At 32.9% G+C, this 118063-nt stretch overlaps 7 protein-coding genes, 1 non-coding gene and 1 pseudogene across 13 annotated transcripts; 5 read left to right on the forward strand and 4 right to left on the reverse strand.

The window, feature by feature from the left end:
- Nucleotides 1-10210: 10210 nt before the first annotated feature.
- On the reverse strand, nt 10211-13507 carry LOC114176422 (NAC domain-containing protein 73-like). Of its 2 annotated transcripts, none has more exons than XM_028061465.2 (4): nt 13215-13507; nt 12930-13126; nt 12590-12779; nt 10211-11049 (listed from the first exon to the last, which is right to left on the reverse strand). In XM_028061465.2, the coding sequence occupies exons 2-4, from the start codon at nt 13077-13079 to the stop codon at nt 10445-10447; spliced, it is 945 nt and encodes a 314-aa protein (XP_027917266.1). In that variant the 5' UTR covers nt 13080-13126; nt 13215-13507; the 3' UTR covers nt 10211-10444. The 2 variants fall into 2 exon arrangements, with proteins under 2 accessions (XP_027917266.1, XP_027917265.1); XM_028061464.2 differs by having other exon boundaries at nt 12930-13153; nt 13251-13505.
- Nucleotides 13508-20388: 6881 nt separating this feature from the next.
- Nucleotides 20389-21933, reverse strand: LOC114179658 (PTI1-like tyrosine-protein kinase At3g15890). Its single transcript, XM_028066071.2, has one exon. The coding sequence runs from the start codon at nt 21646-21648 to the stop codon at nt 20656-20658; it is 993 nt and encodes a 330-aa protein (XP_027921872.1). The 5' UTR covers nt 21649-21933; the 3' UTR covers nt 20389-20655.
- Nucleotides 21934-32817: 10884 nt separating this feature from the next.
- On the reverse strand, nt 32818-37080 carry LOC114178137 (uncharacterized). The gene is made up of 2 exons (XM_028063867.2): nt 33901-37080; nt 32818-33508 (listed from the first exon to the last, which is right to left on the reverse strand). The coding sequence occupies exons 1-2, from the start codon at nt 36506-36508 to the stop codon at nt 33117-33119; spliced, it is 3000 nt and encodes a 999-aa protein (XP_027919668.1). The 5' UTR covers nt 36509-37080; the 3' UTR covers nt 32818-33116.
- Nucleotides 37081-57722: 20642 nt separating this feature from the next.
- On the forward strand, nt 57723-58662 carry LOC114179470 (protein DMP4 pseudogene; annotated as a pseudogene).
- A 10083-nt stretch (nt 58663-68745) lies between these two features.
- Nucleotides 68746-72271, forward strand: LOC114191379 (uncharacterized). The gene is made up of 8 exons (XM_085671492.1): nt 68746-69586; nt 69657-69762; nt 69898-70039; nt 70370-70776; nt 71104-71239; nt 71342-71401; nt 71954-72007; nt 72215-72271. Exons 1-8 carry the CDS (start codon nt 68746-68748, stop codon nt 72269-72271), a joined length of 1803 nt encoding a protein of 600 aa, XP_085527618.1.
- A 1997-nt stretch (nt 72272-74268) lies between these two features.
- LOC146887455 (uncharacterized) lies at nt 74269-77028 on the reverse strand. The gene has a single exon (XM_085671493.1). It carries the CDS (start codon nt 77026-77028, stop codon nt 74269-74271), a length of 2760 nt encoding a protein of 919 aa, XP_085527619.1.
- Nucleotides 76379-76485, forward strand: LOC114180036 (small nucleolar RNA R71). The gene has a single exon (XR_003603612.1). It is a non-coding gene; the product is annotated as a small nucleolar RNA R71 (small nucleolar RNA).
- A 13510-nt stretch (nt 77029-90538) lies between the features above and the next one.
- APE2 (Glucose-6-phosphate/phosphate translocator-like protein) lies at nt 90539-95308 on the forward strand. 2 transcript variants are annotated; one of them, XM_028066258.2, is made up of 12 exons: nt 90539-90887; nt 90973-91044; nt 91136-91201; nt 92203-92281; nt 92536-92656; nt 92754-92849; nt 93362-93474; nt 93613-93690; nt 93810-93926; nt 94306-94405; nt 94532-94632; nt 95017-95308. In XM_028066258.2, exons 1-12 carry the CDS (start codon nt 90631-90633, stop codon nt 95032-95034), a joined length of 1218 nt encoding a protein of 405 aa, XP_027922059.1. In that variant the 5' UTR covers nt 90539-90630; the 3' UTR covers nt 95035-95308. The 2 variants fall into 2 exon arrangements, with proteins under 2 accessions (XP_027922059.1, XP_085527440.1); XM_085671314.1 differs by having other exon boundaries at nt 90765-90892.
- Nucleotides 95309-101088: 5780 nt separating this feature from the next.
- Nucleotides 101089-111776, forward strand: LOC114178513 (homeobox-DDT domain protein RLT1-like). Of its 4 annotated transcripts, XM_085670776.1 has the most exons (19): nt 101089-102039; nt 102218-102655; nt 102998-103080; nt 103524-103698; nt 103861-103934; nt 104044-104124; nt 104236-104400; nt 104487-104709; nt 104846-104946; nt 105414-105500; nt 105589-105741; nt 105841-105996; nt 106289-106498; nt 106588-107247; nt 107332-107886; nt 109249-109869; nt 109987-110091; nt 110198-110461; nt 110748-111776. In XM_085670776.1, exons 1-19 carry the CDS (start codon nt 101865-101867, stop codon nt 111546-111548), a joined length of 5127 nt encoding a protein of 1708 aa, XP_085526902.1. In that variant the 5' UTR covers nt 101089-101864; the 3' UTR covers nt 111549-111776. The 4 variants fall into 4 exon arrangements, with proteins under 4 accessions (XP_085526902.1, XP_027920265.1, XP_027920267.1 ...); XM_028064464.2 differs by having other exon boundaries at nt 103524-103934; XM_028064466.2 differs by having other exon boundaries at nt 103004-103080; nt 103524-103934.
- Nucleotides 111777-118063: the final 6287 nt, after the last annotated feature.

Genomic DNA, 118063 nt, shown 5'->3' on the forward strand with positions numbered 1-118063 from the left:
TTAAAAAGAAAGTAAAAAAGAAAAACTAAATTAATTTTCTGTTCTGTTTTATATCGGTTTTATACTTTTATTATATTATTTTGTTAATGTGTCCATATATATATATATATATATAAAACTTTTTAATGACTATCATGTGATAAAAAAAAATTCTATTTCAATATAATTAATGTTTGTTCTCTATAATATTATATATAATATTTAATATTAAATAGTTTGTTAAAACATTTATAATTTTTTTCCTTTTTCTATTGTCAAAACACGCTTGTACAGTATTGTATTAAATTTAAAACATGATTTTTGAAATGAGTTTCTCTTATATTTATTTTACTTCATTTTAGCGCTCTTCAATAATGTAACATTATCACGACACTTCTTTCCCCACCTCATTCATATATTAACATAGTGTAACTAAAACATGAATTAGGTTAGTCAAATTAGATATCTTTTTTTTACATACAATTTGTAGTATGTAGTTGAAATAATAGGTAATATAATAGTTTTTTAAATAATTAATTTTAGTTTATATCAGTTTTAAAGTGTCAAATTACAAATTGAACTACAGCTTTTCAATTTCAAAAGAATACAAATCAACAAAAATAAAAGTTTTGATTTTAAATTAGTAAGGAAAACCACTAAATGACTTCCATTTTATTTTTAGGGGGTGTTTGGATTGGGGAGAAAATTTGAGAGGGTGGATGAATGAATTTAAAAGGATGAAAAAGAGATTGTGGTGTTGTTTGCATTAAAAAAAAGATAGTATGATTTAAGTGGATTTGAGATGAAAATTTAGGAGAATTTGTGTATGATGTGATGAGTATGATAGATTAAAAAATGTTTTAATGAATAAAATTATATAATTATTATTTTACTCTTGAAAATAAAGATGATATAAATTTAAATATAAATAGTGAAATTGAATTTTTTATTTATATTATTATTATCTTTTACCGTTATTTTTTAAAAATTACAGATAAGATTTAAGCTAAAGAAAATAAATAATATTATGTGTTGAACCTTTCACACAACCCTTTTAGCATGTTCTTAAGCACGGGGTTGGATGGGAAACCAATTCTGATGAAACAGAATGGGTTGAATGAGTGAGAAATCAATCAATTTTTAAGAGGTATAATAGTCATTTCATATCGTATATACAGTATATACTCTCCCATCTTCATTTGATGCGAGGATGAAATTATCTTACCTACTTGCAAATCTGCTCTAGTACTTCACATGTCATTTCGTCTCGTTGCACAGTAAATCAAATAAAAGCAAACACACGCTTAAGCTTTGAATTGTTAAAACAATTTTGTTATCATAAACATTGAGTAACTAGGGATGATGCCAATTTGTTACCGGTAAATACATATCATAATTAAGATTATCCATATGATAAAATTTGATGTTGATAAATAGTACTCGCAGTATTTATTATCTATAGACAAAGAATAGTGTAAATTTTAATATACTTCTCGTATTCACATGTATTCGTTACAAAAATAAATAATTTATATTTTATTAAATTAAATTAAATTTATATTTTATTAGACTAAATTTAATTAAAATTAAAATTAAAATTTAATTTAATTTAATTTAATTTATTTTTTTTATAATTTTGTTTAAAAACTTAAAATTTTCTTTTTTAAATATTCACGTGTACGTGAATATCATCAAATTTTAAGAAATTTTACAAATGCTTTTTAAATGGGTATTCGACAAATAAATGGTAAATAATGGATGATTTTTTTTATTTTTATTTTTTGGATTGGATAACGAATATACATTATTTATATTTGACTCAATCTATTATCATCCCTAATTATAAGAGGAGATAATTCAATGTTTAAATTTTTAGTGAAAAGAAGTTTATAGTTTGTATTTATAGAAAATGAATACGATGGGATAAGATACTATTAACATCTTAGTAAACATTAAAAGAAAAATTTCACGTGGAAATATTTGCAGGTAAAATTTAAAATAATATAAAATAATATTTTTAACTATTTGCATGTTAATATAAAATTTACAAGAATTATAATAATTAATCCTAAAAATATATTTGTTAGTTGTTAGTTTTTTTTTTACCGTTTTCCTTTTGTAATTAAAGTTATTGACGAGAAAAAAATTATCTATTAAAGAATTGTTTAAATTTTAATTTTATGGACGTATATTTTTTATTTGAATTTATGAAATCGAATTTCTTATTAAATATATTAATTTATTTAAATTGATATTTTAGGGTGCAATATATTTGAATTTATTTTTTAAAAATATTGATTTATCTATTACGATGAAATTTGAGTTAGATTATACTTTAGGATAAAATGTTTATTTGAATTTATATTTTTAAATATTTTTATTTAAAATAAAATTATTCATAGTTGTGAATATAAAATAATTGGTAGATATTTTTTAAGGAAAATAATGAGATGAATAACAAGACAATTTTCTTCAAAGGGTATGGACAGTAGAGAACTTACCAAAGAATAATTATTGTGGTATTTAACACAATAATGAGATGATAATAAATATTGTTGAGTAGTAATAATGTTAATCATGGGAATGATAATAATAAAATAAATATAACAATAAGATAAAATTTATAATGTTAAAAAAATGATAAAAGCAACAATAAAAGTGGTGATAACCACTGCACAAAATAGAGGTAAAATAAATATAAAATAACTAGAATACAAAATAATACAAAAACACATTAAATTTGAGGATTAAACAAGATAAAAGTTAGAGAGAGTTCGTATTCACTAAAACACGTAAAAATCAATGTTATCACTCTCCCACACTTAAAACTTTATTTATCCTAAAGTAACACGTTAACACAATTAATTTAGATAACATTCATGAATGTTATCCTTTCAAAACCAAATTGAAGATAATATGTGTAACCTTGCAATTCCTTAGCTATGGTGAAAGCTCATGGTGAATCAGATGTTGTAACTTTAACTTAGTGCTAGAAGAAGGTTGCATTGAACAAGCAAGGGGTAAAACATTTGCAGATATTTCTATGTGGAACAAGACATGTGATTACACAATACTTCTTTTAATAAGGTCCTTATTCATAATATTTTGTAAGATCAAGTTTGTCAGCTCACCTTACTACAGGTCAGTTCTAAGATTTAGCTTGTTTTCATATGGAGAGCCAGTCTGACCCGACTTGTTTTCGGTTGGCTAGTGGACTGAGCTAAAACGGACTGAGTTGGCTTATTTTGTCACTCCTAATGCAGCATGATACAATGCAATAGAATTAGAAACTTAAACAGGAAAAAAAGATATATTCAAAACAAAATATTTTTATTTGAAGAAGAATGTGAATTTAAATATATTTGTTAACAAAACTTTTAAGAAAGAACAAAGAGCTTCTATAATTGTATAATTAGGTCATTAGTATTATTGTATAATTGTTTTGTTTTCATCTTCACACGCATAGGTTTTCTTTTATCATTTTTAAAATATGAATATATTTTTTTATTCTTCATAAATATACCTTTAGTTAACTCTAAAAAATAATTTATCTGGTCTAATAAAAAATTGAGACATAAACACTAAAAGAAAAAAAAATATTCTAATCAAACCACAATTAAAAATTGGTTATGAAAAAATATATAGTACAATACTTTTTTCTTCTATATTCATAAAAAATGAATATACAAAAGGCTCATGATATAACAAATAATGTTAATTATTAAATTAATATTTCACTATTAAATGAGACAAAAGACATGTACTTTTTTTTCAAGAATGAAAGAGAAGAAATGAGAAATGAGAGTATAAATAATGATTTTTTTTCTCTTTAGAAATAAAAGGAAATAGATAAGAGTGAATGACGAGAACAATAATTGAAACTCAAAAAATTATGAAATAGAAAATAAAATATATCTTAAATTTTTTTATCCTAAATTATATTTAATTTTTGATTTTATTATTAATTAACAAATACTATATTTTGTAAAAAAAATAAAAAATATTTAATTTAATTCTCATGATTTCTCATATACTAAACATAATTTAAAATAAAAATAAAAATACATAATTTAAAAAACTCCAAAACTTTTAGTCACACATAAATTAAAAGAATTCAAAATTTGTGTGGGTGGGGTCTCTTGTTATGGGGGAGCATGAGTCCCTCTTAACCAATACATGATTTTTCCCTTTTAAAATGTGAATTTAGACATACAATACTTAAACAAATGCACCCTTTAGCCATAATATACTGTGATTGTACATAATTACAATATTTCCACATGATTATACAATAAAATTACTTATTTAAATATAATAAAAATTATATTAAAGTCACAACAAATATTCATTTATCTAAACATTATAAAATTTAGATAAAAATTATTTTAATATATAAAATTATTTAATTATTTCTTTAGTTTATTAAACTTTTCAAAATTGCATCTATTTATTATATATATCTATAACAATTAATTATATATATTTCAAACCTATCTAATTAAATATTATAATAATTATATTATTAAATTAAAAAAAAAACAAAAAAAGACCTATGTTTACGCACGGTATAAACAATAGTATTAATATAAAGTTTACAAGAATTATAATAATTAAAACTAAAATATATTTGTTAGTCTGATGGTGACAAGTTTCGTTATCAAAGTTATAATACATTATTTAATTGAAATCACAAAAAAAATAAAGATTAAATTAATAATAATAGAATTTTAACATAAATCTTTCATCTTTTGAACTTCGATATATGTTGGATTGTGATAAAAAGATTAATGACAATTACATTAAATTATTATATTGTAGTCAATACAATTTATTTATATAATTATAGTGATAAAATTACATGTATGATAAGAAGTTAGAAAATAAAAATGAAAATAATTATATAAAAATATAAAAATAATATTTTACATGATAAAAATAAATAACAAATAAAAATAATAAACAAATAAACAAATGTATGCCTTAGAAACAATTTTAAAGACCATTGAATGAAATCGCACAAAAAAAACACAAATGTATAATTAATGGTATGATAAAATTAAAAATACCTTAGAGATCTAATAAAACATTTTAAATAACAACCTAGTCGAGGGTTGAAAGATAACAAAAATTCTTTGGTGAAACAAAAAAGTTCTTCAAATGAAACAAAAATTAATAATAATAGAATAAAGAAATAGATTTTTTTTATGTTACCTAGTAAATAAAATGTTTATACTATTGAACACTTAAATTGGTAACGTTAAAAATTCTTATGTGAAAATAAGATATAAAATAAATAAAAATATTTTTAAAAAGTAGAAATATTCGAATTGAACATAATTGCATAAATGCTATGATAAGACGAAAAATATCATCGAGATGTGAATGAATTTCATGACAAGTCAAACAATTAGAATAAATAAATAATAGAATATATATATATATATATATATATATATATATATATATATATATATATATATATATATATGTGTGTGTATAAAATGTTAGGGTGGATATGTATATCTCCATACCCAGCTAAAAAAGTCAGGTATTCTCCATATTCATACACAATGAAATTTCAAGAGACGAGTTCAGACAATAACTACATGAGCAGATTTAATTGTGATTTCAATTTGTTAGTAGTTAGTTATTTTTATTTTTATTTTTATTCTTTTGTAATTAAATTTATTGATGAGAAAAAAATTATCAATTAAATAATTGTTTAAATTTTATTTTCTATGGACATATATTTTTTATTTGAAATTGAAACCTCAAACGAAAAAAAAGATATATTCAAAACAAAAGATAATATTTTATTTAAAGAAGAACGTAAACTTTGAATATCTTTTTCAATAACTTTTATAGATTAGGTTTGAAATAAAATATAGATCAAATACATTCATAAGTTATCATAAACAAAAACATGACATTTAGAAGAAAAAAAAAGTTGAATCACATCAATGTGAACTAATAACAATCAAAAGTAAAACAATAGAAGTTATACAAAGTTGAACTCCATAGCACTAATTATAACAATATAATTTGAATTAAAATTACAAAAAAGTACACGGATTATCAAAGTGAAATTATTAATGACAAAAAAAAAAAAAAAACTTAAAACTATTACACAGGTATAGGTGGAGATAAATTTTTTGTTCCAATGTCACACTTGCGCAAGGTGTCCGTGTAAGGAGTGAAGCGTAGATAATTGAAGTCACATTCATGATTCCAAAATTTATGAATTTTGTTATCACTCAAACCATATACGTAAACCTTCTTCTGAGTAGCAAACACCAACCGTTCTCCATTTAATACAATAAAACTTTTTATTGCTATTTGAGAACAATCATTCTCCAACAATCCCATTGCCTTCACTCTTATCTTCAAAATCTTTCTCCACAAACTTAATTTATACTTTGTCAAAACCCATACCGTAAATACTCCCTTTCTTAATCTCACTAAACAAATGGATTGTTCAAAATCAGTGACTTTTCCCCATTTAAAAATTCTCATCTCACAACTTTTGTCATGAGAACCCCTTCTTGCTTCTTTGGGCACCCTTAACATTCTTGATTTACCATTTTCAAAATTATATGACATGATGTATGGTCTAAAATAAGGGTTATTTCTTGTTAAGTAAGTAGAACAATCTGATATGAAGTGAACAACTCCTTTGTGATGCACAGGCATGTCAAATCTTAAATTTCTACTACCACTGGAAAATTGTTCTTTTTCTTTCCACACTCCTTCCTTATACACATTGCAATCAAAATATGATGACCACTCAACTAAATTATCAATAAAGTGATATATCATAAAATTACCATCAAAGTCACACATGCAACCGATCTTATCATCATAAAAATGGTTATCTTGAAGGTGCTCATGAGTTGGAATAGGTGAGCAAGATTGTGTTACTGGGTTGATGATAAAAAGACTTACTTCATTCTGAGTGGCCACGGAACAAAGAACCAAGCCATTGGTTGAACATAAAATCTTGACGCTCTTGGAAAAAAATGCTAGAACATTTCTAGGCACTCCTGATGATGATTCTTCTCCAGACAAAGGGTGAAATTCAACTGGAAGATTGCACCATCGAGTTGCATCAATGGATATTTCTGGTTGAATGAAAAAACAAGTGTCATTCCTTACGCGTGCATGTTGAGCTTGTTTGAGTGCAAAATAAGTTTCTTTGGGAAACTTTGAAAATAACATGCATGTAGACATGAATCTGTATATAACTTTTGCAGGTAATCTAGAACATATCTCAAAGAAAGTGTCACAAGACAAACTCATTAGGAAGAGAATGATCTGATCTCACGAGAAAAAAAGAGTCACAAATGTATGAAAGAATGACGGATGGAGAGAGAAGAAGAAAGATGCAAATGTCTCTTAAAAATCTATTTTTATAACAAATTTTTCAATGTTATTTTTATATTGAATATCTATTTAATCTTTTATCTTCTATCTAACTAAATTTGAATATTAACTATATATATTGTATCTCTAATCAGTTATATCTAATATATTGAAATTTGAATATTCACTTAATATGTATATAAATTTATAATATCTTTAATAATCTTCTATTTAGAATCTTAACATATTTTCTCCTAGTTATTCATTTGTATAGAAAAAAAAAAAAAACTGTGTATATTTTGTCGTTTCTATTTTGTTCCGAGATGTTAATATTACCTACGATTGTGAATATATTATTGTTTTTATTTATTTTTAGTAACAATGTAATGTTTTATTGTGCAAGAGATTTGTCCTAAACTATTATTAACCTTTGACGATTGCGTTCGCGTTCACGTTCAGAGAAAGATTCTTAAAAAGTATAAGTATATTTTTTCCATAAAAGAAAATAAGATAAAAGCCTTCTTTCAAAAGAAAAAGTTGTAGTCATTTCAAAATAAACGGGATGCCTCTCTTCTTAATAGATCGTAAGATTGTAAGATTATAAAATTATAAAGATTATAAGATTATAATATTATGAAATTATGAAATTATTTATAAGATTACAAGATTATAAAAATTATAAGATTAAGATTATAGAATTATAAGATTATAAAGATTATAAAATTATAAAAATTATAAGATTATAAGATTATCCATTTATAAAATTATCGATTTGTAAAATTTTATGCGTTCAGATCTCAATTTGAAATTTTGTTGTTAAAATTAATTGCAAATCTCTTATTTAACAAGAAAAAGTGATTATTTACGGTATTCAATTGTAAAATTTAAATGTAAGTAGTGGTTATCATACATTTTTATTTGGATTTTATTAGAATGGCAATTGGTGTAACAAAGACGAATTTGACTATCTTATGCTCATTTTAAGAGAAAATTTTCATCATCATCCTATATCTAAATCTAACCGGTATCAAGTGTTTATCTCATCTCAGTCCCTATCATATAACGGGTATATAATCGTATCCGATTTCTTACTGTTTCATTATCAATTAATTAATTTTTATAAAATAGTATAAATTATGATAAATGAAACATAATATTATTAAATATTCAATATTAAAATGAGTGTTGTTTCTTCAATATTAATTATTGCTAAATAAATTTTATTATAACTATATACATTTCAAATTAGAAACCAAATAAATTTCATAATATCCAAAATATTTATTAAATTTGCAAACATTAATGAAACTTAGTTGATAAAATTTAAAAATAAAATTATAGTGATAAAAGTACACATGTGATAATGAGTTAGAAAATAAAAATTATTATATAAAAAATATCAAAATAATATTTTACATCATAAAAATAAATAACAAATAAAAATATTAAAGAAATTATCAAATGTATGTCTTAAAAGAAAATAAATCTATAATTAAGGGTATGATAAGATTAAAATAACCTTATATATTTAAGAAAACTTTTTAAATATCAACTTATAGTCAATCATTGATATACAACGAAAATAGTTTTAGCCATATAAAATAGTTCTTCAAATAAAAAAACAAATAATAATAATAGAATAAAGTAGATAATTTTTTTATATTATCTCATAAAGGAAAGATTTATACTATGGAACACTTAATACTGTTAAACATTATTACGTAAAAAAAAAAGATACAATAAATAAAAATATAAAAAAAGTAAAAATATTCTATGTGAAACAAAAAATATTTAATTGACATACATCATTTGAATATAATTGCATAAAAGTTGAGATAAGACGAAAAATATATTGGAGATAAGAATGAATTTCATTAAAAACCAAATAAAAAAAAGAAATAAAAAATAGAATGTGTGTATATATATATATATATATATATATATATATATATATATATATATATATATATAAGGTTACTTAATAGATAATGAATATTTTAATAATTTAAACAGACGAGGAATATGATGAATATGAGAACAGGAATGGGGCGAATATGTATATCCATATTTTAATAATTTAATCAAGGACGGAGATATGGCATGGACAAGTATTATAGTGCATATCAGAACAGGGACAAAACAAATATGTACATTCATCTGCATCCTCATACCTAATTGAAAAAGTCGAATATTTTCCATACCCATACACAGTCAATGTGACGATTTTCTGTGAAAACGGAGACATGTTCGGACAATACTCATGAGACGATTTATTTTCCATATGTAGGTCTCGTGGAAAGTTTCCAAATTTATCAAAGATTTAAAATATAATTAAGTCTCTTAAAAAAGTTACATTTTAGAAGATATTTCTAGATCTAAAAATACATTCGAAATTACATAATCTCTAATGTATTTAAAAGAAGCATTATGAAATATACATTTCGTAAGGTATTTCTGAATTTAAAAATATATCTAGATCGCAGAGTCTGAAATGTACTTACAAAAGAAAACTAGAATAGGGTGTTTTGAAAAAAAAAAAAATCATGTGTTCCAAAGTAGAAGATGTACCATATTTTGTTTAACTTAAACTTATGAATTATATGTAATGCGTAATTTATTTTCGATATCAGAAAGCATATTTCAATATTAGGAAATCCACAAGTGAAAATTTGAATTTTACGTTGGATAATCATGAATACAAAATTTCACTTTTAAATTGTTTAATCCGAAAAATTATCCGAATACATAGTCCGACAAAAAACTTTGAAATTGTAATTCCTAAAGGATAAAAGTGGTTAATAAATGAGACTCCATCAACCTAAGTAGTTATTGGAAGGACAATGATAAATAGAAATAGAAAAGGAGAAAAAGGTTTCCAAGTAAAAGCATTATAAAACAGTAATAGTTTGACATTTTACAAGTTTATTACCTGTACACATTAATCTTACAGTAAAACAACAGTTAACGGAAGATACCGTTTTGGCCTCTCAACTTCAACAAGGGTCAATTGGTTTATCCTTCTCCAAATATATATATATATATAGAATAAATACATTATATATAATAAAAAACCATGAACATATGAATTATATTATTATCTAGCAAGCTATTTTGTGTTGAGCCTGGCTTTGGTGGCATCCATCGCTAAGCGAATGAAAGAAGAGGTATCAGCTTGCATGACCAAATTTGGGATAAGTTGAGGTGAAGTTTCCCTGTTATTGCGACCACCAACATGCTCATAATTTATGAAAGAAGGGTTGTTGTAGTAGTCCATAAGAGTTCCACTTCTACCTACTATGTTATTATTATCATCATCAACAACACTTTGGTTAGTCAATCTTTCTTCATCGTACAGATCCTGTTTTATGATGGAAGTACCACATTGTCGAGGTTGTGTTTGGTAGAACACCTTTGAAACCACTAATTCCCCATCTTTCTCTTCTTCATTGCTCCCAAGATGGTACTGATGCATCACCCAGTTCGTCTTCTCCGGCTTCTTTTGCCTCCCGTAGTTGGTGTACAGCACCAGTATTTTCTTGAAACCCTTCACTGCACCACCAACAAAAACTGGTCTGGTTTTTCCTGTTTTGTGCCACCTTGTCTCGCTTCCCTCTTCGTCGGTGTGAACCTTTCTTCTCTTCCTTGTTCCGGTCGTGTATGCTTTCGATGGCCTATGAAAGAAGTGTCGGATCTGTCCATCTTTGCTTACACCTGCAACTCTTCATGGGATGTATATGTTTCATTTATCTTGTATATTTGTACGTACGAGATTTATGCATAGCGACAACATAAACAGATTAAAACCAGGAATGCAAAACAACATAAAACAACAACACATCAATAGGGAAAGAACGTTATTAAGGAAAACATAATAGAGAGAGTAATAGACTCGTTGTGAGTGTAAGAAAAGGTGGTTGTACCAATCCCAAAATCGTTCTTCCACGTGCATGACCATATAATGCATGGGGATTTGCAATCTTTAGATTGAGTACATATAATATGGCTTTTTGGTGAAGATATGAAAAGCTAAATTGCTTCTCCACGACTTGGGTTTGTTCTTTTTTTTTTTTTTTCTTTTTTCTTTTTCCTTCTTGTCTTTGTTAGCATCATCAAGTTATTTATCAAAATTAAATTGTTTCCCTTTCTTGTCCCTTCTATCCCCTAATTAAAAAAGTACACTATATAGCATTAAAGATTAACAATAAGAAATTAAAGGGTGTTGTTAGTTGCATTTAATCAAGTGTCTTTTTCTATTAGAGGTGACAACTGATTTCAGTTCCAAATCTATTTATTTATCTGGTAAGCCTAATAGAAACTCACCCAATAAATAAAGAATACGTTGGAAAGAAACATCAATGAGCGTATCAATTGCCAGCATTTTTTTTTCTTTCTAAAAGTATTGAATATTAGGAAAAGAATATATACATTCACTTATGACACTTGGGTAATGTAAGATGAGATGCCACCATTGAGTTTGGTAGTCATTGACAACACAAATAAATTATTTTTCCTCCCATTTGTTCTTGATTTCTTCGAAGAAAAAAAGACTAACTGACACATATATTCCTAAAGAGTGAAAATTTGTATCGCTACGTTATAAATTCAAGAAAAACAAAGCCAGAAATAGTTTTTTAGTCGACTGGTAAAACATCTTATTCAAGGGTATCTGTTCATTTTCGCCCATAATTTTCACAAAAATAGCCTCCCATGTATATTACTTTTAGAATATCTTCCATGACAAGCATAGAATTTCAAAAACAATAGCACATTTTTACATAATTATTTCATTTGTAGAAAGTATAAACGAATTGGCATGCTTTCTCCACTAAGCTAACTTTCTTTTCTTTTTCTAGCAAACTGATTTTCATCACTAGAACCTTGTTTCATGAATGATAAGATAACACTAAATATGCATCAAACCTCTAAACCGTGGTTTGAAACCGTAGCGTATATCAAGGTTTTTGGAGTTACTTTAACCGTAATTACTGGTTACGAGGAATCACAAATGAATTCGATCGTAACCGTAACCACAACTTTTGTTACATACCATCCGAAAAATTGTAAACCTTTACCCTATTTTATGGTAGATTATGGTGAAGAGAAGATAGAGATGATGAGACGAAAAAAATTAGGGAAATTGCTATAGATATGATAGAGGAAAAAAATAAATGTAAGCTTATAACTAGAAGCATCAAACACACGGCAAAATTAATAAAAAAAAGGTTGAAAGCAAAATAAAAATATCAAACACCTGGAAGCTTTTCTGGATGCGTATAACAGATCCCGTTCTCCCCTTCGAGCGTTGGTATGAACTCATCAATGAGGGGATGGAGCTTGGGAACATCAGAAAGTACCTTTGCTTCCAAGTGCTCTAATATCTCTTGGTCATTCGGATCAAATTTCACACCAGCCGGTAACCCCGGCAAGTCATTGATTCCGGTCTATTCATTCATATGCAGCCCAAAGACATTAAAATTAACAATAAATTAAAGTTTGTAGCATAAACAAAGCCAGGTTTTGTTCACCAAAAGCTTTTATTATAACATAACATATGGTGGTGAAAGATAAAATGAAAACCTCTTCTTGAGTACCTGATCTTGGAATTCGATGTTATGGCCACATGAGGGGCAAGTTATGGTGCGATTTTCGGTTTGTTTTGTGTTGTTGTTAGTTGCAGGAGTAATAGTGGGCGCAAGCAGTTGAATTCCCCTCTCCTCGTCTGAGTCATTGCACCATGTCATCTCTTTCTTCTATATGCCCATATATCCAAAAACAGATCCTTGATTTCCTTCACACCTCCTTACAAATCAGCTCCCTAATAATATAACCAAGAAAGAAAAAGTAAACACAAAAAGGAAAAGATAAAGCTCATATACCCTTGTCTCTTTCCAGACAAGTTTTTCCCGATTCACCTCTTGTTTTTGGTAGGGAGAAAATCGATTCTATTGGTATCCCACTTTTGCTTCTCCTACATGTATTTTTCTCTATGTATAATTCAGCTAGGTTTGGTTTTCCAAACTGTTTGCACTGTACCAACTTCTTCAGAGAGAGAGAGAGAGAGAGCAAAGGGTATAACCGATAAAAGAAAGGTGGGACTCAAAAGTGGGTTCTACATATAGAAAAGGATGCTTGGACGCCAAGTTTGCTTGCCCCGTATATACGGTTGGATCAAGGACGAAATTATGAGCTTTAACTCTTAGTGAGTTAAAAAGTTGTTATTGTTATACATGAAGGATTAATTACATTGGTTAAGGAAAGAAAATGAAGTATAATATTTGTGTGAACAATGAGAACACTAAATAGGAGAAAGAAAGAAAGAAAGAAAAAAAAAAAAAGGTAGAAAACGGTGGTGGGTAAGAGTGGAGATGGGGCAACCTGATTCTTCTTAGACGTTTCACCTTTTTAGCAAGAGCATGTGTGCGTGTTAGGAGTTCAGCTGCAGTGTCAAATTAGAGTGTCCTTAAAGCTTTGTAAAAATTCACAGACATATACATACGAACCGACAAAGAATGTAACATAAACAATACGGTTTATGATTAATGTATATAATATACATCTTTGCACCAACCAACAAAAATGCTGTATATACAGTGTATATACCCTTTTATCCCCTTTCTCCACGTACACTTTCTTTAGTAACGAACTCTCTCTTTCTCTATTTTCTCATTCACACTCCAACGCATAGGGTATTATAATTAGTATTATTCAAACTTCTCATTTAGTATGAACCTTCGTGTTTTTTCTACGTGATTTTGTTGATCTGACATGGGTGAATGAATATCAGAATCTGCTAAGCATATTATTTATTTATAAAATTAACGCTTGCAGCTTAAGTTGTTGAACATTTTCATGATGCCACACCTTGTTGCGGCGTTTTTGTCAATTAACTTTGAAATTTATGTGACGTGGAATGATGGGACTAATGGTTTTGAGTATCTAAGTACGAAGACATATTAGTATAACATATATAACTATTTATTGAGAATTTGCAAGTTGATATTTTTCTATATAACCCGACACGTCTTTTTCAGCTTCTCAAAGAAGCTACGCAACACGAAACTTGGGCATTAAGCTTCAGCTCTACACGTATTTGTTGTTTTATGAAAACTTTAACGTTTGGATTTAGGGTTTTAGGGCTTTTTGATAATGTTTTTTTTTTCAGATATGAGGGCATGACGACTTTGAGGTGTGAAAAATGTTCAGTTGCCTTTCAGTTACTGTAGATAAGGGTTGTTTGTTTAGAGAAAGAGGTAGTGAGAAAAAGGAGAAGAAAAAAAAAAAAACATACCGAAACGTGATATGCGCCATGGCATGGATACGAACGTAGAAACAAACACCACGTATACACGCGATTTGCCCTAAGCTACACGTTTCCATTTTCTAAAATACATATATGAATGAACTCTCACAATAATTTGCATAAATACATAAACGTTATATTTTGAAGTATATTATGCACTGTTTTTACGTGTTGAAATTTGTATATGATTGACGTTAATTTTCATTATCTATGTTACTTTAAATAAATACGCTTTTATGAAATTTTAGGGAGTTAATTATCTCAATGCATGAAAGATTAAAGAGTAAAGCATGAATTGTATGGTTAAACAAAAGGTTGTGTTTAAAGTTCATGCATTAACAAAAGAATGATCATCAAAAAAAGGGGATTCCTTAATTATATGAATCCTTTTTAAGCGAACCTCTTCTAGTTAAAATTAGAAAAAGGATCATTACAGAACAGTATTGTTTAAGTTATTATACCATTTATTTGGGATGAATTGTAATTGTGGCTATTATTTAATACAGGTTAAAAATATGTTAGATGATCGGGAAAATTATGTAATTCTTAATAATTTAGTGTATTTCGTAATAAAAAAAGAGAGTATATAAATTGTATTACTGATATTCTTATTTTAGATATTGTCAGGACCACCATTTTAAAGTAGCTAGTAGTGAGAAAAGAAAATAATGCCGACGGCAGTTTTAGCCTTTAAAAGATCTAAATTGATTCTTTTCTGAGTTTTTAATGAAATACTAATTTATTATTTTAAGTTTTCTCTAAGTAAATTATATTTTTTATATATGTAACATATAAAAGTTAAACATCTATTAATAAAATTGTTTTAATAAATGTTAAAATTTGGCTGACCAAAAAAAATCATCATTTTAAAACTGAAATCGTTTATAAGTACAGTAACAAAACTAATTAGAATGATAATTTATTTAATATTTGTAGTCTTTTTTTATTAAATTAAAATAAAAAAATCACCTCATTTAGTGTAATTTATCCATAACCATATATGTTGAAGTATGTGGTAATTCAATTGTTGGTTAATAATTTCTTGTTATTGGTTATTGTTTAAATCTTTAAGTGTGAGTGTAAGTATCTAGATTATAGGTGGAATTGAATTCCTTTAATTTAAAAATTGAGATGGTTTCCTAAAATAGAATATTCTTATACTTCATATTTTTCTTAATCTTTTTAGTAACTTAAATACCTATTCTTTTGAGAAAGTTTCATAAAATTATAATAATTTAAGTGTTCAAGTTTTTTATGATAGAAAGTACTATATTAATTTTTTTCTTTATTGAACAAATGAAGTTTTCCTTCATTATTAATAGAAAGTGAAATACTTTTGTTATTTATCATTCTCTCTATAACAATTCTTTTTCTTAATAAAACAATTCTGCACTCTAGATTTTCTAATTAAAACAATCCTGCACTCTAGATTTTCAAAATTGAATAAAATAACTATGCTCAAAAGTTATTCATCATTGTCTTTTACTCCCTTATTTCTTTTAACTCTAATGTTTCAGTTGTCTTTTACTCTAATATACTCATCGCTTAGTTTGAATTTTGAGTCAAATTTAGAATCAACAAATGTTTATACATACATATATATATATATATATATATATATATATATATATATATATATATATATATATAAAGTAATTCATATGATTGCTACAACAATTATCAATTATCATTTTTTTTATCAGCTATTATCAATTATTATAAGTTTTTATGTCCTTGAATTATCTTCTAATTAGCAAATAGCAAGTACTCTTCATCATATTATGTTCAATAAATATGATTATATTGATGATTTAAAAGTGACAATATTTTTCAACATTTTCAAACCATCTTCCAATTACAGCATTCTGGTTTGTCTTTATTCCAATAATATTTCCTTTCATAATTGTTCTTACATATTCCACATAAAATTTGTCACCCTATCTCAAACTCACCAATATTTGTTTATTCATTATTTTGGAATGATACCATGAGTTTATTATTGAGATTTCTACTTTTCAACATGACATAACATTTGTCTTCACTTTTATTTACTTTCTGATTGAAAAAAGAAAACTTAAAAGATAATTTGTAAGCTCAATTCGTCCATGCATGCCATCTCAAAAGCGATGAATAATCCAAAAGAAAAGATGTTGACCATTATGTAGGGTTTTATATGTGGTGTAAGGAAGGGTTTCCAAAGTATTGTGAACATTTTTTTTTGTTATGTATTATCATGAAATTCCCAATGATTTTTGTTCTATAGTTGCTAGTACCCTTACTAATTAAGGGAATGTTAATTTTACTGTAGGAAATTCGCTTTCATTGAGTGTCATTTTCTGAGAGAAAATATCAATTGGACCACGTTCGTAAAATGACAACAAAGACGCAATTATTCAGTGTGAATGCAAGACTTTTAACACTTTTGCTTCAAAAATACTATTAACTACGGTTCAGTCATTTATCCAATTTTAAAATATTTACTTTCACATATTTTATCCTTTTAAACAAGTTTCTTTTAGTTATTTTCAATTAAAACGTTAAATAGATCAATCAACATGTCAGCCACTTTTCTTTATTAAAAAAAATTATTTACTTATTCCGTTAACGGTTAGAAACTTAGGATAAATTTAAATTAAACAAAATATGATTTAAACGAGTCGAACTGCAAAACTCGTAAACATAGAAAGGGGTTTAATCTGCAACAACTACTCTTTATAACTGTATTATTATTGTTATTATTGTGAGGTATTTGTGAGTTTTGTAGTAATTGTTTTGCTACAAAATGTGGTTACCTATAGTAGTTCATTCTTCCCTATTGTATAATTATACAATTAAGTAAAATTTTAGACTATATTGAAAATATTATTTAATATTTTTCTATTTAAATTAAATTTTAAAAATTATTTCAGTTTTAAAAATATATTTTAATTTTATAAATTAGTTATTATTTTAAATTACGAGTAAAATATTTTAAATATTTTATATTTTATATTAGTTATATTTTGTTCTAATTGTATAATTATATAATTAGGTAAAAGTTTAGACTGTATTGAAAATATTATTTAATATTTTTATTTAAATTAAATTTTAAAAAATATTTCTGTTTTAGAAATATATTTTAGTTTTATAAATTAGTTATTATTTTAAATTACGAATAAGATATTTTATATTTTATATTTGTTATATTTTATTCTACATTACAAGATATATCAATAAATACATCAACATATTCCTTCTTATAATATATTATATATATCTCTTATATTTTCTCTGAAAATTCCAACAATTGTGTGGTGCGAATATAAATTTTTTTAGTAAATTTTTAACATGGATTTTTATGCTGACCCGTGGATTAAATGGTTTTTCTTCTAACTTCGTGGATTATTCACCAACTCAACTCAATCTAAAATTTGATTTTGGACTTTGTTTTATTTTTATTGGACGGACCGTTTTTTAAAGAATATATAATTTTAAAATAAATATTTGGAATCCGTAGAAATATTTATTATGTACAAATTAATATAAAATATTAAATATAACCTAACTAAGCAAGGACGGGACGGTTTCTATAATTTCATTTTTATTTCTAAACTAAGAATTAGGTCTCATTCACATAATTAATAGGTATAAAATTTTGTTTTATCTTCATCCTTTTCGGTAGAGTATATCCATTCTTGAATCCATATTCATTTTCTTAACGTTTTAATATTAATCAATTAATTTTAAAAATAATATAAAAAATAATATATTATCAAATATTTCATATTATAATATTTAAAAAGTAAATTATAATAATTTAAATTTTAAATAAGAGAACCAAATAATAATTTAATAAAAGTGAAATAATTATATATTATTACATAATTATACATAAATAAAAATTTTAAAATATATATTAATTTTACAAACGTTAAAGAAACAAAATTGATACAGTGAAAAATATTTTAAAAAATTATAAATAAAAGAAATAATAAAGCTTAAAAATATTTGAAATATCTTTTTACGTTGTCTAAATTTTAATTAAATATTTTCTTTAAATGAAGATTACAATACACCATAGCTACTACACTAACTCATTTGTAGTAAAAAAGTTAATCATGAATCATTTGAGTTAGACCACAGATATGAAAACTATATGCGTATACTCACAGTGTTACTTCAAATATACCTTATATTTAGTTCAGGGCAATTTCTTACTCCGCCCTCAAGCATCTCCATGGAAAAATTTAAAAGGTTTGAATCGTCTATTATTCATATTTTCAAATTGTGAAATTTGAAAACGTATTTTATATTTATAGAATTTGAGATATATTTATAAATTACATATAATTCGGAATGTATATTTTTAGATTCCCAAATGCATTTTAGATTTTCATATTACAATATTTCCAATATACTTTTGAATTGGAAAACTTATATTAATTTTGTAACCAAAATTGTTAGTTACTATAATAACCAATTTAGATACCAATTACAAGATAAAAAGATAAAAAATTATTGATTACTAATATACTCACTTTTATAAATAAAAAAAATATTATTAGTTTCTAATTTAGTTACTAAAATTTAGTTACCAAAAAAAATTGATCATTAAATATTAGTTATTAATGTTTTGTTATCAAAGATATTAATTTTTAAATCAGTCTCTAATTAATTAATAACTAATTATAATATTTTATTCATAATAATAATTATTTTAATAATTAATAATTTTTTATTTTATAAATTGGTGTTTAAATTGTTCATGACTAACCACTTTTAGTTACTCGATTGTTAATGAAATTTTTTATTTTAATATTTTTAACGATTTGAACCTTTTCCTCAAAGTCCAGGGATAAAGTGTGAAGGTGCCGAAAGAATTGCCTTAGTTGAGTTTGAATGGGCTTGTAAATCTTTGATAATTTTACTGGATATTTATAGATATTGGGCCTAATTTTGAGGCAATTTATTTTAGCACCTACATACTTTCTTCCTCTACCAAAATGTGTGCGAGAAAAATCTAAATTACTCATGGATTACAAACATTGACGATTACATGCATATTTTAAAAATTTATTTGGATTGTGTCATCTAGAATTTAAAAACATATTTAAAATTTATAAACAAAAAATATATTTCAAATTATACGATTCATAATCTATTATCAAATCTAAAAATATATTTTTAATTCTCAAATCTAAAAACAATTTTAAATTATATTATTTAAATTTTTGAAATATATTTTTGAATAAAAAATATGTTGTAAATTATGCATCAATATGTATTTTCAAATTGACTTAAAAATAAAATTTTTATATCAAGTAATTTGGAATGAATTTCAGTGCTAAAACAAAAGAATCTATCAAATTCCCTACTGTATTTTTTAGTGTTATCAACTCTGAATATTAACAATACATTAATACATTAATGTTACTATAAAAGTATTTTTAATATATTTTAAAATATTTTAAAACATTAATCTTTATAGATACATTTTAAAACTGCAATAGAGGTTTACAGAGAAAATTCACTAGACTCAGAAGAAAAATAATTTTTTAACAATTAAATTTTGACAACTTTTTTTTTTATAATTTGAAGTGACATTTTTAAAGTGATTTTCTTTTTTTCTTTTTTTATTTTTCTAAATTCAAAAAACACTTAAAAAATATCTTAAGTTATAAAATAAGTTGTTTAGTAGTGAAAATATGTTATCCGACTTAAAATTGGCACCAAAAGTAGACCATAAATTGTCACAAATGACGAAACCACCGTGCAACTTCTATTTCAATTAACGTTTTGATTTTGAAATTTCTGAACCTGTCGTAATAGCTTGGGTACAAAGTCCCTCACTTACAGGCAAAACACTAGCATCTCAAGTCAGTGTAAAGCTATTATAAACAAGTATTTTACAGATGAGAAACGCATACCAACTTTATTTCCCATTTGGGTAACGTGTCTCCTTCGCCATTCTCCAAAATTTAAGGTATCAATGAATTCAGTATCAGACTTCATCGTCAAGTAGCTCCTCCGAGACTCGATCACACGCACACTTCCATCTCTAAGCTGTTCAAAATAGTAGCCACTTGTCCTATGGAAGGTCTGCACTTCCTTGAATTCCCAACACAAGCTGAAGCAACTTTCGCTAATCTAACTACATTCTTCATGTCACAAGGAATTACCAACCTAGGATCCAAAACTTCACCAAAACTCAATTCCTTTATCAAACCCAAACCCCACTCTACTATCACTCTTTCTTTGCATCCTCTACCACTTAATAGCTCAAGCAATACAACTCCTAAACCATAAACATCACTTTCCTTGCTTACACCACCCCCTCTTTCATCGCAATACTCATCATCCACATAACCTACCACCTCTCTCTTTTCCAAAAAGTTGAGACCATAATCACAAATCCTCGGACAAAAGTTGACATCAATTAAAACATTAGAAGACTTGACTCGCCCATGTACGATGTTTGGTGTTGCCACTTCATGCAGATACTGAAGCCCTCTCGCTGCTCCTGCTGCAATTCTAATCCTCTTGTTCCAATCCAAAAGCGATGCCCCATTACCGTTTTGGTGCAAACAGAACTCCAAGCTCATCATGCGCCCAAACTCCATCACTATAACTCTTTCGCCCGGTGCTTCTGAGAATCCGATTATAGGAACTATGTTGGGATGTTGAACTGAAGAGAGCCATTTCAACGCTGATGAGAATCCTAGCCCTGCGTTGCTCAGCACAAGCACGGGATGGATCCTTTTCACAGCCACAAGCTCTCCATTCTCCTGCACCCCAGCATACACGGTTCCTAGAGGACCCTTTCCTACTACTCTCCCAGGGTTGAAGCTATCGGTGACAGCGTCAATGTCCATCAATGAGTACACTCGAGCACAGTGCTTCACGGCAACGGGTTCTTCACACTCATCTGGTTTCTTCTTCTTGCATGCAAGAAAGAGGACAGCACCGAGAATTATGAGGGACATGGATAGAGTGACCATAACCAAATCATAAACAATGTACCCGTGGTTCATTGTTTGAGATCTTGTTTTATTAACTTTGGGGTTGCAGAAAAGATTAGTTTCTTTTGCTTGCGATGTTGGGTTATTGAGTAGCCACAAAGGGAAGAGAGGTAAAGGAAGAAGGTGGAATAAAGGGAGAGATTGGATGGCATGTCAAGGAGAAGTGTGGAAAATGGGAATAATTAATATATGTGATTAGAAGTTGGTGAGAGATGAAAGCGTTGAATAGAAGGTGTCAAAGCGAAAATAGTGGATTTGTTTGAAAAAAGGGGGTGGATTGGTGAGAAAGTTGAGAGGTTTTGGATTTGGTTGTGGAAGTTCATTGTTGGCTGCTGAGCCACCCTGCTTTTAATTACTGAAAGGGTTTTTGTGTCTACTTCGTTGGGATAAGACTTATATTTCAGATTTCGGTTTCAATTTTGTTCTCGTGAAGATTAAGTTAGCGAGTAAGGTGTTTGTAAGTATTTTTTGAGTCAATTTTAATTAATCTCAAGACATAGTTAACCTATATTTTATATAGAAAAACTACGTGATTCCTACAAGACTTTTAGGAAATTAAATTGTAATTTTACCACCCGATTGAAAGTTTTGGGATTTCTATATTATTTAGGTGAAGGGCGAGGTTTTGATGTTCCTTTAAAACGGAGTTTTGAAGTGCTTCCACATATATCCGATAAAAATCTCTTGTTGCAATAATTTAAAATAATGTGGCACTCGTTCAGCTTACCATCCGATTGTATTTAGTGATAGGAAGACGAAGAGACAAAGTGTCACCACCCACACTTGTCACCGAAAGCTCCTCCTACCACCTTGAGCACATCCTCGAGCACCCCAACAATGCACAATCGAAACCGACCAATTCGATGATAATATGATTTTATTCAAAAAAGAGTATGATCGTTTCTTAATTTTAATCTTTCAAAGGTACAATGAAAATAAATCAGAAAAGAACACGGAATAAGATAAAGATAAAAGACGTCATAATCTAACAGATTGATAAGTTAAGTGAAGATTCGCCACAAAGATGTTAATCCTTAATAAAAACCTGAGGACTAAGTTAAGAACAAAGAGAATCTTATCTTTAATGAAATAAAATTTAATATATGACTAAAAGTGTCCATTAAAAAACTTGAGAACTTTACAAGAAGGTTCGAGTCCAAAAACATACACTAATTTATAAAAGAAAGCCCAAAGTCCAAAAACATATAAACATAACTAATTTCTAAAAGAAAACTCAAAGTCCAAAAACATAAACAAATTTTCCTAAGAATTATCCTTCAAATATGCTCCAAGTCATGATCTTCATATCCTTTGAATTTCCAATTGTTTGTAGCATTAGGAGCCTTGAATATATTTGATCTTCCAATCTCTTGCTCATTGTGTTTGTCATAGATCGTTTAAATTGTAAAGGTTCATCTTTAAGTTCTTCTTGTATGGAATCTTGAGATAGTCTTTTATCAAATGAACTCTCTAATGACAAGATTGCCTCTAATAGGTCTAAAATACTTTGAAACAAGAAATGAGGCTCATGTTGTAGGGGACGTAGACACTATTTCTCAGGTCGGCCTCCACTTGTGTCAAGGAGGCAGACCAAAGCCACTGACATCATTGTATTAGGGACAGTCGTCGTAGGCATAAGAAAAGGCGGTGACGAAACATGCAAACAGGTACACACCCATATTTGACTTGACCAATGGACGTTGCGGACGGGGATGGAGAGGTGGTAAGGTGTGAAGGATGAAGCCGCCACCAACGAAGACTAGGTGGCAAATGCTAGGTTGAATGACAAGTCACACAATGTATTTGTAATTGTTTAGTTGTAGTTTTGACTGTCAATTAAAATTGTGTCACATAATTCAAAATTATTACATACGACATGTTTTCGTTTGATCCACATAGAATGGCACAAAAATTCATTTTTTCAAAGGGCACAGAAGCAATGACCATAGGGGTGATGGATAGGTTGGAGGTCAAGAGTGTTGTAAGGTGTAAAACCAAAACCATATTCAGTTTTTTCAGTTTTCTGTTATTTCTAATATAACAGTTACTCTTTCTCTGTATAAAAACGCTATCTGTTTTACGTTGAATAATAAGTTCTATGTCTGTCAAGCTATACACTGTAGTTACTCTTTTTACGTTAATCTCTGGTTTGCTACTTTGCCACCTCTGAGTTCAATATGGTATCAAGAGCATAGGTTCGCCTGTGTAGTTGTTCGTTTGTATAAAGAGAAGCATCGTAGAGGAGTGGTGCGCGGCCGGGAACGTAGCACATTTTTTTTTTCAAAAGTGAAAGGTGTCAAGAAGTGTACACAAGTCTGAGGAGTTTTCAGAATCAAGATGGCCGGAAGTGGAAGCATCATACAAGGAGGCTTACCAATCTTTGATGGTAAGATGTTTGATGATTGGAGAATAAAGATGAAGGTTGTGTTTCAGTTCCAAGATGTGGCAGAAATAATTGAAACAAAGAACTTAGCAGCAAAGCGACAGACGAAGACAAGAAGAACTATAGGCTGCAGCAGAAGTTGGACGGCAAAGCAAGGTTCTTGTTGTACCAATGTGTAGATTCACAAATCTTTAACAAGATTTCACAAGCTGAAACAGCAAAAGAGGCTTGGGAAATATTGATCAAGACATATGGTGATGATAAGCACAAAACAGTGAAGCTGCAAGCGTTAAAAAGGAGGTTTGAATTTCTGATGATGGAGGACAGCGAGACAGTAGCTCAATACTTGAACAAAATTCAAGAACTGGTGAATGCGATGAAATGTTGTGGTGACAAAGTGTCAGAACAACACGTGATACACAAGGTATTAAGGTCACTTCCTCCTAAATTTGACCATTTAGTGATTACTATAGAAGAAACAAAGAATCTTGCGACACTGAAGATAGAAGAACTCCAACACTCTCTCGAAGCACATGAGTTTAGGATGGATGATCGTAAACACTGCCAAGAACAGGCGTTACAGGTCAGAACAACTTACAAGACAAAGTCAAAAAGCTTCAAGAAAGAAGGAAAGCACCGCAAGAAACAAGAAGAGAAATCTGAAGATGAATCCAAGACTGGCAAAGATCAGAAAAGACAAGGAAAGGATGATAAGGAGTGGAAGAAAAAATTAAAGTGCTATAACTGCCACAAGCTCGGGCATTTTGCTCGTGAATGTTGGTATGGTGAAGGTTCCAAGAACAGACCAAAGAACCAAGCTAATTTGGCCCAAGACGCAGCCTCTTCTGATTCTGATGTGGTGTTGCTTATGGCCAAAACCAGTAACGTAGACTCGGGGTGCTCCACTCATATGACAGGTAGACGTGATTGGTTTATCAAACTTGATGATTCTTCGCAGGGGAAGATCAGATTTGTTGATGATAGCAGCCTGAATTCAGAAGGCATTGGTCGAGTGGTACTACAGGATTCAGAGGACAGAGAAGTGGTGATTGATGGTGTTCTGTATGTACCAGGTTTAAAAACAAACCTCCTCAGTCTTGGACAATTGTTGCAGAAAGGGTTCATGATGGAAATGAAGGAGAATGGTCTAAATGTTTATGATCAATCAAAGAAGCTAGTTATTCATGCAGATCTCTCGGAGAACAGAACATTTCGTATTGCAATGAATACGCGAAGACACCAATGTCTAGCTACAGCAGTAAACAAAGATGAGTGGATATGGCACAACAGGTTTGGGCATCTGAATTTCCAACACCTATCAACTCTAAGTGCGAAAGAAATGGTTAATGGGCTTCCACCGATCAAGATTCCAGAAGAAGTGTGTAAAGAATGCATACAGTGCAAACAGACTAGGCCAAAGTTCAAAGAATACGTCCCTACGAGAGCCACTGAGAAACTAGGAGTTGTTTACTCAGATGTCTGTGGTCCTATGCAAGAAGAAACGACTAGTGGGAACAGGTATTTTCTCACATTCATAGATGATCTTACTCGAAAAATGTGGATCTATCTAATCAAAAGGAAGAGTGAAGTGTTGACGGTGTTTAAAAGATTCAAAAATATGGTGGAACGAAAGAGTGGGGAGAGCATCAAGATTCTAAGGTCTGATGGTGGAGGGGAATATACAGCAACAGAATTTAGGGAATTCTGTGAGAAGGAAGGGATTGTCCATGAGTTCACTCCTCCATACACTCCTCAACATAATGGAGCTGCAGAAAGAAGAAACAGGACCTTGCTTAATATGGTTAGATGTATGTTGAAAACCAAGAATATTCCAAGGTTCCTGTGGGGAGAAGCAGCAAGCACAACAACATATGTGCTAAATCGTTCACCAACAAGAAGACTGGAGATGATGACACCTGAGGAAGCCTGGACAGGTGTCAAACCTGACATTTCACACCTCAGGATATTCGGGGTCTCTTTGCTATAAACATGTACCTAATCCGTTAAGAAAAAAGTTGGATGACAGAAGCACACCCCAAGTGCTGATTGGCTACCATGAGACAGGTGGCTACAAATTATATGACCCCAATTCAAAGCACGTGTCCACTAGCAGAGATGTGTATGTGGATGAGTCATCTAGTTGGAACTGGACAGTGGCAAGCACGGAAGACACCAACGCTCCAAAAATCATTTTAGCAGAAGAGGAATCTGCAGATAAAAACACCATCACTGATTTGGCCGTGAGGAAGTCAGGACGAAGATCAAAGCCACCATCCTATCTTTGAGATTATGATATCACCCACGATGCTGTTGTGACCTCTGACGGGAGTTTAGTGCATTCTACACTAATTGCTGAATCAGAGCCAATCACGTTTGAGGAGGCAGCACGGGATGGTCACTGGTGGCGTGCAATGGAGGAGGAGATTGACTCCATTAAAAGAAACAACACCTGGGAGTTGGTAGAGTTGCCTCTGAACAAAAAGCCAATTTCTCTCAAATGGATCTACAAAGTCAAGGTGAATGCTAGTGGTGAAATCGTGAGGCACAAGGCCAGGCTCGTGGCGAAAGGTTTCTTGCAAAAGGCTGGTATAGACTATGGAGAAGTTTATGCACCAGTAACGAGAATTGAAACAGTGAGGTTAGTAGTGGCTTTGGCAACTAACGAAAACTGGAGCATGCACCAACTAGAAGTAAAATCTGCATTTCTGAACGGTCCCCTAGAGGGAGAAGTATATGTGCAGCAGCCCATTGGTTTTGTGCAGGAGACTGATAAGCACAAAGTATACAAGCTTAATAAAGCTTTATACGGGTTAAAACAAGCTCCGAGAGCTTGGAACAAAAGGATTGACAAATTCTTTGATGGAATTGGATTCATGAAATGCATATCAGAACATGGAGTGTACGTGAAGAATACAGATGACAGTAGGATCATCATCTGCTTGTATGTAGATGATCTCTTAATTACCAGCAGCAGTGAGGAGTGTATCGAGTCATGCAAAGCAGAGCTGATGAAGGAGTTTGAGATGAATGATCTCGGAAAGCTGAGTTACTTTCTCGGCATTGAGTTCACACAAACAAAATCTGGGGTAATCATGCACCAAACAAAGTACGCTCGTGATTTGTTGAAGAAATTCAGTATGGAGCAAAGTAATTCAGCCATCACACCTGCTGAAACGGGTATGAAACTGGAACACAACCCTGATGAGGAAGGGGTAAATCCTGCTGTATACAGAAGCATTGTAGGAAGCCTAAGGTATCTATGTAACACTCGCCCATATTTAAGTTTCAGCGTTGGGGTTGTTAGTAGATACATGCAAGACCCTAAAATATCACACTTGCTGGCTGTGAAACGCATCATGAGGTATTTGCACGGGACTGAGGAGTTTGGGGTGCTTCTGTCCAGAGGAGATAAAGAGCTGGTGGGATATTCAGATGCAGACTGGTGTGGGGACAGAACTGACCGGAGAAGCACTGCTGGATACGTGTTTTTCTTGGGAAAGACCCCTATCTCATGGAGTTCTACCAAGGAACCAGTAGTGGCACTCTCATCATGTGAAGCTGAATACATAGCAGCATCTGAAGCTGCTTGCCAAGCAATCTGGCTGTGTTCTCTGTTGAAAGAACTGGGAATACATCAAAGGTGCAAACTGAGATTATTGGTTGACAATCAATCAGCCATAAACTTGGCAAAGCACCCCACTGCCCATGGAAGAGCAAACACATCGAAACAAGGTTTCATTTTATCAGAGAGCAAGTGTCAAATGAAAAACTGGTAGTGGAACATTGTAAATCAGAAGTGCAATTTGCAGACATCCTGACGAAAGCGTTGAAGCACGCAAGGTTCAAGTTTCTAAGAGAGAGTATTGGTGTTGTAGATGCATCTAGTTTGGTTTGAGGGGGAATGTTGTAAGGTGTAAAACCAAAACCATATTCAGTTTTTTCAGTTTTCTGTTATTTCTAATATAACAGTTACTCTCTCTCTGTATAAAAACGCTATTTGTTTTACGTTGAATAATAAGTTCTATGTCTGTCAAGCTATACAATGTAGTTACTCTCTTTACGTTAATCTCTGCTTTGCTATTTTGCCACCTCTGAGTTCAATAAAGAGATACAAATCCAAATGATAGTTTGAAATATTCTTTGGCACCACCTTTATTTATCTATATTAATTTGACAATCGTTTTCATAATGAAATATTATATTAAAATTAGAAAAATAAATAAAAGTAAAAATGTAAGTGTTAAAATACATGTACAAAAATGATTGATAAGGTAGTAAAAGATATAAGTGTTTAGTTAAGGATATGGATCAATAAGTCAAGCTAGAAGATGGTAAAGTTACGTCTTTAACACACTCCCTCCCACTGAAAATATCGAGTGTGGAAAAATCAACTAAAAATGTCTCTATCAAATTCGTTGAAAAAAAAAAATTAAGTGACATTAGTTCAGAAATTAACTTAATACAGACCGATAGAGAAATAATTTTAATAATATACAAAAATAATTCTTATTATCATCAACTGAAAGTACATGCGTTATGCATATGTATTTTATGATAATAAAAAATAATAAAAGTATTATTATTGTTATTATTATAATTATAAAATTAACTATATATAATTCTTATAATTGTACTGTAACTAGTTTTTATTTATATTATAGATGATTTTTAATATAAAATTAGATAAATTTAAAAACATATCAAATTAAAAAAAAGATTAAATTTAAACAAATGATCAGTTAAAAAAAGTATTATTTATAAAATGATTATTTTAATTTTGAAAAAAATTATTTGAAGAGTAAAATTGGAAAATAAATGTGAACACGAAAAAGAGAAATGTCCATTATATGTATAGATTAAAAAACAATAATTTAAATTAGTAAAAACATGATTTTATTAAAGGCAATAAAAAATATTGACTAAATAAAGAAAATACCTTTATAAATATAAATTTCAATTGACACTAATTTTATTTTTTAATAAATGAAATTTAAGCCTAACTTAAGTCTTCTAATTTGAGATTTTACATTCAATAATATATATTATAAATTAATCTTATCTCTAGTTAATTTGAGACTTTCAACACACACCCCTCACACCAAGACATATATTTTGTGCATGGGAATAGACTGATCTGATAACAACCTGATAGCAGATGGAACAATAGACCCAACAAATATTAAATTTCGCAAAAATAGATTTTAACTCATGACTTTGATATAATGTTAAGAAGTAAAATTTAAGTTTAACTCAACCCTAAAAACTGTCTTGTAATGTAAGATTTTGCATTCACATAAATATTACTATTTATATTATGAATTGACCTTATCTATATTTGATTGTACACATTATTGATAAAAAGAATAAAACAAATTTGAATTGAAAAATAATATTAACCTATATGTACAAAATAAATTACTTATATGGATAAAAGATAATTATGATTTATTTTAATATAAAAGAACCTATATCAATTTAAAAACAACACTTCAGTTAAGATTGAACTCGTAATATCTTAGTGATGGCCAAGATAATAACATTTTAACGGTTAATAAAAAAAACACATTTTACATTCCTACTAATGTCCAACACACAATATTACAATAATTCTGTAATCATAAAAATTCAATTAAAATTGAATTAACTAAATTAAGAGTTTGATTATTCAAATAATCCAATCAATCTTATAATGTATTAAAAATTATCTGAGTGCTTGTGGGAAATGGAGTGGATAAGATAATAATCACCTTTTTTTAAGTTTTAAGTAACAACTACGTATCCATTTTACATTACAAATATTTATCGTATATAATTGGAATTTACATAAATAAACAAATGTATTTATATGAATTATTTTTTGAATCTACAATAAATGGTTCATATATGACTGTTTTTAGTTTTTTTTAATTTGTTTTTAAAATACTATTAAAGTCCAAATTAGTGATAAGAAAAAGAATAATTTTAAGATCAATGAGAGGAAAATAACTAGCTAATTCCACAAATAAGATAACGCACCTTAAAAAAAAATCTAACTAAGAGGACAAAAGAGTAACACTCTCTAGATTATATATTCTGATCTATAATATAAAACTTACCAATATAAAATTAACAATTCACTATTACTTTTTTTAAAAAATATGACTACATTTTAATCTATATAAAATAAGTTAATTTTGATTTTATTTATTGTAACGTTTTTCTTTTAATTTTTTAAGTTAAAGATAGAATTAAACATGTTTTTAGGTTTTAAATTTAGACGTAAAACTAAAATTTCCTAAATACATTTTTATCTTAAAGTCTAAAAATAAATAAACATAATTTTTTTAATTTAATTTCGTTAAATTTTGTTAACATATGAATTCACTGACATGTTCAAATTTAAATATTACTCTGAGTCCTTGTTTAATAAGTCTAAAAAGGCCGTTTAACAAGTTTACAAAAGATAATGTTGTTGAATTAAAATAATTATATCTAATTATTTTTTAAAATTTAGAAACAAAAATATATATCAAAGTTATATGCTAGAGTTAAATAAATATTTTACATGACTTGTTGTAATATAATATAAATATGAATACTTTAAGAAAAATTCTCAGGCTTCGTAAAGTAAATGTTATCTATCTATTTTAAAATGAATAATTTTTATTAAAAGAAAAAAAAAATCAGACAATATATAAAGATTAAAAGAGATAATTTCAATTTTTATAAAATTAAAAAAATATATCTATATTACATTATAATGACTAAAACCAAAGCTCGCTAATTTTAGAATATATTTGAGCCTACTTTCTATTCATTAAATGTCAACACATGGTGAATATAATACACACCACTAAGTATGGGTGTCAGAAAAACTTATGGGAGTGTAGAAAGAAAATGTATAAGAAAAATTAATGGGAGCCCACAATGACTTATCTTCATGGGCCTAGTTATTTGTATATTTTAGCAGGCCAACTAGTTAATGTTGTATGTCTTATGCTGTGACCAAATGTTTACCATGTAAATATAATTTGACATTCTATAATTTTAAATTATTAAATTATTTTAATAAAATTTTAAACTTTCAAAAGAATTGTTTAAATTTTATTTTGTAAATTATTTTAAATTTTATATAGAAGTAAATTATTCTCTAAAGTTATTTTTAATAAAATCGAACCCAACTTCAACAACCTTCTTCCAATTTTGAATTCCAAAAGTTTTAGCTCAATTATGGTGAAGTATGATTAGGATTAAAATTCCACCAAGTTGTACGTACATAAATGATCACTATTTGGACAAGAAAGAGCATTTGTCTCACATTAAAACAGAAAACAAATAGATCCTCAAATCGTTATCCACGTTGGATTCAACTTCCGTGAGACCAAGGCTTTAAAAGAGAATAAACTGAATTCACAAGAATTAGTTCGTCATAAGTTGTTGAAAACTTTCATTTATACACGTTCGGAAAGTTTTCTCATAAGAAATTTTGCAAAATGAAAAATGTGGAAAATGATATTTTTTCATAAATTAAAGCTAATTTACATAAAATTTATTAGAGAAACTATATATCTAAGTATCACACTAATTCATCTAGGTAATAAGTCCAAATTCACAATCCAATTCAAAAAATATCATGGAAGCTAGGTTGAAGGGTCGATTTAAAAAAGATCTTCACAAAAATGCAATAAAAGTTTCACAATATCATCCACTCATGAGAATGAGAGTGAAAGGATAACCACTTGTTAGCATTTTATTTCAATAACCAAACTATTGGATAGAAAATTTGAATTCTATGGTATGGATGAGTAAATTTTGGTAAAAGATTGTGGAAAAGAAATAGCAGAGGTACGTTTGCGAATAATACAGACATATAGTAAGCGACTGAACCATCTCATCACAGCATGGTCCTACAACCTAAACATTAATGACCCATGCATTTTCAAAACTACATGCATGATTGGCACGTTTCTGGAGTCATTAAACAAGATCCATGAAAAGCTGGGCGAATTATGATGCATTTGGCAGGAACTATGGAGCATTGTAGCAACAAGTCATCAGAGAAATTAAAGACACGTATAACAAAGCAAAACAAAGCCAAAGAAACTCAACAATCTGATTTGTTGGGTGCTTTGCTACTCTACAGAGAATTTTAAAAAGGTGGAGTGGTTAAAGATCAATCCTACAATAATTTAGTTTACCTTCCTTCAATACCACTAGATATAATAAGAACTTGTGCAATTCCTGTGCTAGATGCAGCAGCAAAAATATCGCATAAAAATATTTAATAACCCGTCACCATTAATTATTAACAAATAAAATAGAAGTTAACCCAAATGGACGAAACCAGAAATTTAAAGAGAGGGACCAGAGACAAGCCTGGCTAACAACATCATTGACTCAGATCTTGTAGCTGTACCCAGCACATTTGTTTGAGCACTGTGAGAAGTAAATTCTGAAGCTGAGAACTGTCAAAACATTTAATCTGAAACATCTACAAAATTATAAGCATTTAAAAGCATGAGCAGGCTATACATTCACCTAACAGGAGGGAACTGAAATAATTATACTGTGTGCTTACAGGATTTCGAAGCTATTAAATGGGGTTTTGTCCTTTACCTTAATTGTGGTTTCTGTTTTCCCCATTTCAGATTCTTCGTAGGTTGAAAAGCACCCTCCTAGAACCAAAAGATTTAAAGTTATAGAAAATATAAAACAGGATTTGGAAGTCATTGTCACATTGATATTGCAATTTGAAAACTCCCCTGGCCCATGCCAGTGTCAGCTAAAAGTCATTCCATTAAATGTACTCAAAAAAGAACTTTTGAAAGATGGAAATATCATTTCTGATTACTGAATACAAGTTTGTAATGCAAACGCAAATTTAATTTTGGTAGGGAAGCTTCTTGATATGGACATACTTTTATAGAAACATCAAATTCCTCAAGCCTCTATTTTCCACCACAAAAAAAAAAATCCTATTCTCTAATTCTCTTTTCTTTAGTCAACTTTGTAAAGCGTGCGCTGAAAACATGGAGGGAAGCTGGCTTATAGTAAAAGAGAAGCTTCGAACTCCCCCCTTCCGGATCATCAAATAGTGTCCAAACTTAGCAAGTATTCATTAAGCAATACTTCCATGATCCGAGGCATCGTCATAGTAATAAGGGGATAGCTTCCCATCTTTTTTGGCAGGCTTGGTTTGGTTCTCTGTGCCCACTTCTTGCAACATCTTCACTACTCTTCTCATTGAAGGCCGGTTAATAGGAAGAGGACTAGTGCACATAAGTCCAATGTTGAAGACCTTGCAAATTTCTTCTTTGAAACAAGAATCAAGCCTTGAGTCAATTAGATGGTCCACGCCTTTCTGGTCCAAGGTAGTGCACACCCACTTAACTACGTCTTTCTCCCCAAATTCAGGGTCCACCGGGCGTCTTCCAGTAACCAACTCCAGTATGACAACCCCGAAGCTGTATATGTCGCTCTTCTCATTCACTCTGAGCGTGTATGCATATTCTGCAGCAGGAAGGAGAAAAGGATCATGTTTGTCTCCGAAGAAATAGTTTCAATGTAATATCCTATACCTATATTCTAATCACAATATCAGTACAAAGATCTATAATGCCAGCAAAAAAAGCAAACAACTTGTCACTAAGCAACAAAAACATTAAAAACAATTGCCCATGCAGGAAACTACGGTCGTGATTTGTAGGGTGTAAGGAGGATAAGACGCACACTTCTAGTTCTAGCAGTAATGGACCAACAATCAAACTACTAGTGACCCGCCACGCCATATACTACGAGTTAAGCCCCAAATGCAGAAGTAATCACTACTACTAAACTAAATGCATCTTAAATTCATCAACAATTAAAAAAATAAAAAAATAAAAAATATTCTGCTAACTAACCTGGTGCAATATAGCCACAAGAGCCAGCTATGACGGACATGGATTTAGTTCCTTTTGCTGTGGTTTCAACCGCCTTAGCTACTCCAAAATCAGCCACCCTCGCACCGAAGTCCCCATCCAATAAAATGTTGTTTGATTTCACATCTCTGTGAACAATTGGGGGAACACAGTCATGATGCAGATAAGAGAGGCCTTCTGCTGCATCCACAGCTATCTTATACCTTGTTGGCCAATCCAACAACCCTCCTTTACTACTATGCAGCAAATCACCAAGACTTCCATTAGGCATGTATTCATAAACCAAGAGCTTGCAATCCCTGGTGGTGCAACAACACCACAGCTTGACTATATTCTTGTGCCTGATCTTGCCCAAAGTCTCAACCTCCGCGTCAAAAGCATTGTCCTGAACCCTACCCTTTTCAACATCCCCGCTTTCTACCTCCTTCCTAACCCCTCCCCATATCTTCTTCACAGCAACAACCTCCCCACTGCTAAGCACAACCTTGTAAACCTTACCCGAGGAACCACTTCCAATCACATTATCCTCATCAAGACAATTCAAAATCTCATCTTCACTAAAACCCAGTTTATGAAACGACATCAACGTCCACTTTGACTTATCAATCGCCCTCTTGGCGTCCTGGAAATTCTTATACCTAAAGTAAAACCAAACCACACCTACAAGGAAAACCAAAGTGGCTATAACAAAAATCGCTCGAAGCAGCCAAACATAACCTACATTCTTTGCCTCACCCCTACCATCACACAACCCCTTCAAATCTCCACACAAGCCAGGATTACCAAGGAAACTAGACCTATACATATCCTTAGCCAAGAGAGGAGGAAGTTCACCGGTCAAACGATTATAAGACAAGTTAAGCTGATTCAGCTTGAGGTTCTGCAACCCGTGAGGGATTTTCCCGGAAAAGCGGTTGCTGGAAAGATCTAGAAAGTTCAACACGAACAAACCCCCAATCTCATCAGGAATCGTACCACTAATCTCATTGTTGGCCAAATTCAAATCGTTGAGCTTCTTCCACGCATGAATCCCTTTCGGCAACTCTCCAGAGAGTCTGTTATTATGAAAATCGAGAATCCCAAGCTGTCCAAGATTCACAATGCTATCAGGAAGCGAGCCAGTAAACTTATTATCGCTGGCGGAAAACTCCACGAGATTCTCCAACCACCCAACCTCATCGGGAATAGTTCCCGAGAAGTTATTCTTCGACAAGATCAACAGCGACAAGTTCCCAGCACCCGCAATGGTCCTCGCAATGGAACCCGAAAACGAGTTGTCGACAAGCTCGAGAAGATAGACGTGCGGAAGCCCCCAGATGCCGGCGGGAACCTCGCCGGACAACCGGTTGAATCCGAGCCTCACACGTGTTAAGCTCTGGCACGTGCCTAAGCTCGCCGGAATCTCGCCAGAGAAAAGATTATAAATCACCAGAAGCTCCTCAAGGACACCATTATCACAGAGCGTCGCCGGAATAGGTCCCCAGAACTGGTTGCTCGAAACGTCCAGCCACCGGAGCGGAGAATTCTTGCCGAGATTCGCCGGTAACCTGCCAGTGAGGCGGTTCCCGAAGAGACGAAGCTCGTAAAGATTCTCGGAATCCGCAATGCTGGCCGGTAACTCTCCCTCGAAACGGTTTTCGTACAAATTAAAACTCTCCAACGGCAAAGAACAAAGCTCGTCGGGAATCCTCCCCGTTAAGTGGTTCATTGAGGCGTCGAGGAGCCTCAAGCGGGTGAGGTTCCCCATTCCCCGAGGCAACTCCCCGGAGAGCGAGTTGTTGTACAACTCGATCTGCGTGAGGCTGGTTAACTGAGTGAGCGAACTGGGGATGGAGCCGTAGAGGTCATTGAGCGCGAGGTCCAGGTCCTGGAGCTTGTTGAGGTTCCCGAGGGAGGTTGGAATGACTCCGACAAGGTTGCATTGGGTGAGCCAGAGAACCTCGAGGTTGGTGAGGTTGCCGAGCTCCGGAGGGATCCGACCCGGGAAGAAGGGGTTGTAAGAGAGGTTGAGCATTTTCAAAGAGGAGACGTTGCCCAAGGAGGGGGGGATGGTACCTTCTAGAAGATTGGAGACGAGGGAGAGCACCTGGAGGTTCTGGAAGGTTCCGAAGGAGTCCGGGATTGGGCCGGAGAAGTTGTTGCCGGTGAGGTCGAGGTAGCGGAGGTTGGGGAGGAGCGGGAGCGTGGCGGGGAGGGGACCGGTGAGGAGGTTCTGGGAGAGGTCGAGGTGGCGGAGAGAGCGGCAGAGGTAGATGTCGAGAGGGAGGGTTTGGTTGATGGAGTTGTTGAAGAAGTTTATGGAGAGGAGGTTGGGGAGACGACAGAGGATGTTGGTGGGGAATGGGCCTCCGATGTTGGTGTCGGAAAGGTCGAGTTCTGTTACAGAGGTGTTGGAGGCATCGCCGGCGCAGGTTACACCATACCAGTTGCAAGGGGTGGCGTCCCTGGGGTTCCAGGAGGAGAGAGTGGAGTCAGGGTCGTCGAGAGAGAGCTTGAGTTGGTACAGGTAAAGCCCCTCTTGGTTCAGACACGATACACACGCCACTACCGATAACAGAACGCAAACGACGATGGTGAGTGGTTGTGTCATTCTTGGTTTCCCTCTCCGACACAGGGTGGTGTGGTGAGTGTGAGAGTGGAGTGGAGTGAAGTGTGAGCTCAATTTATTTGAATGAGAAACGGTGAAAGGAAGAGGCAATGTTTCAGTGCTACTTTGCTGAGTTGGCACAAGAGGAGACACTTGTAATTGCCTTGTCTTTCATTTATCACTCTACTCACACTTGTTACAAGAAGACACACACACCACTCACTCACACTTTCTGTCCGGCGGCTTCTACTATTTTCCACTCAAATTGTTAAGCCAAGATTAACTGACATAAGTACAAACACATGGTGTGCGTTACTTGATTATTGCTGTGTATTTTTAAAATTTCAATAGAGAATGGTGCAGGAAGTAAAATGGAGGAGACTTATAGATGATAACGCAAGTGGTGGTGAAAAGTATGTAACAACTAACAACCATTTGAAGGTAGTTTGGGACAGATAAGAAGAAGATACGCTATTGGTGTTTGTTGTTTGTTTCAACATACATCTTGTGACGATGATGCTAGAAGCCAAAATTTGTTCCCTTTGGAATCATATCATTCTTGTATTGAGCTATCTAGGTATCACCTTTTGGTGTTCAGTTAATGCTCATGAGTTGGAGGCCAATCTTTGTAGATTCTGAGTTCCCCTATCGATGCATGCTCTACATTGCTACTGGTGAAGTTTTTTGAGAGCCAAAAACTGAAAACTATGTTTGTGTCTTTAAGTTGAATTAATAGGTTCACTGTTTTTATTTAGTTTATAGTTTCTCCACGTCCATTAATACAAGAAGCACACAGAATTTCACAAATAGCATGAGAGCAATGAAAAACTTTTAATTCTGGTAAACAACTCACAAATATACTCTCCAATAACTGATTACGGGATGTTCTTTTCCACCAAAATGAAAACACATTAATGTCATTATCTTGAAGTCGCAACTATATATACTATAGACCGATATGAAAAAGTAGCTAGTAAGAGGCGTAATAGTTCGTCAATTTTATTTGTGCATGATCCATATTCAATACTCTACTCCAGTATACGATCATTTCATGGGTCCGTAGTCTACACTTTTACTTGCAGTTTTAACAAAAACTCCTTATTTATTGTCTATTTTAATTATTTTAATAAATTTTCTCTTCACACTTTTTTATTAATTTTAATTATACGCTATTTAAACTTGTTCTTGCACAACCCTGAAATTTCTAAGGTTACTCTGCATTGTCTTTATTAATCCTTGCTATACGATTCTGGTTGTATAGTTATCGGTCTCGGTCTTTACAATAGGTTTTCGGTCAATATTGAAGATGAGGAAATTATCTCTCAAAAGTGTTCCAACAAAGAGTTCAATTGAGGTTCAAACAATGTTAATTCACTGAGAAAAGCTAACCTAATTATTATTACTTCTTCCTCTATTTATTGGAAGAGTGGTGGGTCTTTATTGTAGCAAAATTAATAAATGTTGACTCACAATTTAACCCCACTTTACTTGTCTCAAACATCATTTACCTTTGTGTTTAGGGTAAATAAAATCTAAGGTCGATCCGAGCGGTATTTTACTACTACACAGGTACTAGTATGATTGAGAAGACCTTGTCTAGTGTCTACATGGGCTTTCCGAGTGGTAGCGACTTTCGTGCTACTACCAGTAAAGTTTGAGAGTATTTATTTAGTGTCGATGACATATAGTCAATCCCCAATCGGTTCAAAATTATTTAAACATTATATGAGTTCTAAACTAACTTTAAAAATAACTATTTAAAGTATATTTAAAAAGATAGTTCTTTGAATACAATGGATTTTAAACACAATATGAGTTATTTTCAAAAACTATGGTTATGTTTGTTTTATGTTAGCTCACCCTTTTGTTATGTGATCGTGGTTTCTACTTGTGATGATTGGAATTTATCATAGAAACATATGATAGTACAAGTATTGAGGAATATGCATAATACCAAAGAGGATGGTAAAGATCGAGACATATGTGGACAATCTTATAGCTCGTGTTTTACATTTTATTTTCAATTTCAATAAAGTTGTTGGTTGCAAAATAGTAATTTTCATTGAGGTTCAAATAAAACAGAAATAAAGTGTTATTTTAATTATATTATTCATGATAGTTATAGATCTTAAGAAGACAAAAAATGGGATGTTACATTTGGCTATTCCTCCTCCTCATCATCCCTTCATCCTCTTCCTTGTCTTCCTACTCTTCTCCCTCCTCCTCCTTTGTCACAACCTCTATTGATGAGTTTGTCGTTGTTGGGTCGGTGCTGCCAATGCCATTGTCATTGATGTTGCTAACGTCACCTTTTCCTCTCCTTCCTTCTCCTCATCTTCCCATTTCTCCTTATTCTTCTCCTCTTATTATCTCTCTCTTCTCACTCATCTTCATTTAATATATAACACGCATTTAGTTAAATTTAACGAAAAAACTGATGTATATTTTATCGCTAGATTTATTAATGAAATTAATAGTTGATTTTAAAAAATAATAAAATTAATAGTTGATTTTAAAAAATACTTTAAATTTATTTATGACAGATTTACAAGATAGATTTTCAAAACATTTAGTTACCGATAGATTTTTACTTATAAAAATTCATTACCAACATAGTTATTAATGATTTTACTGCTATATGATAAAAGTTAAAACGAAAACATTAACATTGACAAAAATATATGTTGGTAATTAAAAATTATACATTTCCAACATATTGTACCAATGGAGTTGAAATTAAAACTTCATTATTATACTTATAATTATCACTCCAAAAATTTCTAATTCTAATAGCAAGTATAATTTTGTCTTTTACATTTGTGTATCTATTTTTCATAATATCTCAAGCATGTTAGGATCTTGATCGAACTTAAAACAACCAAAATTTTAACCTTTTATTTCACTCATCAAAATTGTATCGTCCTTCAAATAGAGATAAAAACAAGCAAAATCAAATTAAATTTGCATTATGCTCAAAATTAACTTTGACTAAAAATGACTACTAAACCTAGTTAAACTATCTAACATAGGTCGGTTTTGGAGATTTGGTTTAGACTCCATAAAAGCATGCACTAGCATGAAAAAAAAAATGTTTATAAACAAACCTATTTGGAATAGGGTCTATGAAAAAGGTCAACAACACATACTAGACTAAGTGAGTCTACCACTCTAAATAGGCTTACAGATAAGAATACAACTTTAACATTAATATCTTCACAAAATAGACCAGGTCTTAAATTATACTTTTCATACATTATTGTACATATTTCTATCCTTATTTAGAGTTCAGTCTTAAATACATTGACAATTCATTTCTCCAACCCAACACATTAAAAATTCACCTTCAATGCACCATTTTTACATCCAACTCAAAACACATTAAAATTTCACCTTCAGTACACATTCACATCATCTAAAATCCGATATGTGAGATTGTTTATGAAAAATCAATAAATTCAGTAACTATTCAAAAGGCAAGCAACTCAACATAGAGCATCCATCAATATATGACCTCATTTGAGAACAATAACAAAATTAAATATAGATATTCATATGTTCTTAAATTTGTTAGAAATAGATTTTAAGTCTAATTCAACCTCCCAAAACCAGCGGTCAGATAGTGGGTGGAACAAAATGTCCAAGAAAGTTCAGTAGAATAGGCTCTAACTTCACTCTCATACCAATGTTAGAAGTGGATTTTAAACCTAATTCAACATCACAAAACCAACTTGTAAGGTGTTATTTGCACTTCCCTTGATATTATGAAATTGTCTTATTTATAGTCGATAACAAATAATAATATGTACCTGAAAAGAGATAAAAAATAATATAAAATTAATTTTTTAAGGTAAAACGTAAAAGTGAAAATTACATATAACATAAATTTATTAGTAAATAATTTTATGTAATTTATATATATATATATATATATATATATATATATATATATATATATATATATATATATATTCTAGTATTAAACTAAAGTGTTATCAAGAAAATTTTGTTCGTACAAATATATCATTATACTTGTGCACAATAATACTTTAACATACATCTTCTTTTCTTTGATGTCAAATACAAAAATAAAAGTATAATTATATAAATATCATAGTATCAAATAAAACTAATAAATATCAAATAATTATATAAAGTTAAAATATTAAATATGTCTCTTAAAAACAAGTTATGAAAAATAGGTTAATTTAAATATGTTAAGTTCTCTAATAAATTAAAAGTGTTTTAAATTTAAAGTACAATGAGTATTGGAATACGGTACAGAGATGAATCGGATATGTATATAAATTTCTCATTCTCATGTATTTATTCAAAATAAGTTATCTTTTACAATCAAATAAGTTCGCACCCACATAAACAAATTCATAATTTGGTGAAGTTCGGTTCATTTGCCATCTCCAAAGCACATATATTGCATAAATATAAACTGTTAATATTAGCATATATAGAAAATAGATTAACCTAAATAATTCCTTTTTGATAATTTTTTGTGTATTAATATACCACTAGTTGTACAAGTATGCTTAATAATAGTACATTAATAATATATACTATATATTAATTTTGATTTATATATTAAAAAAAAAAAAACGTGTGATGTTGTTGTTAAGTGTTGTGAAAGTATAAAGAGATGGGGCCATGTGTTGATAGATGGAAGTAAAATGAATGGGAAAATGCTACCAAACATCCTAAATCCACAGTATATGTGTGAAATGTAAAGAAGTTGCGTGCAATGAGCGAAGAAGCAATGTGTATCAGATTGCAGACTGTGATATAGTAATGCTCCTGCCATGGTTGCCAATGTTTTGAATGTAAATGATTCAAGTTGGTAGAATTGCAAATGGTTTCCACCAAATGGTTAAAATTGAAATGCAGAGTTTGCAGGGGTAGGTGAATTCAATATTAATTTTTATCAGAAATCAATTCCCCCGTGACTTCCATTTAATTTCTTCTCTGTCGCTCACTCACGCACAACCACAACCCCACCCTACATTTATAAACATCGACCAACTTCTTTCTCTCAAATAAATAACAGAATCACCATATGTTTTTATTAATACATTTTAAAACCACTCTTTATTTAATTTGAAAGAATATATTTATAACTTTATTTAAATTTAAGAAGTTTTTAAACCCAGTTACATTGTAGATATTATTAATCCCTGAAAAAGACATTGAATATAATGGGATAAAACTATACTGCAATTAGTCATGTCTTTGTTTATTGCTCGTCGGTGGTTTGGTTTTGTTAATGCACCACCGAACACAATAAGTAAAACCCACCTACCTTCAAATATATTTCTTACAAGAATTTATGTAATTAAAACAACATTAAATTCTAATATGGTAGATTCAAAATTATTCTTATATTTAAGGTGCACCATAATTCCTAAGTGGGTTGTTGCTTCATAACTAGAATAATACACTACCCATTCTTAAGGGGTCCCACTGCAGTACTGTAATGTGATCTTGCACATAACGTTTCATTTCAGAGTGAAATATCTTACTTTGTTAAAATAAATAAATAAATAAATTTTAAGACAAGTGAAGTATAAGTTTACATTTTTTTTCATAATAATGTAATTTATTTTTCAATTACTTAAAAAATAGTTTTTTTTATGTGTTGAATTGAGTGTGCCCTATGTGATAAATGTATATGGAGGAGCTTACATTTTTTTGTTGTTGCAGACCGTATCTCATCAATGTGTTGATCAAATGCTTTATTCTTGAAGTCAAATTACTTGAATTCATAATAAACTTTAATTATCATAAATAATAGCATATTTGTAATGGTTTGCATGGTTGTCATTTTTTTAAAACAATATATACTATAAAGAAAATAGATCATTATTCAATAAAAATCTCAACTTAACGTTTAGTTAAATTTATATTCCATCAAGTAATTACTTATAAATAATATTTAAACACTGAGGTAAGGTACTTTACTAGCTCAACTAAAAACATGTTGGTCCAAATAAGGCTGCTGCAGAGGACACCAGAGTATTTTTTATTTTATTTTATTTTATTTTTTGTTTACCAATGACATTTTTGGTTTGGTGAAAGATAACTCTTGCTCTTATATTTGCACTATTTTGTTTATTTATATCTGTCTAAGTATACATTTTAGTGAAGTTGTTCAAATAATTTGGATTGAAAAAATAATTTGAATGATAAATTTATGTGCCTTAATTGAAGTTCTCAATTAACTTACTTCATAACTTAAGTCATTTAAATTCTTTTTAATTAAAATTGTGATTCCTCATTAAAACCTTTTAGTTGGTGACTTCATTTACAAATATCAAAGCAACCCGATTTATTAGGTATTTATTTAAGTCAACACCATCACCCAAATATAGGTTTTGCTCCTATAAATTTTAAAACACACATAGACACTGAATAAAGTTATCCTATCGAGTACACCAAAACATAATGTCAAGAGATTCAACACAAGCTACTATAGATGCAAACACAATTAATGTCATAATATTAAATAAACATGGAATATTATTGTGATTATGGTGATAGTAATATTAATTAAACATTTTTATTCATTGCTTCTCCATTTCATTAGAGTAAAACCTTACTATGTATGCACCTTACACGTCATCCAACAAAGAACACACTCAAATCAAAGAAATTATAGAGTTTGTATAAAATCAATTTCATTGGAAACGATAATTCTCATTTTTTTTACTCTCATTATTTATTTTTTGACGTAATTTAGTGTATGTTATTAACATTTATTTTTTGACGTAATTTAGTGTATGTTATTAATTAATGTATCACAATCTCTTTCTTTAAAAAGATTAGAAACTCATAATAAATTATGTAATGGAAGTTAAAAGTATATTTTTTATTGAAAACTCGCAATATTAAAGTCTATCATTATTAATTACATCTTTTATTTTATCTTATAAAAAAAACGTGTTTTACAAAATAAAAGATAAGGTTAAATATGTTTTTTGTCCCTTAACTTTAAGTGATTTTTGGAATTAGTCTATTTCGAAACTTTGGACCAATTTAGTCATCCATTTTTCGAAATATATGAATTTAGTCATTTTAATCAAATTTTATTATGTTTATTTGATGTTTCGTACGCATTTCAGGATTGTATTTGAGTTGTTTATATTGTTTGACACATTTTTGCTTTAATGTTAAGTCAAATACTATTATGAAACACGTTTGAAATGTCAAATAAATTCAACAAAATTTGATTAAAAAAACTAAATCTATGTATTTCAAAATATAGTAGACTAAATTGATTCAAAATTTTAAAATAGACTAATTTTAAAATTCCGTTAAACTTAAAACACATCAACATATTTATTCATAAAAGATAAGATATAATGCATGGCCAAGGTCGATCACATCAGAAAAGTAAAAGATGCACAAAAGTGACTAAAATGAACTTTCTTTTCATGAACAGATCTTACTTTGGTGAACATGACTGGTTAGGTGAAACACTATTTTGCAGATGAATCATGGCATGTCACTAGCCAGAAAACATCAAACAAACTTCAACTCACCACCAGCGTGCATTTGACCACGAGCTACCACCTACCTACATATATGCCCCAAAATATAGGTTTCAAACAAATTATTAGTACATAATAATAGAGTTTATAGCTGTATTTAAAATTGATTTTTTTTTCTAAAATACTCAAAATTAAAATTTATGAACTTTTGGAACAGATTCTTTTCCTGATTGGACGGATCTTTTATGTTAATTATTATCATTTGATGATACCAATTTTAGATTTAGTATATGTATATATATTTTTAAGAAAACATAACCATTTGGAGAAGTGATGTCTGAAAACATGTTTATTTGTGAGGAGCTTGAGTCTATCTAACATGCACAGCAAAGTTTGTCTGTCTCATAGTCTCTGTATTCTACTTGATGCTACTTGTCTTCCTGAGTGTGAAAACTTGAGCCTCTTTTTTTGTTTGGTCCAAACACAAGATATGATTTTGTGTGCAATGTATGAAGAAAAAGAATAAAAAATTATGACTCAAGTAAACGCCTTCTTACACTTTATACAACATGCTTCTCTTCAAGAAACACAAAAGGTGTTTACTTTCCACACTCTGTCACGTTCTTCTATGAAACTCGGTACAATTTTCAACTTCAAGTTTCTCCAATATCATTTTTTAATCAGTAGTCTTAATTCAATATACTTTATATCCTCGATGTGCTTCTATCTGCTGAATGGGAAGGAAAATAAGATAATGAAATAAATTTTTATATATTTAATTTAATTTATGTACAGATTAAAAATAAAAAATTGCAAATAGTAGATGGTTTTTTAAAATTAAGTAAAAAAATTAATTTTAAGTTTTTATATTTTAGAAATAAAGTTTGGATAACGTCTATGTAAAATAAGAGAATATGAATTTGTTTAATCTAACGGTCAACATTTTTTTAGAGTAGTACTTGCTCTTATTTATTCACGTAACTATGATGTAAATTTGATTGAGTCAAGTTTTTCGCGTGGTCTTTGAATCTTTATGTTTAGGGGAAGGGACCGTGTTGGATAGTAAATTTTAAGTAATAGTGTCCACACTAATGTGTAGTGTTTCGAGTAAATCAACTAATACTACCACTATAATTATCTAAACTTTTATATAGACACTTAAAATATAAAAATAAAATAAAATTAGCGCGTATTAATTACTTAAGGTCTTCTATAACATTTTTCTGAGAAAATATTTTATCATGTAAAAATAAATTAATTTTAGTTTATAAACACTTTTTTTTTCTTCGCAGATAAAATAAAAATGAAGTGTATTTGTTCCCCTATTTATAACACTTAAATGTGAGTGTGTTAAATGTTATTAATAGAATAAACCCATTTAGCGTGTGTTTGGCATGCGTTGAAAAATCAATTTTCATCGAATCGATTTTATCGACACAAAAACTAATATTATTTGTTTTTTTTGAACGGAAAATTTTTAGTTTTAAATTAATTTTAAAATCAAATAAACATAAATTTTATGTTAAAAAATCAATTATACATCAAAAGAAATTTGGAGCACAAAACATAACATCTTAGTCATTTAGCTTTCCATAAAAAGTGTTCATGTATGTTTGGATTAGAATTGTGAAACTAAAATTTGAATTAATAATTTTTGGGTATTACAAAGTATATTTTAACCAATCTGCATTTAACTATATACTAAATTTATCTTATCATCTCATATATATATATATATATATATATATATATATATATATATATATATATTAATATTATTCAGTTTAGGACCAAAATATATTTAAGTTATGAATTTCAATATTGCATCAAAGTTTAGGGACTAAAAACATAATTAATTGTGAAATGTGATACTAAATATTTAGATATTTATAGTGATTTAATAGTGGTTTGACAAATTTAATGATCAATAAATTTCGTCAAGATATAATTTTAAAATGGTTATGATACTATCTTAAAAAAATAAATTTTAAGTTTAATTCAATCCTACAAAATCAATTTACAAAATAAAATTTACTATCACTTATATACTATAAATGTATATTATTTATAATTATTGTGAGATCTTCAACCATGAGTTTGAATTTATTCTCATATTTCAAAATGTTTAATGATGTAAACAATATAAATCCAATTGAAAATAATCTAAAAACTTTTAAAAAAATTGTATTGACACAAAATTTGTCCATAAAATTACACATTATTCTGTCATAAAATAATACAAACAACAATTTAATTATAATTGGTTTACATAAGCTAAATAATAAAAAAATCAATTTGTCCTAAAACTTCATTAGATACATAAACTAATCTTCGTTGAATTTCATTATTATGGTTCGAATTTGATTAAGTTAAATTCAAAATTAAAATTAAATTAATTGATATGGTTTTTATCCTCGTGATGATTGAAATGTAATATATATGATATACGATTACTATGATATAACTTTTATTATTTAAAATCTTTCTTTTATACTAAATTTTAACAAAACTTACTGTTATATTTAAGATTTAATTGGTTTTTTGTGCTTGTAAGTTTGTCAATTGTTTTAGTTTATATTGTCTTTATAAATTTTGGCATTGACCGACATGATAACATTTTTTTACGCGACACATCATGATCTTAATTATTAGACATTTTTTACAGAATTAGACAAAATATACTAAAACTAACATAATTTGAAACTTTTAAAAATGGCTCCAAATTGCTTACCAAAGAAAAAGTTAAAAAATATTAAATTACATACGACAAACTTAATTAAAGCTTATAAAAAAAATAAGAAAGAGATGCTCATGCTGCCAAATGTTCATCTTCCTAAAAGAAAAAAAAACTATATATATATATATATATATATATATATATATATATATATATATATATATATATGTTGCATCCGTTCGTCCAAAATGTGGTAAATGGGACTTTCCCAAATCACAAATTCACACTTTAGATAAACTTTCATCAGCCTTTTGTACGGCACTATTCTCCACTGAGTTCTAGTTTTCCTCAATCTATGTAGTTGTAACTTGTGGTCCACCCTCAATAAACTACATACAAAAAACCCTCTTTAATGATAACTTAAAATCTGCTTTTTATACAATTATAATAGAAAAAAAAAGTTTTCATTTTTATTTTCTTCCATTTGATGAAAAATATTTGAGTGGTCCAACTAGCAGAAATCAACCAAACACTTGACTGATTCCAAGACGAACCTTCCTTACTATTTCATATCAGCAAAACAAGTTATACCAAAATTCAGTGTAAGGCCCTTCTGAAGGGCACACAGCACCCAGCTTCACTAAAAGTATCCGCAGCTATATGGTGCAGACTATAGATTATAGGGTATGACCCCAGGAAAAAAGATATGTGGGGCCAATAACAAAGGTTTTACAAATTCTGGGAAATGTGTGACTGATAAAACTATATAATAAGATAGAGAATGTGATGAATTATATATATATTAAGATAGAGAAAGTAGCAGAAGGAGGGTAAAGGTAATGGTGGATCCAACCCATTTGAGTTTGTTCCAAACCACATACATTATTGTCGTCTTACACTTCAACTCTACCTAGCTTTTCCTCATGAGTGTCACAATACTTTTCTCTTTCTAAACTGTGTGAAAAGGAGTACTTTGCAGGCACTTTGGGGAAAAATATTTTCCCACTGTGGATGTGGCTTTCTTCTCAACTTTTGGTACAAACCCTCTACTTCCTACTGTTGTGAATGATTAGTGAAAGAAGATTTGGGGAAGATCCCGGTGCATGTTTATTACTTTAATCTCAATAGTTTAGCATAAAATGAGATATACTTAGCTGTATAAGAATAATGTAGATATCCCAAGCATGATCTTTAACAAATGTTTTTAATAAAGATAAATCATGATTAGTGGGAAAGCATGCATATTCTAAGAACCAGCACCACTACACACCAACTCTTAATTACCTTAATTTCTTTTTCAGTTCATGATTCTTTCACACACCAAGCACCAACCAACAAGTTTCAATTGCTCAGCCAGCTAACATTTATGTCATTTTTGTTTCTGATTCATGAAAAACCAAAGACTGTATCATTTTTAACAATCATTGTGAAATCAAGAGAGTTATGATCTTGATGCTATTTTGATGTATGATCGTGAAGATCGAGAAAGATGGGCCAAGAGCATGAATTATTTCATCATTGGATGGCCTACCTGCTTCAAAATTATATATGGTCAACAGAATGTTAAATTGGACTGTATTATTGTGTAAATAGTTGAGCATCATCACAAAATTTGGCAAGGGAAAAATAAAGCCTATTTGAATGGCTCAAGTGGTAGCAGTGGCTCATGACATGAATAATTTTACTTTGTGACTCAGAATAATGGTTAGAGAGGGTTAGTGTCCCATAACTCAATGTTGCTTCACCTACTTGGCATTTGTAAAGTAGAGTCTATGCTGGTTGGTTGATCCCAGTTACCATAGACTACAAAATCAACTTTTGATGGAAAAAAAAAATGAAAGACATTGGCCTAAACACATAGGTACAAATGAGAAAACGATGATAAATTTTGATCCATGAAAAAGCCAATGGACATTAGGGAGAGAGAGAGAGAGAGAGAGAGAGATGATTAATTTATCATAAGAGGGTTTGAACAAGATGGAGAAGTGATTGATAGATGGATACCCTACGCATGTGTTCTTTGTTACTTGCGTTTTGCAACCATCTATCTTTCTATCATGTCCATCATCTAGTCACATGAGCTGTGCAGAATAAGAGAAAGTGGAATTGGGTGGTAGGGGCATGTTGAATTGGCCGATGCAAAACCACTTATCCTTGTTCTTAAAAGAAACGCGAGGCCAAATGAAGGAGTGTTGGAATTTGGAAACACAGAGAAATACAAGTGTTAAATGGTATTGATTCCCTTTAAGTCATTTCTATTTGACAATTCCCCATAAATTGTACTAGGATTTTAGGACTCAACAATAGGGTCTTCTACACCATTCATACAATACACAAACCTGGGTGGCGCATATTGCCCTTAGTGTTTAGGACATTTTTAGATGTCAAAGTGTAAGACATTACCATGTGAACTATTTCTTTTTCGTTAAACTTTATCCCTTTCAATCCTAAGAAAATATATGGTAATAATAATTTAATAAATCAGTATATGAAACTGTGTACTGTGAAGAAAATAGAAGGGGTGATATGATTATAAGCATGGAAGCTCTGTTCATGTTATGTGGTACAGATACTGCATACCATATATTGGCGTGCATATGCAATCAAATAGGGTTACTTTTTTTTTTTTTTTTTTCCTTCCAACCCTGAAATTGAGGGAAAAGGTGAGAAACATAGTAATTGGTAGAAGAAACACAAAGAGAGAAACCGATTGAACAAAAAGTTGAGGGTGGCAATAATTAGGGTGGTGAAAAGCCTTATCCTTCATGATTTTGAAGGACTATTGTTCTATCAACATGCTTGTTTGTGCTCCCTAACGTAAAATACTGGCCAAGTTCTTCACACTTCATGCAACCCATCATCACTTCACCTACACCACCTCTACTAAAATAATTCAAGTTTAAAGTTGAAATTTGAAACATTGATTGCAAGGTGAATAGTAAAAGGCTTTTTTGGTTCATGGAATGGTGCATATGGTTTAGTCAAAGTCCTTGACTAGAAGCAAGGGTTCACCATAAGGGTCCTCCTATAGACATAATTCTTGAGTAGTAATTAAGGATAGTAATAATTATAAAATCGTTTAACTTTCTTTCTGACATAGTTATTTTCCGTCAACTTACAGAGTTCATTATTAAATATATCATTACCTTACATTACATATTTTGCTTCTGTTTTTCTTAAAAGAGTTGTGAATTTCGCAAAAGCAAATATAAAAGTCAATGATTTTACTCAGCAAACATTCTTACCTTACCTCGGAAGCAATGTCTGAAGTTGCTAACCGTTACAGGGGAGCATCCTAATGATATATGATGTTGCTATGTGGAGAGAGAAGAAACACGTATCATAAGTATAAGTATATTATGTGTTCTCCAAAAAAAAGAAAAGAACAAGTTTTTAGATGAATATAAAAACCATGACTTTGCGACCAACTTTTTGGTTGATTTTAAATATTTTGCATATTTAATAAAATGGACTGCATCAATGTTTTTGCAAAATAAAACCATGACATTGATTCTCCCTACACACCTAACCCCAATGACCACATTCTGCACTATGGACTTCATGTTATTCGCCAAAGATTCTTCCGCAGAAAAATTTGACAAAATATATAAAAAGTTATTACATGGGATACATAACAATTTATATAATATAATATTTGTTTCGATCATTATAACATATCATAGATGATGTGTACGGAGAGATAATAAAAAATACATTATTTGATAAACTACCTTAGGAATTGTTATGCCTGTAACATTTCTTATGAAATGTGTCGTATTTAAATTAAACAAGATTATTTACTTGTAGAGACTCCGATTCTGATTCTAGCAAAGTAACATCATAGTTTAGGAGAGACTATATACGCAAAATGAAAAAGGGGTGTTTGTTGTCGCTTAGTCTAAAACAAATTATAAATTATTTTCGAATTAGTCACACTAATCAAATTAGATCTATCAAATGTTGGACATTTATAAAATGATGTATATTATTTGAGAATATGTATCTTATTAAGAAAGTGAGACAAATATATATTGAAGAAAAAAAAAAGAATATTTCATTCTTTAAGAAAAAAAAAGTACAGTTCATATAATATCACTTTAGATCCATATAAGTAGAGTCAACTACTGTAAATACGTTTTTCAAATGATGCAGTAAAAAGTAAATAAAATGTACTTGATTTTGTCGTAGATTTGTTGAATCTTTATATCACTATTCTTTTAGGATATATTGAGTGAAAAAGAATTTCGATGAAATATATTTTACTCTATCACCTTTAACGTATTTCTTTTCTTGATCGATAAATGTATTGTTTTCATATATAAGATTTTTTTTATGAAAATAAAACACAATTAAATGTATTCTTGATTCCATTTTTATAACTTAAAATTTTTTACATCCCCACGTGATTAAAGTGATGCGATTGCTGTGATTTTTTTTTTTACAAATACTATATATATATATATTTATGGGATGCTTGGTTATATTATATATGACAAGACACATATTGGTGTTCGTATTTTCCGTTATTCCATTGGGATAGGATTACTTTATAATCAAGTAATTCTTTATGTTTTCTAAAGTTGAAATATCTTCCTTCATAAACCAAAAAAAAGAAAGAAATTGCCGGAAATGTGGTTTCATTTCATAAAAAATTTTGAAAAGGAACGATCATAATTAATTCTCTCTAAAATTGAATTAGCATGATTGATTTATTTTAAAAATAATGAAGAGAACGGTCCCTACTAGTGTCGTTTTCATGTTATCGGTGTCATACTGAAACAACTCTGGACCTCTTGCAAATTGTCACGATCATTATTATGATGAAAATGGCAATAACTACATCTACCATTTTAGTCACTATCACAATCCAATGCCACCACTACTCCCTCTCCGAGCTACCTTACCCACCACTCACGAAACTACTTCCAACATTACCACCACCTCCATCAACTCAATTTTAGTTAGTTGTCACACTCATATCATTATCACCATCTCTTGGGAATAGTCCAAATGTGAGTCAAAATTTCACGTTGGATAAAAAAGACAAAGTTAAACACTATATAAGAATAAAGACTCATAACAACATTGCCTTAAGGTTTTGGTGTCAAATTGGTGTCAAATATTTTATATGTATAAGACTAATGTCATATGACCATATAAATATAACCATAACCATATATGCCTTAAGATTTTGGTGTAAAACTGGTGTCAAATGTCTTATATGTGTAAGGCTAATGTCATATAACCATATAGAACCATAATCTTTGTTGGTAAAATTTATTGATAAGTAAAATTTTTTTCGTAATTATCAACGTCCAAAATTTGTTGATAATTATTCATCGGTAAATATTCATTGGCAATTTCTCTTAGATTTTGACCATTAATAGATATTCATCTTTTTTCTCTATCTTTTTTTTCTTTTCCCTGTTCTTCTTTTACTTCTTTATTCCCCTCGTTGTCATTCTTGATGCATCAACCATCATTGTCGGTGACTCTAACTCCTCATACTCATCTTCTTCTTCATTCATCATCATTATTGTTGTCATCTTTGCCCCCTCCAATGCCACCATCTCCTTTCTCCCCCTACTCCGTCTTCTTTTTTCGATTCTTCTTCTCTAGTTAATTTATAAAAAATATTTCATCATGTTTGACAAAAAAATTATGTTCTTTATGGAAAATTAAAAAAATACAATTATTGACAATTTTTATCAATAAATTTTAAAAAAATTGAATTACCGATGAAATTACCAATTGATTTTCAAAAAAATGAATTATAGATGAATTCATTGACAAATTCTCAAAAAATTGAAGTATCAATTAATTAAAAAACAAATAAATTATCAACGAATTTAAAACAAACTAATTACCAATGAATTTATTAACGAAATTTCTAAAAGTTAAATTATCAAAAAATTTGAAAAAAAAAATCAATTACCAACAAATTTATCAACCGTTTTTTTCATAGCATGATCAAAGTCCAAACCGAGAACTTTGACATCTATTTTATTGTTAAATTCATTACCAACAAATATTTTCGTTGATAATAAAAATTTTAATTTGCAATAGATTTTACTAATAAATCCATTACCTCAACAAATATTTTTGTTGATAATTAAAATTTGAAAATCCATTGATAAATTATTTTATTGATAAATTATTTTATTGATGAATTTTCTTGTCTAACAACAATTTAACATTTTCTTATAGTGAATATTGATTTCATTCTTATCCCAACTTTAATGATAGGTCATTAAAGAGACCGATGGTGTTATGGCCTCCCAAAATTTTTATTTTTTTTTTCAAATATGAATTGAAAATTATTTTTTTGAAAATTTTTAAATTACATGTAGCATATGGAAAATTGATTAAATTATGATAATTCATTTTATTTTAACTCTTTTTGTTCCTACAACTACATCAGAAAGATCATTAAACAATATTGTGGAATAAAATAGAAGATGAATTTTTGTTGACAATATCTTCTACAAGAAAATGTCTCATTAACAATCAATTTTAGTAATCAAAAGTTGTTAGTCACTATAGTGACAAATTTAGATATCAATTTATAAAATAAAAAATTATTGGTTACTAAAATAGTCACGGTTATGAGTAAAAAATTATAATTAATTTCTAAATTAGTTTCTAAAATTTAGCTACTAAAGTTTTAACTACCAAAGGAGATTGATCACAAACATTAGCTACCAATGTTTTTGCTACCAACCAAAAGAATTATTTCTAAATTACTCTCTAATTAATTAGTACCAATTTACCAACCAATTATAATTTTGTATTCATAATAATGATTATTTTAGTAACTAATAATTTTTTGTTTTGTAAATTGGTATTTAAATTGGTCATTATAGTGACTAAATGTTTTGTCACTAAATTGTTAATAAGACATTTTTTGTAGTGATCATTATTTAGATTTTTTTGTAATGAGACATTTTTTGTAGTGATCATTATTTACATTGAAAAAAGAAAGAGCTAAAAATTTCAATTATGATTTAATTATTGATGAGTTCATGAATATGAAGGAAAAAAGATTATCATCTATATGTGTGATTTATTTTATAAGTACAATTATACTAAATTATGGATTTATTTTAATTATGTTATTGATAGTGAGTAATAGTACAAAAAAAAATGTCTCATTTCCAACCCATTTTAATAATAAAATGTTGTCAGTTACTATACTAACCAATTTAAAAAATAATAAATTATTAATTACTAAAATAGTTACTAATAAAATATTATAATTGATCACTATAAGATATATTATTGTAATGTAAATATATAAATTTTAAATGTATTATTTTGATCTCTAAACATGTTGATCAAAATATATTTGTTCTGGCCACTCATGCATGCAAAATATAAATGAATATAAACATGTTGATATTGAAATATATTTTTCAATATTCTAAGATATCGTGCATACATTTAAAGTATATCCATGCGTGTGTGTACACTTGCATAGGAAGAAGTTAGAGTAAACAGAAGCCATGGAAACAGCCAGAACAAAATATATTAACGTATATTTAATATTAATGATATGAGTTGAACAGAGAAGATTTAATATCTTTTTTAATCTAAAATTTTACAATGTATATTACTCAACTTTTTATTTTATTTTGTTGAAAATAAATTTCAATTCACAATTATATTTCAATTTTATCCATGTCTATCATGATTCATGTGGTGCCTGGATAGTTGGTGTTGCTAAGGACAGAAACTGAGGTACACTGTTTTCCTGATATTAAACACTTCAAACAGAGTTGTTTGGAAATACAGCTTGTTCGTTAGCTACTTCCATTATCAATCATGTTTTCACATCTAGAATCACAATTTTGTCGTCTTTTCTAATTTTAGGAAGTATTTTTAAGAAAGAGAGAATCGATAATATATTTAATATCATAAATTAAATATATAAAAAATACTTACTATGATTTTAAATCAAATTACAATAGAAATAGAATATTTAAGTAAAAAATCATTGTGTTCACAATAAAATATAAAATATTGGGGTGTACGAAGTAAAACGGTCGCCCAAGTTGACGTCAAAACAGGCCCATATAAAAGCCCAAAATGTCTTTATCTCCTAGTAGGCCGGAGGTTACGAAAGATGTCCTGCAATTACATGTTCCCATATTTTTCATTTTTCATATACTAAAGAAACATATAACAAAAGAAACCAGAGTTTTCAATTTCAGAAAAATGTTATAATCAAACGAAAATATGTATGAAAATGGAATAAAAAGATTTATATATTAGGTTAACAAATTAAGGTTGGGATACAAAATTACATTAATTTATTAATTTGTTGAGATACAAAATAGGATGTCATAAGGAAGAATTTTTTTAATATTATTTTAAGAAATTTTGTAATTAATTATGTGATTTATTTAAAAACTTATGTAACACCAATTTTGATTTTGTTTTAATAATAATTTTAAAAAAAATGTTTTTAACAAAATAAAAATAATGAAGTATAAAAAATATTTAATAAATCAATTCGTAATTTGTTTCATTTATTTTACAATTTTGGTAATAATATATGGCATGTAATAAAGAGTAATTTTTAATTATTTATTATGTTATATGATTTTTTTTTAAGTATGTGGTATAAATTTTATAACTTACTATATAATTGATAATATTTGTAATTGTATTATAATATTTTACAAGTTATTATTTTCATAATATTTAAGTATGTTGTTCATTAATTATGAGTAGTGAAAATTTTCAAAAGATTATTTTGCATATGGAAATGACTATTAAACAGGAGGAGAGTAAAGAGAGAATTTGCAGAAAAAATATTAGTTAATTTTTTTAGAAAAACATAACTACGCTTATTATTTAATTAATCTCAACATTTTAAATAAAATGAAAGACTACCATGAAGAGCAACTCATATTTCATTTCATCTACTCTTGGGGTAAGCATATCCCTAGCCTTTATTTATAATATATAATTGAAACGTAAATTATAAAGTTCACAATTAAGAAACCTATTTTTTGACAAATAAAGTATATTGATTGATACATACACGGCTTTAGTTGTTTAAATAATCCCCTTATTAATAATTCTCATTTAATTTAATTGCTAGATAAATAAAAGCCAACCATAAGATTCTACAGTGTGGATGTACAAAGGCTTTTCATAAATCCAAACTAAGTTGCAAAAGCTACATATATTAGTTGCTGATAATAAAAATGATTTTGACATAATTATATGTGTAGTTATTACAGTAATTTCTTACATGGATAGAATTTTTTTTTTCAATCGGAATTGTGAGAGGAGTTATGTAATTTGAGTTAGATTAGTTATTTTATCGGTGTAATTATGCTTTGGTTCCGTAACAAAATTTCAATTTGGTCCCTCTATTTATTTTTTATCTCAATTTGGTTTGTGTTTTGAGAAATTTGATCTCAATTTAGTCATTTATGTTAGTGATATCGTAACCGCATTAAATGGGGTGCCATATATCAGTTTTTGAATTTTTTTTATATTTTTGATTTTTTTTTTTAATTTTTTTTTGAAAAATAAAAAAAAATTGTCACGTGTCAAACTATCATTGTGTCACGTGGCAGTGATAAAATGATGTGGTAGTGATATTGCCACGTGTTAGTATTATGCTAAGTGTCATTTCCTCACTCTCAATTTGGTTCCTGTATTCTAATTTTTGTCTCAATTTAGTTCATATTTTTGTAAAAATAGTGCAATTTTGTCCCTTCCAAATTGAAACACAAATTAATTTTTATATAAATGTTATACAAATATTTTTATTAAATTTGATATTTTATTCAAAAATAATATTTTTAACATAACTAAGTTTATTTAAATTTATGTTTCACATTCAACTTTATTTAAAATTATTTTCAAATTCCAAATTTATATGTTTTTGATTGTTACATAAACTACTTAAAATTATTTTTAATATTTTTATAACTTTTATTTTTACACCAATTCAAACATTTGTGTACAAATTATTGAACTTTACACATGTCAAAAATATATAATTATTTAAAATATAAATTCAAATAAAAAAAATATATTAAAGTACGATATAATAAAATATCAATATAATTTATGAATTTTTTTCTATTAACATTATTTTGTTTTAACAACTTTAAAATAATTTTAAATAAAGTTTAATGTAAAATATTAATTAAATAAATTTAATTTTGTTAAAAATATTTACTTGAAATATCAATTTTGATAGAAATATTTGTGTACATTTATATAGAAATTAAATTTGATTTTAATTTGGAAAGAAACAAAATTGCTCAATTTTTGTAAAAATTGGGACTAATTTGAGACAAAAATTAAAATGACACCTGACATATAAGTGAAACGTGTCATTGTCACTGCCACATCACCACTCTATCTGATACGATGATAGCTTGACACGTAACAATTTTTTTATTTTTTGAAAAGAATTATAAAATAAATAAAAAAATAAAAAAATTCAGGACTGACACGTGGTACTCGGTGTTACTGTACCACTAACGAAATGGACCAAATAAAGAAAAAAAAATAGAGAGACCAAATTGAGATTTTTCTTCGAAAATGGATATAAAAGACATAATTAAACCTTATTTTATATTTTACTAATTAATATATAATCCGTTAAAATTAGAATGTACACTAATTAATAAACTTGAAATATTTTCTTAAGCAATCGCGTGAGACAGGGTCCAAAAACATAGTTTGGGCAAAGATTAAGATTTCCACTTCATAATCCATGTTGTTGTATCATGTGCTTAAAGCTAACATATGCAAATATCAGTTTCTAACCCTTGCGTCTCAGCAAAACATTTCTTTCGCCACCGAACTTCAGTCTTCCGAAGTTGGTAATTGAAGTCCCACGCATTTTCTCTCTTATATTCCGGAAACTTGTGCATCCGTAACTATTACGTCTTCTTAAAACAGAAAACACAGGAACCACATCTTCTACCACCTTTCTTCTAACTAACTTGCTTTTCGTGAAACCAAGCAACACAGATTAAGTTAAAAAGCTGATATACATCAAGTTTTCGGTTACTGTTTCTTGCAAGTCATGTCAACACTGTTTCCTCTCTCTGGCTTCACAAAGATTTGCTCATTATATCTCAGAGCCTAACTACATGCATGAATGCAACTTTAACAAACCTATGCAAAAACAAAAGAGTTGATTAAAACACATCACACAGAAGGTAGGTTAGGAAGCTGAAAAAATCTATTGCCAACAATGGATGTTAATGTTAATGTTATTATTAAAGAAGACCTGCTGCATGATGGTGAACAAAAGCTACCACTTCTGCACAACATGAAGGTTCCAGATGCAGATAGAAGCCTCATTCAGAGAGCCATAAGTCAAACATTTCAAAGCACAGCGCATTTGGCAAATCTGTTACCAACTGGCACTGTTCTTTCTTTCCAACTTCTGTCTCCAATAGTCACAAATCAAGGCAACTGTGACTCCGTTTGCAAGATCATGACTGCTACAGTTGTGGCTCTCTGTGCTGTCTCTTGTTTCTTGCAATGCTTTACCGATAGCTTCAGAGATGATAAGGGGAATGTTTGTTATGGAGTTGCCACCTTCAAGGGGTTGTGGGTCATTGATGGATCCACCACTCTTCCACCTCAACTGGGTGCAAAGTTTAGATTGATGTTCATCGATTTCGTGCATGCAGTGATGTCAATTTTGGTGTTTGCAGCAGTTGCGTTATTTGATCAAAATGTGGTGAATTGCTTCTTTCCATCACCTTCAACTCAGGCTCGGGAAATCCTAACAGTGTTGCCTGTGATCATAGGGATTTTTTGCAGCATGCTCTTTGTGGCGTTTCCCACACAGAGACATGGAATTGGCTTCCCACTATCACCAAATTAAAAGTTTTAGATAATCAAATGTGATTTTCTTGTCTGCAACACTATAGAGGAATTTAAGTGAATTTCATTGCTGTGATATCATATAAATAAAGTTGAATATTTATTTCGTTCTATCATATTTATTTTACTTTTCACCAAAGGATTAAAATGTCAGTCTATGAAATTTGATGAGAGGATCCGATGCAATTCTCAATATGCTTATAAATATACTCAAGTCTTTGTTTTTTCCTCCTTAATTGAATGGTTCTTGTGCATTGTTCCTGCTATATATATAATGTTAGAATTATGGTGCTTGATTTAGTCCCACATCGCTTAGAATAGTGAGTTGTGGTTCTCTATTTTACTATATAAGAGACTCTATGTAAAGCTTTAAGATACACCAAAAATACAAATACTTCCTAGTGTAGTCGTGGACGTAGGCATACACATTGTAGCCGAACCACGTTAAATTCTCTGTGTTTATTTTTTTCTCCTTTATTCTTTCCTTTATTGCCTTGTTCCTAACAATTGGTATCAGAGCCGATGGTTAATACCGGCTCAGACGAGTGCAGTACCAGTATGGTCCTAGTATCGAAAGTCTTCCTGGCAAGAGTCCCAGATAAGGGTTCCAGGTAAAGCGTGTCCCGTTAAGAATAACGGCGGTATAGAAAAGGGCAGAAAATGAGTACTCGTGGTTGGGCAGCTTCCGCTGGAGGGGGGTGTACCAATGTGGTTGAAGGGACTCACCCTTGAGGGGGAGATTGTTAGGAATACAAGTGTGAGTCTAAGTCCCACATTGACCAGAAATGAGAAAGTAGAGCACTATATAAGAATAAAGACCCATAAACCCAATGCCTTAAGGTTTTGGGTTGAGAGTGGTGTCAGTGTCTTATGTGGTTAGGCTCAGATCTCATTGGTGTTGTTCTCCCCAGTGAAACCCCCTCTGTAAAACCTGACAAGTGGTATCAGAGCCGATGGTTAATACCGGCTCAGACGAGTGCAGTACCAGTATGGTCCTAGTATCGAAAGTCTTCCTGGCAAGAGTCCCAGATAAGGGTTCCTAGTACAGAAAAGGGCAGAAAAGGAGTACCTGGAAGATGCAGATAGAGGACTACCTGTATCAGAAGAAGTTGTATCTACCCTTAACAGGACAGAAGCCAACTGACATGGAGCAGGCGGAATGGGATTTGTTAGATCGGCAGACACTCGGTGTGATCCGATTGACATTAGCCAAGAATGTTGCGTTCAACATCATGAACGAGAACACAACCGTAGATTTGATGAAGGCATTGTCAAATATGTATGAGAAGCCATCTGCAGCCAATAAAGTGTATTTGATTCGCAGACTAGTCAACCTAAAAATGGGTGAAGGTAACTCGATTACTAATCATATTAGTGAATTCAATACAATTATTGCGCAGTTGACATCAGTGCAGATAACATTTGATGATGAGGTGAAAGCATTAATTTTATTATCATCTCTTCCGGAAAGTTGGAGTGCAACTGTTACTGCAGTTAGTAATTCTGCAAGTAATAGTAAGTTGAAGCTTGATAACATCCGTGACTTGATCTTAAGCGAAGATGTTCGCAGGAAAAGTTCAGGGGAATCTTCCAGTTCTAGTTCCGGTTCAGCATTGAGTACTGAAACTAGAGGAAGAAGTAGCCAGAAAGGTCGTAATCAAGGCCGAGGCAGATCAAAGTCTAGAGAGAAATCAAAACCAAAATTCCGGAATGATATCACTTGTTGGAATTGTCAGAAAAGGGGTCACTTTACAAATCAATGTAGGGCTCCAAGGAAGAACAACAACAACAAGAGGCAAGATAGTGATCAATCAACAAATGCAGCAACTGATGAAATTGAAGATGCACTATTATGTAGTCTAGATAGTTCTATTGATTCATGGATTATGGACTCAGGTGCGTCATTTCATACTACACCTTCTTTAGAACTATTATCTAACTATGTTCCAGGAAAGTTTGGGAAGGTCTACCTTGCAGATGGAAAATCTCTTGATATTATAGGAAGAGGTGATATCAATATCAGAACCTCTAATGGAAGTGTGGACTTTGAATAATGTCAGACATATTCCTGCCTTAAAGAGAAACTTAATATCTATAGGGCAGTTGGATGATGAAGGTCATTACACCACCTTTGGAGATGGACACTGGAAAATAATGAAAGGTAATCTTGTTGTTGCTTGATCTTAAGCGAAGATGTTCGCAGGAAAAGTTCAGGGGAATCTTCCAGTTCTAGTTCCGGTTCAACATTGAGTACTGAAACTAGAGGAAGAAGTAGCCAGAAAGGTCATAATCAAGGCCGAGGCAGATCAAAGTCTAGAGAGAAATCAAAACCAAAATTCTGGAATGATATCACTTGTTGGAATTGTCAGAAAAGGGGTCACTTTACAAATCAATGTAGGGCTCCAAGGAAGAACAACAACAACAAGAGGCAAGATAGTGATCAATCAACAAATGCAGCAACTGATGAAATTGAAGATGCACTATTATGTAGTCTAGATAGTTCTATTGATTCATGGATTATGGACTCAGGTGCGTCATTTCATACTACACCTTCTTTAGAACTATTATCTAACTATGTTCCAGGAAAGTTTGGGAAGGTCTACCTTGCAGATGGAAAATCTCTTGATATTATAGGAAGAGGTGATATCAATATCAGAACCTCTAATGGAAGTGTGGACTTTGAATAATGTCAGACATATTCCTGCCTTAAAGAGAAACTTAATATCTATAGGGCAGTTGGATGATGAAGGTCATTACACCACCTTTGGAGATGGACACTGGAAAATAATGAAAGGTAATCTTGTTGTTGCTTGATCTTAAGCGAAGATGTTCGCAGGAAAAGTTCAGGGGAATCTTCCAGTTCTAGTTCCGGTTCAACATTGAGTACTGAAACTAGAGGAAGAAGTAGCCAGAAAGGTCATAATCAAGGCCGAGGCAGATCAAAGTCTAGAGAGAAATCAAAACCAAAATTCCGGAATGATATCACTTGTTGGAATTGTCAGAAAAGGGGTCACTTTACAAATCAATGTAGGGCTCCAAGGAAGAACAACAACAACAAGAGGCAAGATAGTGATCAATCAACAAATGCAGCAACTGATGAAATTGAAGATGCACTATTATGTAGTCTAGATAGTTCTATTGATTCATGGATTATGGACTCAGGTGCGTCATTTCATACTACACCTTCTTTAGAACTATTATCTAACTATGTTCCAGGAAAGTTTGGGAAGGTCTACCTTGCAGATGGAAAATCTCTTGATATTATAGGAAGAGGTGATATCAATATCAGAACCTCTAATGGAAGTGTGGACTTTGAATAATGTCAGACATATTCCTGCCTTAAAGAGAAACTTAATATCTATAGGGCAGTTGGATGATGAAGGTCATTACACCACCTTTGGAGATGGACACTGGAAAATAATGAAAGGTAATCTTGTTGTTGCTCGTGGAAAGAAGCGAGGATCTCTTTACATGATTGCATATGAGGATATGATATCAGTTGCAGAAGTTGGCAACAGTTCCTCTTTGTGGCATCAGAGACTTGGGCATATGAGTGAGAAATGAATGAAGCTCATGGTCTCAAAAGGTAAAATACCTAACTTGAAGCATGTTGACGTTGGACCTTGCGAACATTGTATCTTTGGAAAGCAGAAAAAGGTTAGCTTCTCCAAAACAAGTAAGTCGTCTAAAGTTGAAAGACTTGCACTAGTGCATACAGATGTTTGGGGGCCAGCTCCAGTGAAATCTCTTGGAGGTTCACAGTATTACGTAACCTTCATTGATGACTCTACAAGAAAGGTATGGGTTTATTTTCTTAAAAATAAATCTGATGTGTTTTCTGTGTTTAAAAGGTGGAAACAGGAGGTTGAGACTCAAACAAGTTTAAAGATTAAATGTTTGAAGTCTGATAATGGTGGAGAATATGACAGTAATCAATTCAAGGAGTTTTGTTCAGAGAATGGGATCAGAATGATCAAGACGGTTCCAGGAACACCAGAACAAAACAGTGTGGCAGAAAGAATGAACAGAACCTTGAATGAAAGGGCAAGATGTATGAGAATCCAGTCAGGATTACCCAAGGTATTTTGGGCAGATGCAATAAGCACAGCAGCCTATCTCATAAACAGAGGACCATCAGTTCCTTTAGGCTATCAGTTACCTGAAGAAGTATGGTCTGGAAATGAGGTAAACCTTTCACATCTGAAAGTTTTTGGTTGTGCTTCATATATTTTGTTGAACTCTAATAGTAGAGATAAATTGGACCCTAAGGCAAAGCGATGCTATTTCATTGGCTATGGATCTGACATGTATGGCTACAGGTTTTGGGATGACCAAAACAAGAAAATTATCAGAAGTAGAAATGTTACTTTTAATGAAAACATGTTCTATAAGGACAGAACTGCAGAATTTGCAAATGCAAATAAAAAGGCAGAGCAGGTATCATTAGAAGAAATTTCAGAAAGTGATGTAGCCAACAGAAGGCAGAATACAAATGTAGAGCCTGAGTCAGAGCCCGAGTCAGAGTTTGGGTCAGAACCTGAACAGATAGTAGAGTCAGTAACTCCTGAATTACCGACTAGAAGGTCTAGCAGAACCATTGTAGCACCACAAAGGTACTCCCCTTCATTGCATTACTTGTTGTTGACTGATGCTGGTGAGCCAGAGCATTTTGCTGAGGCTATGCAGGGAGGTGAATCTATTAAGTGGGAGCTAGCAATGGAAGATGAGATAAAGTCTATTCAAAAGAATAAGACATGGTCTTTAACCAAGCTTCCAGAAGGAAAGAAGGTTTTGCAAAACAGGTGGGTCTATCGGTTAAAAGAAGAACCAGATGGCAGCAAACGATATAAGGCCAGACTCGTAGTGAAAGGGTTCCAACAGAGACAAGGAATTGACTTCACAGAAATTTTCTCTCCTGTTGTCAAGATGACTACCATCAGAGTTATCTTGAGTATAGTAGCTGCAGAAAATCTTCATCTGGAGCAGTTAGATGTGAAAACTGCATTCCTACATGGAGATCTTAAGGAAGAAATCTTTATGGCACAACCAAAAGGTTTTGAAGTACAAGGCAAAGAGAATCTTGTATGCAAGCTTCATAAAATTTTGTATGGGTTGAAACAAGCACCGTGACAATGGTATAAGAAGTTTAATGAGTTTATGAGAAACTCAGGATTTCACAGATGTGAAGAAGATCATTGTTGTTATGTGAAGAAATATATTGATAGTTATATCATTCTTGCCTTGTATGTTGATGACATGTTGATTGCTGGTGCTAATATGACAGAAATTGACAGGTTGAAGAAACAATTGTCAGAAAATTTTGAAATGAAGGATCTTGGTCCAGCCAAGCAAATTCTTGGTATGAGAATTTCCAGGGATAGATCTAAAGGTATTCTAAATTTATCTCAGGAAAAATATATTGAAAAATTGCTTAGCAGGTTCAATGTTGGAAATGCTAAAACCAGGAATACACCTTTGGGAACTCACTTAAAGTTCTCAAAAAGGCAATCTTCTCAAACAGAGGAAGAAGAAAATCACATGTCTAAAGTGCCATATGCATCTGCAGTAGGGAGCTTGATGTATGCTATGGTTTGCACCAGACCTGATATAGCACATGCAGTGGGAGTTGTGAGCAGGTTTCTATCCAATCCCGGAAAGGAGCATTGGGAAGGAGTGAAGTGGATATTGAGATATTTGAAGGGCACTTCAAAGATGCATTTGTCCTTTAAAAGAAGTAATCTCACTTTACAGGGGTTTTCTGATGCAGATTTGGGAGGTGATTTGGATGGTAGAAAGAGCACAACAGGTTATATTTTTACGTTGGGTGGCACAGCTATCAGTTGGAAGTCCAAACTTCAAGGAAGAGTCTCCCTTTCAACCACTGAAGCTGAATATATAGCTATCTTAGAAACAACAAAAGAGATGATATGGTTGAAGAATCTTCTAAAAGAATTAGGAAAAGGGCAAGATGAACCTTCATTGTTCAGTGACAGTCAAAGTTCCATTTGTCTTGCTAAAAATCCAATTCTTCACTCCAGATGCAAACACATTGAATTGAAGTATCATTTTATCAGAAACTTGATAAATGATGGAGATTTGATTTTGTTGAAGATTCCAGGTGCAGAGAATCCAACTGATATGTTGACCAAGACTGTCACAACAACTAAGTTGAGGCTTTGCATTGCCTCAACTGGCCTTCGAGAAAATTGATGATGAAGGCACTACACTAGGTGATAATGTAAATCAAACCCCAAGTGGGAGAATTGTTAGAATTATGGTGCTTGATTTAGTCCCACATCGCTTAGAATAGTGAGTTGTGGTTCTCTATTTTACTATATAAGAGACTCTATGTAAAGCTTTAAGATACACCAAAAATACAAATACTTCCTAGTGTAGTCGTGGACGTAGGCATACACATTGTAGCCGAACCACGTTAAATTCTCTGTGTCTATTTTTCTCTCCTTTATTCTTTCCTTTATTACCTTGTTCCTAACATATAATTATTATTTTGTTTTTGCATCAAACACTAGTTTATTTTATTGGGTTGAATCTATATTTAACACTTCAAACACCTGAAGTTCAAAGCGAGCCATTACAGAAGCTTCTAACAAGAAGTATATTCTATTTATTTGAGCAACGAGTTTTGATAACACCCATAATCTAACAAGAAGTATATATATAGATAATGACAAATATTTTAAATTGTCGATAGTTATATTATTTTTAATTTATTCAAATACTTTTTATAATTTATTTGTAATATAGCATGAATCACGATTTTTTTATATTTTTAATTTAGTTCTCTGTTTACAAATAAAATCTTTTTATTTTTCACTCCAATTTTTTTTTTAATTTTTTGGTAATAAATTTTCTTATATGCTTGTAATTTAATGTTAACATATTATTTTTTATGTTATCGTACTTACATTTTTAGACTATTGGTAATACGAGGGCCGGTTTGGGCTCAAGTAAGTAAAGTCCTTGTTACCTCTAAATTATTTTTTTATAGTAATTATTTTAGACTTTCAAGAAAATAGTCTTAAATTTTTTTAATATTAATTATTTTAAGTCCCAAGAAAAAAAAGCCTAAAATAATCATATTTTAAACCTTTTAAACTCTTGACTTCTTGCATAAAATAAATTAGTTCCTTTTATAGAAACAATAAATCATTAAATAGGTTTAATATTCTAAATTTTATACAATCACCATGTGAGGCCCAATTATTTGTTTTTGTTTCAGCCCTAATGTCAGTGGGCCGCCCTTGTAGTTGGGCCTAAGGCCGGCCCAACATAAATGCCCTTAGGTCTGCCCTAAACCTAGGGTACCCTACATTTCAGAGACACTTTGCCCTTGCCTTGAACCCAGCAGCCGCCACCCCTCTGCTAGGGTTTCGTTTCTTCGTCTCGAACCAGTCCATCACAAGAGCTCGACTTGTGATTTCTGCTCCACGTAAGTAACTCTAACCTACTGTACTTACCTTATGAGGTTTACATTCGTTTTCCACCGATTAAAGTACGAAAATAATCGTGTCCTCCGCTGTTTTCGCCAGTTTTGCAAGTACGCCTTTCAAGTTGTTGTGCTCCGAGGTCCCGCGTCGAGGTTCTGTTAACCTTTTCCAGGTACGGGAAGCTAGGGTTCTAGTTTCGAGTCTTTTTAGAACTGTTTCTGCGTTGGTTGTTGATTTCATGGTTGGATCTGTTGTTGTGATGTGTGAAAACAGCTTGCATGTGTTGTTTGGCCGGAAAACATGGCGGTACAGCGAAGAACAGTGGCGAGACCTGTTAATCTCGCCCAAGCGAGTCCATCTCGCCTAGGCGAGATGAAACATGGAGCTCGCCTAAGGTTTTTGCGCGAAAAGTCGCCCGGGCGGCTCGCTCAATTTTTGAGCGAGCAGGCAACTCGCCCAAGCGAGAGGGATCTCGCTTAAGCGAGATCCCGTGTTGCCCATGCCCTAGTTTTTGGCGCTCTCGCCTAGGCGAGGGGGAGGCTCGCCTGAGCGAGCACGTCTCGCCTAAGCGAGACCCCTCAGCCTGAGCGAGGTGCTGGGCGAGACTGTGCTATGTATTGGATGTTTGATGTTTCCCGAGTGATCTATTTTGGTTGAGTATGATTGTATGATGGGTGATATGTATATAATGGAGCATGAGGTATGTTTGGCATGATGCATGAGTTGAGTATGACGGGTCGAGTATGATATTGGCATGTGAAATGAATGAATGGGTTGGAACCAAAGGAACACGTGATTAATATGAGATGAGACCCCAGACTCATTGGGGTGGTGATGATCAGAGGTATGGATTTGGGATGTGATTGATATGAGGATTAAACTTCAAGGGTTGATAAGGAATTGATAATATTATTTAATATTCTTTTATTGCTGATTTTATGAATGTTGGTCCGTGTCAGCGTGTAATTTCCTTGGGGTCTCTAGGTGAGACCTCCGGGGTTGCGCTTCAGTGGTCGGGACGTAATTCCATGGCCCCTGTTAGTGGGTGTTCATGGTGGTGCCCCATCTGTATAACTAGGTAAGGATTCAAGGTAAGGTTGCATCCTGACGCTCCGAGGAGTCAGTTAGTCTCACTTAGAGCGGACTGACTCTTGTGGTGGGAGTAGCAGAAGGCCTGAAACTCACTAAGGGCTAACCTTGTGGTGGGAGAGATTTGATTCATTATAACACTGGTATTACAAAGCTCAAGGATCGAGCAGCTCAGGTTCGAGCAGAGGTACCCACACAAGTGCAAGCATCCGCTGAATCCGACCAAGTTATACGTATCCGGATGAGTCGAGTCGAGTCGTAGTGTATTGAATGAAGAGTCATAACATGTTTGGTTGCTATGTGGATGAGATGATGAAAATATGCTTGATTGCATGATATATGTTGTTGGCTCTAGCTTACCCGTTTTGTTGTATGCTTGTGTTGTATGTGGCCGTTTTCCTTGCGATGATCATCAACTTGGTTGATGGGAGCAGTTGGGCGAGATTCTCAGGGTCAACAAGCGAATGGTGATTCCGCTGCTTAGCCATCCGGGCTGGAGTCTTCCTTGTGTTTATTTAGGGCCAAGGCCCATGTATTTCTTTTCGTATTTCTACGCTACATTCTACGTTGTATTCGTATTCAGCTATCCTGTTTTTGTTGGCATCGTGGTGTGCCTAGTTTAGTAGGGGTTGTGTTAGGGACCCCAAGACTACTCTGCAGTACTATTATCGCGTGACGTTTCCTTTAATTTCGTTCAATAATTAAATTGGACGTTACATTTATGGTATCAGAGCGGTCATTCCTTAGGTCTGTGGACTTGGATGTCCGCTTAGCTTTCTCTGTGTCTTCAGAGTATTCTTAGTTAAATTCTTGCCTTTATCGAGTCTAACCAAGTGATTTTCTGTGTGCCAGTGGATTATGGCACCTCCTCGCCGAGCTTCTCAGTCATCCCAGGGGGACACATCAGATATCGCCAGAGCTATAGAGGCGATGGTAGCAGCTATGACGCAGTAGAGTGCTGCGATGATGCAGCAGCACGAGGCATCTATGCAGCGACAAGCAGCGTCGCTTGAGCAGCAGCAGGCAGTGATGCAGCAGATGGAGGCTGCGAGGGTAGCTGCTGAGGATGCCCATCGGCAGCATATGGAGGCCCTCCACCAGATGGAGGAGAGCAGGACGACGACACCTGTGTTTGGTCCTGAGCCACGACCTGCGGTCAGGGAGTGGAGCTTGGAGGACTTTTTGAAGCACCACCCAGCAAAGTTTGATGGGAAGACTAGTCCTGACGCCGCAGACCAATGGCTGAAGGACATGGAGCGCATCTACGACGCCAAGATGTGCCCTGCAGAGGACAGATTGGCGTTCTCAGTCTATATGCTCACGGGAGAGGCGGAGCATTGGTGGAGCAGCACTAGATCCATCCTGGAGGAGAGGGATGATCCAGTGACGTGGGAGGTTTTCAGGGAGAGATTCCTCTTCGAGTACTTTCCAGACAGTATCAGATACGCCAAGGAGGTGGAGTTCCTCTAGTTGACCCAGGGAGGGAAGACTGTCACAGAGTATGCTGAGAGGTTCAAACACCTCAGCCGTTTTTATACCCTACCGCTTGATGAGGAGTGGAGATGTCGTAAGTTTGAGAACGGCCTCAGGGGAGATATCCGCTTGATGGTGGCACCCTTGTCCATCAAGGACTTTGCTGCTCTGGTAGAGAAGGCCAGGGTGATGGAGAAGATGAAGTGCGAGGTGGAGGGTCAGCGCCCACAGCAGCTGCAGCCGTCGCAAAGGATAGGTGGACCAGCTGGGTCCAGGCCCAGACATGAGGAGAGGAGGAGGCCATATGATAGACCACACCATCAACCTCAGGAGTCTAGGAGCTTTCCTCCGCAGCAGGGTAGAGTTCGGTGTTACTCATGTGGAGGACCCCACCCGAGGCATGCTTGTCCACGCAGGGAGGGTTACCGCAGGTGCAACAATTGTGGCAAGGAAGGCCACTTTGGGAGAGATTGTCCCAACCTTGCTAGGGCAGCGGCACGCCCTCCAGTTCAGACACCCCATCAGCATCAGGGGAGAGACAGAGGCAACGGGCCTCAGGCGACGAGCAGAGTGTACGCCATGTCAGGAGCTGAGGCATCAGGCTCAGGTAACTTGGTTATGGGTACTTGCTTGATAGCTGGTTCTTCTTGTTGTGTGCTATATGATTTTGGAGCGACACACTCTTTTGTGTCTTATGCATGTGTGGAACGGTTGGGTCTGCCGTTGCGCGAGCTACAGTGCGAGCTCGCGGTGTCTTCTCCGGCGTCGGGATTGGTCACGACGTCGTCTTTGTGTGCTCGGTGTCCAATGGAAGTAGAGGGACGCAGGTACAAGGTGAATCTAATCTGCTTGCCTCTGCAAGACTTGGAAGTGATCTTAGGGATGGATTGGCTCTCGGCTAGTCGCGTCCTTATAGACTGCCGGGAGAGGAGGTTGTTGTTTCCCGATTCAGAGGATCTCGAGTTAGTGTCTCCCCAGGGAGCGGTGAGGGAGATTCAGAGTGGCGCGCAGTGCTTCATAATCTTCGCTCGTATGGAGGTGGGAGAGAGAGAGACCATCAGTCATACCTGTGGTACATGAGTTCGAAGACGTGTTTCCAGATGAAGTACCAGGGTTGCCTCCCAGTAGAGAGGTGGAGTTCCCTATTGATCTAGTCCCAGGAACAGGCCCGGTCTCGATGGCCCCATATCGCATGGCTCCGGCAGAGTTGGTAGAACTCAAGAAACAGATAGAAGACCTGATGGAGAAACAGTTCATCCGACCCAGCACTTCACCTTGGGGAGCACCAGTGTTGTTGGTGAAGAAGAAGGACGGGAGTTCACGCTTGTGTGTGGATTACAGGCAACTGAATAAGATGACTATCAAGAACAAGTACCCGCTCCCGAGGATTGACGACTTGATGGATCAGTTACATGGGTCATCGGTATTCTCGAAGATAGATCTGCGATCAGGGTACCACCAGATTTTGGTAAAGGCCGATGATGTACAGAAGACAGCCTTCAGGTCAAGGTATGGCCACTATGAGTATGTGGTTATGCCGTTTGGTGTGACCAACGCCCCAACAGTGTTCATGGATTACATGAACAGGATCTTCAGACCCTTCTTAGATAGGTTTGTCGTGGTCTTCATAGACGACATCCTTATCTACTCCCGGACTCAGGAGGAACATGCAGAACACCTGAGGTTGGTGCTTGGTGTTTTGAGAGAAAAACAGTTGTATGCCAAGTTGTCCAAGTGTGAGTTCTGGTTGGACGAAGTTCAGTTTTTGGGGCATGTGATATCTGCTCAGGGGATTGCAGTGGATCCAACGAAGGTCGAGGCAGTGGTAAAATGGGAAAGCCCTAAATCAGCCACAGAGATCAGGAGCTTTGTGGGGTTAGCAGGATACTACAGGAGGTTCATAGAGGGATTCTCCAAGATTGTGGCACCTTTGACTTTGCTGACTCGGAAGGACCAACCTTTCACTTGGACGAATAAGTGTGAGGAGAGTTTCCAGGAACTGAAGAAGAGACTGACCAGTGCACCGATACTTGTGATCCCGAATGTCGGAAAGCCGTTTGAGGTCTACTGTGACGCCTCCCGCCTTGGACTTGGATGTGTTTTGATGCAGGAAAAGAAGGTTGTGGCATATGTTTCGAGGCAGCTTAAGGTGCATGAGCGTAATTACCCCACCCATGACCTTGAGTTGGCAGCGATAGTTTTTGCCTTGAAGATCTGGAGGCACTATCTGTATGGTGCTCAGTTTCGGGTGTTCAGCAACCACAAAAGTTTAAAGTACTTGTTTGATCAGAAGGAGCTGAATATGAGGCAAAGGAGGTGGATGGAATTCCTGAAGGACTACGACTTCGAGCTTCTATATCATCCGGGAAAGGCAAATGTAGTGGCAGATGCCTTGAGTAGGAAGACGGTACATACGGCACATCTCATGATAAAAGAGGTAGAGCTACTAGAGAAATTCAAAGATATGAGGCTACAGGTGGAGTTGGGGTCCGAGTCCATTAGGTGTAGTACCCTTACTATATCTAGTGACTTCTTGGGCTCGATCAGAGAGAGGCAGTTGTTGGATGCTAGTCTGAACAGAGTTAGAGAACAACTTGGGACAGATGAGGCTAGAGACTTTGCTGTGAGTGAAGATGGCATACTGAGGTTTCGAGGTAGAGTATGTATTCCTGATGATGCTGAGGTGAGGAAGTTGATCCTTGAGGAAGGACACAAGAGTCGTCTTAGCTTGCATCCTGGCATGACTAAGATGTACCAGGACCTCAAGGAAACTTTTTGGTGGCAGGGAATGAAGAAGGATGTGGCTCAGTTTGTGTCCGCCTGTCTGACATGTCAGAAGGCGAAGGTGGAGCATCAGAGACCCGGTGGCGTTCTACAGTCGTTGGAGGTACCGGTGTGGAAATGGAACAGCATCTCCATGGACTTCGTGACTCATCTTCCGCGGACTTTTAGAGGACATGACACCATCTGGGTGATAGTGGATCGGTTGACCAAGAGTGCACACTTCTTGGCGATGAACTTGAGGATGTCCATGGCCAAGTTGGCCCAGCTGTACGTCAAAGAGATTGTGAGGTTGCATGGAGTACCTTCGAGCATAGTTTCCGATAGGGACCCGCGATTCACGTCCCGGTTTTGGCAGACGCTACAGAGTGCTATGGGTAGCAAACTCACCATGAGCTCAGCTTATCACCCTCAGACCGATGGCCAGTCTGAGAGGACGATCCAGTCACTAGAGGATTTGTTCAGGACTTGCATTTTGGACCACCTGGGAGCTTGGGACGAGGTATTGCCTTTGATAGAGTTCACCTACAACAACAGCTTTCATGCGAGCATTGGCATGGCGCCATACGAGGCTCTTTATGGCAGGAGGTGTAGGACTCCTCTCTGTTGGTATCAGGATGGAGAGGCAGTGTTGGTTGGACCGGAGTTGTTAGCACAGACCACCGAGAAGGTGAGAATGGTGAGAGATAGGATGTTGGCTTCGTAGAGTAGGCAGAAGGCTTATGCGGATCGCAGGAGGAGGCCTTTGGAGTTTGCAGCAGGAGATCATGTATTCTTGAGGGTGACCCGAACCACGGGCGTGGGAAGGGCTCTTCTTGCTGCTCCAAGTCCTCTGGGTGAGTACAAAAATGTTCAATGAATCTCTTGGTAATTGCAGGTCTTATCTTTTCAGTTAGGTCTACCTCCACCCCTTGTTCCTGGCAAAGAGCTGTGATCAAGGCCGGAAAACCCAAAGCACCTTTTGCCTTGTCATTCCTACTGTTGACTTCGTATCTCACAAATTTGTGGATCTCTTCAGATATAATTGTGGCGACGTCAACAGTGAGATCCTCCCTCATTATGCAATAAAGGAGATGACATCTAGGCACGTTCAAGTCTGACACATGACCAATGGGCACTATGTTTGCAAGTAAGAATGTGGTCCAGACTTGGGCCAAGGTTTTCATATCCCCTCTTAGAATTCTGAGAGGATTTCCACTGGGTCCGACTTGATAAGATCGATTTGCAGCGCATATAAGGAGGGCCACTGCATTTTCGTCATAAGGTTCATGACTCCTCCTTCTTGTTGTGAAGTCACAGCGTTGCCCTGGTTGTAAAGGTAGTGGGTTACCAAGAAATTCACTGATGGCTGCTCTATCATAATTTATCCACCTCCCCCTAACTTTAGATCTCTTTTCACCAGGATTGTCCTCAGAATAAGCATTTGCATAGAATTCTCTGACAATTTCTGGGTCAAATTTGGGAAGCGGGTCAGCCAACTTCATCCAGTTCCTCCTGATAAGGCCATTTAAGAAAGGATCATATTCATCTGGAAGTAGAACCACCTTTCTTTCCTTGATAAAGACCTAGTTCTTTATCTTTTCATAACGTTCTTCTCTTTCCGGGTCTCTAAAACGGTTGATTATTGGCCTTTCAGGAGAAGAGCTACTTGCACGTCTTCTCCTCTTCCCTTTATTGGTTTCAGTAACGGGATGTTTAGCTGTTGTCTTCGTTCTAGCCATTGACCTGCAAGTATGAGAATTAACCCACCAAAAACATGACCAATTAAGCTTAATTCACTAACCAATCACAAACAAGAACAATTTCAACATGGCATTTTATCAAACACATGGAGTGCATTTTCAAATGGTGAAAAATTTTGAAACAAGTCAACCGTAAGCAACCCACATTTTTCAATTTCAGCATCAATTCAAACTAAACCCCACAGTATAAACACAAAACGCATCAAATTATAGCATGGATACTACCTAGGGTTTACAAAAACACAAAAACGTGATTATGCTTGGTGAAATTGAAGAGAATGAGAAGTAGAGTTTACCTTAAAAAGGAATTAGCAAAGAGAGGCCGAAAATTAGGAGCTAAAATGCAGAGAAAATACTGAATTGTGGCGTGCTCAAAATTGAAGAGAAAAGAAGGTGAGCGAGGGTTTGGAGAGAAGAGAGAAAGTGAACAAATCTGCCACTGTCCCTCACTTAAACGCGAATTCTCGCTTAAGCGAGCCATTCTCGCTTAAGCGAGATGAGCGTCAGAGGAAAAAATAAAAAGTCTCGCGCAGGCGAGACTGTTTCGCCCAAAACACCCCTGGTGCAGGGCATTCTCGCCCAGGCGAGATACTACTCGCTTAAGCGAGTATATCAGCAAACTTGGTTAGCTCAGGTTCTGCATATCTCGCCCAGGCGAGACATGTTTAGCTTGGGCGAGATTTTGGTGCAGTTTTGACACATACTGATTTTGCCACTTTTCAGTTTTTGGTTCAACTTTCACACACTCAATTCATGATCCTTTGAGTTCAAATAACTCAGAAACACACACCAAACTATGCTTCAATCAATTCTCTATCATTCCAAGAGGTTTCACATCAACAAACTAAAAATCAAGCTATCAAACTCAAATTTCACAATTTGGCCAAAACAAGGCAATTTTTAGCATTTGATGATCTCAATTTTGGCACCAAAACTCATTCCCATGCTTAAAATACCAGTTTTGTTTGAAAACAACCAAAATTGCATGGTTTGCCTTATTGAGATGATTGGATGCTAAAATTCACCTTTTCACACATAAACATAGAACTTTAAACACAAACACATACTTACATACACAAACACATTTAATCACACAAGATGAAATTAAAGTGCAAAAACATAATTTAAAACACTGGGTTGCCTCCCAGGAAGCGCTTGTTTAACGTCACGAGCCTGACGTCTGTTTCATTTAAGGTTCATCAAGTTGAATGATTGTGGCGAGCCTATCAATCTCACCACCAAGATAGGGCTTCAACCTTTGCCCCTTTACAACCCAGCTCTTTTTAGATTCAGGATCCTCTAGCTCAATGGCTCCATAGGATTTCACGTCTTTGACAAGGAATGGTCCTGACCACTTTGATTTTAGCTTTCCAGGGAATAATCTCAACCTGGAATTGAACCATAACACTGATTGGCCTGGATAAAATTCTCTTTTGAGAATTTTCTTGTCATGATAAACTTTCATCTTTTCCTTGTAGAGCTTAGAGGACTCATAAGCGCTGAGTCTCCTTTCCTCCAATTCTGGCAGCTGTAATTTTCTTTTTTCTCCTGTTGCCTCATCATCATGAACACCAGCTAAAGCCTTTTTTAAAGGGTTCGCTTTTGTCACTTGCTTTTTAGCTGATAAAAAAGTTTCATCTATCACATCCACTTTGAAACATTGTTGTTTGTCTTTAGTATGTTGCATTGCCTCGAATACAGTAAAGTTGACTTCATCATCCTGCACTCTGACCTTTAGTTTGCCATCATCAACATCAATAATGACCTTGGCTGTTTTCATGAAAGGTCTTCCCAGTATTAGAGGGACTTCAATGTCTTCCTCAATATCCATCACAACAAAATCGACTAGGAATATGAATTTATCAACTTTAACTAAAACATCCTCTGCCACTCCATATGGATACTTCAAAGATCTGTCAGCTAATTGCAATGTCATCCTTGTAGGCTTTACTTCTAGATCTCCTATTCTCCGTAGCATAGACAGAGGCATCAAATTTATACTTGCACCCAAGTCGAGCAATGCTTTATCTACTGGCAATGTTCCAATTGTGACTGGAATTGTGAAGCTCCCAGGGTCTTTGGATTTCTGAGGTAATGATTTCTGGATTATAGCACTACACCCTGCTTCCAGCTCCACTGTCTCTTCAAAAAATTTTCTTTTCTTTGTTAGGAGCTCTTTCATGAATTTTGCATAAGTTGGCATCTGCTCCATAGCATCCAAAAAAGGAATATTAATCTGCAGTCGTTTGAAAATATCCATGAACCTTGCAAACTGCCTCTCTTTGTCCTTTTTGGAAGGGTTTTGAGGGTATGGAAGGTTTTTCAACTGGGGTACCTGTTTCTCACCCTTCTCCCTCTTTTTCTCCTTATTTTTATTTTTTTCTTCTCTTCTATTTACAAACTCTCTTTTATTTTGTTCTTCCTCTCCCTCACACTCATTTTTTTCATTCTCTCTCTCTTTTTCCTCCAACACCTCCTCCTCTACACCCAGATTGTCTCCAATCCCTCTTCCCACAACTTTACCACTTCTGGTAGTAATTGAATTACAGTGCTCCTTCGGATTAGTCTGTGTGTTGGCTGAAAATTGACCTGCTTGCTGATCTGATAATTGCTTAGCCAACTGTCCAACCTGTACCTCAAGATTTCTGATTGAAGCTTCTGTATTCTTCTGATTGGTCAAAGAAGCTTGCATAAACTTTTCCAAAGTATCCTCCAATTTAGATGTTCTGTCATGCACCGAAGGATAATGTTGTTGCTGTTGTTGATAAGGAGGTTGTCTGTTTGAAGGACCAGCATCTTGCTTCCATCCAAAATTCTGATTTGGATTGTTTCTCCACCCCTGTGAAAAGTTGTTATTGTTGGAGAAATTTCCTGGTCTTCCTTGGTTGCTCACATATTGAACTTCTCCTTGTGAGCTACTCTGATAAGAACAATGACCATTTGGATGATCTCCTCCACAAAAGTCACATCTCATGGGTTGTTGACTAGGAGAAGATTGCACAACTTGCAACTGCTCTGGTAATTTAGACATTTGCTTCGTCAGTGCTTCAATCTGTTGAGTCAGAATCTTATTCTGAGCTAAAATCGCATCTGTAGTACTAAGATCAAGCACTCCCTTCCTCTGAACAGTTTGCCTATTATGCTGAGCTTGATGATCTGTGGATGCTAATGCCTCAATGATTCTTGTTGCTTGCTCCGCATCTACACTCATCATTGTTCCACCTGCTGCTGCATCTAATATCATCTTGGTGTCAGGCCTCAGACCATTACAGAATATGTTCAACTGAGCAATATCCTCAAATCCGTGATTTGGGCATTTCCTCAATAAGGAATTGAACCGCTCCCAAGCTTCACAGAATGCCTCATCTGGTCCTTGCCTAAACGTTGAAATATCAGCTTTGGCTTTGATGTAGCGAGATGGTGGAAAGAATCTGTTCAAAAATTTCTCCTCAACATCCTTCCAGCTATTCAAACTCTGATTTGGATGTGACTTAAGCCATTCCTTTGCTTTACCTGCCAAAGAAAAAGGAAACAACCGCATGTATACATGCTCAAGATCTCCTGCTTGAAAGCCCATGGTTCCTATCAATTCATAGAATGTAGAGAGATGAGTGTATGGATCTTCATTATCCATTCCAGTGAATTGATGAGAACTGATCAAGCTGAGGAAAGTTGGCTTCATCTCTAGAGTTTTAGTGGTGGATGGTATTGCTATGCTAGAAAAATATCTCGGCCCTTGTTGCATAACATAGTCTCCAAGTGTCTTCCTGGCTGGAGCTGGTCTCTGATTCTCCATGTTTTCTGATTGAGATGTGATGGAAGTACTGGAAGATTCTTCCCTTGTCTTTCCTTGCTTCTTTTTGTTTTTGCCTCTGTTCCTTCTAGCTGTCTTTTCTATCTCCGGGTCAAATGCTAATCGATCTTCAGGAACCTGACCTCTTAAGAGCATAAATCAAACAGCTCAAGCAAGGATTAGTACAAAGGGAAAATTTAATAAGCTATCTAATAAAGAAAAATATACACAAAGCTGGATGAGATAACTAGAAATTTCAAAAGAACACCATTCCCCGGCAACGGCGCCAAAAATACTTGTTGATTCTCTTGGCAAGCGTACCAAAAGTCAACTGTAGTATAATGATTTGAAGTAAGAGTGTCGAACCCACGAGGAACGGATTCAGTTGAAATAATTAATTATCTCGATCAGCATATATATACAAAGATTTTAAATTTGATTTGACATTAACTTTTGCTTAAAATTAATACAGTAAAAGCGGAAAAATTTAGAAAAATACAGTAAAAGAAACTGGGATTGAATTTCATCTATCTCCCTTGTCTGTAATCTGGATGAATATAATATATAACATCTGAAAATACCAATATTGATGCACACTCAAAAATCATTTATACCGATCCCTCGCGTATAAAATTCATAAGATTAGTTTCCTGAATATTGATTCCTCACATATTCAATAAACTATCCAGCATTACGATCGAGTGTTAAAAGCAATTGATATATTGAGATCTATTCCTAGCATCACAGTATATCAAGTGTCATTGTTCAAATCAGATTTTCAGAAATACTTTCCAGTCAGATCTAAAAATCAAAATCAAAACATCTATTGATCAGATAGAAGTAAGCATTAAGAGTAGAACAATAATACCAATACTGAGTAAAACAGAAATGCTATATATAAATATCACCAGATTACATCCAAGTTCGAGTAGATTACATTCAATCCCACGGAAAGAGATTAGCCACTCATGGTAGCTATCAAAATCCTAAGAGCTAAAGAAGAAGAAGAAGAAAATGTGAACTCTGTAGCTCGTGGTCACAGCTCCAGCAATTCTGCAGTTTTTCTCCCCACCATTCCCAGCTGCCCCATCACTTTCTGATGCATGAAGAATATATACCCACGAAGTCTCGCTCAAGCTACCAAAGTCTCGCTTGAGCGAGACAGCATTCTTCATCCTAAAGAAAGCCTCTCGCTTGGGCGAGATGTGCTGAAGCCAACATCTCGCTTAAGCGAGCGAGAGTACTTCAACCTGAAGAAAGGATCTCGCTTAGGCGAGATTGGCAGCATCTGAACTCGCTTGGGCGAGAATGGCGGCAAAGGAAGGTCTCCACTGCACGAGCGCTCGCTTAAGCGAGCTCCTGCGTCGCTTGAGCGAGAATGGCGGCAATGTGTTTAGCTTAAGCGAGCATGCTTAAATTTGAGCGACCTTGACAGCATTTTTTTTCTTTCTTGCTTTCTCCTTTGCTCCTCCTAAGTTCTTTCCTTTCTCTACTCTATTGTACCTGAAATTTACCAAAACTGGGATCAAGTGACTTCATTTCAACAAAAAGAACTTGGAAGCTCATTCTATTCTAGGTTTAAGGAGAATTAATCATGATATAAATACAAATTGAGAACATAAGTGCCCTCATTTCATATGAAAATTACTCATTTTTGGCACTTATCAGATATACAGATCAGGGAAGATCTCATAGTGGAAGTACCACCCATCGCTCTCGAAGATAGCAAGGTTGAGGAACGTCGTGGAAAGACCGTCAGTCTTGTCAAAGTCATCTGGGATCGGAGGACAGGTGACTCGACTTGGGAGTTAGAGGAGGACATGAGAAAATCACATCCACATCTATTTACCTGGTGAGTCTTTATTTTTGAGGCCGAAAATTTTCTTGTTGGGGAGAATGTGAGGCCCAATTATTTGTTTTTGTTTCAGCCCTAATGTCAGTGGGCCGCCCTTGTAGTTGGGCCTAAGGCCGGCCCAACATAAATGCCCTTAGGTCTGCCCTAAACCTAGGGTACCCTACATTTTAGAGACACTTTGCCCTTGCCTTGAACCCAGCAGCCGCCACCCCTCTGCTAGGGTTTCGTTTCTTCGTCTCGAACCAGTCCATCACAAGAGCTCGACTTGTGATTTCTGCTCCACGTAAGTAACTCTAACCTACTGTACTTACCTTATGAGGTTTACATTCGTTTTCCACCGATTAAAGTACGAAAATAATCGTGTCCTCCGCTGTTTTCGCCAGTTTTGCAAGTATGCCTTTCAAGTTGTTGTGCTCCGAGGTCCCGCATCGAGGTTCTGTTAACCTTTTCCAGGTACGGGAAGCTAGGGTTCTAGTTTCGAGTCTTTTTAGAACTGTTTCTGCGTTGGTTGTTGATTTCATGGTTGGATCTGTTGTTGTGATGTGTGAAAACAGCTTGCATGTGTTGTTTGGCCGGAAAACATGGCGGTACAGCGAAGAACAGTGGCGAGACCTATTAATCTCGCCCAAGCGAGTCCATCTCGCCTAGGCGAGATGAAACAGGGAGCTCGCCTAAGGTTTTTGCGCGAAAAGTCGCCCGGGCGGCTCGCTCAATTTTTGAGCGAGCAGGCAACTCGCCCAAGCTAGAGGGATCTCGCTTAAGCGAGATCCCGTGTTGTCCATGCCCTAGTTTTTGGCGCTCTCGCCTAGGCGAGGGGGAGGCTCGCCTGAGCGAGCACGTCTCGCCTGAGCGAGACCCCTCAGCCTAAGCGAGGTGCTGGGCGAGACTGTGCTATGTATTGGATGTTTTATGTTTCCCGAGTGATCTATTTTGGTTGAGTATGATTGTATGATGGGTGATATGTATATAATGGAGCATGAGGTATGTTTGGCATGATGCATGAGTTGAGTATGACGGGTCGAGTATGATATTGGCATGTGAAATGAATGAATGGGTTGGAACCAAAGGAACACATGATTAATATGAGATGAGACCCCAGACTCATTGGGGTGGTGATGATCAGAGGTATGGATTTGGGATGTGATTGATATGAGGATTAAACTTCAAGGGTTGATAAGGAATTGATAATATTATTTAATATTCTTTTATTGTTGATTTTACGAATGTTGGTCCGTGTCAGCGTGTAATTTCCTTGGGGTCTCTAGGTGAGACCTCCGGGGTTGCGCTTCAGTGGTCGGGACGTAATTCCATGGCCCCTGTTAGTGGGTGTTCATGGTGGTGCCCCATCTGTATAACTAGGTAAGGTTGCATCCTGACGCTCCGAGGAGTCAGTTAGTCTCACTTAGAGCGGACTGACTCTTGTGGTGGGAGTAGCAGAAGGCCTGAAACTCACTAAGGGCTAACCTTGTGGTGGGAGAGATTTGATTCATTATAACACTGGTATTACAAAGCTCAGGGATCGAGCAGCTCAGGTTCGAGCAGAGGTACCCACACAAGTGCAAGCATCCGCTGAATCCGACCAAGTTATACGTATCTGGATGAGTCGAGTCGAGTCGTAGTGTATTGAATGAAGAGTCATAACATGTTTGGTTGCTATGTGGATGAGATGATGAAAATATGCTTGATTGCATGATATATGTTGTTGGCTCTAGCTTACCCGTTTTGTTGTATGCTTGTGTTGTATGTGGCCGTTTTCCTTGCGATGATCATCAACTTGGTTGATGGGAGCAGTTGGGCGAGGTTCTCAGGGTCAACAAGCGAATGGTGATTCCGCTGCTTAGCCATCCGGGCTGGAGTCTTCCTTGTGTTTATTTAGGGCCAAGGCCCATGTATTTCTTTCCGTATTTCTACGCTACATTCTACGTTGTATTCGTATTCAGCTATCCTGTTTTTGTTGGCATCGTGGTGTGCCTAGTTTAGTAGGGGTTGTGTTAGGGACCCCAAGACTACTCTGCAGTACTATTATCGCGTGACGTTTCCTTTAATTTCGTTCAATAATTAAATGGGACGTTACACACCACATAAGTTAGTTGATAAATCTTCTAACTTTATTTTGTCCGTATGTTTTCTTTTGAATGTTTAGATATAGTAAAATTCAAATGCATATAAAAGATGGAAACAAATGAGTTGAAAACTTAACACGTTAACTATTTGATATGAAAAAAAAAAGTGAGTGTCTTTTATGTTATAAAAACAGTGCTTCAAATAAATATTAGTATTACATAAATCTCATAGAAAGATAAGGGGTGAGTGCGAGATGTTATTCTTTTGTGCAACGACTCTATTGGATGCATGATCATTGTGTACTTTCTCCGCAAGTCACATTAGACTTCATCTGGAATGGCTTAACGATTAGTTTTCCCTTTTTCGTGGCTCTCCATATATCATGGTGATGAGCATCTTGGATTTGTTGCAAATTTTTCTTAGTGAGTGGTGGTTATTCTACCCATCATAAACTCATTCAACACTTTCCTTCACTTCTCTTCTTTCTTTCTTCTCTTAAAATCTTGAATTATTTCCTCTTTAAGAGTTTATCTTGCTAGTTTTTTTTTTCCTCAAAAATAGTCAAGAAGTTCATGTTGTATCCTAGTAGACTTACACAATACATCATGGACAAGTCTTTAAGAATAATATATACACGTTTCGGAATATTTACTTTGTTCGTGTTTTTTATTAGTTTCTACAACAATCTTAAGGACTTATAGCTAATAGTATAAACACCAACAATAACTTTACACTAGAGAAGAAGAACAGTGTTTCCAAAACTCAACCTACTTTTGCGAAATCTTTTTTGGATGTTTGAAAAATCAAAGTTGGACATGTATGAAGTTGGTTTCGCACTTATAACCACCAAACTTGACTTCAATAGTCTTGCAAAAGAGATTAAAGACTACATTCATTCGAATAAGGTATGTCATCACACATTCCTTAGTGCATTATTTAATGATTTGTTCGATGTGTATTGCTCTTATAAAGAAGCCAATGATATTTGAGACTCGTTGATTCTCAAATACACGACCAAAGATTAAGGCAAAGGTTCATCAACAAAAATTGATGATAGAAGATAAGGAAATTAAGATCTAGATCAACGAGTACCACAAATTATTACTCGAGGATATTAGAGCAGTAATCTTGCTTGATGAGTTCATTTTAGAACTTCTAATAAAAAAAATCTTATGGAATCCTGGATGAACTACAAACAACAGTTGAAGCACAAACATAGACATATTGTTGTTGATTAAATGTATTTGAAATGTTTTTGATGATGTCCATAATAGCATGACAATGGTTAACATGACATAGCATGACAATGGTTAACATGACATGTGTATAAAATCCTGAATCTGTTAATCTGCTGCCTCGATAGTCGACTAGCCAACTAATGTAGTCGACTATGTGTGTAAAATCCTGAATCTGTTAATCTGTTGCCCCGATAATCGACTAGCCAACTAATGTAGTCGACTAGGCTCGTGCTGACAGCAACTGGTTTTATAAAACGGACTCTGCACCTGCTGTTAAAACAAGTTGTGCAATCAAAAGAAAGAAAGAAAAGTGTGGAACAGGTTCTTGGAGCTATCTTGGAAGATCTTCTTGAGAATTTCATCAAGACACATCAAATTTGGCTTGGCAAGAAGAAGAAAATTCAGACTTGGAAAAGGTGTACTCAATCTAATCTTTAGGCTGTGTTCTTGTGTTCTAAATATAGTTTGAAACTCTCTGATTTACTATTTTCTGGTTAAGGCAAGTGTGTGTGATAGCCTTGCTGTTTTTGGTTGTTAAAGCAAGTGTGTGTGATAGCCTTGCTGTTGTGTGGTTGTGCAAGTGTGTGGATGCCTTGCATTTGTATTCCTTTATCTTAGAAATTAGATTTATCAAGTGTATTTGTAAATCTTGAAATTCTTGTGATATAGTGAATATCTCTAGCTGTGGTTTGCTAGATGAACTGGATGTAGATTCTTAAAAATCGAACCAGTATAAAAATTATGTGTGCTTTATCTCTTTCTCTCTATATATCTTGTCATAGTATAAATGCTCCATACATTAAGCATCAAACCATACTATTTCAATTGATTCAAAAGAAAAAGTTTTTATCAAAACAATTTCAAAAGTGCTAAAACTAGGCAAAATTTGTTAATACCAATTCACCCCCCCTCTTGGTTGTGAAATATTGCTGCATCAATTCTAACACATATGTCATTGTCAAACCTTATCACGTACATCATCATCAAAGACACAAGCCTAAAGGAGTGTGATGCTGCAAAGGTTAAGACATTATTAGCCAAAGCAAATATGGTAGAAGACAAACCAATTCCAAAAATGCATGAGAAAAATCCCATCCTAATCACAAGAAGAAATATTTTAAAAATTCTCATCCTAGTGGATCTAACCCCACTTTCAAGAAAATTGAAATTTCTTTGTGTGTGAAAAACCAAGCCACCATGCACCTTAGTGTAGACAAAAGGTTAGAAACTATAATCCTCCTAAAGAAAATATAGTCAAGGGAGAAGATACAATTATTGTGATTGTTTCACATATATACTTAATGACCAATGTGAGCAAATGAGTGATAGACTCTAGTACTACCTGTTAGAAATATTTTAATATAATTTAAAAAATAAATAATGAAAATAAAAAACTTACTGTTACTCATGTGTTTATAAACCTTTAATATATGGGTAAATGTGTTTGATGACTAACGGTTATATTCTTATTACACTTTACTCCTTTGTCTCCTTTTGCTACCTATAAATACCACCTAGGTGCATGGGGAAGTAAACAACAAAAATAATAAACAATAGAGTTTTCTAAAAAGTGTTCTTCTTTTCTTCTTTATATTATCTTTAAGACAATGGTGTTCATAAGGTTCGGAGATCCTTCGCTGTACTCGATCGATCTGACGGGTTGTTGTATCTTGGGAGAGAAACACATATGATAAGAAATACATGATTGTGTACTGTGTATTTGTTTAGCCCTGTGCAGTAGGAGCGTTTTCTCTCTAAGGATAGCGCTATGCGTGCCTCAACCCAGGCTATTTCTACTCCTTCCCTTTTATCTTTTATTTATTATTGTTATTATAATTATTGATCTCTGATTAATATCCATTGTTTTATATATTGTCTTAGTATTATTATTGATTTAATAATTATTATTATATTATTTCATATTTATATTATTATTAGTATTATTTGAGTAATCATTTTCTAATATTCTTAGAGAGAAAATTATTATTATTTCTTTTTTGACTACTCATCTGTATTCATTTCTAAAATTAAAAATAATATAGAGCTGAAGACTGAAAGCACATTTTATGAACTAATATGTTTCTTATGATTATAATTAAATCAATTTCAACTAAGCCTAAAAGTATATGTGTATAATTGTTCTACTCCTATTGGTTACAATAAATGAAATTATTGATAAATGAAATTCTTTCTCATTGAATTTTTTTTGTGTGATATCTATAGTTAATGTTTTTGTTGTTATATTAATTTATGCTTTAATATTGCCTATTCTTACCATTGATAAAGATGTTATATATCATGTTATATATTGAGAAATTTTGGTTAGAGACCATTCAAATCATAAAATTTTGAGGTACAAAATTAATTAAATAGAGAAGTGATGATACATATCTTTATAAATGAGTGTTTTTGTGTGAAACTCATGGTATTATTCATTAAGTAACATCTTTATATAGTGTATGATGTTAATATAATGGTGCAGTGAAAGAAAGAAAGAAAAAAAAAATGCTTTTATATGGTAAATGTTATTCTACAAGTTCTATCTTGTGTAACATTATATTAGTGAAAATTTATATTTTGCTTACCATATTTTGAACACAAAAGATTGAGATAAAATTTTTTATGAGTTATGAAAGAAAAAAGAACTACATTTAAAATATTTCAAAGTGTGGGGGTGTCTTGCAATGGTTAATATACCTGTTAATAAAAAAATCTTGGTTATATATTATAAAGTGAATGAATATATACCTCATTGTTTTGCCATCTAGTGTAATATTATTTTTTTGTTTTTTCTAGTTATGACAATATGCCCAATTTCTTGAGATTATTGAATGATATATATTAATATGAATTGAATATTGATTCTGGTAGCACAATATCAACGATTGGTTATGGTTATGTTTTAACCTTGGATGAAGGTGTACTATCATGGAAATATGTTAAAAAGTTGTTGTTGTTCTATCATGATCTACTATGCAAACATAAATTATTCCATTTGTTCAAAGCATCTTGACAATTAAATTGTTATATTTGAAGTTTCTAGTAAAAATGTTAATGAATAATTGACATATAATGATGAGAGACAAATGTATTAGAAACTTAATTACTCATGGTTATCTCTCTTAACTTTGTCAGGTCAAAAAGAAATATTGCAGATCTGTTTATCAAAAGGTTGATGCATCAACAACAAGTATTTGAGTCGTCGAGGGGAATGAGACTATAGCCCATAAATTAGTTACAACAATGGACACCCATCTCCACATGAATGGCGATCCGATGGAATGGAGTTCAATGAGTAACAACGAAGTTGTTGTTGACTAAAGTACACCAAATAATTTGATTAAATTTTATATCTCATTCCTATGGCGAGATGTACTATAAATTGTGACAGTAATAAGGTTGAGGTATGTGCATTATTATGCTTATTTTATAAAATACCTCTTAATAAACCTAATGACAATTATTGTAGGGGTGTGAGTCACAAACCACCCTTTGAGGGTTTACCTAGTGAGTGTGATGGTGGGGCCGTCATTGTGAGACATGGGCAAGTCTCTAAGTGAAACTCATGAAACAAGATACATGTACAAGGCCGTAACGTGCACCCACTGATTAGAACCTATAATGAACATTGATATTATATGTGTTATTTACTAAAACCCGGTCACAGGGGATGTAGTTCAAGACAATCAAGTCTCTGCATTTTCTCGGGTGGAAGTTTATAAGTACTAGGTGTAAGGGTCAGACCCGGAAGGTTCCTTACACTGAACTATAATATTTTGTTTTAAAAGATAATATATTTTTGTTTTATTTTACTTTTTAAATTATGTGGGGGATTGTTAGAAATATTTTAATATAATTTAACAAATAAATAATGAAAATAAAAAACTTACTGTTACTCATGTGTTTATAAACCTTTAATTTATGGATTAATGTGTTTTATGGCTAACAGTTATATTCTTATTACACTTTACTCCTTTGTCTCCTTTTGCTACCTATAAATACCACCTAGGTGCATGGGGAAGAAAACAACAAAAACAATAAACAATAGAGTTTCCTAAAAAGTGTTCTTCTTTTCTTCTCTATATTATCTTTAAGACAGTGGTGTTCATAAGGTTCGGAGATCCTTCGCTCCACTCGATCGATCTGACAAGTTGTTGTATCTTGGGAGAGAAACACATATGATTGTGTACTGTGTATTTGTTTAGCCCTGTGCAGTATGGGCGTTTTCTCTCTAAGGATAGCGCTATGTGTGCCTCAACCCAGGCTATTTCTACTCCTTACCTTTTATCTTTTATTTATTATTGTTATTATAATTGTTGATCTCTGATTAATATTCATTGTTTTATATATTGTCTTAGTATTATTATTGATTTAATAATTATTATTATATTATTTCATATTTATATTATTATTAGTATTATTTGAGTAATCATTTTCTAACACTACCAAGAACATTTGTGCAAACAAAAGTGTATTTACCTCATACACTAGTGTGGGGGATAAAAAAGAATACACTGCAAAAAAAAATGATATTTAGTGGGGTTATTTTACAGAGGTTATAAATTTGTCCATTCCTATGGTGTGTGTGTGTGTGTGAAAGTGTTAAATATTGTATTATTGAGAGGTTAAACTTTGTAATTAAAATTCTATGTGGTGTATGAATTTTAGTCTAACAAAGTTTTAATGCTTTTCATATCCCCTACAAATGGTGTATGATTTACAGCATGCACTTAATGAAATTACCTATATGAGTGTCCAAAGGTGTCTCTTGCATGAGATTCTGGCAAGATCTCTAGAGCACTCATGAATATCAGGCACACACATGGCCTAGTAAGAGCAACATGGTGATAACAACAAGAATTGTGGGGGTGTATTGTGATTGATAAACCGCCAACACACATTAAGTGTCTTTGGTCCTTATAGTTTGCTATACCAACTATATTTGTGTTAAGTTTCTCAATCTAAGATTGATTCATATAACATGTTGTGCCGACTCTGATGCATTACATCTTATATATGAGACATAGGATTTTTTTCATCTCTTTCTATATCTCTAGATGATGATTTTTGAAATGTGGGGAATTGTATAAAAACATTGTTTCAAACAAATATGAGTATTGGAAAATCAATTTAAATCTCAAAGAAAGATAAGAGACGAGTGTGAGATGCTCTCCTTCATTTTTGACAATGACTCCACTAGGAGTATGACTGTTGTGTGCTTGTTTCGCAAGTCATGGGAGACTTCATTCAGAACAACTCATGGTTGGTTCCTCCTCCTTTGGTGGCTCTCTGTGGATCATGGTGTGCATCTTGGATTTGTTGTTGATTTTTTTCAGCGAGCCATGGTTATTTGACCCATCATAAACTCATCCATACCTATAAATAGGTGCTTATGTGCCTCTTTGAAAACACATTTTTCAAGCCTTTCTCTCCACTTCTCTTCTCTCATTCTTTTTTCCTCTTTTTCTTTCTTCTCTTAAAATCTCGGGTTATTTACTCGTTAAAAGTTTATCTTGATAATATATAGGTTCCTCGAAAATAATCGAAAAGTTATTGTTGTATTATGGAAAACTGACACAACACACCGCAATAAGTCATTAAGATCAAGAAATACACAAAGTGCACTTTAGTCACATTTTTGATCAACTTCTACAACATTTTAAGGCCACTTTAGATGAAAATAAAGAATGAAATCAAACAAGGAAAAAAAAATCTATAACAATATATAAAGGGGATTCTCCTTTTTGTGTCCACTTTTCAAAATACCAATTTTACCCCTTTAAATATAATAATTTATTAAATTTTTAAAAATTGACCGTTACTTTTACAATTTTTTTATAAAATCAGATGTTTCTATTTCTTCTCTTCTTCTTTATTTATCTATAACAATATATAAAGGGGATTCCCCTTTTTGTGTCCACTTTTCAAAATACCGATTTTACCCCTTTAAATATAATAATTTATTAAATTTTTAAAAATTGACCGTTACTTTTACAATTTTTTTATAAAATCAGATGTTTCTATTTATTCTCTTCTTCTTTATTTTCTATAACAATATATAAAGGGAATTTCCCTTTTTGTGTCCACTTTTCAAACTATCGATTTTATCCCTTTAAATATAATAATTTATTAAATTTTTAAAAATTAACCGTTACTTTTACAATTTTTTTATAAAATCAGATGTTTCTATTTCTTCTCTTCTTCTTTATTTATCAATGGTTATTCTTTTATCTGTTCTGATATATTTCACTTTATTTCACGCATATTTAAAAAATGTATACACACAGACAATAACGCTTATTGCGCCTGTGTTACGTTAGTCAAAGAGAACGAAAATCCAAATGGTACGATAAAAATGTGAAATTTAACCTATATATACGAATATTTGATAGTCATTATCTTTAACTTATTTTTTAAAATAAATGCAGTTAACATTTATTAATATTATAAATAATTTGAATTTTTTTATTGAATTAAATGTATTTCTGGTCCCTTAACTTTTAAAAAAATTGAAATTACTTTATTTTTTAAAATATTAACTAATCTAATCTTTTGACTTGTTTAAAAAATAAGTGAATTTAATCTTTAAAACGTTAACATGTTAAAATTTTGTTAAGTTATATAAAAAGGGCATTCCAGCATGAATGATGACCTTACATTTGTCAATTAAAATTATTTTTTTAAAATAAATTAAATTAAACAAAAATTAAAACTTTAATTTGGTCAAATTCATCTTCTTCTGTGAAACAAAAAGTCATCTAGAGTTTCACTTTTCCCTCTTCTGGTCACTCAACTCCGTCACGTCTTCCACCGAACCAAAGCCATCGCCGGTGACGTCAGCCGTCACCGGAAACTTTGTCACCGCTGCACACACTTCCATTTCTTTCATTTTTCTTCCTAAAACGAGTGAGAGCATTCCTCCATGACCAGAACCACTAGCAATGACGCTGACGCCACCGGAGTGCTCGCTGACACTGTCACTGGATGTTCCAACGGGAGTGGTCAGTGCTGCCGGAACCGCTCCTTCCCTAAACGCTTTCTCAACCACTCGAAATTCCAAGACCGATTTGGCAACCCTACCCTCGTTCCTCACCGTGCTGCTCGGAACTGCCATGGGAGGCGTCATCAGCGACACTGACCTCAACTAAAAGCGTTGTCAATACCCTTCCCCTCTGTTCGAAATCAAGATCAGGCCTAGTAGCCACTCCGCCACCACTATTGGTGCTCCGTTCGAAATCCATATTCATCTGCGGCATCGCTGTCGGCGATTGTTTCTCGTCCCTCCTCTGTTTCTGATTTGTGTTGTTGATTGATCTGTGTTGGTCAGGATGGTGGTGAACGTGATGAAGAAATATATGGAGATGGTGGTGTGTAATATGAGAGGTGCAGTGGTGATGGAATCCTCTTTCGGAGATGATAGAGCGTGGAGGTTATGGGTTCTGTTATATGGAGATGACGAGTGTTATTGTTGTGTTGATCAATCCTATGTACAATGAATAGGGAGATTAATCTAGTGGAGAGAGGTTTTGTTGGTGGAAGAAGATGGTGTATATTTTACATGGAGAAAATATATGAACAAATTGAATGTTAAACATATATTCTGCACATTCTCTAACATAATTAAAGTTTTTATTTTTTTAATTTAATTTATTCAAAAAAAAAACTTTAATTAACATATATATAATGACCATGGTGAAATGTCTTTAGACAACTTTAACAACATTTTATTGCCAATACATTTCAAAAACTAAATATACTCATTAATGAAATTGAAAAATTAAATTAATTTCAAAATTTAAATAAAAATTAATTTCAATTTTCTCTAAAAAATCAATACACAGTATTTCATTTTTAGAATGCGTTCTTCACTTGTGGCTATATCTTCACATGATTTAACACCAACTTTGATTTCCAAACCGTCAAAATCTAATGCCATATCTCTCTCACACACAAACAGGCATGTCATTTCAATCAAGTTATGCTCACAACAATTGCTCATCATAAAACTTTTAATAACATTTATATATATTAAAAAGGCTTGCATCACAGAAGAAAAGGGAAAATCATGAGATTCTGGCCTTTTGTATTCATTTATTTTTGATTTAAAGTTTTGGAGAGAGAATGAGGGATTCCGTGACGTGAATTACAGTAACAACCAATGGCAATTGAATAACCTCCGTCACAGCTTTACACAAGGCGAAGAAGAAAGAGAATGTGATAAGGCCTGACCTTGATATCAAGAAAAACAATCACACACACTCTCCCTCTTTCACCACCAATCATCCCTTACACCCTATACAAAAATCTCTTCCTAACAGATAAGGGGGTCCCACTTATCCACTCCCCTATCCCTCACCCCACCAAACCACCCTGCTTCCTCACCATCTCCCACCCTCCTTTCCATCACTCCACCCACTAACGCTCATCACACAATCAAGCGCATCGCATGCATTGACGCCGCGAAGCACCTGATCATAGCCCTTCGTTAACAAAACCAGACGGTTAACGAGAGCCACAGGTACTCTCACCACAACAATATCGAATACACACACTCTCTTCTTCTTTCTTTCTCGCCATTCCCTCTTCCTCGTTCTGGTTCAGATGGAGTCGCGAGTGCTGTCACGCGCCGGAGTCTTCTCCTCCCTCGCTCACCTCCGCAAGCCGCCGCGGGAGGCCGTTGGCGGTGCCTCCTTCGTCACAGTGAAGACCGTGGGGTCCCTCGCCGACGGCGGGAATCTGATTTGGGGGAGGCAGCTGCGTCCGGAGCTCTGCTCGCCGGCTCTGAAAAAGGAGACCGTCCTCCTCCGGCCTTGCCTTGCCGCCGCCTCCTCGCCCGCCGAGGGTGGTGATTCCGCCGGGTGAGGTCCGTTTCATCCGTTCTGACCCGGCCAACTCGGCCACGTCACTCTCCTAACTAATGCCGTTCAATTTTTTTCATTACAGGGAAAAGGTTGCTCCCGCGGGATTCTTTGGCAAGTACCCCGCTCTTGTCACCGGGTTTTTCTTCTTCACGTGGTACGTCACGTGACTCTGTTCTTGTTACATGCCATCAATCTTTGAATCTTGAGTGGCTTCCGCTTACGTCGCCTTCGTTTTCCTGATTTAGGTACTTCTTGAACGTGATTTTCAACATCCTCAACAAGAAGATCTACAACTATTTCCCCTACCCGTAGTAAGTGTTCAGAAACTCTCTGTCTTGCACTTTGTCTGGTGTCGGCTCGTTGATCAGTGAAATAATATGCGCAAACATTGTCTTGCCTTTGTTAAAGTCGATTATTATTGAGTTAAGGTCAACTTAAGGAATATCGTGATAATTGATTTCGTATTTCTTGATTATTATATTTTGTAATAAAATGACACTCTGTTAGTGTCTACGAAATGAGTTAGAACGGACTGCGCTGAATGATGTATACAGATTCTCTCTGATTTTAAATCTATATCAAGAATAGAGCAAAACATTGTATTAGACTAAGAGTTAATATATTTTAATTGAGCAAATAACCAATATGGAGACCTTGTCAATTTTCTTCTTAAATTATGGAAAAAACAATTCTTATTTACTTTTTGAATGCCCCAAAAATGCAATAGTTAAATAGTTTTGTGGAATATTTTGTCATTAAATTGTAATTTTAAGGCCTGGTTTAACATTAAATTAGTAATATTTTGTTATAAAGATATAGTATTTAGTGACCAATTTGTATATGTTTTATATAGTCAGACACTAAATCATTTTTTTTTCATTTTTTAAAGAATAAATTGACGATAACTCACTCTCATGGACTTGGTTTTGCTTTTGAATTTGTCCAATTCAGTAATGAGTTTATATACTCTATTAATCAGATTTGTTTGTATGATTTTTAAAAAAAATTATTAAATCTCAATAATCTTGTATGTTAACTTTTGACAAGGAAATAAATCTTTAATCTGTCTGTTTAAGTTATACCCTTCATTAATAATTTACTAATTTAAACGTGAGCCACGTTTTGAATTTTATGATTAAACTTTTATCCTGCATTTATTATGTATCAGTGTATCATAAACAGAAAAAAGTCAAAGGTTATTATAAATAGAAATTCTTCCAGATTTTCTTTTGTTCCACATCAGTTTTTAATTTCATCTTTTCTTTTGTCCACCATCAGCATTTTTATTTTGATTAGCTATGCTTTTATGCAGCTTCGTATCCGTCATCCATTTATTCGTGGGTGTGGTGTACTGTTTGTTGAGCTGGACCGTGGGCCTTCCTAAGCGTGCTGTAAGTCAAGTTCAATATCGCGCCGCCCAGAATACATAAACAAAAAAAAAAAATCTAACTCCTAAGTGCTATTCCACGTTATTTTCTGGATTGACCCTGTTAGTCTATTTATCAACGTATTACAAAATGTTCATTGATTCTAATTACATCTTGTGACATTAATTTTAGTTTCATGATGAATATTTTACATAGAATACTATTGCTGTATATAAATAGTACTGTACTGAATACTAATAAGGCTGTTGTTTCTGTAGCCTATAGACTCCAACCTGCTGAAGTTGCTCATTCCGGTGGCTGTGTGCCATGCATTAGGCCACGTCACCAGCAATGTCTCATTTGCTGCAGTTGCTGTTTCTTTCACTCATACCATTAAAGGTGATAAAAGTTTATCTTATACATCAAACAAGAGGTGCTTGAAATTGTTTAACTGTGTCTACTTTCTAATAACAACATTGATAAACTTTTGTTTCAGCTCTTGAACCATTCTTCAATGCTGCTGCTTCACAGTTCATCCTTGGCCAATCCATTCCCATCACTTTGTGGCTGTCTCTGGCTCCCGTTGTTATTGGTAAAACCTCTTTTCTTCCTTAAACTGAGATAAGATTCACAGTTTCCACTAACCAGCTATTTCAATAGGAAAAATTTTCACAACAAATTTTCTACCCTTCGTCTCTCTAATACACACTCTTTCCAATAGGATATAATCCATAGGGTTCCTGTTAAATATGTGGATCTTATCTCATTATCCATTTTAAATATGAGATTATGTTGAAATGAGTAGCACTCTTCTTTCGTTAATGCATGGACATTTTCTGAACGGTCAAAAGGTAAACATTCAGTTATTTTAGGGAATGGTTTTCTTTTTTAACTTCTTAAGAGAGCTTTGAAGTTATTCTCTGAAAATTAACCTCAGTCACACATGGACTATTATTTTCTTTGTTAACTCTAAACTTAGATTTTAAACCTAAAAGATTATGAACAGATGATACAAAAATACAAGTATTATTTGAACATATGCAGATAAATATTTAGTGAACGGAGAACTGTTTAACATAATTTTTTATGTCATGTACTGTGCAGGTGTGTCCATGGCATCTTTGACCGAGCTCTCTTTCAACTGGGTTGGCTTCATAAGTGCTATGATTTCAAACATTTCCTTCACCTACCGGAGCATCTATTCAAAGAAAGCCATGGTTATCTCCTATGCTATCCATGTTAATTATTTGTTTACTAAGTAGATATACACGTCCAAATTACTTATATCAGTTACATGTGCTCCTATTTTACTAACTATTGTTCTTTCATATTATTGTTAAATAACTCTTGTGCAGACTGATATGGATAGTACCAATGTCTATGCCTACATTTCCATCATTGCTCTAATTGTCTGCATACCGCCTGCAGTAATTGTGAGTGAAACCTGTTTTAATTCACTTGAGAACTCAATTTTTATTGTAGTATTTATGTAATACGTTGCATGTTTTCTATTTTGCATAGTATCCAGATTAATCATTATTTGATATCTCAGGTGGAAGGCCCTGCACTGTTGAAGCACGGCTTCAATGATGCTATTGCTAAAGTAGGTTTGGTCAAGTTCGTCTCAGATCTCTTCTGGGTTGGGATGTTTTACCATCTCTACAACCAGGTAAATCCTTCTTTTTCGATGCATTAGTCTAAATTTTGGGTGAAACATTACCTTGAAATTGAGATATTAACGAAAAAACTATGAAAAACGTTACATTGAATACTAGGATTTTTTAACAGAACGATTTTTCATTTAATAATTTTTATTTTAAACTCCATAGAGCCTTATGAGCATTTTCTGTACTAAAATGTTGCTTCAATTAATTCATTTTGGCTTATTCTGCTAGTAAATTCTTTTGGTGAAACACAATATCTTGAATTATTACATTTATTTATTTATGCCTAATGATCTTAGAAGAGATGTAAAAGGCGATGGAGGAATAATCTGTAGAATAGTTATTTCAATACTCAACTATCTTATCTACATTTTTGGTCATCAGGTGGCTACCAACACTCTGGAGAGAGTGGCTCCTCTCACTCATGCAGTTGGGAACGTACTGAAACGTGTATTTGTGATTGGATTCTCAATTATAGTCTTCGGTAAATATCGTTATCTTCCTTGTTAAAGTTTAACCTTCACGAGTTTTTGTTTGTTCCTTGCTATTGAAGAAAAACTCAGCTTCCTGGGAGTCTAAACATTTCTGTATGGCTAATTGCTGTACACAGGTAACAAGATTAGCACCCAAACTGGTATAGGAACAGCCATTGCAATTGCTGGAGTGGCTCTCTACTCTCTCATCAAAGCCAGGATTGAGGAAGAGAAACGAGTGAGTCCCTTTTCAATTTTTTTGTACCTCATTAAATTGGTTGAAACTTGGAAAGTTATTCTTCATATGCAAGGTTAACCACTTTCTTCATAGACGCCTTATAAGTCTTCAAGTTAGGTTCACTTTAGGGATGAGAATGTGGGTAGACCCGTAATTTCATTATCAATTTGAAAATTCTTAGTGAGTCCATATTACATTCTTCCTTTTCACTCACTCATTGATTACACTTTATTAGAAACTACAAAACCATGAGTAGAAGTTTGTTCAATACAGCAAAACCTATACAATTTTTGCGATTTCCTAATAATTTCAACTGAGAACAAAGAATGTCTTTGAAAGTGTTAAAATGTAATTGACACAATATTTCTCTTGGTTTCTTGTCAGCAAGCGAAAGCAGCATAAGAAGTGGTCAACCTGGAGGAGGTCTTGCACTGTAAATCACGCCAAATTTCCTTCAAAATAATTGAGTGACCGGTTCAGTATTGTACTATCCTTGTGATAGCGCGCTTTTATTTTTCCTTCTTCCTTTTTGTTAAATATTTTCTTTTTTCTTTTTCTCTCTTCATTCAGAAAACAATGTCTTGCTGCTGATTTGCAGTCTCGTCGTCTCGACTGAAAAATGATGTACCCTTGATTCCCATAAAGAGCTATTGAAACTATTTTGAAAGCTGAAAAACAGTAAGCAATCAAATACAGTTGGGTCAATGGTCATGATAAAAACTCTAGGCTTGAACGGGAGGTCATGTCAAATAATTTGATTTAGAGAATGAATTTGAGGGAATTATCATTCTGATTGCATTGATGGAATAAAATGGTGACCAAACTTTATATAAACAGATGTTACAATAAGAGAATTAACTAACAAAATGAATGGCAATTAGTGTAAGATTATCTTGATTGTGGTTGAAAGAATGCATGAGTAGGTAGATAGCTAAAGACCAACAATTACCAGAGGGGTTGTTTGGAGCTAACCATTTGAGCTTACTAAAGGAAATCACGAATATATTTAGACTAAGACGATAAGAGACCAGAAAATAATGAAGGGAACCGACATCCTCAACAAATTGACATTGCACTTGAGAGATAAGCTGAATCAGTATGTTACCACTGCTTATAAATGTTGGAAAAAGTAGTGGACCTCATAAAAGAAGTCACTTTTAAGATACTACAAAATCGTTTTAAGCCAAGAAAGCATTATGTGTCAAAGGTCACCGCCACCGAAAAAGTGGTGTCTAGTCAATTTGTTGTATAGGTTCATACGAGGAAAAAGCAAAACTAAAAAGAACTAAATAGTTGCTATCTTGTCAAAGCCTTGGCCTTTTTGTTTTATTCTAAATACTATCAACTAATATTTGTAGTGAGTAGCTTCCACTAAATGCATAATTAAAAGTATTTTTGGCGAACAAATTAACCTTCAAACAAAATACATATTTAATGTATTTCCTAAATGTATAACTATATTTACTCCAAAATATAAGTCATTTGTTGCATTTTGAGTAAATATAACAAAATATTTACCTAACATTTAATGTAATCCTTATCAACTAATTTTTATGTTGTTGAACCAAATTTTATAATGTCATCAACTTCTTACACACTAGTCAATATGTCAACTTCGTCTCATAATTTACTCCAAAATTGATCATCCATTGCAATTTTACCACACAATTTTATTACATTTAAAAGAAAACAATTACATTTCATAACAAATAATCTACAAGTGTAAAAAAAACTTCCACATTATATAATCCATAACACATACAACACGCTTCCAAATTAGTCGACCTATAACTGTTAAAATATATTTAGAATAACTTATTTTAGAAATCACAAATCCATTTCTAGATCAGGAGACCACAAAATGTCTAACAAATTATCCTATTCAAAATGGTTCAATTGACTTTTCAAATTATGCAAGACAAAAGTTATGAATCACCTTTGATAAGTACCTTGTAGACGAATTTACTAAAGAAAAATATTTAAAATACTCTTTTAGTCTCTATTTTTGTTATTTTTGTTCATTTTGATTTTGATTTTGATTTTGTGTTCAATTAGGTTATATTTTTTTGTCATTTTTTGTCAATTTAGTCATTTAAATAGTTAACGTTAGTGAACAGTGCATGTCACATGTTAACTCCGGGTGTTTTTTTTTTAATTCTTTAATTTTTTTTTATTTTTTCAATTTTTTTTAATTGATCACATGTCAATTCACCATGTGTCACGTGTCAATGTCAATGTCACGTATTAGTTTATGATTGTATTATTTTTTTTGTTCAATTTAGTTCTTGTATTTTTTTTTTTAATTCAGTCCATATATTTGTTATTTTTGTTCAATTTAATCCCAATTTTGATTAAAATGTAGCAATTTTGTCCCTTCCAAATAAAAACCAAATTTTATTTTTTACAAAATATTATATTAATATTTTTATTAAAATTGACATTTATATTAATTACTTTTGAAATTAAATTATATATTATTAAATTTAATTGTAAATTGAATATAATTGTTAGCTCGGCCCACATAAGTGCGGGCCCGCGAGTCGGCCTCTCTTTTTTAAAAAAAAAATTATGATAAAGCTTTCAATGTTCAACAAGTTGGGAAACTTTAACAAGTTCATAAAATTAAACAAAGACTTTGGAAAGTTAGATGATAAATTGATAATTCAACATTTTCATCATATTCATATTCGAACTTTGACATATACATTGTATTATTCAAATTTTAACACATTCAAAAATACATAATACTTGTCGTTTCCAATCATACAAGAATTTGAAACATTCATGTAGAAGTTCAGAAAGAAAATAGCTAATATACACAAGTGCAAATTTTTTGTTTTTTTTATGTAGGCCGCGGGTCAGTCTGCACAGGCTGCGGGCTCAATGTCTTGACTCGTGCTACGTGTTTTTGGCAAGCCTACGAGCCAACCCATATTATTAGAATATAATTATTAAATATTTTAGAAAAATATATTAACAATTATGAAATTAACATTTAAATATAAAATATTTAATATTTTTATTGTGTTTTAGATATTAAAATCTAAAATGTTGTATACATTATTATACTTTTCTAAAATATTTTCACTATTTGAAATATTTTTAAATGTCAATTGTAAAAGTATTAGTACTTCATAATATAATTTTATTCTGAATTCTTAAAAGAAAATATTTAATAATTATAGTATAATAATATTTTAAATAATTATGTTCTATTTAACAATTGAATCTAACAATTATATTCAATTTATAACTAAATCTAATAATTTATAATTAAATTTAAAAAATAATTAATAAAAATGTCAATTTTAGAAAAAATATTAGTATAATATTTATAAAAAGTTAAATTTGGTCTCGATTTAAAATTGACAAAATTGTTTCGTTTTAACCTAAATTATGACTAAATTAAACAAAAATAATGAATACATAGACTAAATTGAACAAAAATAACAAATATATAGATTGAAATGAACAAAACGAAATAACATAACCAAAAAGTGACATGTGAGACTAACATCGACATGTGGCAACATGTTGGCTTGTCACGTGGACAATTTGTTTTAAAATAAAAATTACTAAAAAATAAAAAAAAGGAGCTGACATGTGTAATGCACTATTCACATATATTAATTATTTAAACATTGTTAACGAAAAATACCACTCATGTGCATTACATTTTGGCCTCCCCAACTTCCACGACACCATCATTTGCCTTCATACAAATCAACTCAACATCCAACATCTAATGCCATCATCCCTACCAACCTCCCTTTTATAGTTTACTTCCACGAGCATTAGGCATGCATCAACGCCTCATCCATTGCTTCTTTCAAGTTGTCATAGGAGACGTTCAAGGCCGACAAAGAGGTCGCCAACATCCTTGCCCCCTCCTAGTCAAAAACGTATGAGGACCAACAATAGAAGCCAAAAGAGTCTCAGGGTGGAGGACCCACAGATCAGTTGTCGCCTCGACCTTATTCTCTTTCTTCTTCCTAAAAAAAACATCGAAGATTTTTATGGCAGTGAAGAGTTCATGGCGATGGTTGCATGTAAAGAAGGAATAGCTAATTGACAAAGATTATGGTGATCAAAACATATACCACCACTACTATGCACGATTAGAATGACATCGATGTTGTGGCTTTATTACTTTAAGTGATTTGATACATCCCATGCACTCTTGAAATGGCTAATCTAATATACATTATCGGATCTTGGAGTCCATTTTGGATTGGACAATCCAGTAAGAATTTGTGATTTCAGGATTACATAATCTAGAATGCATTTTCAGATTCGGTACTGTATTTCAGATTGACCAATCCGGTAATCAAAATCGAGTATCCTATTGAACAATTCGGATTGCAGTACCATATTTGGAAATACATTTTAGATTACGTAATACAAAATTCACAAGAACTTATTGGATTGTCCAGTCAAAAATAAACTCCCAAATCCGGTAAAACATATTAGATTGACTAATCCAGGAATGTTTCTACTTCAAATTTTCGAAGTGATCACTCTAAAGGCATTGCTGGAAGGAAGAAGAGTACTATTCTAATTCTTCTTTATTTTAATAACTTTTCATAAGGGAAAAAACAAGATTTTAAAAGTTAAAGGGTGCAGGAAGAAAAAACGGGAGTGCAAAAATAAATGACCTATATTTGCATAACTTGTTCGAACATTTTGAACTCTAACAACATTTTTTTCTAATAGTCAAAAACCAAATCCGTCACCCAACTGTAAGTAACAACATTATAGTATCATAGTTATTATTAAAGAGAAAACGACAAAGTAATCATCATCAAAATTTGAGGTGATGCAAACAGAAATCGTAACGAAGAAAGACAAATTTCATTTAACTAAGGTTTTTCTTCCTGCATCCCTACTTTACTAACTACACCCTATAGTAATGTAAAAAATTAAAATATCATTTTTAACTGTACTACTGTACCGTAGAGATGTCAAAATGAGTTTTAACCCGTGAGTCAACCCGGCTCATCACGGGTTCGAGTCGGGTTGGGTACGGGTTTGAGCCGGGTTGGGTTGAAAAAAATTCAACTTTTTCAAAAGTGGGTTGAACTCAACCCAGCTCACTTAACCCACGGGTTAAACGGGTTCGAGCCGGGTTGAAGGTGAGTTGACCCACTTAACCCACCAACATTTTTTTACAATTTTTTTTTTTAATTTTTTTAATAATTATTTACTATTCCTATTATATTTGTTCACAATTTCATATTTTTAAATGCTAGAATGTTGCTTAATTATATTTGAATAGTTTGAATGTTTAATTAATTTGATTATCAAAGTTATATATATGTTGATACTTTAATCTTTAACTATAATCTTTATAGTAAATTACTCAAGTAACCGTCTTATAAACAATTTTTTCTAAATTAGCATGAAAAAAATGTATAGTGTTTTTATTTATATTTTGTTGAATAGCATGACAAATATTTGAATGTATTGTCATCTCATGGGTTACTTAAAATTTATTTAAATATTTGAATAGTTAAAAAAAAAAAAATTTAGGTGGGTTAGTGAGCCAACCCACTTAACCCACCAACCCGTGGTGGGTTGAGCCGGGTTACAAAATTTCTGCCTCACCAGAAAGTGAGCCGGGTTGAGTTCATTTATTTTCAACCCGGCTCGTGACCAGATTGACTCACTTTGACATGCTTTGACATGTCTACTGTACCGACATTGTCATTATTGCCTATGTTACGCCATCGTTGTTGAAGAGGAAGAAGAAGAGAGATGGGAAAAAACTCACTGCAGAACGTAGTTCACATGTTTTGGAAAGCTTGTTTTGAAAAACTAGTTCTTGAAGGTATCATATATGTTATGAAAAACTTGTTCTGAAAATTCTATTCTTGAAAGCTCATTCAAGAATGGATTTTATGCGTTTGGAAAGATTGTTTCAAAAATTCTACTTTGAAAATATTATTCTAGAAGTTATGTTTTAGAAATTTTGTTATGAAATTTATGTTCCAAAAGATTTCTAAAATAGGTATATTATTGTAATTTTAAAAGTTTGGGGTACATATAGAAATTATGAAGAAAAAGGCTTTAGAGGAGGTCCAAAGAGAAGCCCAATTAATACATCGTTATCCGAGGAAAGAAAGGGACCCCACAAAAAGCATAAACGTGAAACATCAAGAGATCCCAAATCACTGAAAATCAAGGAAACCGAGACTCAGCTGAAAACGAAAAAACAAGTTTAAAGAACCAATCAATCCCAAGTTGAGTAACAACCAATTCATTTCTTTTCCTCTCTCTTTCCTTCTTCTAAACCAAAAACCACACACACACACCACACAATTTACATTTTAGCAACAAAATAGTAATAATAAAAAAATTAAAATAAAATAGAAAATCCCAGACCAGAACCTCCGAAAAATGTTCATAAAATTAACACACCGGGGAGACAGGAACAATACACACATGCAAAACTCAGGAAAACATTTCATGTTTATTCATCTTAGTTAGTTTTAGTTTTAGCAAAATCAAAACAAAAAGCGCATAAAATTTTAGGTAGAAATATAATCTAATCAAACAAAAGAAAAATTCAAAAGATAAGAAATAAGTAATATCGAGAAATCTTAACAAAAGATAAAGAAAGGCATATTTTCTTATCTTTGGCGTGTTATTGTTCGTTAAAGTCCTGTTTGACAGGAACAACAAAACACACACTCACTCTGACACCGTTCGTTCATAAAAAAAAAAAAGAACAAAAAAAAAAAAAGAAATCAGATTATTATTCGAAGACGAAAAAAAATAAAAAGGGAATTATTATGAAAGGTGGAGGTGGTGATGGTGGAATTATAGTAGGAGTAGCAGTCAAGAGCAACTGTTGTTGTTGTTGTTCGTTTATTATTTTTGATTTTCGATTATTAATATTCTTATCTTACTATTGTTTTTTATCTTACTTCTTTTATTCTTCTTCCTTGTTCTATCTTTTCAATCCTCACATTGCACACAGCTGTTATATTTTACCCTTTATTTATCGATGTTATTGTTTTCGTCCCTTGTGCTCTTCCATTCCTCGTCATTACGAAATTGGGATTTGATCGCAAGAGAGAGAAAGGCATAAAGAATTGGAGGAAGAACAGAAGTTCCTTCTCCTGGTGAACCCTAATTTTTGTTCCTGCTTCTTGTACTTTAGGGGTTCTGCAATTTCTGGGGTTTTGTGAACCGGGGATAGGAAAGTCTCGATCTTTGATCGGTTTTCGTCGATGGAGGGAGAGGCTTGTTCCGAGGGAGAGGATAATCGGAGAAGGGGTGGCACAGACGATGATAGCAATGAGAATAACAACAACAAGATTGTGAATTCTAATGAGGGGCAGAGCAAGCCCAAGCGCCAGATGAAAACCCCTTTTCAACTTGAAACCCTCGAGAAGGCTTATGCTGGTTCGTTCCTTGCCCTCCTCTTGTTTCTTGAATTTAGCAATTTTCAATTTTCAATTTTCAATTTTCTTGAGTTTTTGTTGTCTTCTGTTTGTTGCAGTAATTTTTTAATTGGGGAGTTTGGTGTTTTTTTATGGTTAGGTCCTGGGAAATAATTGTGTTTTTTTTTTTTAATTATCAGTGGATAATTATCCGTCGGAGACGATGAGGGGAGAACTTTCTGAGAAATTAGGTTTGTCGGATCGGCAGCTACAGATGTGGTTCTGCCATAGGAGGTTGAAGGACAAGAAGGACTTGACGTCCAAGAAACTGCCACGGAAGATGGTGGCAGAGCCTTTGCCGGAATCACCTACAGATGACCCCATGCTGGGCCCCTCGGAGCTTGGTAATGAGTATGGATCCGGGTCCGGTTCAGGTTCCAGCCCTTATGCCCGAGTGGAGCCCCTGAACATTGTTCCTCGGGGTGTGCCTGGTTATTACGAGTCCCCACGGGCTATGATGGAGAATAGAGCAATTGCTTGTGTTGAGGCGCAGTTAGGAGAGCCGTTGAGGGAAGATGGACCAATTCTAGGAGTAGAGTTTGATCCATTGCCTCCAGATGCCTTTGGAGCACCTTTAGGTATATAAAAAATCATAGAAACTTGTGATTCTATCTTAACTTGCTGAATTAACTGAATGCTGTTGTTTCTTTTACATTGTACATTCTGTTATTTAGGTCCTGTTTTAACTTAGATTGCTTTATCTTCCTTGCATTTCTTCTCTACCTTGGCATCGTGAAAAATTCTCACAGATGTGCTTTATATTTCGTTTGGATTACTTATCATATACGGCTTTGTTCTCCGTCTCTAGGGCTTCTACTTTTTTAATTTAAACAAATAGCTAGAAAAATAGGTAAATGTTTGTTATAGGTGTATGACCTTTGTTTGGCTACTGACATGTCTTGTATATTTCTCTTTTGGAGCAGCAGCAACAGAACAGCAGAAGCTACCCAATTTTGCCTATGACAGTAAAATATATGAAAGACATGATAGTAGAGCCAATAAGGTTGGTTTTCTTTCTGCTGTAACAGTGCAAGCTTGGTTAATAAAAATGAAACTTTTCCTGTACTGCTTATTGGTCACAAATTGGAATTTGAAAAGGACATTGGTGGTAAGGTTGGAGGTTGCCTAAGCTTTTATTTGTTGAGTTATTAATATCATGTCTAGATTTTAGTGTTTACTTCTTTTCTATCAGTAGTTTTTAGTTTTTGCTTGGTTAAGTATATCTTTATGATGTTTAATTAAGTGTCTTTTGGCTTGCCTTGGCACACAGATTATCATTTTAAATACCCTCTTTGTGCAAACGATCTGTTTGTTTTTCTTAACAGTTTGAGGAACTGAAGAACATGCTGTTATATTTGTTTAAATTATTTGCCTTCACGTTGATGCTTATTTTTACTGTAAGTTAGTTTCGTTATTTGAGCTTGATTAAGTTGAGCTCCATTCTAGGCTATGGCAAGGACATTCCGTGACTATCGATCTCTACCGAGCCAGTCTGGCCCTAGGTCTGATACTCCTGGACCGTTCAGCAAATCTCATTTACATGATGCAATGGAAGGTCCTGCCAGAAATCCTCATTTGGCTCTTGGAAATGAAACTGTACCTAGAATTCGTCCTAGTCAAGGTCAATTTCGTGCTCGTCTTTTGTCTCAACAAGATAAGCAATTGATTCCGTATCAGTCTCCTACGCGGGGTGATAATACCGCCCCAATTAGGGAATTTGACCCATCCATACTTAATGTTGGAACGAGCTCTCACTTTGCTGATCACCAAACTGTTGTGCCAGAAAATCACCATGCTCAACCTAGTGGTCAAGTTTTGCATAACAACAATGCAACACGGATTGAGAAGAAACGAAAGGTATTTGTGAGCTATTTGTTAGTGTTGTAATTTTTCTAAGTGATCTCTTTTAAATTTTAGTTGATTCTTTGTAAAGTGTGGTTTAATAATTTTAATTATATTGATGTAGGGTGATGATGTTCGTGATGTAGAAGCGCATGAGATGAAAATCCGGAAAGAGATTGAGAAGCAAGATAACCTTAGACGAAAGGTTTCATTGAAATGAACTCACTTTTTCCTGCTATAATAATTGTTATAACAGTTGAAATGAATTGCACTCACATTCTTTGAATTAATCTCTATTTCCTCCCCTCATATTTAGAATGAAGAGAGGATGAGAAAAGAAATAGAGAAACAAGATCGTGAAAGAAAGAAGGAAGAAGAGAGGTTAATGCGTGAGAGACAACGAGAAGAGGAAAGAGCAAAACGGGAGCAAAAACGCGAAATTGAGCGGAGGGAAAAATTTTTGCTGAAAGAAAATTTAAAAGTGAGTGTGCAAGCCTTGTGATGATAGCTTTTATGTTTAGACATCTGAGAATACTTGATTTATTTTCACATATTTTACCATAAAAGGCAGAAAAAATGAAGATAAGAGAAGAGCTTCGCAAAGAGAAAGAAGCAGAGAGAAGGAAAGCTGCCCTTGAGAAGGCGACTGCCCGTAGAATAGCTAAGGAATCTATGGAACTTATTGAGGATGAACAGCTGGAAATGATGGAGTTGGCTGCCACAAGCAAGGGGTTTTCCTCTATTATTCATCTTGATTTTGATACTCTGCAACATATTGAGTCATTTAGGGGTGAGCAATTTATTTTTATTTTGCTGTCTTTAATTTTTATATAAACGGTCTTTTCGAGGGACTCGGTATTTATTCGAAAACTAAAAAGGGAATGTATTTCTACGTGTAGTACTGAAAAATTATTCTTACATTATAGATTCATTGTGTGTTTTCCCACCAAAGAGTGTCAAGCTAAGAAAGCCATTTGCAATCAAACCCTGGATCAACTCAGAGAAGAATGTTGGCAATCTTCTCATGGTATGTTCTTATAATCTCTTTTTCCTTTTTTCACACGCATAGTATACAAAATCCTTAATTTACCATTCATTGCATTCCCAATTCTGCTCTGGTCCTGACAGTGATCTATAATTACAGTTCTTTTATTATTTGAAATAACAGATTAATGTTGTTATATCTGCTTGTATAAGATAGTTAAGGACTTCAGTTTTTTTGGGTTAATGTTGCATGTATGTTTGACTAAGATCAGGTAAACCTGTATATTTCCTTTGGTCTTTTCCTAGTTTGCTCTATTATCTAGTTTTGATGTTTGTATTAAGAAATTGTGCTTCAGCCATTTATCTTTCTGCAATATATAGTTCTTGTAGTTATTCTTTTGTAATCTTTTTAGTATGTTGTGTTGTTTGCTGAGTCAGAGTTATGCTACTTTCCTATCTTACTTAATACTTCTAAATTGAAGGTTTGAAAGCTGTACTGTTCTATTTCAGGTTTGGAGATTTTTGATTACTTTTGCTGATGTTCTGGAGTTATGGTCTTTTACTCTAGATGAGTTTGTTCAAGCATTTCATGACTATGTGAGTCAGTCTGGACTTTGCTAGTGATTTCATGCTATTAGTTTAACTAGTTTTGTTCATTCTGGGTGTTGAAATGATTTTTTCTCAGGATTCAAGATTATTGGGTGAGATACATGTTGCTCTTCTTAAGGTGGTAATAAAAGACATTGAAGATGTTGCAAGGACACCTTCTACAGGATTAGGATCGAACCAAAATGGTGCTGCTAACTCTGGAGGTGGTCATCCAGAGATTGTGGAAGGCGTAAGTTCAAGGATTTTTAGAAATTTTTTCGTTTTTGTTCTGATAAATGGTTTTATTTAGCAGACTCCATTCATGTAATATTTGCCTTTGTCATGTTAGGCATATGCATGGGGCTTTGACATAAGGAATTGGCATAAGCACTTGAATCTATTGACATGGCCAGAAATTTTCCGACAGCTAGCTTTATCTGCAGGATATGGACCACAGTTAAAGAAAAGAAGTGCTACCTGTTCATATGCAAATAATAAAGACGAGGTTCAGATTTCTTAGTTTTACTTTATCATTTTTAGATGCCGTTTTGAAGATTCTTTCCTTATGTGAATACCTCCGCATTGATTAAAGGCAATATAAGATAAATTTTCAGTTGGCTGATTTATTGTTTAGCTATTTTTGTTTATCCTGAACAGCTGGGAAACTTTTGTTATCATTAAATTTTTTGCTGACAATTTTGGTTTGCATGCGTTTTAGTAAGCATTTAAAGGCTTTCCTTTTGGGGATTTAATGTTATTGTTCCAATGAGTGATTGAAATCTATATCTAAAATACAGGGAAGAAGTTGTGAAGATATCATTTCTAAACTTCGTAACGGTTCAGCAGCTGAAAATGCAGTCGCAAAAATGCAGGAGAGAGGTCTGTTAGCCCCTCGAAGATCTAGACATCGATTAACTCCTGGTACAGTTAAATTTGCAGCATTTCATGTTCTATCCCTTGAGGGTGACAAGGGATTGACAGTACTAGAGCTTGCAGAAAAAATTCAGGTGCGTGTATACTTGCATATTCATGTTAAGTGATCTTTTGTACTGTCTGGTTTGTTCTTGACTTCTTATGTCTCTTTCTTACCTGTCAGAAATCTGGTCTTCGAGATCTGACGACCAGCAAGACACCTGAGGCATCAATTTCTGTTGCTTTAACAAGAGATACCAAGCTTTTTGAAAGAATAGCTCCATCAACATATTGTGTACGTCAGGCATTTAGAAAGAACCCTGCTGATGCCGAGTCCATTCTTTCAGAAGCAAGAAAGAAAATTCAGATATTTGAAAATGGGTTTCTAGCTGAGGAGGATACAGATGATGTTGAAAGAGAAGAGTCAGAGAGTGACGAAATTGATGAGGACCCTGAAGTTGATGATTTGGTTAATTCTTCAAGTGCAAACAAAACATCTGAACCGTGTGATGATTTCTCATCAAATGGAAAAGAAAATTTGGGCCATGATGTTGGACTTCAGGGTGAGTTTGATAAGGATCTGCCTCGTTTTCCTGAGAGTTCTTCCAAGAAGGTTGATACTCCAATTGCTGTAACCGGGAAACCTGGTGCTTGTGAAGATTTGAACGTTGGAAATCTTGGTGAAGATAATATGGAAATTGATGAAAGCAAGCCCGGAGAGTCATGGGTTCAAGGGCTTGCAGAAGGAGAGTATTCTGACCTCAGTGTAGAGGAGCGTCTAAATGCTCTTGTTGTGTTGGTTGGTGTGGCAAATGAAGGAAATTCAATCCGTGTTGTTCTTGAGGTAAACTTTATTCCATATAATGTTTTTTGTTCTTAACTTCTTTTTTTTGTGTTGTTTATCAAATTGACATGAGTTGTTGTTCAGGATCGTTTGGAAGCAGCAAATGCTCTGAAGAAACAAATGTGGGCAGAAGCACAACTGGATAAATTTCGATTAAAAGATGATATTTTCAGTAAATCTGATTTTCCATCTCTTAATGGGAATAAAGTTGAAGTACAATATTCTTGTCCCGCCATGGAGGGAAACCAAAGCCCTTCGTTGCTTGGCATTAATATTGGCAACAATAGTAATAATGTGCCCTCTCCCAGCACTGCAGAAAATCAAAAAGCAGCTCTAGGTGTACAGAGCCTGTCTGTTGAAAAACACTCTTCCGTTCAAGATCTGTGCACTGGTGGCCCAGATAACCCTCAGATTCAGACATTTGCTCAGTATTCAAAAAGGTCACGGTCTCAGCTGAAATCTTATATTTTCCACATAGCAGAGGAGATGTGTGCCTACAGATCCTTACCCCTTGGGCAAGATCGAAGACGTAACCGTTATTGGCAATTTGTTGCATCTGCTTCTTCCAATGATCCTGGCTCTGGCAGGATCTTTGTTGAATTTCTTGATGGCAATTGGAGGCTGATTGATACTGAAGAGGTAAACTGCGTGTGGTCTAGTTACCTTTTCCTTCTTCTTTTCCTTATATGGCAATCCCTCTTTCTCTTATCAACTCATTGCTGACTTCAATAGACATCATACCCATAAAATTGCCTGAGCATTGAACCAGTGAAAGCATTGGTTTATGGTTAATGATTAACCCATGGTTGAACTTGTGTCAGTGTCTGTTTGTATTACAAACTGAAGGTATATTGTTTATATCAGCGTAAAGTAAATATTACCAAGAGGTATTCTACTGGATTAGGTGGTAAAAATGGTTTGCTCATAAACCTTGGGGAGTTACATCCAGCAGTTTGAGTCTAGCATATTACCAAATTTGAGCATTTTTCTAACAACAATTAAACAAAGAACCATTTATAAGCAAACAGACCAGTTTGTTGGGTCATTGGCTTATTTGTGGAGCTGGCTTTTGTATTTGTTGTTTTGTTGTGGCCTGGCTGAACTACCCAATGGTCTGTTCTATGATTGAACCAGTCAGACCAGTTGGTTCGTCCAGTTTCTTGAAGACCGCATTAAATTCATTTCCTCATATTTCAGTTGTGTTATCCATCAATATCTGTTGTCCTTTTGGAAAATGACATTAAGAAGGATAACCTTAAAATGTGTTAGGCTATTTAGAAAGTAATTTATAATATCTTATTATTATCACAATATTTTAGAATTTTGAGTATCCTAAATGATCTCTTTGGAGTGGTCTTCAGATTTCATCATATTTCCCTATTTGTTTCCTTATTTATGATCACAAGTCTATCTCCCTTCAACTTGGTTACCACCGAACACTTTCCTTTTCCTCGTACACTACTTCCATTAAAAAAGAGCCAACTATTATATTATCCATGCTCCAAGCCCAATAGTGTTTGGCATGATGATATTGGAAAAGGACTAAGTTTCACATGGACTAGAAATAGAACTTGAAAAGAGTATATAAGAGACAGTCCTTACCTCACATTGTTATGTTAAATTAGGCTCAAAAACCTTTGTCTAAGATCAACCGATCCTTTTCTCAATTCTAATTTCTTTAAGAACTTCATGCTCCAAATTTTTAATCCTAGGTATGAATGTTGTGTGCATTACACACCCCTTATAAATGAGTTGAGCAATCCTCTTGCTAAAATAAATCAACACAGTTCTGGCCTTTTATTGTCAATATTTATTTGGTCTGCTTCTTTCAAAAGTATCATTCTTTAATGTTTTTAAGTTACGGCTAGCCAAAGATAGAATGCTGTCAAGTAATATGTGGCACTCGTTTTTTTTAATTTTTAAATGCCAGCATTCTGTGCTTTTAAATTTAGATTTATTATTTGTCTTAATTTTTTATAATTTACTAAACTAATTTTTCAGGCCTTTGATGCGCTTCTGAATTCCCTTGATTCGCGTGGGGTCAGGGAATCTCATTTGCGACTAATGTTGCAAAAGGTTGAGGGTTCCTTTAAGGAAAATGTCCGTAATAATACTCAATGTTCTAAAGCTGGAAGCAGAGGCGAAACATGTGTTAAAAATGAAGCTGACGAAACAGATTCCAGTCCTGATCGCCATACTGGATCTGACAGTCCCAGTAGCACCCTTTGTGGCTTGAACTCTGACAGTTTGGAAACTTCCTCATCCTTCAAAATTGAGCTTGGGAAAAGTGAGAGCGACAAGAAATCTGCATTGAGAAGGTATCAAGATTTTCAAAAGTGGACATGGAAAGAATGCTATAACTCATCAAAATTATGCGCCATGAAATATGGGAAGAAAAGATGCAAACCTCAGGTTGTCGTCTGTGATATCTGTCTCAATCCTTATTTCTTTGAAGACTCCCATTGCAGTTGTTGCCACCGAACTTTTCCCTCAAATAATGGATTTAATTTTTCTAAACACGCATTTCAATGCGGAGACAAATTATCAAAAGAGATTTGTATTTTGGATTCGTCTCTTCCCTTACGGACAAGATTGCTTAAGGCCCTGCTAGCTTATATTGAGGTGAGTTGATGGTATTGGTGATTTACATTCTTACCTGGAGACTATTTCTCTCATTCAATTTTAGAATGGTACTTTTTGAAGGATATATTATAATTATATACACATTCTGATTTACAGGTTTCTATTCCACCTGAAGCTTTTCAATCAAATTGGATCGAAGATATTAGGAGGCATTGGAGTGTGAAGTTGAGCAAATCATCTTCTGTAGAGGAATTGCTACAGGTTTGCCATTTTGATTAAAATTGTCATCCATATCTTATCAAACATTTTAGAGATTAAGAACTCATATGTACTCAGTCATTTCTAAATGTAACAATCCATTTTTCAGATATTGGCCCTACTTGAGAGAGCATTGAAGCGGGACTTTCTATCATCAACCTTCTCTACGACAGGGGAACAGTTGGGGTTGAACACTATGTCAGAGAGTGCTGCACAAACCTCTGCTGATCCTGAATCAGTTGCTGTACTTCCATGGGTTCCACTGACCACTTCAGCCGTGTCTCTCAGGCTTTTTGAGTTTGATGAATCAATTGTCTACGTACTGCATGAGAAACCTGAACCTCGTGAGGAGAAAGAAGATAGGCAGTACATAGTGAGTCTATTTCATTTTCCCTGTTATTTTGCACTCGAACTTTTAATATCGTAGGCATTACCATGAAATGTTTGCTATGGGTTCTGCTCCCATTTTATTTTATCTGAAACAAAATGAAGTTGAACTATTTTGTCCAGGAGGACATTCACCAAACAGATTGGTTGCCATGTTTGCTGTTATACTAGGCCCTTTTGGTTATATTTTGTGGACAAGGTGTGACTGTTTTTGCTGGAATTCTTGTGTTAATCTGATGTTTAACAACCATCTTAACTTTTCTCTCTTGCAGAAGCTTCCTTCAAGACACAATGCTTCCAAATCTATTAAAGTGGCTGAAACAGTAGACATGGGCCATGATGAATTCATGAAAGTTAAATCTCGTACTGTGAAAATTGTGCAAAGCAACAACAAACGAGGACGAGGTAGTGCTCTCAAAGGACGGAGTAAAAGTATATCTAAAACCAAGCAAAATAACGGCCGTCGGCACAGTGCAAAGGTTGCCGGGAATCTAAATCAAAGGGTAAAACAACAGGGAGGGGGATCACAAGGACGTGGTCGTCGAACAGTCCGGAAAAGAAGAGTGGGGAAAAAGGCTGTTGAAGATCTGTTGCTAGACCATAGGGGTGCCTCTCGTAGCAACAACATTGCTAGAGAATCATTAAGAAACTTGGATGAGGATTGGGATGATGAAAAAGCAAGTCCTATGACCCCCATCCATATGGGGACTGCTAACGTTAGTAACAGCACTGAAGAGGCTGAATCTGATGACAATGTCCAAGCAGTGGAATCCGATGACAATGGCCAAGCAGTGGAATCTGATGACAATGGCCAAGCTGTGGAATATGATCAAGGAAACTGGGAAATAGGTTTTAATGGTAATCCCAGCCGATGGCAGGGTGATCTTGTTGGAACAAGTGATGAAGATGTTGAAGCTTCTGAAGATGACAATGACAATGAGAATGGCATTGAAGAGAATGAAGAGGATTCAGATGCAGATGTTATGAGCGAGGGTTCAGATGCTACTGCAAACAGAATTGTAAATGAAGAAGAAAGCTCAGACTCTGATGTCTCTGAAGATTCTTCTGATTAGAATATTGTTTTCGAAGGCTGCGTTACATTTTTTTATATTGCAGCTTTACGAGGTAACCATGTTCCCAGTCTTGGCATGGCTTCTCGAGAGTTTTATGGTTGATTAGGTTAATAGTGTACAATAGATATAAACCCGCCCATTGCGTGGATTCTTAAAAGATTTTTATAGAAAGATTATAATATTATTATACAATCAATAATAGTGCTACAAAAACAAATCACAAAACAACATTGTCTTGTCACCAAACTCTTTTTTCTATATTTGGATTGCATATTGGTGGGAAAATGAACAAAAAAGAGAAAAATTCTTTGCAAGCTGAAGATTATGAACACTCATGCTTCAAGTTATATGTCCTTTCAAGATCAAAACTACGGTAAATGATTCTGACAAAGTAACAAGTTTCATATAAACGTATTTCTGTTAAGCTTATGCGGTTCCTTTTCTATTTTTTTTTCAGCATGTTCTTTTAATTAAGTATTTGTAGTTGGAATCAACAATTTATTATTACTTTTTTTCTCACTAGGAAAAATACGTTCCAATCTCATGTTATTCGATTACACATTGGAAAAGAAAATGGGAGCAATGTTTCAAAGACAGAAGTATAAGAATAAACTTGAATTTTTCAGTATAGAGTGTAGATTACAAACAATTTCACTAAAATTGGTAACCCAAAACGGGTTGATTTTTCCAATACGTTTTTTCTGTCTTTCTACATCTTTTTTAATTTGAGTAAAAAGCAAATTTCAAATTTACGCTATGCACACCCTCATTTTAATATTTTTTTTTAATATTTTAGAATACTTACTTAGGAATGAACGCAGTTATATGCAGATAAGAATATATAGAATACAATTCATATACATTTAATTTCGGAATGGCTATTTTAAAATATAAAAATACATTTTGAAATGTTATTTCTAAATATAAAAAATACATTTCGAACTCTTCCTCACAAAATATAAAATGTATTTCAAAACTATTTAGTTGATTCTCATAATTAATTTTAGAAAGATATATTTAGAGAAATTACATTATTTATATTCCCTCATGCAAATTAAATAACACTTAAACCCTATAATGTAAAAATATTCACCACACCTCATTTGTGTCTTTGAGAAAAAGTATACTCACGTATAGTTTTTAAATATGTTCATTTCTCTTACTTTAATAAAAATATTATTGGTAGATCAGAAATAGTATATTCTCTTGAAAGCATACAAATAAGCATGTTTTAACGTATTAGTCTACCATGAGCCAACCTGGCTCACCACGGGTTCGAGCCGGGTTGGGTTGAGAAAAATTTAACTTTTTCAAAAGTGTGTTGAACTCAATTCGGCTCACTTAACTCACGGGTTAAACGGGTTCGAGCCGGGTTGAAGGTGGGTTGACTCACTTAACCCACCAACATTTTCTTAAAATTTTTTTTAAATTTTTTAAATTTTTTTAATAATTATTTACTACTCCTATTATATTTGTTCACAATTTCATATTTTTAAATGCTAAAATGTTGCTTAATTATATTTGAATAGTTTGAATGTTTAATTAATTTGATTGTCGAGTTATATATGTTGATACTTTAATCTTTAATTATAATCTTTATACTAAATTACTCAAGTAATGGTCTTATAAACAGTTTTTTTCTAAATTAGTATGAAAAAAATTGTATAGTTTTTTAATTTATATTTTGTTGAATAGCATGACAGAAAATTTGTAATATTAGCCATTCTTTCTTAGACTATATGGATACTTTCTTGAAAATAATTCTTCATATATTGGTGGTGAGCATGATCAAAATATTGGTTCTTGATTTTGCTATGATTGTTATCTCATGGGTTACTTAAAAATTTATTTAAATATTTGAATACTAAAAAATAAATAAATAAATAATTTTTTTAGGTGGGTTGGTGAGCCAACCCACTTAACCCACCAACCCGTGGTGGGTTGAGCCGGGTTACAAAATTTCTGGCTCACCATAAAGTGAGCCGGGTTAGGTTCACTCATTTTCAACCCGGTTCGTGGTGAGTCAAACCGTGTGAGCCGGGTTGGCTCACTTTGACATGTCATAGATTGTACATCGCCTTCCTCTAAACAAAGCATCCTATGTTTATCTTTTTAACATTATGGAAAAATATTTTTCACGAAATAATTCGTTCACAAAATTTCAAAATAAGATATTTTATCATGTTATTCTCTTCTCAAGTATTTTTAGCTAAGAAACTCAAACTCATATTTCATATTAGTCTATCTTAAATATTGTGGTTTGCAACAACCGTTCCGTTCTAATTTATCAAGAGTGAGTATAAAACTTGAAGATATTTTTGTGTAAAGAATACTTGAGGTAGTTTCTTAGTGAAGTAAAAAATACTTGAACTTTTGGTTATAATTTGTTTCAAAAAAATGTTTTTTTTTGTAAAAGTTGTTTTTTTTTATTTATCGGAAATTAGAAGTTACCAAGAACTAGACATAATTTCGGTGTGGCTAAGATAAAATAGTATAAAAAGTTTTGGATCTCACCTTTTTGTCTTTTCAATAAAAAATCTTTCAAATTATCTTAAAAAAATTCTTTAAGTACATAAAGTTTTTTAAAAACACAATTCAACTTTATTTATTGTGTCTTTTTTCTCTACCAAATATTATATGACATAAGAAGTTTCTCTTCAATGGCAATGACTACACTAAATGGAAGGACATGATCAAGGTGTTCGTTAAATCCACATACTATAATTTGCGTAAAATAAAAAAAAAAATCTCTAAGTTAAAAAGAATAATACAAACAAAGAATACAATCTTCTTCGATCAAAGACTAAAACAAGGGACATTATTAACTCAGTTTTGTCAAAATTTGAATACAAGTATTGTAGATGCAAAATTATGAAGAAAATACGAGACACAATTTGCATTGTTTATAGAAATATATGGTGTGGAAAAAAAAAGTTACAAATTGTAACCTTATAAAGATAACAAAAGATATGTTTAAAAGATGATGAAACACTAGGTGAAATATTTGGTGGATTCCAAATTATCTTCAGTAAATTTCAAAATAACTTTACTATAACTAAATAATTTTAATTTGAATTTTTATTTAAAAACTTTAACTTTAATTTTCATAGTTTTTTATTTAATTTTTAGCCAACATGTTGTTTCAAATAAAGAATTGAAATGAATGTCCAGTACAAAAAAAATTGTAAATAATAATCAATTTTAGTGATTAATTTGGATATCAATTTATAAATTCAAAATTATTAGTAACTAAAGTAGTTTCTATTTTTATTATATATATATATATATATATATATATAATCTCTAAATTGGTAACTAAAATAGTTTTTATTATGAATTGATTTCTACATTAGTCACTAACATTAGTTATCAATATTTTGGTTACCAAAGAAATTGGTCTCTAAGTAATGTAATGGTTCACTTCAGCAGACTTAAGGGAGAGGAACAGGAAGAAAGAGGAGATTCCTCTATTTTCTGATCATATATGCTATGTCATAATTTAAGGGGATATCAGACAAATTACATTTATGCCTATAGTTTATTTTTCAGTTTAATTATGATAATGATGTAAAAATATAACTTTTGAAATTATGTTTACAAAAATAACTAATACCGAAAATTTTAAAATTGTTATAAAAAAAGTTTTAAAAGTAATTATTGATTTTAAATTTTTTATTAAAATTTTTAATAAATATTTTTTGTATTAAAATATGTTATTTTAATGTATTCATTTTAATATTTTTTTCTAAAATAAATTTAACTTATCTAAATATAATTTTAAATTATTTTTAAAAATCAAGAATAATTTGATAATTTTGTTTTTCTTAAACTTAATTATTAATCTATTACACCCATCCAATCAACTGATAAACTTTACTTTTAAATTCACTCATTTTAACCTCTAAATCCTTAAAGTGAACACAACACAAATTTCACCCTCTAATTCACTCAAATTCATCTTCTTCCTCTCCCTCAAATTAATTTTTTCACAAATGAACACACCCTAATTAATCATTTGAAAACAGTATAGAGACTAATTTTTTTTGTAGTTAAAACCTTGGTATATATAATGTTAGTAACCAATTTATAATAAAAATTATTTTAATTACTAATGTGAAGACCAATTATTGATAATACAAATTATTTTAATTACCAATAATTTTTAATTTATAAATTGAAATCTAAATAGATAGTAATTAATTATTTGTTATCACTAAATTTAGTTATTATTTAATAAATTTCTTGTACCGGTCATCTTATGAAAACATAGGTTAATGTTCATTTCAAAATTAGAGAGGATTGTGAGTATCATTTCATTAAAAACAAAGAAGGTGCATGTATATTAGAAGGGTGTGAGTATCGTTTAACACGACCAGTGAAACAGTAAGCACAATTTTTCCTTAATTTCATGTGATAAGTTAATTAACATTATATGTATAAAGATAAATTTTTTAAAACAAACTCAACTATCCTTATCATTATAATTCTATTTTAAAGTAAAATATCAAGAAAACAAATGTAATAAAAATATATTTTACACACAATTACCAAAACAATGTTGTAAACATAATATTTATGGAGGCCATTTTTTTATTGTTATTATTATTCTAAAAACCCTTAACAAAATCCTGATCATTGAATTATGAAATGAATATATCTATGGTTAACAATGAACTTGTCATTGTTGGTAGATGGAAATGATGTTTCTTTTAGGTAACCATTACTTACTTGAGAACGACAAACAATGTGAATTGATTGGAAAAAAGAATTTTAATTGCGAATTTGTTATAAAAATTATAAAAATAAAATATTGTACAAGTGCACGCCCTCTTCCACCACCCTTCATATTTCCTTTACTTTTCTATAATTTATTCCTTTGGAAAGATTGCAGAAAGTAATGGAAGTTCCGTCAATTACGCATTCAACTTCTCTTCATCCAACAACAATAAAGGGTAAAAGGAAAAAACATAATTAAGTTTATGTCTGAACTCTGAAGAAATGAATTCCTCCACATCAAACCACTACATTTCAACTGCAAAACACAATAAATTTGTCTTTTGTTGCCTCATTTTTGTGCTGATTGTGCAATATTTTCATGTTTCATTTCGTTGATTTCCTATGTTTTTTTTTTCAAGAGAAAATAAAGAGGTTGAATCAGTGGTCACATTAGTGTGTTTATGATACTCTCAACTGAGTGGTCTTGGTATGTTACAATATTATCCATTTCTTTATCTTCTACTCTTACATCATACTAAACAAATAATTTTCTTTTTGTTATTACTCTTACAAAAAGAAAAAATTTCCAAACATGTGGAAATTTTATAGGTTTTTTTATACTTATTTATATATTTTTAATAAGCTCAACTTATTTAGTACTTGCAAAAAGAGAATACGTATTTCTTTTTCATAAATGTTAAAATTTAATTCAAGAGAATCTATTTATAATTTACAAATGGATAACTGGTCGTATATTTGTTCCGGTTCTTTCTTTTATTATTTATTATTGCTAACAAATATATAATTATTTATCATTCATCGAAAATAAAAAAATATTGTGAAGTGAAAAATATTAAAAGGAAATTTAGGCCAATAAAGAAAATTTGAATTAATAATAAAAATGAAATATGAATTAAATGTAAAATGTATGCCTTAAAACTTTAAGTTTTTAATTTTTTTAAATGAATTTAATTTACAGAAATAAAAATATAGTGATTTAAAAATGGCTTGTTGCGCTTAAATTTTATTGAAGAAATTAAAATAGAATGCTAGGCTTTATTAAATAATTAAGAGAAAAAACATCGATTTGATTTAACATAAGGGTAGGTAAAATTGTTTCTATGTAGTGGGTTTTTAGTAAAGTTATATAAGTAGTCTTTGGAGCGTCTCTTCTACTTATAACAAAAAATAAGAAGGATCTTGCTTTCCCTTAAGTAAGGCTTTAGAATAAGGAAATGGTTACTCAGAAAGTTGTAACTTTTTGAGCCCACTTAAATAAATTTGATTAGCAAGAGTACACATTCGTATCACTCCAACTTCATAAAAAAAAACATTAACATTTACTTAAGCATTAAGTAGGACAACCACAAGGTTTATCACTATATTAGTGTATGATATTTAAAATTTATATAGGATTATAAATGTTAAAAATATCTGGCCACGAAATATTTATGAATAAAATTGCTATGTAAATGGAGGAGTGTACAATAAGTACTTCCTATTCCTACCGCACCTAATAAAACAATTCTATCTTGGAGTGGAGGAAGGGTAAAAGGAGAAAAAGATATTTAAATCATGGTACATTTTAATTTTTAAGAATTATAAAGCTATTGAATGGGGTAGAACACTTACTATTCATATTTTCATAAACATTTTAAGGTAATTAAATAGTTGACACATTCTTCCGGTTATTTAAAAAAAAAAGTTGAGTTATCTAAGCATATGATATTACCTTCAGTATTTGTGATCAGGAATGAGAACTTATAGGGTCAGATATGGATAGTATTTGTCCACAACAA

This window comes from Vigna unguiculata, chromosome 3 (genome assembly GCF_037176805.1).
Source record: "Vigna unguiculata cultivar grain cowpea cultivar isolate G323 ecotype 2 chromosome 3, ASM3717680v1, whole genome shotgun sequence".
In the NCBI taxonomy this organism is placed as follows: Eukaryota; Viridiplantae; Streptophyta; class Magnoliopsida; order Fabales; family Fabaceae; genus Vigna; species Vigna unguiculata.

Bases quoted from the DNA above. Each gene is read 5' to 3' on its own strand.
- LOC114179658 (XM_028066071.2), bottom strand. From the start codon at position 21,648: ATGAACCACGGGTACATTGTTTATGATTTGGTTATGGTCACTCTATCC.
- APE2 (XM_028066258.2), top strand. From the start codon at position 90,631: ATGGAGTCGCGAGTGCTGTCACGCGCCGGAGTCTTCTCCTCCCTCGCT. The intron at 92,282-92,535 runs GTAAGTCAAGTT...TTGTTTCTGTAG, and splicing joins TGGGCCTTCCTAAGCGTGCT to CCTATAGACTCCAACCTGCT. The intron at 93,927-94,305 runs GTAAATCCTTCT...TTTGGTCATCAG, and splicing joins TTTACCATCTCTACAACCAG to GTGGCTACCAACACTCTGGA.
- LOC114191379 (XM_085671492.1), top strand. From the start codon at position 68,746: ATGGAGAAGATGAAGTGCGAGGTGGAGGGTCAGCGCCCACAGCAGCTG. The intron at 69,587-69,656 runs GTATGGAGGTGG...ACGTGTTTCCAG, and splicing joins GTGCTTCATAATCTTCGCTC to ATGAAGTACCAGGGTTGCCT. The intron at 70,040-70,369 runs GTACAGAAGACA...GATCCAACGAAG, and splicing joins TTTTGGTAAAGGCCGATGAT to GTCGAGGCAGTGGTAAAATG.
- LOC114176422 (XM_028061465.2), bottom strand. From the start codon at position 13,079: ATGACATGGTGCAATGACTCAGACGAGGAGAGGGGAATTCAACTGCTT. The intron at 12,780-12,929 runs GTACTCAAGAAG...ATGAATGAATAG, and splicing joins ACATCGAATTCCAAGATCAG to ACCGGAATCAATGACTTGCC. The intron at 11,050-12,589 runs GTGTTTGATATT...GAAGAGTTGCAG, and splicing joins GCATCCAGAAAAGCTTCCAG to GTGTAAGCAAAGATGGACAG.
- LOC114178137 (XM_028063867.2), bottom strand. From the start codon at position 36,508: ATGACACAACCACTCACCATCGTCGTTTGCGTTCTGTTATCGGTAGTG. The intron at 33,509-33,900 runs GTTAGTTAGCAG...TTCCTGCTGCAG, and splicing joins TTGTGGCTATATTGCACCAG to AATATGCATACACGCTCAGA.
- LOC146887455 (XM_085671493.1), bottom strand. From the start codon at position 77,028: ATGCTCTTAAGAGGTCAGGTTCCTGAAGATCGATTAGCATTTGACCCG.
- LOC114178513 (XM_028064464.2), top strand. From the start codon at position 101,865: ATGGAGGGAGAGGCTTGTTCCGAGGGAGAGGATAATCGGAGAAGGGGT. The intron at 105,501-105,588 runs GTGAGTCAGTCT...ATTTTTTCTCAG, and splicing joins TTCAAGCATTTCATGACTAT to GATTCAAGATTATTGGGTGA. The intron at 109,870-109,986 runs GTGAGTTGATGG...TCTGATTTACAG, and splicing joins CCCTGCTAGCTTATATTGAG to GTTTCTATTCCACCTGAAGC.